Source organism: Eulemur rufifrons, chromosome 3, assembly GCF_041146395.1.
Source record: "Eulemur rufifrons isolate Redbay chromosome 3, OSU_ERuf_1, whole genome shotgun sequence".
NCBI lineage: Eukaryota > Metazoa > Chordata > Mammalia > Primates > Lemuridae > Eulemur > Eulemur rufifrons.
Genome location: NC_090985.1, coordinates 3589996 through 3711891, shown reverse-complemented (window position 1 = coordinate 3711891; position 121896 = coordinate 3589996). Strand labels below are relative to the sequence as shown.

Genomic DNA, 121896 nt, shown 5'->3' with positions numbered 1-121896 from the left:
TCCCCATGCCTCAGCCTCCCAAAGTGCTGGGATTACAGGCGTGAGCCACCACACCCAGCCAAATGTTTGAACATTTAAAAAAAGCCATACAAGCAACTTAATTTTTTTTTTTTACAATATTTATAAAATAAACCTCTTAGAAAACAATGAAACTGCTGAATACCTTGTAAGAAAAACAGTCAGAAGCAATGAATAGGGAAACTACAAAACATATAGTTTAATAAATATTTTTGCTAGTGAGGGTCACATTTTAATTAAAAAATTAAATTTTTTTTTTTTTCTTTTTTTTTTTTTAGCTCCCTGCCCCCGTGGTAACACCAGTGTTAAAGTGGAAGCAGGGCACTCTCAGACACTGCTAGTGAGAGTGTGATTCGGGACCATCTTTCTGGAAGGCAGTTTGAGGCAATAGATATTAAAAGTCCTAAAAATGTACATACCCTTTTTATTGATAGTTAGGGCAGGATATGTTATGCTGCGGTAACAAACTGACCCTGGAATCTCAGTGTAACACATAAGGTTTATTCTTTATTCATCCTACATGTCTATGCAGGGTGCAGGGTGAGGGAGGAGGGGGGTCAGCTGCTCCACACAGTCACTCGGGGACCCAGGCTGACAGAGACTCCACCCCTAGGACGGCGCCATTTGCTGAGAAAAGGGGACACGCACTGCACAACTGCACATGGGCACTTCACAGTCTCAGCCTAGAGTTCCACATGTCACCTCTGCTCACATGTCATTGGCCAGAATTAATGGCTGGACCCTGAATGCCCACAGGGGCTGGAGAGTGAAGTCTCCCGTGTGCCCAGGAAGGAAAGGAGCCGCAGATACGCAGGGGCATTCTTTGCAGCCAGCAAGTCCAATTATAGAAAATTATCCTAAGTAAATAGTCTGAAAAGTTCACAAAAAATGTTAGAAGAATTTCATCATGTCCTTGACTACAACAGTAAAAAACGGGAAACAATCTAAGTATCCACGGTACAACCTACATAGATGTTAAAAATGATGTAATTACATGTTTACTAATGTAGAAACATATTCACAATATAGTATTTAAAGGGGAAAAAGCAAGTTATAAAACAGTATGTATATTTCATGGAAAAAGTAATAAAACAAATATAGATGCATAGAAAAATGTCTGAAAGATTTATACTGACATGTTAACAGTGGTTATAATCAGATGGTGTAATAACAAGTGGTTTTTTCTTTCCATTCATCCGCAGTTTCTTTTTTTAAAAAAAGGTATGTATTATTTATGTACCAAAAAGCATTTTAAAAAGGGGGAAAAAATAACGCAGTACTCTTGGGAGACTCCACTTATCCACCCCATACTTATCATCTGATGCAAGAAATGTCTTCTTGGCTGTCACACCATAAGACATTGCTACAAATGATGTAAAGTCAAGACCTATTAAAAGTGTAACAACAGGGTAAGAACAGTGACACCTCCACACAGCTGCACATTGTCAGCGCTGCCAGTCACCTGCCAAAACGCCAGCTGGGACTGTGCCGGGCCGCGCCGTCAGAGAGAGCAGGGCGCTGCACAATTCTGCAAACGCAGACCCGCACGCTCTCCTGGTGAATGGATTCCAGAACACAGAGCATCACCACCTGAATTATGAAAATAAGTTCTCCTCTTAGGTCTACATGTCTGTCATTAAAATCTCTTCCTCACTGTTGCTCCCACTTCCCGTGCTACTTCCTGCCCAGCACACACACGCAGTCCTAAGTTCACCGGAACATTTCATCCCACTCAAAATTCTTACCTAAGTCACCTTCTCGCTTGCCCAGTCGACTAGAAAACCCACATTCTTGAGAGAGGTACATGCAAGAGACACGTAAATCACACATTTCTAGAAAGGATTCCTTCTCCATGCCGGTACCTCCGCCATCCCCAGAACATACACTATTTCTCTGGGGAAGCCACGTACTCAGAAATTAGGGTCCTTTTAAACCATGCACATCATTTAAAAATACATATGGACATTGATTTACAAGCTTCCAGTTTGCAAGTGCTTCAAATCCAGTGGCATTTCAAGGGAATCAAAGAATCAGAACTTCTAGAAGGATGAATGGCACAAGCAACCGACTGCGGGCCGTTAGCGGGGAGCAGCGGCTGGCTCGCCCGCACGCGGCGGCTCCACCAAGCGCGTACACTGAGTCACTGGCAGCTGCCCTCTTTCCAAGGGTGCACCTGGCCACGTGTGAGGTCCCACCATAAGGTCCCCTGCACACCCTGCGGTTGGTTCTTATGCAAAGCTGTGCTAGTTTCTACAGAGGAGACTTTTCTATGGAGAAACAGGCCTTTCACAACGGGCACGTCACAACGCTCCTGGGCAGCACATGAACTGTGCTATGTCCCACCCTTTGCTTGATGTTTCATGAAAACAGTCCACACCAGCCAGGGGCCTGCCAGCCACCGTGAGGCTGTGTTCACAGAGCCCGCAATCAGGGACAACTGCCCTCTGCGGACAGTCATCCTGGGTGCTGGTCGGGTTCCACCGACCCACTCCAACCACCAAGCGAGCCTTCTCCCTCCCCAGGAAGGGCTCGTCTCCAGGAAGGGGGCGGGCAGCGGCCAGGCCACCTCCCAGCCAGGGCTCTGTTTGTGTCCATGCAATCTCAGGGCCTCCCGCTTGTTTTGAACAAATTGCTCTGCCTCCGCCAAAGCCATCAATAAAGAACTCCAGGTGAGTTCGTGTTCCATACAACCGGCCTCTCAGAGCACGGTCATTTTAATCAACTCTCTTGGAGAGACCCTTGCAAAACCAGAATTATTCAAAAATGGAACTTACTGTTTATGACGAACATTCCTAAAGGTGATTCTGATTCATGCCTTTGTAAATTGCTCTTTGCTATGGACACACATTAAAATGATATAATTTCAATGTGCTTGTATCAGGATACATAAGAATTTTTTTTCTCTTGGCACCCAAGGGTCACCAAAAGGGGAACGGCCACCTGGCTCAGAAAGACACTGTACCAACGCCCAGGATATCTGGATGCAGAGCCCACACTACTGGTCACAGTTGGGTTACCCTGGGTACATCACTTTCTCTGTCTCCACTTCCTGTCTGCAAAATGCGGGTAACAATCTCTGCCCAGGCCACTCACCCGATTAAGGTCTAAAGCGACTGCCCGCAGCAGAGATGCAACCGAGGGGCTGCACGAGTTCAAGTCTCACGTGAACACTGGTTCTCTTTCCCTTCACAGCCTGACCACACTGGTGGTCTCCATTCCCCAGGCACTGGGACGACTTCCTCACTGCTCCCAGCTTTAAAATGCATCTAGTTGGGTCTTGACTAGAATGAAAAGTTATTTTTAAAGATACTCATGGGTAAAGAGGTTCCAAGTTTTCATTGGCCCGTTTTACACCCCAGGTTTCCCAGATGCAGAAAGCCAGTCTTGGAAATGTCAAAAACTGGGAGACTCCATCTGGAAACCGAAAACGCAGTCCTGGCTACACCTCCCAGGCAGCACGACGTGGCCGCCACGCTCAGGAGGGAAGGGCTTGCGTCCTGCCCGCGCCCGGAGTGGAACTAAGACTGGGCGGGACATCGGAATGCATAAGGGTGTGTCACACCAGCCCAAGTGAACACCAGGATAAATTCAGCGGGGCATTTTCACCGAATTGAGTCCACCATCCACAGCACCAGCAGTCAGAGAGGGCCAGTCTCCGACTGACAGCCTCAGTTGCTCCTGGGCCATTATTATTATTTTTAAAGAAAGTAAATGAAGAAACACTAAGATCTTCAGAGAGAAGCAGGAGGATGGGGAGTTCAGTACTTTCATCAAGTGGTGCTCTCACTGCCAGACCCAACTTACCTTTCCCTGGGACTCTCAGCTCCTGGGCTGCGAGTTTTAGAGCTGGGTGCAGGGGACGAGGAATCTACGTTCCTCACCTGCTACCCGCAAGATGCTCACCAAACTCTGTGATGGCTGGTGAGCCGGGACAGGGGTCTCGACCTCACAGTAGTCCTCGGTAGAGATGGCTCCTCCTACGTTTCCTACGCTTCCACTTTCAAGGTTTTCTAAAGTCGCTGATGCTGGAACGCGTAAGTGGCTTTAGCAATTATCCTACGATGAACGCGTTGCCTGAGCATGCTCCAGTCAGTCAAGATGGCTCCTTCTAGATTAATACGTCACCTAACAGAGGTGGAGGTCATCTAAAGACCTAAGCTGAGGGTATCTGGATCCCAGCATCCCCTGGTCCTGCCCAGTCTGTGGACAGGTGGGCCAGGCTGGATTGAGAAGAAGCCCCTCTATTCCCTTCCGGGCCACGGGGCCAACTCTCGGCCAGGCCAGCTCTCTTGTCTCCTGGCACAGTCAGTAGGGAGCTGCTACCAACTGTCCTGAGAGCCACATGGAGCTCTGGGGAAACGGCAGGTCCCGCAGCGCCCTAGCTCCAATCAGCTAGAGGGCAGACCACGCTTTCCATTTCCTGCCAGGAGCCCCATGTATTCAACCAAAGCCCCCCACCCCACCTGTGGGGTCTCCCCTAAAGTGTCCTGGTGCTGCAGGTCACCAGCCTTCCTTTCTATCCCCATCCCAAACAAGACGTCCCAGCTCAGAGAGCCGTCTCAGCGTGGGGAAGCGGAGCAGCAGGACTTGGACGCTCACCTTGGGGCCGGGTCACGTCTGTAGACCTCACCCCTCCGCAGGCTGCCAAACCCTAACCACGTCCATGTGAGAAAACATTTCCAGAGGGAGAAGTTCTCTTAGGTGGTTCTCAAAGGGGGAAGGGGGCACCAAAGCCTCCCCGCCCAAGGCATTTAGAAATGTGCAGGGCCAAGGGTCCAAACATCTTGCCGTGCGCGGGCAGTCCCTGCTAATGGGGGACGCCAGCAGCACCCAAATGCCCTCGGGGCCCGCTGAGCAGCTGTCAGAGAGGAGGGGTTTATGGCTCCAGGCTCTTCCTTAGCAGGAACTGAGACAGGCAAGAGGCGGAGCTGGGCAGGGTTTCTCCCGGAGAAGGCCAAGGCTCAAAGCCGTGCTCTCTCCCTCATGGGCCTGTGTGATTTCTCCTTAACTGTGCAAACCTTTAATAGGATCCCACCCTAGATCCCACCAAGCTCTAGGCAGCCCCTAAGCCATGGAATCCCCTGGTCACAGGCCTCCTTGCCTGGAGAAGGCGGTTCAGGGGCACAGACCCCCGGGGAAGAGCATCATGGACGGGGCGGAGCATCACTCAACAGGGGTTTGAATTCTGTTGTGGGGTTTGATTAACACACTAAATTCTGTTTCTATGTTCAACTGAACAAATATTTATTAAGCACCTACTTTGTGCCAGGCACCGTGCCAGGCCCCTCACGGACTGCTGTTCTCACAGCACAATCATCTACTCAGAAATTAAAACCAAGAAAAGGGACGTTGTCGCAACCGTAAGAACCGGCCAGTACGGCGGACGCAGGCGGCTACCACGCCAGCAACTCACCCGCCAGCAGCTTGTTCTCTTTGGCCGAGACGCCACCAAAGGGCTGTTTTAAAGCATCTCAGCGATACTGAGAGGGGCGTGGTCCCCCTGTGCCCCCGGGACTGGTCTCGGTGACGTTCCCACGCGCTGAACGCCGTGTGATAAAAGGAGCCGCGTGGCCTGGCGTGAAGAATATTGGTATTTGGATTAGAAAATACTGTTTTCAGTTCTTATGGTTGCAACAGCCCTTAGGAAAGATAGAAACATCCCTGCCCTGACTGCGTAAGTGGTTAAGGTAGACCTAGTTCTGGATTCCTGAGTCAGAACCTTCCGGGTGTCCAGAGCCGCACGAGGCCGAGAAGCGCGCGGCACGACCGGCTCGGAGACACGACACGGCAGACTGCGCCTGCGGGACAGAAGCGACACGACAGGAGGACGTCCGGCCGGCGCGCTAGTTGTCGGCGCCCAGCTTGGAGAGGCCGCGGCGGAAGTCGTGCAGGTCGTCGATCTTCCCGTCCAGCACCTCCAGGAAGCTCTTCAGCTCCACCTTCAGGTGGCGCTGCCGGTACTTACTCTCCTCAATGTCCGTCTTCAGGGAACGCACTTTGTCCTCCAGGTTCTGGTTGTCTCTCTCCGCCGCCTGCGAAGACAGAGGGAGAAGGGTCTGGAAAACAGGGCGGGGGAGTCGTCCACGACACCTGCTAGAGCCACACCGGCACTGGCCGTCGGGAGCCGCGGGCCGGGCCGAAGCTCCCCGGGGACCTGCAAAGCCCCAACACACGAGCCCGCGACTGGTCGGGGAAGCCGAGGGCACTTCGCTGTGCTCCTCCTTTCCTGTCCCCCCACGGGCGGAGCGTGCGACCCACGCCTGGCCCGAAAGCCCGAGACCAACGCGGAATGGAGAACGCGGGCCCCGCCCGAGGGAGCCCTGGCGAGGGGCCCAGCAGAGAAGGTCGGAACCGGACGCCACCTTTCAGTCCCACTCTCAGAGGGACAGCACAGGCGGAAGGGGCCTGCCTTCCAGCTTCCACGGAGAAGTGAGGCCTGCTCAGCCCCAGGGGCTGGCCACTAGCCCTCGGTGAGGGAGCCCTGGCCACGCAGTGACTTGGGGACAGCCAGTCAGTGCCCCGCTGATGCTGTTACCACGGAGACATTCTGTGGAGTTGGGCCCCACAAGCCAGCCGAGGCCCGTCTAGGTACATCAGACACAGCAGACAGGACAACGGTGAGGCCTTGAGTGGGCCTCCGCCCTGCAGTCTTCGTATCAAATGAGGTTTTGTTTTGTGGGAACAAACTGAGGCTTTTTTGGACACGTGCACAAGAACCAGTTCCAACCCTGGGTTCTGCAACTACGTGGAGTGCTCTCTGGGGGTGTTGAAGGGCTGAAGGGACGAGACCCTCAGAAGGGAGGAGGACCCGAAAACCTCATTTTATGGATCAGAGATCTGAGGCCAGGGAGGAAGGTCTGCCCAAGGTCAGCATCCAAGGTCAGCGCCTGGGAGCAGCCAAGGTGGACTCCCGCCCTCCCGCCCCCTGCTCCACACTCCTCTGTGACTCTGCAGGGACTTCTGTGGGTGGGAAACCGTCACCCACTGTGGTCATACACAGGACAACTTCGTACAAGCGGAAAAACCAAAAGACAAACACTGTTGTGTCTGCCCCTGGGACAGGGGTGGCCCTCAATGCCATCTGGCGTGCAGTCACCGCCGGCTTTTCATTAGTAGAAAATTGAGCTTCTTCCCCATCCCAGGCACAAAAGCGAGAGGGAGCGGAGAAAGGAGTAACACACGACAACCACCTCCCTGCCGGAGCCAGGACGGACGTGCCCTCACCCCCTGCTCACCTCCAGCTTCTCAGAGACATACTCGCACTCTGACATGAGCTGAGGTATGATTTCACTTTGTTTGCGGAGATCTTTCAGCTCCTACAGGAGACAGAAATTTGAGAGAACATGACAGCAAGTCAGATAAAACACACTCTTGAACCCGGCACACCCTGATGGAAGTGGCTTTTGGAACCTGTCCTGTTTGCACAACTGACAGTGGTGACAATGCTGATACTTAAACACTGGGTAATCCCAAGGGCCGTGTGACGTGCGTTACCACATAAAATCCATAAACTACCATAAAAAGGCAGATATTTTTACGATTCCCGTTTCGTAGATGGGGAAACTGAGGCCTAGAGAGGTTCAGTAACTTGCCCGTGGTCTGCAGCGTGTGTGTCCTAACTGTGCTGCCCCACAGAAAACACACAGCGGCACGGCTGGGGCCCTCGTGCCCTGACTGGGCAGCAGGACCCAACTGCTGACAGATCACCCACAGAAGTGACAGAGCGTCCTACCAAACGGAGCTCCCTCTGGGACCTGAGCGACGGGCTGTGTAACAGGCACAACGAGGAGGCTGCCGGGGTGACGGCGACGCCCCTGCCCTGCAGCAGCTGCACTTTGGGGCGGCTCCCGGTGCCCTGTGCTGGCATCCAGGCAGCTGCCAGGGCCGGTCACATGCCCCGAGCCACCTGCTGCGTCCTTGGGTGGAGGTCACCTCCCAAGGCCCGGAGGACGCCAGGGGCCGTGCCCAGAGCAGCGTCACTCACCGTCTCCTTTTCTCGGAGTTCTGCCTCCAGCTCCTCAATCCTCCTCTTCAGCTGGGAGTTCTTCTCCTTCTCTCTGCTGATCTCGCTGCACTGCTCCTCCAGCGCGTCGATCTAACGGACAGCACGCGTTAGCAGGGCGCTAGTTTACCTCGGTCGCCAGACAGGGCTCAGCACAGCTGCGTTCATGCTTGTTTTAAAACAAGCCATACACGGACCCACTCACAGGTTTTTCTTCGTGGCTAGGGATAAACTCCCCGCAGCTCCCACGGGGGGCTGTCTGCCCTCGGGTGCGCGGGACGCCGCGCTTGATACCGGCGCGGTGGAGTCGGTAGTGACACCTGGCTGCAGATGCTCAGGGCTCCTGCTTTTCTCTCACAGCACAGGAGTAACCTTAGGTTTGCTCTATGGATCTGTCACCGGCAAGAGCCAGATGGCCCCTGAATTCATCTGCTTCTCCCCAGAATGATTTTTATGTCATTTTAATCATATCCTGAATTATTCTGTTTCATCTTAAGGGTTTAAGCCGGCAGGTTAGACAGCCGAGCTACTCTGGGATGCGGCTGCTGAACGGGAAGCGATGACATTTCCAACACCGTAAATCAAGATGACCTTTCCCTACTGATGCGCGCAGAAGGGGCCTGGCCTGTGGGCCGCCTCTCAAGGCTGAAAGGCAAATCCCCAGACCATCTCTCCCTCCTCCCCACGTCTGAGCCCTCAAAAGTGTCACCCGTGTGGAGTGAGCGTGCCAAGGCCTGACACCCTGACATTCCCATCTGATGCTGGGCACTTCCTGGCGGCCCAAATGTGTGTGCAGAGTGGACAACAGGAGTGGACCCCGTGTGTAGTACCAGAGCACTGTAGCCTGCGCCAGCCCTCAGGGTCGGAACCCCCCCATCGCTGGAGATCCCACCAACGGCCACCTCCAGCCCTGGAAGCCGAGCTCCGTCACCCCCCGCCAGGGAAGTTGATTCTGCTCCACGGGAGCAGGTTCCCTGTGCTGCTCTCGCTCCACTGCCCGCACTGCCTTTGGTCCTGACGCTCAGACCCAAGCGAGAAACTCGGCTCTTTGCTTGAAAAGTGAAAGAAAGGGCCATCGATCCCTCTGGCAGGCAGCTCTGCCAGGCCTGGGACGGGAACGTGCAAAGTCAGCAACTGGCCTGGTGCCCCGACTGTCAGCACGTCCCACATGGAGATGTAAAAGTGACACGAGGCAGTTGTACCTGCCACCAGCACCAAAGCAAGATGGTGTGACAGAGGCCTGCAGTGGCTCCGTCCGAGCTGGGCAGGGCAGGTCATAAACCACATTGAGGGGGAGTGGACACCAATCTAAGTGGGTCGAGTCCCCCTGAAACCCTCACCTACAGCACAGACTCCTGTGCACTCACAGCTGGGGACCGACCACCATCAAAACGTGGTTAGCGCAGAAGCCTCAAGGCCTCCATGGGGGAGCCTCTGGCCGCCCCAGAACCACCTTGTCAACTCAGCAGAACTAAAAAGAGTGTGAGTGACTAATTACAGGGAAGGTTACAGGCGAATTTTGAAAAAAATCAAAACGCTAGGATGTCAAGGTCAGAGAGTAGGGCACACGAGTGGTCAGCACGCGCCCGTCCACCCCCGTCACGCTCCAAGCGCCATGTGCCTTTCCTCAGTTCCACACTGACGTTTAGAATTGCTGAGTGGATGGACGCAGATGCTCCTCATCTGTGCCCCCACAGTAAGAGGCCAACCTAGGACTAGGATCAAGGGCGCCCTGTGAGGGGGCAGGGCTGACATCTCCAGTCTGTCTGTCTCCTCCTTAGCAATATGAATTATAAAACTTGGTTCAGGAAAGGTCATACGTTACTTATACGCTCACATTCCCACTAAGAAAGGCAGGGAGATGGAGGACGTTCCACAGGAGGGGCAGCAGGTCTTCCTCTGGCCGTGGGGACGAGGGCAACTGAGAGGGGAGAGAGAAAGGACCACGGGGGGCCCCGTCTCCCGCTGCCCACGCCAGCCGCCCCCTCCTGCTGGCTGCGGCCCCTGTGGCCCCCGAGGCCCACCTTGTTGCGGAGCCGGTCGTTCTCGTCGCGGCAGATGGAGAACTGCCTCTTCCACTGCTCCACGCTGGCCGCCGACTCCTGCAGCGCCGTGGTCAGCCGGGCGTTGCTCTCCCGCAGGGTCTGCAGCTCGACCTCCCACTTCTTCACGTTGGCCGCGCTGCAGGGCAGGACGGGCGCTGGTGACCCGGGGGCCGCCGTCCATCCTGCGGTGCCTCCACCCACTCTGCCACCCCCTGAGCCCACCCCAGGGGGCCACCCCGCTCCCCCAGTGGGCTGGCTGGTGGGCCTGGCTGCACTGGCCAAGTGCCAAGAGGGACTGGCCCCTCTCTGCTGTGAGCACGTCGCCCTGCCGGCTGTCTTCTTAAAGAATCCCTTAGAGGGGAACAGAGCTCTTAAGGAACGAAGAGACAGAGCTAAGCACGAAGGCCACAGAGTGTGGCGGAGACGCAGCCCCCAGTCCCTGCTGCCCTGCTGCCAAGGAACCCTCTCACGCCGGCTCCTTCTCAAGGACAGAGGGTCTGAGTTACTGGGTTGGCCCAGGGGCCCTTTGAGAATCTCAGGAAGGCCTTGGACACCTCAAGGACCCGGGTTTAAACCAACCACCAAACACGCACCCTGGCTCCGGGGTGGTAACAGCCCCTCTGTGACCTGTGCCTCCTCAGAGCTTTCAAAGGAATCCATATTTGAGAGCCCAGGGCTTGAGGACAGAGGGGACAGTGACAGGGAATCCACCCGCTGTGGGCACAACGGGGCTTCTAACCTCATGGTGTGGGCGGGAGCCCTGGCCGGCCCCACGTCCCCTCAGGGGTGTGAGGAGACCAGGGGTCTGAGGGACAGCTCTGCTGTCACCACAAAGGCCTCGTGTTTTACCTTCTGTTCTACGTGCCAGGTGAGGAAGAAGTTTAAAACAAACAAACAAACTGGAGTCAGGTTCCCCTCAGTCACTGTTCCCTTCAGCCCTTTAATTTCCTTGCCTTGGAGCCCCCGTATCTGTGGCACCGACTGTGACCTGAGGTGACAGGGCAGAGTGGCCCGAGGCAGCCCATCAGGAGGTCCGAGCCCCGCAGAGGAGCGTCCTCTTCCTAAAGGCTTTTTTTTTTTTTTTTTTGGTAAACGCAATTGTGTCTGCATCACCTGCTGTCTATCATCCCACAGCCTCGAGGACCCAGGAATGCAAGGGGGAAATACTTAGCTTCAGTTTCAAACACCACCGACTGAAAAAATAGTAAAATGTTATTATCTGATGAATTTTAGAGTTGATGACTGAGAATTGAAGCTAATTTAGGGAAACGGCTTCATGCCCATTCCTGTAACTCACTGTTCATTGAACTCAGCTTTGAAAACATTTATTTTTAGGGGTGAAACGTTTTCATCCAGGCAGCCCATTGTGACTTAAACAACCAAAAATAGCTCTCACAATTGCCTGATGAGTAAGAAGACAGATTGGTCACAGCTGTGTCCTTTGAAGTACCTGAAAAAGACCCACCGTCCAAAGGCAGGTGGTCACATCTAAGGGTCACACATGCTTTCCAAAACCCCCGTGTCAGGTCACTGGAATTGAGCTCCGAGCACTGGCCAGGCCAGCCGAGCCGCAGAGGTGGGCGCCGGCTGAGCACGGGACTGGCTGCCTCTGGAAGGTTCCTGAAAACACTGCAACTGCAGCCTTGAGAGGAAAGCAGGCAGAGAAGGTGATGGAAACATTCACCAGCGAGGTGACCCTGGGCAAGGAGTCACTTTGTCACTTGGAACTCAGTTTCCAGAACTGTGAGAAATAAAGGTTTGCTGTCTAAGCCCCCCGGTTCGTGGGATTTTGTCGTAGCAGCCTGAGCTGACTAAGCTTCTAATATGGTCCAGTTCTTAAACAGGCAGCTTTCATGGGGGCAGCTTCTCAGCGTAGGGGGACCGGGGAGGGTGGGCAGATCCCGGCCAGTGAGCACAAAGCTCTGAGCACACAAGCCCAGCCACACCGTGACGCGCAGCCCAGCCTTCGGGAAGTGAACCACGTTCTCAAGATACAAAAACAAGCATGGCTCATACAGTCATTAAAAATTAATATCTTATTGACATCATTATAGCGATTGTGTTAAATTTATAGGTCAATTTAGGTGAAACATACTTTTTAAGATACCAGGGCTTTCAACCACTTCTCAATAGAATATACAGAATGTATCTTTTTAATTTTTTAAGAGACAGGATCTTGCACTGTCACCCAGGCTGGAGTGCAGTGGTGTGCTGACAGCTTACTGTAACCTTGAACTCCTGGCCTTAAGTGATCCTCCCACCTCAGCCTCCTAAGTAGCTGGGACTACAGGTGTGTACCACCGCACCTGGCGCTTTTTTTTTTTGTAGAAATGGGGTCTTGCCTGTGTCGCTCAGCTGGTCTCAAGCTCCTGGCCTCAAGTGATGCTCCCACCTTGGCCTCCCAAAGTGTTGGGATTACAGGCATAAGCCACCGTGCCCAGCCAAATAATATATCATTTGTTAAATGATTTATTTATGATCCTGAAAATCATTTTAAAGATTGCTTCACATAGATCTTGTAATATTTAAGTTTATCCCTATGTATTGTATGGTTCTAGTTCATACTGTAGAAAAAAATCTCTTTTTCAAATATATATTCTATGTGACTTTTTATATATAGGAAAGCCATTGATTTTTGTGTGATTTCATATTTTAATAGTTTCTTAGGTTTTTATATGCTTTGCTTAGATGCCCAAGACTCAGACTTGTATGTGAATAAATGAGAAATTTGGCCCCTGGAAAATAAAACAAAGCTTAAGCACAGGGACACACCACACTGTCTCACACTCATCCTCTCCACGCACACACTCACACACAACGGCACCTCTCACACTGACACACTTGCACACACGAGCTGACGCTGACGTGGGTCAGCCAGACAGAAGGGCCAGGAGACAAGACTGGGTGCCCCGAGCAGGACCTGGTCTTCTCTTCCAATTTCCCGAAACCCTGCCCAACAAGAGGAGCTTCCAGGGAAGTGCCGAGCACGGAGACAACGGGATCTGGATTTTACACAGCCCTTACCTCTGCGTCAACGCAATCTTCAGCTTGTCGTTCTCAGACTTGAGGTGCGTGTCGGCTGGACCTGCATGAGAGGCCTTTTCATCGTCCGTCCCGTTGACGCTGGATGCCTGAGCGGAAGAGGGGGTTTCACACGCAGATTCTGGCCAAGGCCAATCATCCGCACACAGTACTGCTCGGCCTCACGGCGGCAGCAGATCAGGCATAACGGGAAACTGTCGTGAGTGGGGCTGAGCCACCTCCCCCAACCAGAACACAGCGGAGACTAACGCTAAGAAGGGCTGACTACGAGGACCAAGCGCAAAGGAAAAGGCCTGAGGACCACATGAGCCATCAGATCTGTGCGCTCTGCTGCAAAAGAACTCCAGGCTATGCTCAGAGCCTCTTCGCTCAAACTTACAGATAAACCTGCCAAGCTTGGATACCTGGTCTCCTTAAATACCACAGGAGGGAAGTCACAGAGGAGGAGGGACTGTCATAAGCAAGGAACCAGAAATAGTGAATCGAGATAGAGAAAAGTACACATTAGAAGCTGCCACAACAGAGATTTTGGGGCTCCGGAGAGTTAGATCAACACATTCATTAACAAAACAAGAACCAGATCCAGATGTTGCCACTGCCTCACTAGCACCGTTATGAATGTTCTGATGTGTTTTCTGTATGAATCAGACCACGTGGAGGGGAAATCTCATCTAGCGCTAGATAAGATCCTAGATCTTATTTAACCTCCAATAAGCACAAGACAAAGGAGAAAACCAGAAGAGAATGATGTATAAGTCTAACTAAATTTATGCATTGCAAAAAAAATGCCATAAACAAAATTAAAATGCAAACAAAAACTTGGAGGAAAATATACGCAAGCACATATGAGAAGCAAAACCTTTCCTATATTGAGAAACTATTAGTCCTCATCCTTTAGAGCTATGCACACTGAATATTTATGGATGAAACAAGAAGATATCTGGATTTTGCTTTAAAATATGGGGGGGGGAGAGGAGGAGTAGGGAGGAAAAATTGGTCATAAACTCCTAATTGCTAAAGCTCACCTACAGGTACATTGTACACAAGTCCGCCCAGCTTTGGAAATGTTCAAAATTTTTCATTTTAAAAAACAAAGCTCTTGGAAATCAATATAAAAAAGATGAACACCTTAACTTAAAAAAAAAAAAAAAGGAAAGGCTAGGAATTGATATTTACAAAAGAAGAAAAGCATACAGTCAATAAACATGAAAAATATTTAATCTCACTAGTAAAGAATACAAAATGAAAAAAGCCAATAAGATATATTTTTCATCTGTCAAATCAACAAAGCTTTGCTGATGAGGGTGTGGGAGGAAAAAGCCTTATTCACTGCTGGTGGGAGTTAGAATTGTGCATTTCTGTGGGCTAGGTTTGCGGCAGGCATCGAAAGCTTTACAAACGCCCGTATCTTTAACCCAGAACTTCCATCCCAAGAATTTATCCTGCAGATACCATCAAACACACAAAGATGTGCGAGAACCTTCAACACTGTGTTATTTATATTAATGAACAATTAGAAACACAGATGTCCCAAATTATAGAAGGTTAATGGAATAAGTTCTGATACAAACACACAATGCAATACTGTTTAGCCATTTAAAACAGCTTTGAAAAGGAATGACTGACATAAAAGTTTTAAAAAGGGTAATATAAAAATATACTAGAGAACTGTATTAGAAAGATACACACAAAAATACCAACAAAATGTATCTTCCAGTGCAGGTGATTTTTATTCCTTTCTTTATAGCGTGGTATATTTTTTATTTCTACAATAAACATGTATTGCTTTTATAGTCACAAAACCCCCACATTAAATGTTTTTTAAATTAGGTTGTTTAAATCTTCAACTATTTGGAAACCTTGGTCAGAGTGTTCATACTCTAAGAGATTAAGGAAACCAAGCAATTGTGTGGTTTCTAATGAAAGAGAAATGTGTAATAATATCTGTCATCTGGGGAAATATGAGGGGAGGTAAATAAAAACTAAAGTTTAGAGGCAAAAAAAATTTCTACATAATTAATATATATACATAAAATAACATCTTATTAAGTATACTTGATTTTTTTAGGTCTTAAATACTTTTGGGGGACAATTATTAAAATGAAACCTTATCTAGAGAAATTCATATACTGACATTTAAAGGTATTTCTGTAATAAGTGGTATTGAGAAAAAGACAGGATATTAGAGACTTTCTAGATCATGGATCATTTCAGGTGCCCAAGGATACAGACTCCCAGAGATTACTCAAGTTAATTAGTACACAAAATTAATAGTATCAGTCTTAGATTACATTAAAGATGATTTAGAAAGACTCAGGGAAGTTCCCATCTACCTGAAGCCCAATATACATTCGCTCCCATAAATCCATATGGAGAGTTTGTCATATGATGAGCCCACGACAAGGTGTTGGGATACAACTCCAGACAGGCAGAGGCTCTGCCTCTGTGAAGCATCTCGAGCCACCAAATCTCCCGTCCACGGTGGCTGACAAGCCAGGGCCCCTCGAGGCATCCGCTCTCTGAGCACTGATGTACCGAGCGAGCTCCTCCCTGGGGTTCAGCGATGCTCACGTTTTCCCTGCCCACCCTTCTTTGTGGCTTCCCTCCCACACCTGCGCTCGCCTCCCAGGGCTCGAGCTTTTGCCCTCCTCCACTGCTTCTTCGTGCACCCAAGTCTCCAGCTACGGCTTCCATGAGGCTGATGGCCAAGTCCAGAGCGTGGATCTTGACTGCTCCAGATGCCCAGGCCTCCTGATTCTCTTCCTGTGTGCTGTCCCCGTTTGCCCCCTGGCCCGGCCACTCTACCCCACAGCCTCCTCGATGACCTTCCTGCCCTGTCACTCCCTGACTGCCTTGCCACCTGCACGCACCCTCAGGTCCATTCCAGATCAACAGTCAAAAAACACTCCCAACCTACCCAATTATACCAACCACCCAATTATAAACCATTCAACCAACAGCTAATAAATAACAAACATCTCCATGCTTCCCCTGCCGCAGCCCCGCCAGGCGAGGCCCTGGCTGTCTTATTCCTGACCCAGAATCACTCCCGAAGTCTCCCCTTCCTTGTCTCTCTACATATGACCTTGTCACTAGGTCAAGCCTTCCCCTACCATCGCATACACTAATCTAGACATCAGGAACACAGGTGTTTTTATTTCAGGTTAAAATAGGTCCTTTTCAGTCAATCATCACACTTTTAAGTAAACAGACTGCTCGATTCCTGGCAATGCCAGATCTTCTCTGGCTAAAACAGAGCTGTTGGAATATCATCTCCTACCTGACTTTTGTTAAAACTGGAAGGACACAAGAGCTCTCTGGCATTGAGTTTTCCCTCTCACGGGCACAAGTACCTGCATCTGCTGAACAGCATCCTACGTGTAGGCCTACACCTCCCGCCAGAGCAGGGAAACAGGATGCCTTGCTCCTGGCGTTTAACCAGAGCGACCAGAGACGTCTCTCAGGGGGCCACAGACATTTATTAACTCGAATCTCATCAACTGTTTTCTGCCAAAGATACAGTACCACATCCTGAAAAATTCAACAGTCTCATAAAATGTCTCATCCATTTCACTGTGATCAGGCTCATAGTTAAAAATTTGAAATTGCCCTGCTGCCAAAATTCCCTATTTGTTGCCCAAAGTGACAAGGAACAAAGAGCCCCAATTGCTGATCCCACTTGGACCTATTTTGTGGGCGCATTTCTTACTTGGGAATGATTACTCGAGGTCTCGATTTTCTCCTGGGACTTGTCTCTGGCTAGTTTGGCAGCTTCTTTCACCTCCTGGAACTTCTCTGCAAACTGAACAGGAAGAATTAAGGTTTTTATTAACTTTATTCATGGCTGACATTCAGAACCCACCTCCATTATTCTGTATCCACTTAAACCAATAAAATCTGTATAAATCCAGAAGAATTTTATTTGAGATTAAAAAGAAATGAACATAAAGAATGCTTTTTCCAGTAAACACTATTAGCCAAAGGTCAGACCTGAACCAATTTATAAGCTACTAAAGCTAGTTCGATGACAAAGTATTAAACCCCAAAGCCTCTGATGAACGGTAACTAATGCAAAAGCAACAAATGAAATTTAGCTATACCACAGGAGGAATCCATGAAAAACTTCAAAATCTATGCTGAAAAGATCCAAAAACTCCTATAAGTCAATGTCATGAAAAATACTAAAAAAGTTGGGGGGGAGGAATTGCTCTAGATTTTAAAAGCTTAAGACATAAAAAAGTAAAATGCAGCATATGATTTATGATTGGATCCTACTCTGAACAGACCAACTATAAGAGACTTCTGGGGACGAACGGGAGAATTGGAACACGGACTGGACATTAGATGCTATCCAGGAGTTATTATTTTGTACAAAGTGCTAATGATGTCATAGTTATGTTGGAAAATGTTTTTTTTTTTAGAGATGAATACTAATGTTTAGGGGTGAAATGTGTCTTCATGTCTGATTTAAAGTAGCTCAACAAAAAAAATGAAGAAATGTGGCAAAATGTTGATAACTGTTAAATCTCGGTGACGTGTATATGAGTGTTCATTATCCTATGCCATCTACTATTTTTTTAATGTTTTAATATTTCTGTAATAAAAATTCTTAAAATCCCAGGGTAACCATATCAATCACTAGCTTATAGTCACTGACAAGGTAACCAATTTTCATTAGCAAATTTGTTGTTTGAACAGAGACCAGCCTGTGATAGATAATGCTGGTATGTATTAAAAGCAAGAGAGAGCTAAATGTGGTTGCTATACAACAAAACAAAACCAAAAAGCTAGCGAGTTGCAAGGCTACTGACGAGTCCGCGGGTTTTGCTGGGAACTCATTTATTTCTGAGCGAGGCTATCCTCTGACGACTGGTTGGCTTCGGGAAGCCTTGCCACATAACAGACACTGCTGAACCTACCATGCTGGTCTAAGCAGAAAAGGTCACCCTTTCTGTTCTGGCCTGTGTAGCTCCGGCAGGCCCTGTTAATAAAGACACAGCCATAGGGCTTCACATTTAACCTTTTCAAGACTGTCAGAGGACAATCACATTACCTGTTGCCTAAAATATGTGAGGTCCAGCAGGGATGGACAAAGTCACCCCCCTCCTCTTTGGGGACCCCACCCCTTAAGTAAAAAACATCGTGTTGTGAACTCCCTGATGGCAGAGTCCACACCTTTCCTCTTCGCACCCTTCTCCCACACCTGGCAGAAAGCAGGTACAGTACAAGTTTGTTCAGTGAATGAACGAACTCTGGGTTCCAGGCTTGCACACCCCTGTGCTAGAAAGGAAGAAAAAAATTATGTCAAAGATTTGGTTCCTGTCCTCAGAGGAATTTTAGAGTCTGTAGAAGATTTTGTTTACATTCAAACAAGTGAGAATAAAAAAAAAAAAAAAATTTCAGACAATAAGCTTGAAACGTAATGAGGTAGGGTAAGCCCTACCGGATATATTTAAAATAATCATTTAACAAAACATGGTATCAGTAGATGTATGATGGAACAGAATGGGTGAGAAATGGCTCTTAGCATTATATAAAAATTACCTATGATAAAGGAGGAATGAAAAATTAATAGGGAAGATTATTCAACATATGATCAACTTTAGTAAACTGGGGGGAGGAATGAATTTAAATCCTTAACCACAAACCCGTAGCATGATAAATTATTGATGAGTTAAAGGGTTACGATTTAAAAAAAAAAAAAAATCAAACCTTAAAAAGTCTGGATGTTCCTAGACTAATATTTAAAGAAAAAAAATTTGGATGCAAACAGAATTGAACATGTATCAAATCTCTGCTTGAGAGGTAGGAGGGTAATTTTCTAAACTTGGAAGAAATAAAAGAAAATCACAAAAGTGACAGACTTGACTACATAACAATTTAAAGCTTCTCAATAGAAAAGGAAAAAAAACTCAACCAGCAAGGAAACAACAGCCTGGGGACAATATCCAGAGCTAGGCTAGCACAACTGGAAAAGGGTTATTTTCTTTAGTACAGAAAGAGTTTATATAAACCGAAAATAAAAATATGAAAATCTCAATAGATAAATGGCAAAATTCATGAATAAAAAATACAATAGCTAAACAACTTACAGAACAGATCGTTCTGCCTTGTTGGAAATGCAAATCAAACTAATGAGGTGCTATTGTTTGTCCGCTAAATTAGCAAACACTAAAGGCAGTTACAACAGCAGGTGCTGGTGAGATATCCCTGGTTACAGATCGGCACAGCCCCGCTGAGAAGCAATGTGGAAATCTGCATTGTGAGTGGAAAGAAATGTTCGTATCTACTGACCCAGTGATAGCACTTCTGGGAAACTATTCTGTGAAAATAATTGAGAATACGGAGACAAAGAAAAAAAAAGGCCTTCAATATGAAGATGTTCATTCCAGCATTACCTACAATGAGGAAACTCTGGAAGCATCCAGAGCGCCCCGGGAGAAGGACACGCAGACCACTGCCTCTCTAGCCTCCAACTGTGAGAAGAAAGCACCGGTCTCATGAGCTGCCAAATGACTGGCCGTTGGTGAGGAATCCCCTCCTTCCAAGTCTGAGGTTTTCTAGAATTTCCCTTTTCACAAAAACATAGCATTTATGCTTATAAATTTGGAAAATACAGTTTAAAAAAAAAGACTTTTTTAAACCTACAGTCTCATCACCCAGAGATTAGCACCAAGCACACAAACTTCCGACATTTTTCTACCTGTATGTATGCATCCATTTACACAGGCCTTTAAAAAAAGGAATAGTGTATACCTCACTTTATAGCCTCTTTTGAAATTAACAATATGACATTAATACTTTCACTACATTATGCGATCTTCTAACTACATTTTCTTTCTTAATTGCTATACCACATTACCCTGAAGACATATTGGAGTTTAATTAACCAATTTCCTACTGATGGACATTTAGATTGTTTCTTTCTCTTTTTTTCTTTTCTTTTTTTTTTGTGCTGTTATAAATGATGCCATAGGAAAATCCTTGTAGCAAAATCTTTGTCCTCAGTTACAATTATTTCCTTAGACAAGATTCCTGTAAATGAAACCCACGAATCCAAGGATATTCAAACCACAAAGGCTGCTGAAATACATTGCCAAATTCTCACATCTTTATTTATTAAGGCCATTTTCTGTAGTTTTTAAAGTTGTGATGATAATTTTAATAAAAATCACTATTATTACCCTGATAGAAAATGAAAGATCATTGTTGCTTCATTTTATTTGTGACTTTTGTTTGGTCTTGGCCACTGAGGATCTGCAGAAGACTCTACTGTTTGCTTATTCACAATCTGTTTTTCTTTTTCCTTAATTTAACAGAAACTCAAATTTACCTGGGGCAGGAAATTTCTTAGTTTCAGGAGAATGAGAGCTGGTTTAAGCTAATTCTGACAACCCATTTCCCTGGTGTTTTTTTTTTTTTTTTTTTTTTTTTTTGGCAGCGGGTGACAGTGGTGGGGACAGCCAAGGGACTAGGGCTGATAATGGGACCAACTGCCAGGGCAGTTTCCAAAGAAGGTGCTGTGGTTCCATCCTCCTCCCTCCTCCCTTCTGCCCAGAATGCAGATGTGATGGACAGAGCTTGAGAAACCATCTCATCATCATGAGAGAAAGGCCAATAAAAGAAAAGAAAAAAAAAAATCACACAGAACCCTCAGAATCAAAGTCACAGAGCCACTGTACCAATGCCAGCGGCCACCTGCCCCAGGACTTCTCTTCTGTAAGAGAAGAGCCTCACTTGTCTAAGCCCTGTTATTAGGTTCTCTGCCACCTGCAGCCCAAAGCATCCTAACTAAAACCTATCAAAACAACGATTAATAGCCTCCATTTAAAAAAACTGGCTATTAAATCAGGAGACAGAAAAGTAGGTGACAGAACAAAGTTCTTACAACTACAGAGTTAATGAAGTGAACATAAGGGGACAACTTTGAATTACAGATGAAATCGCTGAAATGGGTCAAAAGCAAATACCGAGGAAATCTGGATTTTGAGACAAGAAGGTCTGTCATTTTTCCTCTTTTGCCGGCAAAGTAATAAAAATTCTCTTTCCTTTACCCCCCTGCAAAAAGCAAAGGCCAGGTGCGTATCAGGGTGTAGACAGACCCACCACAGAGCACTAGCAACACCATCCTGGATCATTCCCTCCTAATGGCAGAAAGCATTTCCTCCGTCTGCAACGAGTAAGACGGAACCAAACTTAGAACAGTGACGACTCAGGTCAGATGCCAGAAAGAATCTAAACTTTACCATTTCGTTCTTATATTTGGTTCTCCCTCCTGTCCCTTTTCATAAGCTCTCCCTTTTATCAGAACACGCAAGTCCCTTTTCAACACTCTGCAGCAGGCTGAGGTAGGATGTCCTCTCCAGTGGGTAGACAGACGAGTCCCAGTTTAATTCTGGGAATACACACAGCTTCTATTATTTTTGGAAAGCTTATCTAAAGAGCAGAAAGCTGCCCTGCAATACTTTCTGGACTGTGGTTGTGCAACAGTCCTTCTAATGGCTGTAGTTAAGACCAAGGTATCTATTTTCCTTCTGGGAGGTAGAGAGAAGGATGGATAAAGGGCTCCTAAATGAAAATGTCCACACTGGTGTTCCTTTCTCTAGGCTAGTTACAGGGTTGGGTTACCAATTCCCCTACAGGCCTGGGGGCGGCAGCTCGGGGAAGGCAGGAACACTCAGCCTCAGCTGTCCCCTCAGCACATTCCTTGGGAACCCTTTGGGCGAGTTCCTCCACGCTGGCTAAACTGCTACTTGTCAAGACTGCCAACCTCACTTCAAGATAATTTATCCAAGTGTGGTTAAGAGTTCCCTTCAAAGAGAAGAGGAAAAGTTGACTTGAAACATTCTGGACAAAGGAGACATCTGAAGGCTTATTTGAGAAGTCTTGGTGACAGTGGCAGGTCACAGTCACGCAGCTGGGACTCTGGTGCCGGGCGACTCAGGAACGTGGGACACTCTTCCTTAATGACAGGACGTTTTCTTCCGTCTGGGAAAAATCAGAAGTGGCCATCCTTGGAAGCAGGCAGAGCTCAAGGTCTCTTCAGTCCTCAGAGGCACAACGAATTGAACCTGAACGTGTTCTGGTTTTTGTTTGGAGTTCTCCCTTTCGATTTTTTTTCGTAGAAACTTTCCCCCTTTATCGTTCCTAGCTACTGGGGTTCCTCCGAAGATTGAAGAAATTGTTCCAGGCAGCTGTGAGTGATTCTCTCAAACCATCCTGGGCTTCAGGGAAGAACTCCCAGCCCTGGCAGGGTCAGGAGCGGGTGACCAAGAAGGGCCTGGCCTGACCGTCTCTGTTCGTCTGGACATGCGGCAGGTGCGGGAAGGGGCCCCTCAGCAGGGGAGGCGGCTCTGCAGGAGGGAAAGCCACACACCCCCAGTGCCCACCTCTGACGGAAGCTCCAGCTAGTCATTAGTTCAACAAGCTGCCATCACACCTGCTCTCCACCTCCCGCATCTGTCGCCACCCGAGTCTTTCCTCCCTCATGGCTCACCCAGTTCTGCCGATTTAGCTCCTCAATATTTTTTAAATCTCTCCCACTCTTACTCGACCCTTCATCAGCTGTACCCTGGACTAAAACAATCTAATCTGACTTGCTGCCAGGAAAAAAAAATCTACCTAAAATGCAAATCTGGTCATCTTCCTTCTAGGCTGAAAACCCCCGCTCAGGCCCAAGGATCAAGTCCAGAAGCACCAGCGTGGCCTCCCAGGGTTGCCTGCAGCAGCCCCGCCCGCGCCGCAAGGCCTGGATGCTCCGTCAAGAGCGAACCGTCCGCGGCTTCCTCACGCCCCATACGGAGCCACGACGCTGCTCGGCTGCTCCTGCTGTCGGGAGGACGATGGGAGAGGGGGAGCCTCGCCGTGGGCAAGCCCTTTAACATGGCCCCGTGCCCCGTGCACGGGAGAGGCAGCCCGGACGTGGGACCCACACAGAACCCCAGGGAAATGGCTGAGGGCCTGGCTGCATGGGGAGGGACCAAGAAGAAACAAAATGACAAAGACTTGGGAAACGGCAACGTTAATGGGTCCTCATGGAACCAGGGCCTGAAAATATTCATGTTCCACATGAGTGCCCTCCAGAAGTCCCTACCCTTCAAGCCCAAGAGAATCTTTCAAACCAGGCGGCAGGAAAGGCTGTTCTATGGTAACCCCGTCATTCGCCTCCTCCGGGCAGCCTGGTACTTGCTCCAAAGATCTAAGGGCACGCTGGCCACTGTGCCAGGGGAAAAGGTGCCGCACGGCCTTGGAAACACACTCATGCTCTTCAAGGCCACCCTGACTCAGCCCTGCTGAGGTCCAGCAGCCGACACAGAGGCCCCCTGGAGCATGGGACCTCTAAGGCCCAGCCAGCTCCCTGGCAAAAGCTCACTGCACCGGGCCCCTGCTGCCAGGGGAAGCAGAGATCTGTCCTCCCCAGAATGGACACTGTGGCCTGCTGTGCCTCTCCGGCCCCGCCGCCCACAGAGTCACCTAATGCTTTCTACACCACACAACACTGCTTCAAACCGAGTGAGGCTGCAGAGAACTCACTTCCCTGCAAATGAAGTGAAGCAAGAGTCTAATTGGCACAGGACTCTCAGGTCCTCTTTCGTACTGTATCTCTGAACTCTGCTGTGCCCACGCCTGCTGGAATGTCACATCTTCCAGAGTCACGGTACACAAATCTGAACGGAGGGATCAGGGCTGGAAAGGACAGCTCCCAGGATTGCATCCAATGACCGACACTCCTAATGTTTGCTCTCTGCCCTGTGTTCCTGCACCCTGGTCGTCTGGAGGTTTTAGCGCCCAGGAGAGAACGCTTCTGAGAGAGGGCGACATGCGAATGGCTGCTCAGAGTGCCACCGGGCCATGTCAGGTTTCTCAAGCTTCTAAAGGAACAGAGTCCTCATAGAAGTATCTCAGGATGCAGAGGAGGACAGTCTGTGGGGTGTCCCCATTGGGAAGCTCATTTGTGACTGGGTGTAGGATGGCTGGATCTGTGTGCTGCGGCCTCCTTAGACGTGTGTGCACGTGTTTACGACTGCATACGCACACACACGCTGAACAAATGAAGGGTGCAAATCAGCAGGCCCCTTCTTTGAAAACTGTCCTCAATATACACAAGAAATCCAAGCAGCTGAGTCTGTACTGGGCAACTCTGCCAACTCTCCAAGAACCTGGGATTTTGCGAAGCCCCTGGGAACAAGGACCTCATCTCTGCATCTTCAGTGCCTAGCCCAGTGTCAGCAGAGCAGGAGCTCAACAAACACATGCCCGGCCAGCCAGCCGGGTGTTCACAGCAACTGTCTAGAGAAAAACAACTCCGAGAGCCAAGCTTCTGGAAGCCTGCCTGGCTCCAGCCCTTCCAGAGGCCTGGATTTCCAAGTCTGCCTTGGACTCCTTGACATACTCCAATACGTTTCTTTGTCATGTAAACTAGCTGGTCTTACTGGAAGCCAAAATATTCTTAATACCTTCACAGGGCTCCTCCATCCCCAAAAGGAAATGCACTGTCCTAAAGCAGGACTTGGTCCCCTCAACTGCTGAGTAAGGCCTTTCAGAGGCCATCAGTTTGTTCCCTCAGTTCCTGGGGTTCTCCGAGGCTGTGGTCAACCATAATCATCTCGACACCTTTTCAACCACCCACAGGTTATGTCCTGGACCATGCGGAAAATCGAATCAAAGCTGTGAATCCTCTCCCTAGGAAAAAGAAACACACAACACCGTGTGGCATTTGAAGGGGTGTGAGAACTCTGGGCTAAGACTCCTATAAGCATCACCTTACTCTGTAAGGGCTCCAGCCAGAGTCACCAACGTTGGTGGCTGTCAGAGACAAATTGTGCCATCCTTTAAAAGACAAAACACACTCATTTCATCAAGGCGCACCACTGGCAATGGGAACACTGTCTTTTCCTTGGAAGTCTTAAAGTAACAACCCTCCAACAAATGTGCCCTCACAGGAGAAGGCCACCTAATCCTCAGAGTCCTGGAAATCCAGTTGATCTGGTTTCAGCAAACAAGCCAGCCCCTCCGTGTGCGTGTGCGTGTGCGTGCGTGTGCGTGTGCGTGTGCGTGCTGACTCGGCTGCCACCTGGGGGGGAGGAAGGACCCTATGCAGCTCCTTCGTGCTGCAACTTCAGGCCCCAAAGCAGCATCTGCTGGATGTGAATTTCCCCGTCCCCCAAAGTCTTCGAGGAACCTTAGCAGGCCCCTGTTGAGATGGCTTCCTGCCTGACTCACCCTAATTTCTCTTCTTTGAAAGTCGTCCTCAATATATACGGGGAACCCAAGCAGCCGAGTCTGCACTGGGCAGCTGTCAACTCCCCAAGAGTCTGGGATTCTGAAAAGGGCACCTGCTCTGGCAGCCCTGCGGCGGCAGAAGCGGTGAAATCGAAGACCAGAAAGGAATCCTGCTCACCCAGAGCACCCTCCCTCGGTGGCACTTACTGAATGGGAACGGCGTCCGACGTGGCACTTACTGTGCCGTGGAAAGGACGTTACCTTTGTCAGCTGCTGCTCAGAGGAAAACCCCAAACCAAACACCGTGTTGGCTCTGCTGTCGGCCCACTGCCCAAACTTCTGCGACGTTTTGGTGAAAGTCATATTCGGTGTGATTGTGCTGTTTATGATCACCTGTAGGAAAACAGCCCAAAATGTGGAAATTTAAACATTGAATTAGACACCAAAGTCACTCCTTACAAGTTTTCTGTTGTCAAAGCTCCACGCTGAAAGCGTGCATCCTCTGCCCGGTCGCATCCAGTCCCGGGCGTTCTTCTCCCGGCACATCCCGTGCCGAGTCAGATACGCAACCACGTAGGGGCAATTTCAGAGACTTAGACAGTCGGCTAAAATAAGATCTTACACACTCTCTGTGGGAGAAAGTCTCTCCTAAGCAGAGAGTAGTTTCTAAAACTACTACTTATCTCCCGGAAGCTGCCACGTCCCACATTCTCTGAAGAACTGCACTATGTCATTTTTTTAATCACCCAGAGCCCCAGTATCCAGCTCAAACAATTTAAAATCTCCATAAGCAATGGGGGCCTGCTGCTTCCCAACAGGATGGACCAGGGACACTCCAGGGAGGGTAATTTGTAGAGGGTTAATTGACATAGAGACTAATTATACATGTGTGAGCAGGGTACAAGGAAACTATAAGGGGTGGTGCGGGAACCCGGTGCTAGCTGTCACCACACCTTGGCCCAAAAAGAAGAGGGATGGAGAGGCTACAGAGCCTGGGGGGGGGGGGGGGGGAGGGGCACGTAGAGCAGCTGCCTTGCAAAGAGATGCACGTGGCCAGCACAGGGCGACCTCGCAGGAGGGGGAGCCAGAGGATCAAATACCCTCTCCTGTCCCGCTCTGATCTCCATTTGCCATTGGCCAAACCCAACCAGAAGCCAGAGCACATGGGAGCCCACCGATGTCACCTGCAGGTCAGCCTCTCAGGGACCAGAGCAGGGTGAAGGAGGGTAAAACATGGATCTGGAGGGGTAAACGGATGATATCCAACACATGGTACATTTATTCATTCAACAAACATTTATTGAGCATTTACTATATGCCAGACATTCTGTTAACCAAAGATACGAAGATGGAATGAGTCAAGATTCCTGGTCTTCAAGCTGCAGTAGTCAGGAAGAGGGCAGGGACAAGTAAGTTATCATCAAACAATTGACATGAGTCATAGAATATCAACCCAAGGCTTACATGGGCAGAAAGCATCGGAAGCCCTATGACTCCAAGAAACACTCAGGAAAAATACCCTTGGAAATAAAAGATTCTTGGATGTTTACTTAAGGGCAGGGGTGGCAAAAGCCACAGGCTGCTTCTTCATCAGGTAATCTGAGCAGGGAACAGCAATAATCTAAGCAAATATTCTAAAGGATGAATCTATCAGCAATTTTACTTATTAAATCTATGTTTACTCTCAACAGCTCAGAACACTTTCCTTTTAACTGATAGAACAGGGAAGAGGAACCATCTTTGAATGGCATAGGCCTCGCTTACCTTGGCCGGAACTTCAGGCAACTTTTTGCTGAAGGACAGACCTTCCAGATACAGACCTTTACCTTAATAAAGAGATCTGGACAGTAAGTTATAGCTGTCACTAATAACAGAGGTGTCATTAATGTATCAGTCTACTGAATTTGCTAATGAGGCATTAGTTCAAGAATAAACTTTAGTTGGTAAAATAATTTTTAGAGTATTAATAGCACAGCAACTACTATTTACTGAATATTTGAGTGCCTTGCCTATATTAGCTCACTTAAACCTCACAACAAGCCTAGGAGATATGACTATTCCCTTCATTTCAGGGAAGAAACTGAGGTTCAGGAAAGTTAAGAGTAACTTGCTCAAGGTGTTACAGCAAAGGTGGAAAGTAGCGGAGCCCACAGATAAAACCCACTTGTCTGACTCCAAAACATGCACTGTGAACTTCTGTATCATGCGGGTTCTCATTCCAAACACGATGAAGACCACAGTCTTATCACCTCTCCTCTCTCCCACCCGCAAAGCACTGACGTACACCCACCGCAGTCCAGGGGGCTTTTCCTTTCCCTATGACAGCTCTTCCATAACATCAATGCCCACATCAGTTAGGACAATTTATCAAAAAATTTCCATCTGGAGAACCGAATCAACACAGTAAAGACCTCTGCCTGCTATCACTGGACACTATCAAGAAATGAGGGCAGGAGAGTGCAGTGTGGAACACAGATCCGCCCCACAGGCGAGAAGAGGGGAATGCTTCCAGGACCTCAGAGGTCGGTGGGATTCTGACTCAGCCCCAGGCAGGACTGCGAAGGGGGAACCAAGGCAGACCTAGGAAAGGCCTGTGGCTAGGAGCTGGATCAGAATGGATCACATGATCCCTGAAAGCCATCCCAGGTCATCTCTCAATTACCAGGATCCTGGGAGGGCAAGGCAATGACCACACCCATCCAGAAACTTGATTCATTTTAAATCTTGCTGCTGCCTCCCTGCAGACCTGTGCCCTAGGTCAGCTGGCCCCATTTCCCAAATCCCCTTGAAAGGCAGTGGATAGAGGCTGACCCCAAACAGGTCGTCCCAGAATCCATGAAACTAGAACAATCATGGTGACGTGCCCTGGCATTTCTTTAAAACTTAACAGTTCCCAAGGCACTTTTTCATATAGTCTTTTATCTAATCTCCATTTTTATACATGGAGAAACTGAGGCTCAAGAAGGTCAAGTGACTTGTTCAGATCATAAAAGTAATAGATAATCATAATGTCTGTACTACTCAGGAAGCAATGATTAACTGATTTATCATGGTTGAGGGTTCATTCAGCTTCTCAGATCTGTGGACTCATCCCCAGTTTTCAGAAAATTCTTAACCATTCTCTCCATGAATGTTCTTTCTACTTCATTCTCTCTCCTTGCCTCTCCTTCCGGGACTCCAATTACACACATGCGAGACCGTTTCAATGTTCCATGTTTTTACACTCAATTATTTTTACCCCCAGTTTTTGCTTCTCTCTGCTTCAATTTGGGTATTTTCTATTGACCCACCTTCCAGTTCACTAATCCTGCCTATTGCTGTATCCAATCTGCTGTTAAACCTATCCACCCAGATCTTAATTCCAGACATCATATTTTTCGATTCTAGAATATTCATTTCATTCTTTTTCAAAAAAATAAATTCTAAATCTCTGGGGATATTCTCTTTCATCTGTTTTGTCCATGTTCCCCTCTATTTCCTTAAATATATTAATCATGGTTATTTTAAAATCCTTTGTGCTAACTAACATCTGGATCATCTTTGGATATGTTTCTATTATCTAGGTTTTTTCCCCTCTTGACTCTAGGCATATATGGTCTTGCTTTCTGTATGTGTAGAAATTGTTAATTTATTTCAGAGTATCATGGGGGTATAAATGTTTTGGTTACATAAATTGCTTTTTTACAGTTTGAGTCAAAGTTGTTAGTGTGCCCATCACCCAGGTAGCGTGCACCGTACCTGTTAGGTGTGAATTGACTCATCCCCTCCGCTCCTCCATGATTTCTAAAGAGTTTTATTTCCCAAGTAATTTTTTTATGGTACGTAGAAAATGGGTGTAGAAGAATTGTTAAGGCTCCACATGTTCTCATCTACCAGAGGACGTTTTCCCTTTCCCTTGCTGGGCAAGTCGGGCAGACGGGGAATCCCGACTTCGTTCGGGGACAGAGCTGGCTGAGGGCTCGGTTTCAGTTCTGGTAAGACCAGTCTACCTCTGGTTCACCCGTGCTTAGGGTAGGATCTTTAGAAATTTCAGTTGAGAGCCTGGCAGGTCTTTATTTCCTCTGCCTTGAAAGACCGTCTTTGAGGGATTTTCAGCTTAGTTCTGTAGCCTTCCAAAGGCGCATCTTCAAAATCTGGCACGTCTCGAAGAGGAAACTGGCCATGTGTTTGGATCCACTTAAGTCTCCCATTTTGTCACTCAAGCTACACATAGATACGGAAGTCTCTGCTGGTTTCTCTCTCTGCCAGCATTAGCCTTTCCCAGGGAGCAGCCTCTCGCTGCTCCTAGAAACAGGAAGTGCTGGAGTCTTCAGGGTCAGTTCCCCACTCTCTGGGGCTTTCATGCCTCAATTTTTTTTTTTTTTTTTTAAATCCCTTGGCAGGTCTTTCCTTTCTATGCTCTATAAGTTTGAGGAAAACTGTACTCTGCCTCTCAGAAACGTGCAGCCCCACTCTTCACACGCTGGCACAGACCTGGAATTCAGCAAATGTCTCGTGGGGAAAGCCAGCCATGGCTTTGCAGCTCCTCAAGTGTCCAATTTTGTCCCCCTCGCCCTGCACAGCTGCTAAGTTCTCTGCTGGTTTCTTGCCCCCAGCAGCATCCCTCCACTGGGCCAAGCCCCAGCCTGCAGCCTGCACCCGGAATCGGCAAACGCTCCCTAGAGAGAAAAGAGCTGCCAACTGTCATCTTCGAGTGGTCCTCACCTCTCTGGAATTTTAGTCCCTCTAGTCTTTGTCATTTCCGCGGCACTCTGATGCCTTTAAATTGTATGTATCTGTTTTTTTCGAGTTGTTGTCAGAGGAAACACTAGCCTGCTGGAATCTACGTACCCTACTAAGAAGCAGAAGTGTTGAATCTGTAGAAGTTCATAGAGATGTAATTTACTATGAGCCTCATGTGACATTTTTCTAAAACGTGTAGGGCAAGCATGCAGCTGCTCATTAGGTTGCTGTTTACAGCAATTAAGCAAAACTGTGCTCAGACGTGCCCGTCCAGCCTACTGGTGTGACTTCAAGCTGCAGCTACTCCCCAAATCTTCCAACATCCCCAGTACAGGTAGACCCGGGATATTTCAGGTTGGTTCCAGAGTACCACAATAAAATGAATATTGCACTGAAGCGAGTCACACAAATATTTGGTTTCCCAGTGCATATACATGTTATGTTTATACTGTATTTTAATCTATTAAGTAGGCAATAATATTATGTCTAAAAAGATATATATAACTTAACTAAAAATACTTTATTGCTAAAAAATAAGGACCATCTGATCCTGTAGCGAGTCGTCATCACTTTGCTGGTGGAGGCCTTGCCTGGAGCTGACGGTTGTTGCCTGATCAGAGTGGTGGTTGCCGAGGGCTGGGGTGGCTGTGGCAATTTCTTAAAATAAGACAACAATGAAGTTGGCCACACTGACTCTTCCTTTAATGAGAGATTTCTCTGTAGCATGTGATGCTGTTTGACAGCATTTTATCCACAGTAGAAATTCTTTCAAAACTGGAGTCAACTCTCTCAAACTCTGTTGCTGTTTTATCAATTACGTTCATGTAGTTTTCTAAATACTCTGTTGTTATTTCAACAGTGTTCATGGCATCTTCACCAGGAGTAGATTCCATCTCAAGAAACCACTCTCTTTGCTCATCCTTAAGAAGCAACTGTTCATCTGCTCAAGTTTTATCAAGGGATTGCAGCAATTCAGTCACATCTTCAGGCTCCATTGATTCCAGTTCTCTTGCTGTTTCCACCACAGCTGCAGTTACTTCCTCTGCTGCAGTCTTGAACCCTTCAAAGTCATCCGTGAGGGCTGGAATCAGCTTCTTCCAAACTCCTGTTAATGTTGATATCTTGACTTCCTCCCATGAATCACGAATGTTCATAATGGCATCTAGAACACTAAATCCTTTCCGGAAGGGTTTCATTGACCTTTGCCCAGATCCATCAGAGGAAATGCTGTCTATGGAAATGATAGTCTTGTGAAATGTTATTTTTTAAATCGTGGAACTTGAAAGTTGAAATTACTCCTTGATCCATGGGCTGCAGAATGGATGCTGCATTAGCAGGCAAGAAAACAACACCCAACTCCTGGTACCTCTCCATCAGAGGTCTTGGGTGACCAGGTGCATCGTCAGTGAGCAGTAATAAAAGGAATCTTTTTCTGAACAATAGGTCTCAACAGTGGGCTTAAAATATTCAGTAAACCATGCTATAAATGGCTGTGTTGTCTTCCAGGCTTTGTTGTTCCATTTATAGAGCAGAGACAGAGTAGACTTAGTGTAATTCTTAAGGGGCCTAGGATTTTCCAAATGGTAAATGAGCACTGGCCTCAACTTAAAATCACCAGGTGCATTAGCCCCTACTAAGAGAGGCAGTCTCTCCTTTGACACTTTGAAGCCAGGCTTTGACTTCTCCTCTCTGGCTACAAAAGTCCTAGATGGCATCTTCTTCCAACAGAAAGCTGTTTCATCTACACTGAACATCTGCTGTTGAGTGTAGCCACCTTCATCAATGATCTTAGCTACATCTTCCGGATAACGTGCTGCAGCTTCTCCATCAGCACGTGCTGCTTCACCCTGCGCTTTTATGTTACAGAGACGGCTTCTTTCCTCAAACCTCACGAGCCAACCTCTGTTAGCTTCAACTTTTATTTTGTAGCTTCCTCACCTCTCTCAGCCTTCTCAGTCACAGAACTGAGGAGAGTTAGGGCTCTGCTCTGGATTAGGCTTTGGCTTAAGGGAATGTCATGGCTGGTTTGAGCAGAAGATCCAGACCACTCAAACTTTTTCCATGACAGCAATAAGGCTGTCTCACTTTCTTATTTCTGTGTTCACTGGAGTAGCACTTTTTTTTTTTTTTCTTTTTTTGAGACAGAAGCACATTTTGTCTTCCTGGGTAGAGTGCAGTGGCATCATCGTAGCTCACAGCAACATTAAACTCCTGGGATCAACAGCCTTCCGAATAGCTGGGACTATAGGTGTGCACCACCATGCCTGGCTCATTTTTTCTATTTTTGGTAGAGACAGGGTCTCACTCTTGCTCAGGCTGGTCTCAAACTCCTGACCTCAAGCAATCCTCCTGCCTCAGCCTCCCAGAGTGCTAGGATTACAGGTATGAGCCATTGGGCCTGGCCCAGGAGTAGCACTTATAATTTCCTTTAAGAACTTTTCCTTTGCGTTAACAAGTTGGCTAACTGTTTGGTGCAAGAGGCCTAGAGCTTTTGGCCTATCTCGGACACGCCTTCCACACTAAGCTAAATCAAAAGCTAAAAATGATTAAATGGAAGAGGTGTGCTACTCTTCCCTTCACTTGAACACTTAGAAGCCATTGCAGGGTTATTCACTGGCCTAATTTCAATATTGCTGTGTCTAAGGGAGGCCCGTGCAGAGGGAGAGAGATGAGGAATGGTCAATGGAACAGTGAGAACACATACAACATTTCTCAGTGAAGTTCGCCATCTTATATGGGCCCAGTCTGTGACACCCCAAAACAATTACAGTAGAAACATCAAAGATCACTAATCACAGACCATCAGAAGAGATGATAATGAAAAAGTTTGGAATATTTTAAGAATTACCAAAATGCGACAGAGACACCACGTGAGCACATGCCACTTGCTTGATGCAGGGTTGCCACAAACCTTCAATTTGTAAAAAACGTTAATATCTGCAAAGTGTAGTAAAACGAAGTATGCCTGTACTCACTCAAATCAGTAATTCCAGACCCTAACCGATTGCCCATCTCTTTCCTCCCCACTTCTGTATCGTGTGGCAGGGGCAAATTCTGAGGGTCAGACCACAGTCCATAATTTATGCCCATTAAACTCACCCTACCTCATTCTCTCTAGTCTCCCAAGAGAAGAGCCGGCCTGTCCAGAACAAAGCCTCTCTCAGTCCCCTGGTCCTGTGTCCCCGGCCCTGCTCCCAGGGCGTCCTCCTGCCCACGCAGCCGCACTGCGCACCCCCCACAGCAGACCCAGGGCGGACCAGAGGTCCGTTCACTCCTGGAACACACGATGCTGGTCTTGCAGGAGCTCATCAGAATTTTGCAGTGGGAGTTGCGTTGTCCTCATTCCCTACGACACGCCTGCTCTGCTGCGGGACCACTTTGATTCTGGTTCAGCACGGCTACCTCTCACTCTGTTACCAGCATCAAGGTGCCTGGGCATGTACCAAACACAACCCACAGGACCCCACAAGATCGGCCACGAGGAAGGAAAATGAGAGCCAGCCCCTCGCCATGCTGCTCCTGCAGCGCCTCAGGCTGGCTCCCCGCAGGCTCTGCAGCGCCCTGGCTGGCTCCTTACCAAAGGCACTGGGACTTCCTGGATCCAGAAGGGAAGAAGAAACAGGAGAAGAGAGAAGAAAGGGGACGGAAAGCCACCACGTCCCTCTACAACATCCCGCTACCTTGCCCTGACGTGCGGAGGTAGCTGGTCTGAACAATCTGGAGGCCGCACGGCAGGCCCATCTCTACAACTCAGCGGGACAACTGGCCAGCTGCCTCCCAGGAACCCTGGCACACTGATCTTCACAAAAGCAGCACGTGGGACAGCTGGGGCAATCACGTGGTCAAAATGGTCCACCCCGGAGTCTTCCTCCTTCACTCCCTACTAACATGGGAACTCCATCCACGCTACACTTGACTCAGTCCCTCAAGACCACGTCCTCCTGAAAAGTTGGACAGATAGAAGCTTCTAAGGATACAGTCCTTCACGAACGTCCCTCTCAGGCCCCCGTACTGCTTCCGGCTAACTGCTCTTGCGCCTGAAACCCACCTTAAGGCCTTTGTTTCTCTTTGAGGCTCTGACTCATTTCTGACTTTCACCGTCCTCCAGCACGAACGAAGCAGTGAAAGCAAGCAAAGCGTGCACACGTGAAGAGACCTTTGTCTGCTCTGAGCGTGCAGTGAGTGCACAGGGCAGTCACGTGGGCAGCAGAGACGTCCTGGGGTCGGGGCCGACCTGGACACCCAGGGGACCAAGGGAAGCTTAGTTCTGGGCGGGTGAATGGACCCTTCTCTTGGGAGACTGCAGAGAACGAGGTAGGCTGGTCTGATGGACTAAGACGTGAGCTCAACGTCACTAGCAATGGGGAAACTGCGTTACCATCACATGCTCACCAAATTCAAAATACAAGCGCTGTCTGGAAACTATCTAGCCGAGTGACCGTTCGTTATATTAACAATGGCTGGGTACTTCCCAGACAGCCCTCGTATGTCTGACGACACCGAGGGTGTGGGGGACGATGCGAGGCAACGGGAGCCCTCACGGATTAGTAAAACCACTTTGGAAAGCAATGTGGCTTATCCTAGGAAAGTTGAAAATACACATTCTTACCAGCCAACAGTTCCAATCCTCAGCATATACCTGAAAGAAACCTTTGCACAGATACAGGGAGAAATGTACACGCATGTTCACAGAAGCAGGGTTTGCAAAAAGTGTGTCTACCACCGGCAGGATGGATAGACTGCAGTATTTCCATACAATGAAATATTAATCTAGCAGGAATATCAACCAAGGCTAAGCAAATTAAGCAACATGGATGAAAATTTATGAGAAAAACAAAAAGGACCTCACAAAAATATATAATGAGTCTCCAGTATGATTCAATTTAAATAAAGGTCAAAATTAGGCAAAACTGAATAATACATTATTTAGGGCAGGGGTCAGCAAACTATAGCTCTTAGGCCAAATCTCCCCCATAGCCTGTTTTTGTAAATAAAGTTTTATTGGAACACAGTCATTACCATTCATTTACCTACTAGTCTATAACTGTTTTCTTACTACAAAAAAACAAAACAAAACAAAACAAAAACAGTCAAATAGCTGCAACAGAGACTGTATTGATACAATTTTTAAAAAATTATTCTCTGGCCCTTAGAGAAAAAGTTTGCCAATCTCTGGTTTAGGGATATATACACATGTGGCAAAACTCTAAAGAAAAGCAAGGGCATGCTTCACACAAATCTCCAGAGAGTGGTGACCTGCGGCGTGGATGGGAGGAGCAGACAGAGGCCCATAAGCGCACATCTGCAGTGAAATAAAAGACGTACTTCAACTGGGTGGTGGGCAGGTGAGGGTTCACTTCACTATTAGACATTAAATAGCAGATATAAGCAGTTACAACTAAGGAACACAAAGCTGTAACAAAGCAGTCGAACGACTCATCTCCAGGGCACACAGACGCTTGTGAGAAGGGCAGGTATCGTGTCAGGGACAGAGGAAGTGGCTAGAGCTGTGGGTTCTGGCTTCCGAGGAGGGGTAGGGCTTGAGCAGACTGAGGGGTGAGCAGAGAAGGGGTCACAGGAGTGGAGGGTGCCACCCAGTAGGAGGGAACAGAGGGAGAAGATGCCTGGGGCAGAGGGCAAACTTTAGGCAGCAGCCAAGGACGAGCAGGTGAAGGAGGGCAGAGGCGGCCAGGCGGCCGGGACAGAGACGGAGGGAATCGGGGAAGAATGAAGCCTGGGAGTCCGGAGCGAGTGTGGAGGACGGCGGCACAGTGGCGCGCTCGACTCAACCAGCAGTGGTTCAGCAGGATGGGAACTGTGCCTCCCCCGGGAGGGAGGAGGGTGAGTCCGGGAGGGGAAATTGAAGCCCAGGAGGGAGAAGGGGCTGCTCTGGGAAGCACCCTGGGCATAAGCTTTAATGTGGGCTCCCGGCTCCTGCACACACCGTCTCCTTTCACGGGCCAGCTCTGGAACTTTCACAGAGAAAGAGGGTGCCCTAGTAGAAGACCCAGTTCCTGCAGATCACTGGAACCAGGTTTTCATAAAATGGACAGAACACATAATCGCGAGCTCCTTGGAGAAAGCAAAAAGCTAAGTTGCTCCTGGCTGTAGCCTCAGTGCTCTGGACTCCAGAGGCAGCTGCTCGCAAGCGGGGAGGGAGACAGGCCCACCGGATTCCTCTCACGGGAAGGCTTCCCAAATCCAGGAGATGGAAGTCAGGAGAACTTGGGAGTTTTCCACGAGAGGCTGGGACCGAGTTACAGCAATTAAAGGACATGTTGTGTGCTTCCAAGGTAGTTATTAATAGACATTTTTTTCAAACACCACAGACAGGGAAGAAAAGAAACCAACGTTCACCGAAAACCGACTGTGTGCTAGGAACCTCTGTGCACTCACTCCCTTACTAGGAGGTGCTCCGTATTTATTCAAAAGCGGACACGCTAATGATGGGTAGAGGAGGGGACCCCGAATGTGTTCTTGGAAGCAATTTCACGTTCCCAGAATACCAAACAAGTCAGGGGCCTGGATGCGCATGTCCTCCGAGCCATGATTCGGCGGTACCTGCAACCTCGGGCGCTGCTGAATACCTGTAGAGTGGATGCCCTCTAAGGTCTCTTCCGACACAATTTCTGGGATCTTATTTATAGGAGAACCAAGGGCAGCAGAGTCGTCCAGAGCTCCTGGGAGCAGCACCTGCTCCAGGCAAGCCTTGTCCACAGGCGCAGGCAGTTTCTCCCAGGATGGCAGTGATGAACTCCACCTGGACAGCGTGCCAACAGCGCTGTGATGGCTCAACTAACAAATGCTCTGGAAATGGAGTTTCTGTATAATGGAGTTGGCCGTTCTGCCCCAAAAGTCACCATAAATCACGGAGCTGTTGGTGTGTGCCGCGTGGCTCACAGCAGTGCTGAGAAGCCAGGAAGGGAGATGCCCTCATGTGGCTCCCGTCTGTCCACTGTCCGTGAGCAGGGCCAACCCTGGGCCCATTCTAAGGTCTTGGTCCTTGGTTTCCCCCTGGCGGTGGCCCTGGCCCTCCCTTCTGTCTTTCTGTGGACATGACACACCTGCACAGGTCTGGAGAGGATGCAGCCAGGCCTGACCTCCACATGCCCTCACCCCCCACCCATTCCTATGGCGTTGCCCACTCTGGCTTGGGGCTGGGACCCCAAAGATGAACCCAGCGTGATTCCATCTTCAAAGAGCTCAGTCTCTTGGCATCCCCCCACCTCCAGACATGGATCTGCATAATCTCCTAGACTTCGGGCAACACTGAGGCAACACACCATAGCATTCCCAACCATTCGTGTCTTTAGGTGGCAGCTGGAACTGACACCGAGGAGGAAGTGCCTCGTGTTTCAAGAACAATGAAAGGCCGGGCGTGGTGGCTCACGCCTGTAATCCTAGCACTCTGGGAGGCCGAGGTGGGCGGATCGTTTGAGCTCAGGAGTTCGAGACCAGCCTGAGCAAGAGCGAGACCCCATCTCTACTAAGAATAGAAAGAAATTATATGGACAGCTAAAAATATATATAGAAAAAATTAGCCGGGCATGGTGGTACATGCCTGTAGTCCCAGCTACTCGGGAGGCTGAGACAGGAGGATCGCTTAAGCTCAGGAGTTTGAGGTTGCTGTGAGCTAGGCTGACGCCACGGCACTCACTCTAGCCTGGGCAACAGAGTGAGACTCTGTCTCAAAAAAAAAAAAAAAAAAAAAAGAACAATGAAGAACAGGTCTGAGTACAGATCTTTCCTACGACGAGCAGCACCAATTGCTCCCAGGGAAGGAGAGGCCTTCCACGCATCCTTCCCCAAGTGGAGCGTGACAAATGCCTGGACAGGGCAGAGGAGCTGGCTGTGCCTGGTGTGGAGTGACAGCTGCTAACACTGCGGCTCTTCCCTTCCCGGGCAGTCTGTGCTCTCCCGGCCGCCCGCGGTTGACACAGCAGCTGAGTCTGGTGTGGCCTTTGCTTAAAACACCTCCCAAGCCCTTCCACTCTGGCCACTTGCTACTGTAGCGTGTGTACTCCTTCACTGGGGAGGGACAGAGCAGGCTTCCCCTGCAACAACCTCCTGCCTTGGGAGGGACCGATGGCCCCAAAGTGCCAAGCAGAAGCTCAAGGTCATATACTTGATGTGGCCAGGCCAACAGAGAGGCAGCATTTGGCCATAGACCTCCCCAAGGTCACAGAGGAACAGCCCATAGGCTGAGACACAACCCCAAAGGCTAAAAGCACCTGACCACCTATCATCTCAGTTCGGATCAACATTTGGGATCAAAGGCCTAAAGCAAGGTGTGGACCACAACAGGGAAGCCCGGAAGTGCCTATACTCCCCAGCCCAGGCGCATCCAGGCCGGAGCAGGCAGCCCATGACAGTGTTCTGCAGTCACCCGAGATCCCATATGTGTGAGACCTCGATGTGCAGCTGGGGAGGGAGCAGGGCCCCAGGCTTAGGTGACGAGTGCACATGGAGCCAGAATAGATGTTCAGGAATAAGGACAAAAGCAGAGCCAAGCTGACTGGACAGGGATAGCAGGGGGAGGGGGCGTGGCCAGCGCAGTGGACAAGGGCCCGTAATAGGAAGGTGCCGGCATCAGCGCGGTGGCCAGCAGTCGGCTCAGCACGCTGCACCCTATGCCAGTCCACAGGAAGGAAGGCCCAGTATTCGGGCAGGGTGGAGGCTGGGGATGGGGAGATCAGGACCTCAGCAATGGGCAGGGAGGCGGCAAGCTTCAGGGGACAAGGCAGTGGCAACAGCCGCTACCATTCTGGGGTCCCTTCCCCATGTCCCACCTGATTCGTGGAGCAGCAGAGGCACAGGATCTTCCCCGGTGCTGGTTTTACATGCAGCTGCTCACCAGGTCGAGAGAGGGCCCAGCAGGGCTGAGGTGGCATTGGGATCACCACCCAGTGTGCCGCATTCCAGCTCTCAGGCAGGAAACTTGTCCCCTGTCCCCAGGACCTGAGTGCCAGTGATAGTAATTAAACCACCAAGGCCTGTCCCTCCTCCCCCTCTCCAGGGCCTTCTGTTTCCTTTGACAGAACGAGGCTCTGTCACGGTTCTCTGGTGCCACAGTGGCACAGCCAGAACTCTGGCTGGGCTTTAGGAATACCAGGCAGCTAGGCGCCATGGAAGGAGTGGCCCGAGATCCTCTGGCCGGATCCCCAAATTCCAGTGGTGCCCCTCGGCCCAGGTTTTTTATTCCCACTTCATAAATGACTCTATAAGTTGATGGGTCTCCCACACTGAGCCTGAATTAGCTGTGTTCTGCAGTCAGGGGTCTAAGCCCACCCTCCTACACCCACCTGGTTTCTCACAGCTGTCTCATTTGGCTCAGACTCCACCACACTGTCACAGCCTCCAGGAACTGCAGAGCCATAACCACACAGTGGCTGACACTTTGACAAATTACTAAAAGCCCAGCTAATAGGACTAAAGCACTTGCTCTAAGAAAAGTCGTTTTATCTATATTTAAGCTCAATATATCCTTGGATAACTCAACTGACAAAAGTGCAAACCCATCGAAGGATGGCAGATGAACTGACAGAATCCATAGATGAAAGAAAGCAGGTCAGCCTGACTCACCACCCCGTCAGCACATCCTGGAAAGAGTCCAGGCGGTGCCAGCTCAGAAGCACAGAGGAGAGAAGCAGTAATTACAACTGCAGCATCACCATGTCTCCCAGAAGGAAGAAAACGAAGGCACCTTTCAGGCATTCACACGTCAAACATGAGGTGCTCACCTACTATGTGCCAGGCACTTTCATGAGTACCTGCTCACCAAGCCGCAGGCTGTGCTACCATCCCACTTGCTTAGATGAAAAGACCAGTTCTGTGCCCTGCAGACCTGTTCACCAGACTGGCTTGCGATCTGATGGAGGGAGCTAACAGGCTACCCATGACAGACATCAGGAAATGCCCCTCCACCAGCCAGGGAGAAGCCTGCCCCCACCTGACAAGCTGGGACTGGTGTCTGTCTAACTGGGCACCAGTCCCAGCCTGCCACGCTCCCTAGCAGTGTGAACTCCGCCAGGTCACTGCCTCCCCTTCAAACCCAGCTCTAAAGTGAGGACTTGTGGGCTTTCTTCCTGAGGAGGAAGAAGGGTTGTGGCAGCTGGGAGGAAGAGAAAGAGGATAGTAGGGCCAAGCCATCTTTATCTGCAGTCTCCACGGTGCAGACGGCACAAAGGAGGTGCTTAGAGAACATGGGCTGAACAGGCCTCATCAAGGTGTCAGGTGGCACCAGCAGGCTCCCGTGCCTTCCCTGGGGCATCTTCCAAGGAGGCTTCCCTGTGGCCTCTGCTCTGGGGTGTGAGGGGAGAGTCCTTTGCCCAGGCCCCCCCGTACTGGCCAGCCCCCATCCCCCCTGCTTCCCGTTGCCTAGGGAGACGGACCTGCAGGCAGAAGTCAGGCCAGACTGCAGGTGGGAGATGAGGAGGCTACTACAAGAGTCTCAGCAAGATCGTGTCAGGACAAGAGTTACGGTCTTAAAACAGGAAGTACAAATGGTAAACGAAGACACTTCAAAGGCAGATTCATTTGACAAACTTAGAAAGGAACGATTGTGTGTTCTGTTTTGCTTTGTAGCCCAAATGATTGGGAAGTAAAAACGGAGAGGCAGTTTAGAGGGTACGTAAGGGAGTTCCGCTGCAGATACGTTACATTTCAGGTGGCAGCAGATGATCCACGTAAAAACGTCCAGCAGGATGAACACAGATTAAAGATGGAAAGAGGCTAGAGATCAGGTCTTTGTTTGGTTTGTTTTTAAAGACTTGGTGATTCCTCTACTGGCGTCACTTCTTCACTCTGCTACCCTGATATATCATGTGGCAAAAATATCGAGGGAGACAGCAGAATAATGAAAGTAGGAGGAAAAAAATATTTCAAGAAATACTCAAACTATTTAATAAAATTCAACTCCTGTGCCCAATAACATCAAAAGTAGATTAGATATAATACCTACTGCTGGCAAGGGTGCAATAATTGGCATTCTCATACATGCTGGAAGAAAGAACCCTTTTGGAAAGCAATTTGGCATCACCAGCCATAAAGTGTTAATATCATGACCTGTAATATCACTTCTAGGAAACATTCAAAAGCAAGCAATAGGTATGTGATGAACAATTGAGGCTATGTAGTACATGAAGACGCACATTACCTATCATGGTGAAAAACTGGAAGCCACTTAAATATCCAACCACAGGGGGAAAATTAGGAGCATTACGGGCACTTGGTGGAATTATTACACAGGCATTAAAATGTTAGTTAGGAAGACTGTGTAGTAACACGGAAATCTTTTTTTCCATTTGCCATCATTTTAAATGAAAAAAGAACAGGATATACAATTATCACAGTAACTTCTGTGTTAAGAAAGCAGGATTTGGGGTACATCGCTTTGGATGAAAACAAAGCAACTGGAAATGTTAAAACCAGTCAGGGGGGGAGGTACCTTGGCTCCGTCCACACTGATGATCCGATAGCTGTTCCTCGTGACATCGTAGAAGTAGGAAACGGTGACCGCCTGCTTGCTCGCAGGCACCCAGTTCTTCTTGGTGCTGGGGTCAATCTGGAAGACGTGCGCTCGGGTGGTGAAAATGGGCTGTTCTCTGCAACAGGAGAGCGGGGGCGTGAGAGTTGGCAGAACATGACTTAATGTATAATTTATGATTTCTAGGCCACCTACTGCCCCAAAAGATTTTAAATAGCTCATAGAGAAAGATACATATGCATGAGGACAATTAAAATAAGGAAAGGGAAGAGAGGAGAAAAAAAGAGACACCAGTGAGTAGTTTCTGCAGCCCACACTCCATTGAGCTGTTGTTACCCGAGGCTGCAGGGCCACTGGCCCAATCACCAATTGGCTTAAAAGACATCTCCTTGTTGAGCGTTTTTGCATCCTGTCAAGCAAGTGTCCTATTCTTTTTTTGACATCCTGTGGAATTTTTAGGATTTGGGGGATTCGGCAACAATTTTAGGATTTTGCAATGCCTTTTCAGCTTAATATTATAATTAAGTACTTCTCAAATTTGCAGCATTTTATGAATGATTGATTTTATATCCTTGTAGATATCCCTTTGGTCTACTTCTGGAACCATTTAACAACTTCACCAAGCCTTCAAGTTTTATGTTTCCAACTCTAAACCTTTTGAGTTTTACATGGAATTCACCAAACCCATCTCTTGCTATTCTGCCTCCGTATTGTTGCTTTTTCACTCCACGTGCCCGTAAGATCTTTATGTAATTATGGACTGAATTAGCACATTACCTATGTTTCTTTCTGTTGAGTGTTGGAATTAGATTTTGATAATACGCATTAAGAAATAAAGCGGATGAATAAAAATTGTAATGATTTCACCGCATGTCGTATTTTAGCATATTTACTTAACACAGTAACACAAAATGAAACAGACTCATTACAAGAAATATTTTTAAAGAAAGGGTCCTTAGACAAACCAGCTCAAAAATCCTTTAGGTGTTAGAAATCAGATGAAAAATAGAAAAAAAAAAAAGCCACCAGCATGTAAAAATAGTCCCATTATTCATAAAATACACTTATTAGAAATACAAAATTAAAAAGGTAACAGACTAATTTTTTTAATCCTTACAACGTTGAAAGAAATGACATAAAAGAATAGGACATCCAAGTGGATACAAAAATCAAAAGGGAAATGTGAATTTTAAAGGTTCTAGTCTCTAGATGGAGTGGTTTTAGGTGACGCAGTCTTTGCATCCATCCTGACTACTCATTACGGGAAAGAAAGCCCTTAGGAAAGAACTCTTTCCTAGAAGAGCAATTTACCATTTGTGCCCCATGCAAGGGATGCTCGGTAACACCACAGATAATCAGCATCAACCATCAGTTGTGGTTTCAGAGAGACGCAGAAGCCTCCCTGACTGTCCCTCCTAGGGCCTGCTACTTCAATCCAATGCAGCCGCCTCCAGACATCACCGTCCCAAAAGAACGGACAGAGACTGGCATCCCTGCTCTCTGCAACTTCCCTTCTAGCTCCCCCGGAGCAGGACAAGGACCTCTGGGGATGCGGATTACAAGGACATTTCTCTTCCCTCAACAGGAGCCAAGTTCACTCAGTCCTAAACCAACACCCTTCCAGCGGCTGGGTGACAGCTGCCGAAACAAAAGGAACGTCCTCACCGCGATTTCCCGCATCTGCTGTCACGAGCGTGTGCACACGAACGCAAGCCCCACGACCAGGTCACACAAGGCAGCCCGGCGCCCGGACCGCCCAGCTGTGCCCCCGCCAGCCCAGCACCACATTTTGCTAATCATCCAGGTATAACGCGGCCAAGGAAAACACGGCCTCACACAGTGTTGTCTCACAAATGTAAGAGGAAGGGCAGTAACCACAGAGAATTTTTTGAAGAATCCAATTATGCTAAAATGTCTGTCTGCCTGGCTTGCAGAGCAGTGAGCAGGCTGGGGGGCGGGGGGCAGCTGTTCACGCTTTCAGACCTTCCCTCTCGCTCCCCACACTACACAGGGACTGGGTCTGGGTTTTCACACACTTAGACCAGTGTCTCCTCACCCCTGGAGACAGGAATTAGCAGGGGCGCCTACTAAAAACAGAAGTTCCTGGGCCCCATCTCAGCCCCCTCAACCTAGCTCTCCAGGGAAGGGGCCCGGTGGGCTCCAGGTGATTTTTATCCTTGAGGAAGCTGGGTAGACACTCGAGTTAGACCGTATCAGATGATCTAGAAAAAACAGAAGCAGCCCCTACGGCCAGCATTTCTCTTCCAGAATGAGACAGCTGACTGTGAATGACACAGAGCGACTCCAGAAAGTCCTCCCACAGCTCTGGGGGCCAACAGCGTGACAAAGGACAGGATTTCTGGATGCAAAGGGTGGGGAGAGGGTGTGAAGGGAGGCAGAGGTGCTCTGGTCAGGAAGGAGGGTACAGACTAGGGCAGCTGGTGGTGGCCCAGCAGTGGCCTTCTGCAAGTGCTCTCTATCCCCAAGGCCCACAGGGGTGAGGAAAGCAAAGCGGGGAGGCCGAGGGGAGGACAGGGAGGCAAGAGGAGACGGCAGGGCTTCCTGACCAGGCGCGAGCAAAGCAGCAGCCGTCTGCTGGGAAGGACGCAGGCCAAGGTGCGCACGCAGCAAGGGCCCCATCTCCAAACCTGCCTGCTCAGCTCTGCAGATGGAGAAGGCACCACGGGGTGCCCTCGGGGCCCCAACCAGAGCCGCAAGGATGCTGGGAGAGCACAGCGGCTCAGCTGGCATGTTCTCAGTCACCGTGGTCAAGCCGTCCACAGGGGAAGTGGCTGCTCCAGTGTGGAGGTGTGTGCAGAGACCGGGGAGGGCATGCAGAGTCCTGCCAGCCCCATCCCGAGGGTGGTCACCTCCTGAGGCCAAAGACCTGTGTTCCCTAGTCCTGAGGCCCTGGGAAACCGGGGAGGTTGGCAGCAGGTTGGCAGCAGTTCTGTGCCCAGGGAACTAACTACCCACAGGACTGGGATTTCCACGTGAATTTCCACATGAACTAAGCCTGAGGGCACTGGGGAGTTCCATTTGCTGTTCTTCTAAAATTCAAAAACTCTATGGTATTTCAAGAAAAGGCAAATTAAAAAAAGTAGGGGCAAGAATGAAAAGCCCGTAACTGACATTTACTGAGTGCCTACCATTCTGCTAGGCTTGATCTCTCATTTAGGATCACAACAATGCTGGGGGAAGGTGCCATACAGGTGGGAAACAGGCTCAGGGAGGTCAAGCAACCTGCCTCGGGTCACGCAGTAAGTGACAGATCTCAGATTTGAAGTCATTTCTAAGTGACATGGGAGCCCTTCCTCTTAACCATTATGTTATACTCTTCCTAAAATGATAGCTTTGAATGTGGCTCCCGCCAACCTCCACATTCCAGTGTTCACGCCCTTAGGTAATCCCCTCCCCTTGAGTGTGGGAGGGATCTGTGACTTGCTCTTAACCAACAGAATATGGCAAAGGTGACAGGATGCCATTTGTGTGATTCAGTTACATAGGACTATGAATTCTGACTCCCAGGAGGCTCTCTTGCTGCTTTGGTGAAGCAGGCTGCCACGTTGGGGAGATCCACATTGCAAGGAACTGAGGAAGGACTCTAGCCCACAGCCAGACAAGAACCGAGGCCTTGGGCTCAGTGGCTCACGCCTCTAATCCTAGCACTCTGGGAGGCCGAGGTGGGAGGATCGCCTGAGCTCGGGAGTTTAAGACCAGCCTGAGCAAGAGCAAGACCCCGTCTCTACTAAAAATAGAAAAATTAGCCGGGCATGGCGGCATATGCCTGTAGCCCCAGCTACTCAGGAGGCCGAGGAGGGAGGATTGCTTAAGCCCAGGAGTTTTAAGGTTGCAGTGAGCTGTGATCATGCCACTGCCTTCATGCCCAGGCAACAAAGTGAGACCCTGTCTCAAAAAATAAATAAATAAATAAATAAAATTATCAAAAAAGAGAACTGAGGCTCTTAGTCCAACGCCCCTGGAGGAACTGAAATTCTGCCAACAACCACATGGGCTTGGAAGCAGATCGTTCCACCATCAAGCCCTCAGATGAGATTCCAGTCCTAGCCAATACCTTGGTAAGAGCCTCGCAAGAGATCTGGAAGCAGAGGGCCCAGCAGAGCCTGACAATCAGAAATGTGTTTTAAGCTGCTGAGTTTGTAGCAGTTTACTACACAGAGATAACACGTTGTCCTTCACAGACGCTCACATCACGCCACGTGGACTGCATATATTCTCACTTGATCCTCCTGACAGAGCTGTGTGTGGGCAGCACTATCCACATGGAAAACTGAGGGGCACAGGATGATTTCAGGCAACCTGGACAAGAAACCTTGATATCTTTATGGGCAAAATCAGAGTACTTTATGAACCTCACCACAAAATTCAGAAAAGCAGACCCCGACTTTGCAAGAGTATCTCTCCCCACCTGAGAAAGTAAAAGAGCTGGAACTAGGACACAGAAGTCGGTTCCTCTGAGTGTGCAAATCAGTATAAATAGAAAGAGTCCAGAGAATCAGAACTTTCCAACCCGCATTCCCTTCCCAGCAGGGAAAAGCTGAAGAAAGTGTGTATCAGAACAGACACCATCCTCATATCCAATTTTACTCTCCTTTCTTTAGTGTTCAATGCTCAGGGAGTAAATTTCAAATATACTCCCATTCCTTCTCCAGTGCTTTAAATAGAAAGCAGATGTTTCCAGACGGCAAAACGCTTCTTTAGGCAGACAATATAACCTACTGTTCCTTGCATAGTCTCTTTAGAGCTGAATAAACACCAATTGCTGTTCATTGAACACATTTTGGAAACTGACAGTAATTGTCTCCAAAAATAATTAGACACTCTGTGCAACATATGTATGTTTGGAATATGAAAAACACTCAGCAGAGAGGCCACTCCTGCTTTGAACGATTTCTGGCTCCATGTGAAATGATTCTGCAAAGAACTGGCATGAAGACTATTTGCAGGAAAAAAGGGAGAGAGAGAGAGAGAAATTATGTTTTAATTTCTCATAATTTTTTCACTTGCAATGCTCGGCTCCAGGCTTTTTCTGACATAAACCTGTAAAACCTCATGATTCTTATTTTTCCTATTTCTATTTGAATTAAAACAAACCATTCAGACATTACTTTACATGATTTCAAAGTCTCATAAGGTGTCCTAATTAGTTTATCCATCTTGAGTCTTGAACTCCTCCAAAGACCATCTGCTCGGCACCAAGAGAAAGGTCTTCCTCCAGCTCGGAAGGGTCAGGCACCACCCACCAGCTTCAAAGGCTTCCCTAGCTCTGTCCCCCACAGGGCCAGCTCCAGGCACTCTGGAACGATCCACAGGCCTCTGACCACGCAGATCTGCCCCCTCACCAGACTGCCGCTGCTTTCCTTCTAGCACTTCTGAGTCATCTGTACTTTGAAATGTCCGTGCCAACGCACATGCCCATTGCTGGGCCCGAAATGTCCTCCCCTTGGCAGGCCAGAAGAACTCCTACTGGTCCTTCACGTCCTGCCACCTCATCTTGTGAGGTCTAATTTGTGCTCTCAGGACACAGGCTGTGACTGGGCCCCCACCACGAGGGACCAGAAGCGTGGGCTCACCTGGCCCTTGGCCTACATGGTCAACAGGCTTCACCAGCCAGTAGGGCCAAATCCCCAGAGCCCAAGACAGGAAACTCGGAAAAAAGAAGATGTGGACAGAAGTTTCTTCTGGCACATCCTCCCATGCAAAGAATCTAACTCAAAAGCATACTGGAGTTCTACTTGCATACAAATTCCACACAATAAGGTTATCGTTATTCGCAGATAATATGGTCGCACATCTAGAACACCCAAGAAAATCAGCTGAAAAAGTGAAAATGAGTAATTAAAATTCAGTAAGGCGGAGAGGTATAAAATTATTAATGAGAAACAAAAATCAATAGCCTTCCTATATGCACAAACAACCAAGGGGAAAATATAATGGATTTTTAAAAATCCTTACAGTAGCAACCAACAGGATACAATTTCTTAGGGTCTATTTAAGTGGCATGAAAGATCTATATTTAAAAAATAAAAATAAGCTCAGCATGGTGCTGTGCATCTGTAGTCCCAGCTACTAGGGAAGCTGAGGCAAGAGGATTACTCTAGCCCAGGAGTTCAAGGCTACAGTGTGCCATGATGTGAATAGCCATTGCACCCCAGCCTGGGCAACACAGTGAGATCCTGTCTCTAAAAAAAATAAAATAAAAATAAAAACTTCCAAGGCGCACAAAAGAATACTTTAATAAATAAGACATGGCCTATTCTTAGATGGGAAAGTCAATATAAAGACGTCAATTATCCCTAAATATATAAATTTAATACACTAAAAACATCAGTAGGATTATTTTTAGAACTAGATGGGGTTATTCATGCAGAAAACTCGATATGTGAGAGCCTAGAAAATTCTGAAAATGAAGAACAATGAGGTTTAGCCATCTCAGACACTGAAATGTGTTCTTGGGAAGTTACAGAAAACAAGACAGGAAGGTCCCAGCAAATAAGCAGACAGAATAATGGAACAGAGGACAGCCCAGAAATAGAAGCCCAGGAAACTACAAATGTGACGCAGGCAGTATTGCCCATTAGTGGGGACACAAGAAATTATTCCACAAATTGTTACACTGGGCAACTAGCTGGGGGGGGCCTGCCCCTGCCGGACCCCAGCCAGAGTCGGTCTTCCCGCCTGGTGCGGCCCCACCCTATTATTTCCACCTGCTGCCCAATGAGCAGCCCTGGTCAGTCAGAGACCTCACAGAAGACACACTTGTCATAAATCCTTGTGGTTTGCCAGTTAGGGATTCCCTTTTCAGGTCACCTTTACAGCAGGGAACGGAATGAGGCGAGTGTCCCTGATGAATGCGGAGGGGCTTTATTAATGACTCTACCTTAATCCCTAGAGCGCCTGACAGTTTTTACGGAGCTTTCAACACTCCCTCTCCTGTTGGTCCTCCTCAGACGTGGGCCTGACTACATTCTGGGGCTGGTTCACGGGTGGATCCATTCCCACGTGCTTTGGAAAAGGGACCCATCTCTGAAAGGGGTGGGTGGGTGCAGTGCAGCGGGTGGGGATGTGGACGGGCAGAGTTGCAGAGAAGCCGAGCCGGGATGGGAGGCAAACGTGTACATGGGCTGGGGCTGGGAGTGGGGTAGGTGTCTCTGAGGATGCAGGATAGGTAAACAGATCATGGGGGGATGATGGAAGGGGTTGTCTTGGCAACAAGGGGGACAAGGGGGAAAACCAAACAATACTCCCTAGCAATACTGCAACGCCATCCCACGTTCAAATGGCACCTCTCAAACCCTGCACAGCAACCTCCTCTCCACCCCGACACACACGCGTCTCCCTCTACCCCACCCAGCCCAGAGCCAAGCAAATCTGCTAGGTTTAGCCAAGAGGGAGACATGGCTGTCCAGGCACCAGAGGTGTGCTCAGACCAGCTAGGGCCACCGTGTGGCTACAGGAGGGGGTGGCAGGAGATGAGGCCTGAGGGAGGGCCAAAGCCGGGCAGCCACGGACCCTGAGCTCCATGCTGAGCAAACCAGTCTTTGTCTGGGGGCTGGCACCTCCCGACCATGCCCTATGGAAGGTTTGTATCAGTGCTATTTTCTCTTCCAAATACATTCCAAAAAATACACATGTAGGAAAAATGTTAAATGCATCTGGACAGTTGTTCCCATAATTACGTGCCATCACCTCTCAGCAGGGCTGTTCCCAGCCCAAGCCTGCGGGGAAATAGTGAGCAGCGCACACACGTGCCTCACTTAAACCTAGCCCTCACTCGGATGGACACCTGTTCCCAGGTGTTGTCTATGGAAGTCGTCTTAGGATTTCAACACACATTCATGATTTTATTCTCTAGGTAGCATAGTGAACACTTAACACCATAAAAACTCATTCCACCTCAATCTACGGTGAGCAAAGGACATTTTAAACAAAAAAGCAGAGTTTTATGATTCACATGCTAGGAACCCCACAAGCCAAGAACTGGGAAACATCCAAGTGGTGATTTCTAAAAAGCCAGGTGGTGAGCTGCCCGAGACACCACGATTAATGATTTCTGGGACAGCCTAATTCAAGAGAGCGCAAAATCTTGCCGGAGGAACAGTGTGTGTTCTTCCTTTTGCTCTAACACATCTGTGCACAAAGATTTTCATATTACACTGCAATGAAACAAAATATGGAAGGTTTTATGCCATACCTGATACCAGGATGTGACTTGGCAACATCATTCCTAATATTAGCCAGACAGAGATTTTTAAAGGACTAGAAGAATAATATTTTCGATTTTAAATGTTGATGGCTTTTATATTTATCTACAACAAAAATGAAATCAGATGTTTGACACGTGTTCTTTGTTCTTAATAAACTAATTTTATTTGATGTTTTATTCTGTAGCAATTAAGCAAATATAACTGAACAATCTTGCAGGAACTAATCCACCTGTGAGACTACATCTTGCTGTCTTCACCTGAGAGTGTATCGTATGATCAGCTGATCTTCCACTACTATATCAAAATGGGTAAAATGTTCCATGGTAAAATAAGTTTAGGAAATGCTGAGTTTTGAGCACGATCAGAACTACAACTCAGAGGGACCACTGTGGCACCTGCATTGAGGAGGGACTGAAGGGGGAAGCTATTAATGAGGCACCACACAACCATCCAGGCACCTGGAGATGGGGGCCTGGAGGACCGCAGTGGGGACAGCAAGAAGAGAATGGGTTCATGAGCATTCACACATGGCGTCAGAACGTCTAGTTTCCAGCCCAGCACGAGAAGAGTTTAGAAGTTGCCACTCCATCCTAACAAGCGAAAAGCTGAACAAACTGAAAAATCAACCACTCTTCTCAGCTCTGTCACAGCAGTGAGGTCCCGGGCAGACCACTGCCCCAACATTGGAGAGAAAGATAGGCAGGTACAGAGACTCACAACTTACTCAAGCAGAAATCCACGAGCAGAAACCGCTACAGGAACCGGACCAGGAAACCTGAACTGTGGTTGGCAAATCGCTGAAGGCTCAGAGTGGACAAGTCTGAGAGTTGAAAGCTCCACGGGGACTCGGTCACAGGGGGCCGCCACGCTTCCATGAGTCTTAGTTCCAGAAGCTCCACTAGCTTCTCCCAGCGAAGAGCAGAGAAAAATCCCCGCACACTTCCAGCAGCGGGAGGGGAAAGTGCCTGTTTTAATGCGCACCTGAGCACCTGTTCGCCTTATCAAGGCCTGCCCCCAGGAGAAACTAACTTACCAGGATCTAATCTGCTGGGTGTTATCAGAACCCACCTCACCTGGAGGAAGGGAAGCCTCCAACTCCAGCCCCTCTAGCCTTCCTTGTGGGAAAAGGGAAATACCCAATTCCAGCCCCCTTTGGCCACCGTCTCACCTAAGAGGGGTGGAAAGAACTGAGAAGCCCTCGGGGAGTTCACAGCCCAGGGGGCACAGACTCACCCTACTGAGACCTAATCACGGGACTGCAGAACCCTCCCCCCACCCCACATCTGCGCCTTACTCTGCATCCCAGAGGCCGATCTTCCGCAGTCCCTCTGCCCACTACATCATGTCTACCTCTCAACAAAAAACTACCAGGCATACTCAAAGTTAAAAAAAAAAAAGTTTGAAGAGACTGAACAAGCATCACGACCAGAGTCAGATATGGCAGGAATGCTGGAATTATATCACACCAGGAATTTTTTAAAACTATAATTAATATGCTAAGGGCGTCAATGGAAAAAGTAGGCAACATACAAGAACAGATGGTTAATGTAAGCAGAGAGATGGAAATTCTAAGAATCAAACAGAAATGCTACAGATTAAAAACACGGTAACAGAAATGAAGAATGCTTTTCATGGGCTCATTAGTAGATTGGATAGGGCTGAGGAAAGAATCTCTGAGCCTTCCAAAGGCAGGCTGAAACTGCCTTTGGAAGGCTCGGAGATTGGAAATTTTGAAACTTCTAAAACTGAAGAGCAAAGAGAAAAGATTTTTTAAAAACACCTCAGGCTGGGTGTGGTGGCTCTCCTCTTTAATCCTAGCACTCTGGGAGGCCAAGACGGGAGAATTGCTTAAGCTCAGGAGTTTGAGACCAGCCTGAGCAACAGCTAGACCCCATCTCTACTAAAAATAGAAAAATTAACCAGGTGTGATGGTTTGTGCCTGCAGTCCCAGCTACTTGGGAGGCAAAGGCAGGAGGACTGCTTGAGCCTAGGAGTCTGAGGTTGCTGTGAGCTAGGCTGACGCCACGGCACTCTAGCCCGGGCAACAGAGCGAGACTCTGTCTCAGAAAAAAAAAAAAAAAGAAAAGAAAAATTAGGCAGGTATGGTGGCATGCACCTGTAGTCCCAGCTATTTGGGAGGCTGAAGTGGGGGGATCACTTGAGCCCAGGATTTTGAGGTTGCAGTGAGCTATGATGCCACTGTACTCTAGCCTCGGCAACAGAGTGAGAACCTATCTCAAAAAACAAAACAAACAAACAAACAAACAAAAAAACACCCAAAGGAGGAGAAAAGAACAGAAGCAACATTTAAAGCAATGGTGACTGAGAATTTCCCCAAAATTAATGTCAGACATTAAACCACAAATCCAGGAAGCTCAGAGAACAGCAAGTAGGATAAAAGCCAAGAAAAACAACACCTAGGCATATCCCATTCAAACTTCTGAAAGTCAAAATAAATTAAAAATCTTGAAAACAGCTGGGGGGGAGGAGAATCTTATCTATAAAGGAGCAAAGATAAGAATTAACATCTAACTTCTCAGAAACCATACAAGCAAGAAAAGCAGAGTGAAAGATTTAAAATGTTGAGAGAGAAAAAAAACACCAACCTAGAATTCTGAACCCTGAGAAATTACTATTGAAAAGTTAAAGAGAAATAAAGACTCTCAGACAAAAACTGATGGAGTTTGTTGCCAGTAGAAGTAGTTCTTCAGAGAGAAGGAAAATGACATAGATCAGAAACTTGGATCTACATAAAGAAAGCAGAGCACCAGAGACTGAGTAAGTGAAGGTAAAATAAAATTTTTTTTTGTTATTCTTACTTAATCTAACAAATAACAGTATGTTCAAAATAACATCAACAATGTATATGCATGTGTAGCACGTACATATGCTTATATGTGAGTGAAATGAATACAGCAATGATACAAGAGATGAGAAAGGAGAATCAGAATTATTTTGTTATCATAAATCACTTACATACCTGGGAAGCGGTATAGTGTTATTGGAAAGTGGGCTGGATTTATTGTTAATGTATGTTGGAAACCATAGAGCAACAACTTAAAAAAGTTAAAAAAGAAGCATATTTGATATGTTAAGAAAGGAGAAAAAATGGAACCATAGGAAATGCTCAATTAAAAGCACAAAGGGCAGAGAAAGTATGGAAGAAAAACACTGGAACAAAGGAACGAGGGCAACAAATGACAAAACAGTAACAAATTATGGTAGATATTAATCCAGCTGTGTCAATAATCACCTTAATGTTAATGGTCTAAGTATACCAATTAAAAGACAAGAGACTGTTAAAGTGGATCAAAAAATAAGACCCAACTATATGTTGTCTACATTAAGAAACCCACTTTAAATATAAAGACACATGATTAAAGGTAAAGGGATAGAGAAAGATATATCATGATAACACTAATCAAAGGCTATCAGGAGTAGCTATATTAATTTCAGCCAGAGCAGACTTAAGAGTAAATAAAATTATCAGGGATAAATACAGACATTCCATAATGATAAAGGGTCAAAATTGAGAGAAAACATAACCTTAATGAGCATGTGTCTAACAACAGAGCATCAAAATACAGGGTGTCCCAACAGTCACCATACATAGGGAAAATGGGAAATTGTATCTAAATGTATCTTTACTTACAAAACATTCATGACAAAATTTTTCCTTTGTATGGAGACTTTTGGGACACCCTGTACTTAAGGCAAAAACTGATAGAACTGCAAGGAAAAACAAATGAATCCACTATTATAATTGGAGACTCCAACATCCCTCTGTTAGAAATGGGCAGATCCAGGAGGCAGAAGGTCAGTAAGGAGACAGTTGAATTCAACAACACCATCAATCAACTGGATATAACCGACATCTATAGACTATTTCATCCAACTTCTCAAGCTCACATGGAAGATTCACCAAGACACATTTTGGGCCGTAAAACACACCTTAACAAAGTTAAAAGAACAGAAACCATACAGTGTCTGTTCTCAGACCACAATGGAATTAAACTAGAAATCAGTAACAGGAATGGCCCAAAAACGGAAACAGCCCAAAGGTCCATCAATGGATGAATGGACAACAAAATGTGATATATCCATATCGTGGACTATTATTTGGCAATAAAAAAGGAATAAAGTACTGACATAGGCTATCACATGATGAACCTTGAAAAATTATGCTCAGTGAAAGAAGGCAGTCACAAAAAGCCACATATTGTATGATTCCATTTATATGAAATGTCCAGAACAGGCAAAAATCTATGGAGACAGAGAGTAGAAGAGTGGTTGCCTAGGGATGGGAAGCGAGGGGGGGACTGGGAGTGACTGCTAATGGGTTCTGGCTGTCTTTCAGGAGGAATGAAAATGTTCTAAAATTAGGTTGTGGTGATGGTTACACCAGCTCTGATTATAGTAAAAAAAGAAATCAATGTATACTTTGTATAAGTGAATTATATATTATTATGTGAAGTGATCTCAATAAAGCTGTGTGAAACTAAATTCATATGATTTGGACTGAGCTCTTGCACTGGCCCCGACAGACCAAACCAAAATGGAGTCACTTAAGCTAAGTTCCAGGCCACAGGCCAAACCACGCTGTTTATCTGACCTTTCAAGAAATCAGGACAGAGATGACAGCCAAATCCCCAAACAGGCCAGTTTTAGCCAGCACGATAGAGAAGTTCCCTTTGCTTTAACCTTTACAAGGAAGTAACCTTGAAATGACCAATCTGCTTTTTGTTCCTTGTTTCTGCTTTTTTCCTCCTTTCTCTGTCTAAAAATACTCAGTGCTCATGTTGCAGGTGGAATTCTCTGAACCTCTTTTGGTTCTGAGGCTGCCCAATTCACGAATTATGCTTTGCTCAAACAAATTCTGTTAAATTTATTTTGCCTAAAGTTTCTCTTTTATCAGCTGTTTTGTCTTTTTTTTTTTTTTTGGATCAAATGTGGAGGATGAAGGAGGAAAAAAAGACTCACTGACGAGAAGTTTTCTAGCTTGGGCAATTGAGGGGAGGCTTCAGTCATGCCTCATCCGTGGACCATCTAGAAGAGATGTTGGAAGGCAAGTGAGATCTCTCTCTGGGGTGACTGCAGGGTTGGAAGACGACTGGGGAACCCACTGATTTCAGGTGAGAAGACATCACAGGTGGATGAAACCACTCAGGAAGTCTGTGGGGAGGAAAGAGGAAAGGACCCACCAAACCGGGGAGGGGGGCACCCAGGTCAGGGGCAGGGAAGGGAGCCATCCTCACATGAAGAACAGAGGCCAGGAAAGAATATGGGACTCGGAAAGTATCAGGATCATTCAGGCTGATTGATCTTTCCAAAAAGCCACCTGGCAAAACATCATGTTAAAAGCCAACATGTTGCCCTACCTTTACTGGGAAAGGAAGAGAAAGTGAAGGATATCGGAAATACACATTGGAAAGATTTAACAGTCCTCATTTTGTCTCAGGAGTGTAAAAGTTTCTGTGAGGGCTTCTTTCTACCTGCCAGGGACAATACTGAACAAGAGGAAGGTGTCCACAAAACTTTCCTGTTTCCCTTCTTAAAGAATAAGGGACAAACTGGTTCAGGGACCAGATGGCTTTAGGATGCTGTGACCATCCTTGGCCAAGTCATTTTACTCTCTGTGAGGTGAGACATTAATGTCACCACCTGAAGGGTTTGTTAAGACTAAATGTGATAATGTGCGCAAAATGCCTTTTTCTTATTAATAGCAACCTGTTAGAGGAATAATATAATATGTTAATTATAGGTGTAAGCTGCCACTGCAGGGAAGAGAATCCCTTTCCACCTTAGACAGCTCCACCCGCCCAAACAGAATTTAGTTCCTTCTTCCTATTACCGCCAGCAAATTAAACAGAGAAACCTTCAAAAAGAGTAACTGGGTGCTTTCATAATCTTTAAAAATTGTTCAAAGTTTAAAAATTAACAAGTCTGGAACTTGCTTTTTTCTTTTACTGGAAAATTATTGCTAGTTTTAGAAAATTGGTTTTATGATTTATTTTCCCCTTTTAGGTTCCCAGGTAGCAGCAAGGAGGATTCTAGTATCATTTCTAGAAGCCAACCCTTGTAAGTGCATGGCTACTACTCTGCATTTGTGTTTGGGGAGGGAAAAGCTATTTTTGTTTTCCTAGGAATCACTCTTGTTTAAAATTAGAGTTGCATTGTGTGAAGAGGCTGGTAACTTGCCAAGTCAATTGCAAAAGGTGTAAAAATACACAAAACCAAAGGTGCAGCCATACCTCAAGAGAGTGTTTATGATATTTTCATTTACACTATCAGTCTCTCAGGCTAATGACTATATGTGTGTTCCAATAAAACTTTATTTACAAAAACAGGCAGCAAGTACAGAGTTGCCAGATTTGACAGATAAAAATACAAGACTTACAGCTAAATTTAAATTTCATATAAACAATAAATACTTTTTAAAGTTATTTTTTACTGAGATATAATTCAGATGCCATAAAATCCACCTTTTAAAGTATATAATTCAGTGGTTTTTAGTATATTCACAGAATTGTGCAACCATCCCCACTACTTAATTTCAGGGCATTTTCAGAGCACCCCTAAAATCCCATACTTGTTAGCAGTTGTTCCCATTCTCCTCTTCCCTCTGCCCCTGGCAACCAGTAATCTACTTTTTGTCTCTACAGATTTGCCTGTTTTGGACATTTCATATAAATGGAATCATACAATATATGGCCTTTTGTGCCTGGCCTTTTTTTTTTATAAACTGGGCATAATGCTTTCAAGATGTATCCAAATTGTAGTATGTGTCAGTACTTCACTCATTTTTATGGCGGAATGGTAGTCCATTGTATGGATATACCACATTTTGTTCATCCGTTCTTTAGTTGATGGACACTTGGGTTGTTTCTACCTTTCGGCTATTACAAACAATGCCGCTATGAATATCCATGTACTAGATTTATATGGACATGTTTTCTTGGCTATTGGGTTCATACGTTGGAGCAGCATCGCGGGGTCATTCGACAGCTCTGTGTTTAGCTTTTTGAGGAACTGCCAGGCTGATTTCCAAAGCAGCTGCACCATTTACATTCCCACCAGCAACACATCAGGGTTCCAACTTGTCCACACTCTCACCAACACTTGTTACTGTCTTTTTGATATAGCCATCCTAGTGGGTGTGCAGTGGAGGGGAAGTGATATTGAGCCCATCTCTAAAAGAACAATCGTGACCCTAACTGATGGCGACTTATACCCCAAGTAGGCAGAGTGTGTGGGGGCCCTCCACTGAGCCCCCAATGCCTTTCTTGGGTCACTGCTGCCCAAGGAGAGAACCTCACCTCACACTAGGTTACCTATTTCAGGGTCTCTTATTAACAAGGGAATTTTTTAAAATGCTTTCAGAAATGTTAAAAACAGGCCGGTATAGTGGCTCATGCCTGCAATCACAGCACTTTGGGAGGCAGAGGTGGGAGGATTGCTCAAGGCTAGGAGTTCAAGACCAGCCTGGGCAACGTAGCATGACCCTATTTCTACAAAAAATGAAAAAATTAGCCAGGCGTGGTGGTTCATGCCATAGTCCTAGCTACTCAGGAGGCTGAGGCAGGAGGATCGCTTGAGTTTGATGTTATAGTGAGCCATGATCGTGCCACTGCACTCCAGCCTAAGTGAGAGTGAGACCCTGTCTCCAAAGAAGTATTTTTTTTTTTTTTTTTTTTTAAACATTGAAAACAGAAAACTGGGGTTTGGAGAGACAAGAAAGGAGTCAGGTAAACAGCCAAGCAAATGGTTTTTAGGCAATGCAACCCTGGGAGATACAAGCAGACCCGCAGATTGCGGGCTGGCCACGCTTCAAAGACTAGGAAGACGTCCTACTGGCCCTGCCATTCTCTGCCTGTCTGCGGTGGCCTGGATGGAGTTAAAGCCCAGCATCCCTGCCCCCTGGAGAGGGTGATGGTTATAGAAGCCCAGTGCCCAAGAAGGATGTCCACTTTTCTTACTTTGCTTTCAAGTTATTCTGATCATCTGAAGAGCCTGAGCTACATAGAGAGGAGAGCTCCAGATCCTTCTAGAACTTCTCTTGTGCTGGAAACCCCAGTGGCTCCTGAGCAATGGTGCCTGCCAGCAGGGCCTGAGAGTCTGACCCATGCCTGTGGCCAGAGCACACAGCCTGTCTCCCCTTATCTCCACCACCGTCCTTGCTTCTGCTATTTCAGCCTAACAGCAGCCCTCTCTCAGGTCATCTTCCTTAAAGCAACGCAAACCACTGCTCAGGAGAGCAAACTACTGGCAGGGAGACGGTCGCTCACACCGTCAGCTTTCCATGCCTGGACCCCCTTCCCGGATTCCCACGTTCAGGTTCCCCACAAGCCAGTCCCTCAGCTGGCTCCCGGGGAATGCTCACGTGCCATCTCTTTTCTGGTCATTTGTTTAAAAAGCATGCTGGGACTATGGAAAACCATTTGGTGATTCCTCAAAAAGTGAAACATAGTATTACCACGTGGTCCTGTAATTTCACTTCTAGGTATACACCCCAAAGAGTTGAAAGCAGAGACTCAAACAGCTACTCGTGTGCTCAAGTTCAAAGCAGCGCTGTTCACAACAGCCAAAAGGGAGAAACAACCCAAATGTCTACCGACACATAAATGGATAAAGCAAACATGGTATGCACATACGGTGGAGTACTATGCAGCCTTAGAAAGGGACGAAAGTCTGACACATGCTACGACATGGATGAACCATGACAATACGCTCAGTGGAATAAACTGGGCAAAAAGGATAAATATTGATGACTACTGATATGAATCAAATCGTCAAATTCATAGAGACGGGGAACAGAACAGTGATGACTGGGGCTGGGGAGGAGGGAGTGGGGAGCTATTGCTTAATGGGTACAGAGTTTCAGTTTGGGGGGATGAAAAAGTTCTGGAAGGGGAGAGACTGTGAATGTACTTAATGCCACCAAGTCATACACTTAAAATGATGCAAATGGTAAATTTTATGTATGTTTTACAACAACAGAGTATGCTGGGAGCAACTCCTGGTGAGGCTGCGGATGGCTTCAGAATTACGATGGGGCCGATAGGGCCGAGTGCTCAGGAGGACGGAGGAGAAGAGGAACCGTGAGGAACAGCTGGAAGGAACCAGCGGGCAGGCCGCCGAGGGTGTGCACGGAACAGACCAGACGGGTGGCGCAGAGGCAGGAGGAGGACGTGGCCCGCAGGAGGAAGCCGGGGAGAACACCGACTCAGACGTTCCTGGCAGGGAGTGGCCCACAGTGGAAACGGCTCACGGGAGCCAAGCAGGGTGACACCTGCAAACTGCCCAAAGGAACAAAAGTGGCCACAGGCACTGGAGAAAAAGTTACACCTTCCCAGCAAAACAGAAATGTGAACTCAAACAGTGAGAGCCTTTTCAGCATCAAATGGCAAAGAATGGGGAGTGTGCAAGTCTGGAGATGGAAGTGGCAACGGCTGTACACGATGGGAATGGACCTAATGCCCCAACGCACACACTTAAAAATGGCTCACATGACAAACTTTATGTTCTGTACCTTTTACCATACTTTTTTTCAAAGGCTGGGAAAAGCCCACTGCCTGCTAGACTGGGGCACAGCTGTCTCTTCCGCACTACCGCTGGGGCGTACCTTGACAGAATTCTCTGGGGGGCAAGTTATCCTCACACGTCACAGCCTCAGAACTGCAAACTCCTGCGCCCAGCGACTCCACTTCTAGGAATCTGTTCAAAGGCCATAAATCAGGACACGCACAGATGCTTAGGCAAAAGACAGTCACTGATGACCTGCTTATCAAAAACAAACAAAAATAAAACTGGAAATCACCTAAATCCCCAAAGTAGAGGACTGGTTAAAGTATGATATATCCATGCAAGAAATACATTCAGCCTTTCAAAATTATAAATGGGCCAGGCGTGGTGGCTCACACCTGTAATCCCAACACTGTGGGAGGCTGAGGCAGGAGGATCACTTGAGCCCAGGAGTTGGAGGCTGCAGTGAGCTGTGATTGCACCACTGCACTCCAGCCTGGTAACAGAATGAGACCCTGTCTCTAAAACAGAAAACAAATAAACAAAAAAATTATAAGTGAGTATTTACTCACAGGGAAAGATGGTCTATTTTTCTTTACCCATTCTGATGGATTCGCTACTCTGTGTTACAATAAGGAGGCCACCAAGTGTTGCTGAGTCCCTATCTAGCTACAATCTTCTCTGTCCCCTTTCCTACCAAACAGAACTAGCTAGGCCTTGGAAGACTTGAGTGTCCCTTGAAATCTCTTGCCTCCGAGGAAACAAAACAGTGGGGGAAAAAGAATTCACAGGTTCCAGAATTCCAATAACTAGCCAACACTAGGACTGGACAGTGAAAAGAGTGGGTTATAAAATAGCATCATCCTCTGCTCCCATTCTTATAAAAGTGTGTACAAATACACATTAACTTAGCAAATATTGAGTACATGACTGCAAAGGAGAGCCGTGCTGGGTGCTAAGAATATCCCAGGAAACAAGACAGCCGCAGGTTCTGCCTCAGAATCCAGGGAACTGGGTCCCTGTCTGCGTCTGAGCACCTGTGTGTGCACGGGAAGGGGAACAGAAGGGGGACCTTACAACTGGGGTTTTCTCCAGCAGGGTTGAGAACAGGTCTACTGAATGCATGCGCAGTACCGACAGTGAGCCTTGCTGCAATGCGCTATCACGTCTGGGCAAGACAGGGGCCAAAGGTCAAGTGCGGAACCACCTGGACCAAACAGAACAGGTGGGAGGGAGCCCCAAACACCAGGTTGGCAGAGGGGGAGAGGTAGGTACCCTCAAGAACTTTAGAAGGCAAAGGGACCAAGATGACAGAAGCTGGGTGGGGACTTGGCAACACCAGAACTGAGCCCCGAGTTGCCCAGGGCTTGGCCCAATACCTCCAAAGTATGAGCTGCTCTGGAAAGAGCCAGAGTCCTCATTTTAAACTTTTGTTTGGTTTTGTTCTAACTCACAGTTAACCCCCTCATTTCCAACCTAGTGACCACGAAGTATCCATTTATCATTTGCATTTTCCCTATAAGACCCACTATTAAAAGATTTTGGCCTTCTCCTGGCAGAATTTACTAAGGGTAATTTATTTCCTCATTTCTTTGTGGGTCTAAGTCACATTTTATTTGCCAAACTGCTTTCTAATCTGCAGGATTTCACTAAGGTGGCCTCAAGAATTGATACGATTCCTGCCAAAAATGAAGGTATGTTAGTTACCAGATTGATCAGCCTGAAAGCAGAACAGCTGCCCTTTGTCTTGGGGAAATAATGACATTGGGTGGGCACCTGTCCCTGCTCGCCCAGGCACCTGGGTGGGAAGTGCTGGAACAGCCGTTTCCTTTGCACACAAGGACACAGCAATGACACCAAAGACACATGCAGGAAGGCGAAAACAGGGAGGCTCTGCCCCCATGGGGTCAGCAACAAGTCCCAGTGTCCATGAAAGGGAGAAGTGACATGTTTAGAATTTAACATTATGAAATTGAAGCAGCTAAGGAGAGTTTTCAGGAAAGGAAACCTAGTCAACAATAAACCCACTGTTCCAGAGGCATGGTGAGCTTCCTCTGGCATGTACAGATAGTGTACCTCCCACCAGCCCCTTTATCTGCTACAGCCCTGTGCACACAGTAGGTCCAAAATACTTGCTAAACTAGATTGTGTGGCTCTGATGTGATGTGGGAATTATATCACATGTGCCCAGCAAGGCAAAACTGCTTTCTATTATTTCCCATCACGTCAAGGGCAAAAGTGTAACGAGCCTTATTTGATCTAAAAGGACAGGCATGGGGGCCCCATGGCAGACCTCCAGCAGGCTGGGACAGCTGCTGAGCCCAGAGCCCTGCAGGATTCTGGTCCCAGCTGGCCCATGTGCTCCGTGGAGCAGGTCAACGAATGAACAAAAGGAAACTGGGGGCTGAGAACAGGCAGGGCCACCAGAGCCTCCATCACCCACTGATCAAAGTCCCAGCTTCTACCCTCATAAGAGCCCTTAAAAAATTGAACACTTGAGCCTAAGGACATAAAGATGAACAGATGCCATCCCTCCCTAACAGCACTCGCTGGCAGTGACACAGAGTGAGTAGCACCTGGGGGTGCAGATACTCAGGCCATGGGGCTGTCGGGCTCAGGTATCATAGCCAGAGGTCTCGGCCAGGGATCCTCTAGGGCAGGCAGGTGCTGTTCGCAGGACGGCATGATCTTGTTGGGATGGTGCCCATAAGCCATGGGACAGGACACCACAGTGCTCAGATTCCCCTCCCACTGGGACCTCATTTCCGCATTATACTCAAGTATCGGGTCCCATCTCAGCAAGAGAGGCTGGGTGGTCCACTGGGGGCTCCTTCCCCGAGTTTTTCTCCGTGAGGCTTTTCCAACACACCCTGCTCCACAGCTTCAAGGACCACCTCTACACGATGATGCCTGAATGCACACTTCTAGCCCAAGTGTCTCTCCCGAACCCACGCTCACACCTTCCCTCCCTGCACACCTATTTCAGTGACTCACACCAACGGACCTGTCCCCGTGGCAGTGACCTGGGAGTCTTCTGCCCAGCAAATGGCAGGAACATCTCCCATCTCTGTCCCCTCCCCAGCAGCCCAGGCCCTCTGCTTGCTGCCTAGCTGTCCTCCATGGGCCACAGGTGTGCGGAGCCCAGCCCCACAAACGGCGGCACTGTGCACAACTCTGAGGGTGTCGACCGCAGTGTGTTCATGAAAGATGTGCATACTTATGTCAACTGCCTGGCAGACAGTGCATATCCACCCTGTGCCTTGAGAAAGAAGTGGCTTTTTATAATTTCTACAAAGATGTCATTTGGGCAGGGAAGAATCAGCCTGCTGAGAAGGGGATCTCCTCCACCCTCAGGTGCGGAGCGGGGCCTGGATCACTGGAGTCCCTGGGCTGGGCACTGACTATGATCCGTCTTGTCCATTTGCCTGGGTGCTGTAAAAATATTTTCCATGTGTCCATGACACTAAAACGATTGGGAAACACTGACCTAGTTTATAACAATAGCCTCTCTCTATTGCTGGATCTTCTCTGTTTGCATATAAACAAGCTCAGGTCTCCCGTTTGTACCAGACCTGTAAGTCAGCGTGCCTGCTCCACCCAACGTGCCCTGCTGCCACAGGCCCTGCTTGGGACGTCGCACCAGGCTGCTCCTCCAGACGGGATCAGGGACAGGTTGGCCTGTTGGCCAGACGCCCAGCACAGGTGGCTCAGCCCAGCACGGGAGAGAGTCACTACGCCCATCGACCACCTCCCTTCAGAATTCAGCCACCATTCTCGCACTTGGAGCCCTTCCTCATTATACATAATTATACATTTCTAGCAGAATAATTCAATTCTGCAACTTCCAGCAAAGAGGCTCCATGATCAAACCGACCTCAGGTTCCAGCTTTATTTATAAAAAGGTCAACTGGAAATTAACTGGAATGTCCAGCACCAGGAACAGTCAAATCAATAAATGAACACAATAGAGTACTATGTAACCCTTTAAAAAAAAAAAAAGAACATTATTATGCCTATACAAATATTATTCCCTGCAGAGGCAAGAAATGTGCACAGTTCCAACGTACAGAAGACAGGAGCAGTACTTACTCAAAGGAAAACATCCTCAACATCAAGATCAAAGAGAAGCGCCTCCTTTCGAGCACTCTCCCAGTTGTTCAAGAGCAGGCGTAGGTGCCTTTGTGTGCGCTTCATATTTGGAACATAATGTGCTTGTAGACAGTTTTTGTTTTTTGTGATGTTCTGCTATTACCTTCCTTTTCTACTGAGAAAAGGAACACAGCCCGTCTGACCCGAGGGTCTTCCAGCCTGTTCACTCTGTCCACTACCTGGAATCTGTCCCGTCTCTGTCCTGCAGACACTGTTCTGGGGGCCAGTGGCTTCCAGTCTCACCTGGACTGAGTGCTTCTGAGGCCCGTGCACAGCGGGCTGCCTGGGAGCTCTTCTCAGTTTCCTAGAAGCCGTCAATGCCTCGTGCCCCCTCACCACCTCCTTCACAGTCGGTGCCTTATTTTGCTAGAGTAGCTCCTGAAAAGGAGCGGGAAGTCGACTTTAAGTCGTTGCTTGACTGGAATGGCCTTGACTTCCCCCTTCCATCTGAGTGGTTTGGCTGGAGGCATCCTGTGGCTGCTGCACCAAATGACCACAAACTTGGTGGCTTAAAACAACAGAAATGTGTTCTCTCGAAGTTCTGGAGGCCAGAAGTCCAAAATCAGTTTCACTAGGCTGAAACCAAGGGGCCAGCAAGGCCGCACTCCCTCGGGAAGCCGCAGGATTGGAAGCTCTACGGCAGAACCCACGTCCCTTTCCAGCCTCTAGAGCTGTGTTCCTTGGCTCATGGCCTCTTCCTCCCTCCTCAGAGCTCCCTGCTGAGTCCTCACATCCTCCTCTCTCTGTGTGTAGTAAAATTTCCCTCTGCCTCTCTTTTCAGGACACTTGTGATCACACTGGGCCCTGGATAGTTCACGATAATCTCCCCATCTCAAAACCCTTAATTTAATCACACCTGTAAAGACTCTTTTAGCATATAAGGTAACATTCACAGGTTTCAGAGACTAGAACCTGGTATCTACGGGGGACATTTTTCAGCCTACCACACTGGGTACAAAACAAAAAATTTTTTTTTTAAAGAGATGAGGTCTTCCTATGTTGCTCAGGCTGGATTTGAATTCCTGGGCTCAAGCGATCCTCCTGCCTCAGCCTCCCAAGTAGCTGGGACTATGGGTGAGAGTCACTGTGCCCAACTTAAAATGATTTTTTTAAATGGTTAAAAAATTATTTTCCTTCATGAGTCACTCGAAAGGCCTTGCTTCACTGTCTTCCTGAATCATCTTGTCTGATGGGAAGTTTATCTTGCTGGCTCTTCCTCCTCTTCCCGACTCCTCAGCACTGGGGTGCTCCACGCTTTCTCCCTAGTTGATCCTACCTGCTACCATACTTTCAAATACCATCCACCTAACCTGGGTCCATGCCAGACCAAGAAAGACTATTCTAGAACACCAGCACCCACTCCCAGGCTTGGCTCTGCCAGTGAGTTCCACTCGTCCCCTTCCCCCCAAGAGGCACAGTATCCCTGAGACCTCCAATTCTAGCCCCAGCTTTGGTACCACCTCCCATCCCTGCCCTTGCTGGGTGCTCGGGCTCAGCCGGGGGCTCTCTGGAGTTCTGCTGCAGGACGGACTGGGCTCTACCCACCCCGCTCCAGCCCCTCCACGCGTACTCTGGCTATGGTCTCTGCGCATATTTCTGATGTTGGCATTCCTTCACTTGCTTTCCATAGTCCAGAAATTTGTTGCAATCTCTCAACTACTGATAATTCACTCCCATTCATTTTGCCATCCTGGGATAATACTTTTAATAATCTCCTTATTACCATTTTAATGGGTTCTGAGGAGAGAAGGTATAAATAAGTGTAAGTGCTGAATCCTCCATCTCAAACTTTAAGCTAATCTGATTCATTTTCAGTTATAACTTGCATATGCTTAAAAGATAACAGACATTCTATTCTAAGCCCCTTGTCCAGGGGCTCCCATTGGTGGGAGGCAGGGGGCGGGTTTGGCAGGTCAAGTCTTACAACCCAGCTCGTCACACCCGACCCACCTCCAACACCCAGAGACCTCCCTGTGTGAGCACCACCGCCCGACACAGATCTGCCAGGACACATTAAGGAACTGGCAAACTATACGTGGGTTTCCTCTTTCCAGGATTTGTTTTAAAGAAAATTAGTTTGGTGGCCTTCCCTATAACGCCAGAATACATACACTGAGGCATTAAATGAAAACAACGCACAACTTTGTTTATTTATTTATTTTTAACACCCTTCAGAATGACATTTCAACAACTTTAAATCAAGAACACCTCTTGCAGGTTCCATCAGCCCAAGAGAACCTTTTTACTCAAAAGCAAAGCCTGCACGACACATTCCTGTTTTACAAAGGCTCAAGTTTAAAAATAAATGCGGACATTTGAAGGAGCACAAAAATAGTTTGTGCCCGCAGCTCTGCAGAGCCCCCGGCACTAGGTGTGTGCTGACTCTCTCGGAGGAAGCCAAGAGGCCACATTCAATGGCAAGGCAGCCCTTGTGGACCTCAAACGGGCGAGACACGAGTGCAGGGAGGCTTTTTTTGTGCTGGATTCCCTTGTACTACACCAGGCCAACCGCACCCCATTCAAGCCAACCACAGGCGTCCACCCTGCGCAGCTATTCATAAGCAGGCAGTGAAGGCAGCTGTGAAGGGAGCCTCCGGAGCTGAAATCCAAGTCCTCACCCAACCTCTGCCTCCACCTGGCTTTGTGATCTCCTCCCCATCAATCCCTGCACCCAACCTACAGACCCTGCTCACCCCACACCTGTGCCTTCCCGCAAGCTGTGCCCTCCTCCGGAATACTCTTGTTCATGTCACCCCCCCGTTCAACCCACCCCCACTGGTCAGAATCCTACCATCCTTCCAGGTAAAGTGCAAATTGGTCACCTCTTCCATCAGAGGCACCTGGCTCCAACACCAGATCAGATTCTCTCCCTGGAGCCCGGCTCTCTCTGTACCCACCTTGTGGCCCTCATGTTATCTGGCCTCATCTTTGGGTAGCTATAGGTGTGCTGCACACCCCCTCCAAAACTGACCTGCAAGTCCCCTTGGGCAGGAATCAGGTCTTCATTTCTGGGGCCCCTGCAATGTCTTGAGAGAGGAGGTGCCTGAAGTTGTGGCCAGAAGCTCTGAGTGAACCCCTGTGCCTCAGAGGGCTAGAGTGACCAGCTCCCAGCTAGTGGGACCCTGCGTTATTCCAAAAGGCAAACAAGCAGATCCTTGTTGAACAGTAGTAGGAAATAAGAACCTCTCTCTCCAGCAGAATTGCTAGGTAATGTTTCCCCCAGGTGTGCACATAAGTGCATGCACACACGTGCACACATGCGCGTGCACACACACTCAGACATGCTGAAGTGTACTGACCCTCCCAGCTCCAGGCTGGGCCAAGACAGCTGAAGCCCCGCTTGTGGCTTCCCCACCATCAGCCTCCTCCATTGCCCCAGTGGGCTGCACCAGTGACCTTTCCCAACGCACCCTGCTGGCCTGAAAGAGGCTGGAAAGACACAGCTCTGCGGGTGAGTTCATCTTACGTGCCACGTCACAGCCAGAACTGAGACAGAGCCAGGCACCCAGAAAGCATGTGTTAACAAAGGGGTGAGAGAGAACGGTGCACAGAGAGAGAGACAGAAAGAATGTGAGGGGATGGGAGCAAACACCCAGGAAAGTTCCTTTTATACTTCTCTGAGTTTGAAAGAAAAATGTACCGAGTATGGGTAGGTCTTCTGTAGACAAAAATAAATGACTAACAGAAGAATGACGTGTTCCCCTGTCACTCTGTGGTGGCTCTGGCTGCCATGTGGGTAACAGGTTATGATCCACCATTTGTGGGGCGATAGGACTGGATCTTCTAGAGTTTCTTCTCTCTTTTGGAAAAGGTGAGATGCTCAACTTTTAGCAAAACGAGGCACCAGCAGATGTCCAGACAGCTGGGGCCCGTGTGTGCTGGCCCCGAGTCTGGCCCCAGAACAGCCTGTGCTTGTTCCTGCGCACCAAGGACACGTTGCCTGTCTCCTCCAAAGGGCCAGATGGCCTGTGTGTGTAGACTTCTCCCCGCTTCATTTCTGTCTCCCCCACGCTCTCTTCTTCAAGCTTCCGTTTTCCTATTCACGTTTCCCTGCACATTTACATCCTAGGGCTTCAGGGCAATTCACATTCCTCTCCTGAGAGAGCTGTCTTCTAATTAGGAATTGCCTTTCCATGGTCATATGGCAAATCTCAGATCCACTCCACTGAGAAGCCAGCAGTATCTTGGAAAAGGTACTGGTGGTTCTGGTGCTTACTGATCACCTGTTGTGTGCTGGGCATCGTGCTGGGCCCTGACATACGTTATCTCACTAATTTTCCCAACAACCTTGAGCAATCACCATCTATACCTTCACCTTACAAGGAAAACAGAAAAGAGCAAAAGATTATGTAACTTGCCCAAGGCCACACACAGCTATTGAGTGACAGTCACCTAAGTCACCTAAGCCCAACACGATGCTTCAGGCTCCCTTTACATTTGTTCCATTGTGCATATCAACTGTTATTTCCCACACTTTTGTTCTACCCACCGTCCTCCCAGACCACCTCAGCCCTTCTCCTCTCCCCCCGCCACCATGTTCAGGCAGAAGCCCTCCTGAGACGCTCAGCGGGTCTTGGGGTAAACAGGTTCATCCTCACCCATCCCTTACCAAGGCTGTCATCCCAGGCCTTAAGGGAGGACTTGGAAATCCAAGTCCTGCTCACCAAAGCATCCCCACAGCCTTTGCCAAAGTCCCCACGGTCAACAGCAAGTCCCCAAGATGCTCCCTGACTTCCTCAAACCTTCAGGTTCCTGCCCAAGGTTTCACAGCCTATGCAGACCATGCTGACCAACCAACCACAAGGTCAGTAAGATGGGGCAGCAGGCACTAGCAGGGGTTTCCCTGTAGCCACCAGCTACCACGACAGGTCTCTTCCTCCCAGGAACACTAGGCAGATACCTCGGGAAACCCCGTTTCCTCACACGCTCCTTGTCTGCACTCAGCCCCCAGAACTGAGTCCTGCTGACTGTATAGCCCCCGGGAGTTCCTTCTACCTTTGACCTTCTCTAGACCACGTCTGCCCACCTGCCACCTCTCGCGTGTCATCTCTCCAGGGAAGCCTTCCCAGCCCTCCAAACCAGGTCAGACACTGTTACTATTTGCCTTCACGGGACCCATAGTTCTGCCTGAGAATATTCTCACGTCCAGACCGGGGCTCCTCACTGCCCCTTTCAAACAATTCTCTGCCCCCTCCCAAAATGCCCCAGCCCTGCGTGTCAGTCATCAGACTCTGTCAACCACCACCCCTTGTGTCACTCCCCCTCATGTCTCGAGGGTTTTGGCTCCGATCACAGTCCCTGTCTCCCACACTATTCCCATCTTGATTGTTGGTGATTTCAGTGCACACATGGGTGGTCACCCTTCCATCCGGGCTCCCAGTTCCTGACCTTCTCTTCTCTCGCCCCTCCCTCAGCCTCTCCAACTCCCTGCCATAACCTGTCCCTACCAATAACTCTGAGCCCTCTCTGATCTGCATTTCAGGCATCCCACTCTCTGCAACAGGCTCACCTTGCCCTAGTCCACATGGGCTGCTATCACAAATACTAGAGACCAGGCGGCTTGCAGACAACAGGAATGTACTTCTCAGAGCTCTGGAGACCGGGGAAGTCTGGGATTAAGGTGCCAGCAGACTACAGCACACACAACACCCCACCCCACCTGGGGAGGGCTCGCTTTCTGGTTCACAGATGGCACCTTCTCGCTGTGTCCTCCCATGGTGGAAGGGGCGAAGCAGCTCTCCGAGGCCCCTTTTATAAGGGCACTGGTATGTTCTGAATGTCTGCCCTCTCCAAAACTCATGCTGAAATTTAATTGCCATCGTAACCATATTAAGAAGTGGGACCTTGAAGAGGGGATCAGGCCATGAGGGCACCACCTCATGGGTGGGACTAATGACATTATACAAGGGTGGGTTCAGCCCTTTTCTCTCTCCCTTTGCCCTTCCACCTTCCACCGTGTGATAACCACCCAGAAGTCCCTCCCCCAAATACCAGCACCTTAATACTGGACTTCCCAGCCTCCAGAATTATGAGGCAATACGTTTCTGTGCATTATAAATTACCCAGATTGTGGTATTTGGTTATAGCAGCACCAAACGGGCTAAGATAAGCACTAGTCCCATTCATGAGGGCTCCACCCCCACGACCTAATCACCTCCCAAAGGCCCCCACCTCCTCATTCTGTCACACGAGGGATTAGGTTCCAACACATGAATTTTGGTGGGGACACAAACATTCAGACCACAGCACACACAACACCCCACCCGGCCCAGGCCATACTCGCGGTCACCTTTGCCTGCCTCTGTTGTTTCCCACGACACCGATCACCTTCTAACATGCCATCAAATTTACCTGTTATGGTTTCATTTATTGTATGTCTCATTAGAGCATAAGCTTCATGAGGGCAAGAACTTTTGTCTGTCTCACTGATACCCTCACTACCATGAACAGGGCCTAGCAGACTAGATACTCAACCAATTCTCATTGAATGAATGATTATAATTGAGTAATTATTTTTGTAATTATTCAATACCCATTTTTCCCTGCTATGCTGTAAGCTCTACAAGGACAGGGCCAAGTCAATCTTAGCCACCCCTGAAGTACTCAGTAAATCTTAGTTAAGCGAGTGAATGGAGGAGGAAAGTCAGGACGTAAGAAATGCACGGCTGGCTAAATATACCGTTCACAAGGATAACCCTCACCCGGACTGCTTGCATGCGGCACTCTTCCACTCTTCCCACTGGCTGCCACTTAACACAGGTGACCTAAATAAAGCTGTTGATTCTGATAAGTCCAAGCACAAAGCATCAGAACCCCTTAGAAGAGGCCTGAGAACATTTAGTGTTTCTGCTTCCGCCATGCAAGTATTTGATTGCATGGCTGTGGGGGAAACTGATTTTCCCTGTTACCAAGAACAGGCTACCTGAAAACTTTCATTCTAAAACCAGATTGCCTAGAAAATCCCAACCACGAACTTCTTCCAGCAATAAACTCTTAACAAGATCCTATCCAGGTTTAGATCATAATTTCAGTCTGTGACCTCCTCACCAAGCTGCATTCATGATTCCCTAGGTTAGCTTAAACTTTAATGGGTAAAAGACTTGCTCCAGGAAAAAAGGTATACATCAATCAATTTTTGTAAGATGCACAAGAAAAACAAATTTCACCTCTTCAGACTCAGTCTGACCTCTCACCTAGGATGGAGGGGCTTGAAACCCCCAACTTCTACGGAGATAAGTGCTGTTTGATTGGGAAGCCAGTCCTAAAAACTGCATCACTAAACAACTTCCCTCTCACGTTCCCAACAGATGAGTCCTTCTATTACAGCCAGGGGTGTCCCAGCCACAACAGAGCAGCTGCAACAACTGGCCAAAAAAAGATAAAGAACAAAAAAAAAGGTCTCATGCATCTCTGAGACAAACAACCCAGGCACAGGTAACCACCTATACTGTGCACCACGGATGAGTGTGAGAAAGATTCTGATTCCAGGCCAAAAAGAGGGTGAGCACTGTGGGCTTTGGAGAGCTCACAACCCTTGTCCTGTCAAGATTAACATCAATACAACTGGTCAGACACAAACCCTGCCTAACGGGTTTCCTTGTTTGAGATTTCGATTCCTACCATGTAGGCTGAATAATATCTTCCTAGATGTGATCACACAATCCAACCAGATTGAACAGTTGAGTCACTCTGAGGACCTCTACTGAAATCTGAGAAAAAAGACCAGGGGGAAACCAGGAGATAAGGGATGAGAAAGGGAAGACAGGAGGTTCCAGGCAAAAGAAATCTAGAAGATTCCAGCAGCTGTGTGAGCGCAGTATGGTCACAACATCAGAGGAAATCTCTGCCTTTCGCCCTGCCCTGTTGAAGGTTCGCTACCGCAGCTTCCCTGAGGCACGTCTCTGCTTTTTCTTTTGGACTTCAAGTCGTACTTTTGAAATAAAGGCTGTTTTTCTCACGGAACTGTAAAAGTCTTAAAAATGTGAACGTCAGAGTGACTTGGCTCGAGCCGAAGCTCTGTGCAGTCACAGAGCGGGCAGACGACAGGGAGATCCTTGGCTTGTGCTGAGACGCCACCGTCGCCCCTGAAGGGAGGGGCTTCTGCCAGAAGATAAAGTAGCCTTCTCTTCCCTGCACAGATTCTCCAGAAATTTCCACCAAGTACACACAGAAACCAGTGCCAACGCCGTAGTGGTTGGGAGGAGACGGACTTGGCCCGAGGCCACAGTCATCGCGGGAGGACAGTCACGTGGCTGGGGACGGGCAAATAAGACCGACCAAGAATTCCCAGGTCTGACACACACAGCTGCGCGGTGCAGCCTCTCAGAAGGAACTTGCCTTCTGTCACATGCCACCTTCGTCCTCTTTCGTGACATTTCCACAGTTGTGCCAGTTTCACCAAATGCTTGCTTACAAGGCAGCATTTGACGCTGCATCAGTTTTTGCACCCACACAGCTCCGCCCTGGAGAGGCCCCCAGGGCTACAGTGTGACCAGGCCCGGACGGATACTGCCATTCTCAGTGTACTTCACTTAATTATTTAAGGCGTGAGGCATTGTTTCCTTCACAGGGCAAAGCCTTCAGAACATTTAAAATTCATGGGAGAAGCCAAGTAATGGCTTTTTTAAGCTCCCTCCCTTATAGCAAATGATACGGCTTTCACTTGGGCTGTGGGATCCCAATTCCAGTTTTTCAGAATATTGCATCCTTGGTGAGGCACGCCTGCTTAAAAAAAAAAAAAAAAAAGACGCTCTCACAAAGTCACACTTGATTAATCAGCAGTTCTGTCCCATGGGAGTCACCTTTAAATACCGTGGCTCAGATTCGGTGGGTGCCAAAGTAGGGCAGCAGCCCTAGCCATCCCTCGGAGCATGCCGGGTGAGGGGGAGCGCAGGGCCCCCCAAGAGACAAAGCTGTGTTCAACCCCAGGCCTGGTGAGCCCAGTTCAGCACTCGTCTCACCCAACTCCGCCTCCTAGAAGAGAACCCAATGCCAGAGACCACCTAGGTGGGCGACTGGGGGCCCACGAAGGTGCACTCACTACCCTAAATAAGTACCACATGCCAAGGCAATGCCGTAAGGACCGTCATTCCCATGTCACCGAGGAGTAAACTGACAAGCTAAGGGCCCACTCCCGGGGGTGACAGGTAACGTGCTGTCTCCAGAAAGGCGCACAGGCTTCCAGGAGCCTCGGCAGCCTGAAGCTGCACCCTGAGCACCTGCAGGGGCCCCAGCCCTCAAGCTCCGCCCTCAAGACAGTGCCTTGGAGGACAAGGGAAACCTGGCAATGCCCAGAAGTGTTTGCCCCTCAGAACAAGAAGGTTTGGACAAAGTGTTGGCTGGCAACACAGGCCACCTCCTGCCACCTGCCCTGTGCAGACCCCACCTATGTCCGGTGCTCTCAGGCTCCTTGAGACGCCCACACAGAGCCAGACCCAGGCTCCCTCCCACTGACCTCAGTCCCCCCAGTGAGGTCCACACAGAGCAAGTCTCCATCCCAAATGGCAGCTGGTCATCTACCTGGAGATGGCTCTCTCCTCCCCCACCCTCACCTCTTGGCCCAAGTTCTCCCCTTGCTAGGCTAAATATGCCCAAGTCCTTTAAACAGGTGGTGCTGGTCTCTTTTGGGTCAAGGACCCTGTTGAAAATCTGATAAAAACTACAGACACCCTCCCCACAAAAGCACATACTTATCTACAACTCTCCATACGGTGTGGGGTGTTCACAGACCCCACGTCGAGAACCCCTCCTCCAGGCCGTCCTCAGGGCCACGAGCCCAGCCCCCTCCCGCCCTGCACCCTGCCCTTCCACACACGACACCTGCAGGAACTCTGTCGCCCAGAGCCAGCACAGGATTCTAGACGGGAGCGGAGGGGGCCCACGGCCTCCTTTCCTATATCTCTTTCCTGCTTCCACTAAGGTCTTCAAAGTCTGAGTCAGCATCTGGGCCAGGCGCACCACCAGGCTGACTCATGGGGGGCTCACCGTCCACCCGAAATGCCCAGGTCTTTCTCAACTCACCCAGGACCTGCCCCACCCCACACCCACCTCGGTCCAGGTCACCCAGTCTCCAGACGCCCCCAGACCTGAGCTGGTCCTCCCTGCCACCCTCCCAAGCTCACTGAGAAGGCTGGAGATGGGCAGCACCAGCAGCCCTGGCCAGAGCACGCCCTCCCTTCACGACCTCACTGGAACCAGCCAGTCTCTGAGGACGACCTCCCCATCCCCCGCAGGCTGTTTTGTCCCTCTCACACCCACCCATACAGAACACAAAGGGGGGGACTGGTGTCCTGGTGGCCCCGTCATGTGGCTCCCCCTCCACCCCCCACATGCCCTCAGAGGCGAGGCCACTCCAGATACCACCCTGCCACACAGCCTCGCCTGCCTCGGAGCCACCTCCGGTCTGACAGAGGGCTTCCTCTGCCCATCCAATGGGTGGCCCCAAGGACTCAGCTCCTCAACCTCAACTGCCCCGTGCCTCTGTCCCCGCGCCCCAGCAGTGGCCCTCGCCCACAGCCACCTCCTGCTCCCAGCTCACCTGCAGGCCCTGCCCACCTGAGGCACCGCCAAGCCGCCAACTTACTACCACTCTCCACCAGCCACCTCCCGGCTTCATCGTCTTCCCTGGACGGCCCGAAGTCATCCCACAGTCTCCCGTGGTCACCGATCCCACGAGGACGCCTCCCCCACCTCCCAACCCCAGCCTGGCCCAGCCCCAGCCTGATGCACCCTGACACCCGCCTTCTCCACGCCCACACCCACGCCACTGGGCAAGGGCACAAACCTGGGTGGACAGGTTCCATGCTAAATTCGTGTTTTCTGACCTCAAACTGTCACTCTGCGGTGGCCCCAGGCCTGGGTTTCTCTGGTGGGCTCGCCACCCACTCCCAGACAGCAATTCCTCAGCCTTTCTCCTGCAGCTTCCCACACCTGCCCTGCCCCCCACCCCCAGCCGACCCCATCCCCCGCTTCCTACGAAAGAGGAGCCCGGTTCCCACCACCCCAAACCCGCCCGCACCTCCCCCGCAGCAGGGGGCCTTGCCCCGCACCCTCAGGCAGCACGGGCAGCACGCATGCTGTGGTTTCCGTCTTCACACGCTCTTCCAGCACCTGCAGCCTCTCATGCCACTGTCCTACTTCTCTGCTCCCTTAGCAGTCTGCTGCCCCCCTTCCTGGCCTCACACTCACCTTCCCACCCACCTGGCCGTGGGCCCCACCTCACCCCTGCCCGGGCTCAGGTCAGGGGCACCCACGGCGGTGGCCATGCTGCCACCTCAGCAGTGCTCAACATCGATGCACAACCCTCCCCCTTGGGACACTTCTCCACCTGCCACCCTGGTGCCACCACCCCAGCGTTCCTCCTCCCTCACTGGCCACTCCTCCTCTACGGCCACCTGAAGGACAGCGCTGCAGGCTTGAGCCTGAGACCTCTCCTCCTCCGCCCGCCCTCCCTGCCTCAGCAGCCTCACCCAGCCTCCTCCCGTCTGACCTCTGCTGAGCCCGGACTCACAGGCTTGCCGCCTCCACCCAGCGCCACGCACACCCTCAAGCTGACCTGCTGCTGCTGAGCTTGTCTCCTCACCCTGTCCTAACCCGCTCCCCCGCTAAGGCTTCCACACAGCCACTGGCAGCACAAACCCAAACCCAAAGGGCTCCTCTATTCCCCCTCTCCTCACCCCTTACGCCACGTCCCACCCTTCTGAAAGCTCTGACAAATCCAACTCCACACCATCTGCAGAACTCATCCACTTCTCTCCCTCTCCTCCGTGGCCTTCTCAGCCTTGGCCCCCACCCGCTTTGACCTGGAGACCTTTCATCGGTCTCCTTGCTTCCTCCAACTCTCATCCCCTTCCAGGTCATCCTCCAGAGCGCCAGCATGTTCTTCTCAAACTGAAGAGGGGGCCAGGCGCAGTGACTCTTGCCTGTAATCCCAATACTTGGGAGGCTGAGGCAAGAGGCTTGCTTGAGGCCAGGAGTTCAAGACCAGCTTGGGCAACACAGCCAGACTCCATCTCTAAAATAAAAATTTAAAAATAAAGAAAATTTTAAAAAATTAGGACCAGGCACGGTGGCTCACACCCATCCCAGCACTTTGTGAGGCTGAGGCAGGAGGATCACTTGAGGCCAGGAGTTCCAGACCAGCCTGGGCAACACAGCAAGACCCAGTCTCTACAAAGAATTAAAAAACTACCCGGGCATCGTGGCGCATGCCTGTAGTCCCAGCTGCTTGGGAGGCAGAGGCAGGAGGATCACTTGAGCCCAGGAGTTTGAGGCTGCTGTGAGCAACTGCACTCCAGCCTTGGTGACAGAGCAAGACCCTGTCTCTACTCGACAAAAAAAAACTAAATTAAAAAAAATACTGAAGGATCTTGCCAAAGCCCTATTAAAACCCTTCAATCTTATGCAATTTCACTGCACATCAAATAAAATCCACAGTCCGTGCCACAGCTCACGAGGACCTGCCCACTTTCATCCTTGCCTAGTTCTCTCTCCAACCCCAGACGGGCGCCCTCCCCCCCTCACTGCAATCTTGCCCTGCTGGTCTGATCGCAGTTCCTCAAACATTCCAGACGGCTCCTTCCCACTCAAGGTCTTTGCACCTGCTCCTCCCTCCACCTAGAACACTCTGCCCACCTTTTTCACACGAGGTAGCAGCTTAAATGTCACCTCTGCAGAGGGACATCTCACAACCACACATGCTGAAGTCAGTCCCAGCCCTTGCTTCTGTCCCTCTGGCACTGAGCTCAACCTGCAGTTATTTTATTTGTGGATCCATTTGTACGTTGTATTTGGGAGGGGCAGGTAGGAACAGATGGAGTCTGTCTCCTCACTAGAATGTAAATTCCATGGCGAGAGGGACTCACCACTGAGTTGAAATGACAATAGTTTGGATATATCGGTATTAATAATTTCACCTGTTTCTTTTAAACGCGGATGCTGGAAAACGTAAAATTGCACACATGGCTCTCCTGTTCCTGTTGGACAGTGCTGGTCTGGATGGCAAGGGTAGGGAGTCAGAGGTTACGACAACATGTGGACACAACTTCATAGTGTAATGAGATGCTTTATGTGACAAACAACATGGAGGGCCTGGACCAAACATTCAGGGCACACAGAGGGCTGGCGGGTTGGGCTGGGTTATAGCAGCTTGAAACGTCACACTAGTGAGGATGAAGTCATGAACGATCCCTGCGTGGCTAGATGCCTCGCAGGCAGCTTACGCCAAACATCCGCTGCATGTGCAGATTTGAAGGCCAACACCGGGGTGACAGAGAACGTGTTTCAACACGGTCGCCCAGCAGGTATCCTACCATCCCTCCCAACTCCAGCGGGTCCCAGGCCACTGTGAATGACACACAGTCTAGAGATCCTTGTCTGCGTGAGGCTCGATACTCCCCTTCTCGTGCTTGGTGAAGGAGACGCACCGACAGAAAGTTGGATTTGTTATGGTTCGGTGTCTCTGGCCATCCAACTCTGGGCACCGAGACTCTGAGTGGGCTCAGGGACAGTGATGTGCAGAAGCAATCAGCCCGTCTTCCATGAGACACACGCCAAGTCGGATGAGGAGGAGGGACGCGGACAGGCCACCCCCACGCTGCCTCTGCCCTCCAGGTCGGCGCATTAATGTTCATTCCTTCCAAGAGATTATCTGCTCCCATGGAGCAAGAAAATCCACTTCTCACAGAGGTTAATAAACTTACCGATCTCATTACTCAAAGAGGTCATGCTGGCAAGAATTTTAATGCATTTTTTAGAAAAGGTCTGGAAGAATTATTAATAACAGAACAATGACTGGCTACTCAGAGAAGCGAGGGCAGCAAGGTGACCGAGGGAGATAGTGCAGGCTCTCCCTCCTCCCACACAGTGCTCCCCAAGGCTACAGATGGCAAAGCACTCAGAGTTTGATCAGGGTGGCCATCCCTGTGCACCCACCGTCTGGGTCCAGGACTGCGTGCCTCTGTTCCTGCTCCCTGGTAGCGTGGCACGTTGGCACGTAATCTACCTGTGGTCACTGGCACCTTTACAAACTCACATTTTTGAATCTCCAACTGGCCCCTGAAGGCTGTTCACGAGTCTGTATTTGCCTCAACTAACTCCCTGCCCCAATACCTGCAACCAGCTATATCAACCCACCTCTTTCTTCTCAATCTACTCCCTAGTTCTCAGATCAATTCCTTAGCTCACACTGAGAAGGAAAAGCCAGCTGACCCTGCTCACTCACTCCCCTTCCCGCCACAGCCTCAAAATGCCTCCATACCTGCACCTTGCCTGGTCTCTGAGGACGATCCTCCAGGGCCCCTCTGGGAGGTCTGATCCAGACCCCTCCTGCCTCCAACCACACTGCCTCTCACCTTTCCCTACGATTTTCAATCTCGCCTTTTCTTTGCCCTTAGCCTCCCAACATGCTCACCTTATGAAACAGAAATCAACCTTCCTTCTCCCCGACTCACCCTCAAGCTCACCTTCACCACCAGCTAGACTTCTTCACTCCCTCCCCACACTCCTTAAACAGATTTCACCGGCAAATGGGTCTGCAGTTGGCTGAAGCTGCTCTCCAACTCCACCAGTGCCCTCAGCCCCCTGCCACAGTGGCACTTACAGCACACACCTCCTCAGTCCCACCCCCCTCTCAGCTTTCACAGGCCTCTGACCCTGCCAGGACGCTCCCTTTTCCAGCCTCCCTCCCCGGCTTCTGCAACACCCCTGGCCCCAGCCTTCCTGTGAGTCTCACCACCTCTCAGTCCCCCCTGGCCCCAGCCTTCCTGTGAGTGTCACCACCTCTCAGTCCCACTCGCTGGCTTCTCTCCCTCCCTGCTCCCTCCTTGTGGGGGCCAAGTGCATCTCAGAGGCGGTGGGCTCCCCAATCCGTATCTCTGACTCCACCCTAAGTACTGAGTGTTAAAGCTGAATTTCTGCTTGTAGAGGACATCCTGTGGATAGCTCAGCACAAGTGGAAATTCACCATGCCCACCTAAACCAAACTCTCATCATTTCCCCCAAAAGAAATACAACTGCACTTGTGTTCCCAATCTCAGTCAACATCACTGCTATGTGTCACACAGCCTAGAAACACCTGCATTGATGTTTTAGCCTCTCCCTGGCTCTCACCCCAACAACCAAGACCTGAGTCCATCTCCCACATGGCTCTCATGGGGGCTTTGGACTCCAAAAAGTGCATCTTAAGAACATGGATTTTGCTCTCAAAGATGTTTGAGCTTGATGTTGGGAAACTCTGCCACATCCTGGCTGAGAGCTGAGGCTGGTTATTGAGTCTCGGTTTCTCCGACTAGGAAAGTGGGGTTCCTGTGAGAATTAAATGAGATATTGTATAGACAGCACTCTGCATAGTGACTCCAACCAAGTTCTCAATAAATGATAGCTTAGTTTATGTCCTAATTTAGCAACTACACAGGAAAGACCTTCGAGCTTTCTAACTCTTATCCCTAGTGAGGCGCGTTACATGTGTTTTCTCTTTCAAGGTGTTAGGTACCTTCCTGGAGGCTGCCTCAGATCCATCACAGAACACGGCAAGGTTTACATTACAGAAACCTGCCACGTCTGCTTTCTCCTCTCCATCCCTTTGGCTCGCGCATTTCTTCCCCAGAGTGTGGCTAGTTCCTACGGTGTCTCTTTCTCTCCAACTCTTAACTCTCCATGCTACCTGCCATTACTATATCTGGGATAATTTTCCTAAAACAAGTATTATTCTTCCCTTCAAAACTGAAAATGTTCCCCTGTTGCCCGCAGACTGAAGTCCACACCATATAATATAATGCTATATTTTCTAGTACAGTGTGGACTTCTATATGTGACATAACATGCCCCTGCTTCCCACCCCATCATCTGTTCCTCTCCAAGCCTACTGCTTGCCGCTGCCTGGGTCAGGCCTCACCCCTTGATACTAGCTGCTCCCCTGACCTCCAGCTGCCCCCACCACCTGTAGGATTGAGTCCCAACACCTTAGCCCAAAGGTCCTTCCTTCATGCCTCTACTGGACCAAACACTTCTCCGCACTCACCTTGCACTCCACATTCTTTTCCACCTCCATGCCTACTATTAATAACTAACACGCATCAAAACCTGTTTCATTTAATCTTTATGATAACCCTAGGACATCGGGACTATTATTCACAGATGAAGAAACAGAAGCTCAAAGGAGATCAGCATCTTGCTGATCACTCAGTGAATGGCCACAAGTGGGTCCAGGGTCCCTGTTCTTGGCCTCCATACTCCACTGCTTCCCTCGGGCAGCACTTTCCACCTAAATGCCCCCTTCCTCACGTCCGCCTGAGAAACTCCTATTCATCCTTCAAGACTCAGCTTGAAGGTCACCCCCTTCAGGAGGCCTTCTCTAATTTCTTGCAGAGTTAAGCATTTTGTCCTTGTTCATATTTCAATAATAGGGCTTATTTCACTACCCTAATTACCTGCTTACCATCCTCCTTCCTCAGGAAGGCAGGGACCCTGTTCTATCCACCTCTGTCTTCTTGGTGCCAGGGCCCAGAGAAGGTGCTCAACGTTCAGGTTACAGTCATTGGCCAGAGGGTCAAGAAAGGTCCCCGAGCTGATGAACAGGTGAAGGGTGATCAGGAGGAGTCCAGTATATGAGCAAGGGTGGGAGTCCAGAGATGTCCAGGGACCCCAAAACCTATTGAGCATCCACATGGCCCCTGGAACCACATCCCCCCATGTCAACAGATACTTAGTGTTTTTAAACACTAAGTATCTGTTTGATGTCTGCCTCCTCCGCGAGACTGCAAGCACCACAGGGCCATCGATGGCCACCACTGTGTTGCCAGCACCTGCAATAGCACCTGGCACAGGTAGGTCGCTATTTGCTGAATGAATGAGTGAATGAATACACAAATACGCAAATGAAGGGTTCCCTGACCAGCAACACAAATCCCTAGTCTGATGCCACCGTGGGTAGAAACCCCTCCTCTTTTGTCCACACTTGTGCCCCCCACCCCCACCCCATGAAAGCAACTGGCTGACAGACTGGTTTTTCTCATTGACATCCGTGAGCGGCTCTCCTGATCTCCCCGGTCCTCTGGTTGGTACCTTCTTCCACCCACACCACCTGAGAGGCTTAGCAACATGAGCTGACATTTCGGAGGGCAAGCCTCACATTGTCTGAGTCACCTGATGACAGGGTGCTGACTGGCTCTGCTAAGGCCTGCGAGCAAAGTGACTAGGTGTCCCAACGGTGGCTACAGAGCGGCTGAAGACTCAGGGAGTGCCCGAGGGGATTAAGGACGAGGGGACGGATGCATTTATCCCTGACCACCTACCTAACTCCAGAGGGTGCCTAAAGAGTCACCAGCCAATCTCACACCCAAAGAAGAAATGATGATGATGATGATGATGATGATAAACTTGGCCAACATTTACTGAGTACTTCCGTGTCAGGCATTGTGCTAAATGTTTTACACTCATTTTTCTATATATCGCCTCAATTGTTTAAGAGATGAAGACAAGGAAGCTTGTCTAAGCTCACATGGCCAGCCAGGGCAAAGGAGGGCAGGGGTTTGACCTGGAAGTACTTACCATCCTTCCTAGTCCCCGACACAGGTAGCCCTGCGTGACTGGCGAGCCCTGTCTACCCTACGTCCACCTGGAGGAGTCAGAGAGCTCTTCCTCACACCAACTGCGCTGAAACATGTCTCAGTGCCACCTCCACCGGGACCTCCTTTTCCTGCCCTTCCGAGCATCCTCGAACCGGGTCCGTTCCTTTTCCCATGAGGACCGTCTCCGTCACCCCCTCTCCCAGGACAGAAGCCAGAGCAACTCTCCTTTTCCCCATTTACCTAAACAACTCCGATTAAAAGCTTTCCCAATTAAAGATCCCAAAAGGGACCCAACGCCTAGGCAGCGGGGCCTGCAATATTCCTCACTAATTAGGTCCCTGTGGGCGCCCCCCACCCTGTAACCCACAGACAAGACTCCCCCAGAGGACTAAGGGCGGACTGGGCTCGGCCTGCCCCTCACTGGTGATCTGGACTGAGACTCCCCCAGGCAGGGCAAAGAAGGGGCCCCCGAGAGCCCCTTGCACAGCTGGGGCCCAGGCTCGCTGTAGCCTCCCTTCGGCTGGGAGCCACTTGTGTAGGAAAGGGTTTTGAAGGCACGGCTCTCAGGCCAACTCCTCCTGGCTGTGCCACTGCCTTACCCTAAGCTTGTCTGCACAGGGGTGGGGGCTCCACCGTCCCCAATTCCTTAGAGGAATAATAATGACTATCATCCAGGCTTATGAATAAAAATGTTTTTAAAAAAATCTCTCTAGTCTTTGACAAATGTCTAAATGTGTTCCCCACAAGCGTATTTTTATTCTAACAAGCTAATTTGAAATATAATTTAAATAAATTCTACCAGAATGATACCATATGACTAACAGCACCCCGGTGGCGGAACTACTGGAGCCTTCATCATGCATTCAGAGGCTGCCGTCCCGCCGCTCTTCCCACACAGGACGTACCCCGCGAGGAAACCGGATCACGATGCCAGCTCTCACCTCCAAACCTATAAATACGACTCGGGGGCAGCCTGTGTGCGCGATACCTAGAAAATGCAGACACACAACAAGCAGTGCTTAAGGGACCAGTGTATCAAAACCAATGCAAATTAGGAGCTTTTTGCCCCAATACCTCTCAGTGGTTCTTTTTGCTCAATTTATTTTCATGGGGGGAAAAAAAAAAACCAAAGTCTAACTCTTAAGATCTATAAAGTCAGGACTTAGTACACCAGAGATTTCTAAAATTCTGAAAAATTCCTTTTCTCTGTTATGAAGACGCTATTTAACTGCCGTTCATGTCATACTTGACAGAGGCGAAGGCATAGGAGACCCGGCCCTCACCCCTACCCCATGTGCCAAAAGGAAGCCCTTCTTCTCCAAAGGTTTTAGGCGCCTGGGCAGGCTGAAGTGACACGTCACTGGATTAGCCCAGGGTTTATTATTTTTTTTTTTTTAATTTTAAATTTGCCTTACAACTAAAGCAGGGAGTATAATGTCCTTCCTTTGTATACGTCCCTGCCAACCCTCTAGCCAGGGAATTCTCGAAGGAGAGAGAGATCTGCACCAGACAAAAAGCCTCTGAAGCTTGATGAGAAGGGAGCCCGCCAGGTGTGGCCATGGGCGCTCCCTGCTTGCAAAGAAGCTTCTCATCCAAGTCTTAAAGCAGAATTACTCTGCCCTGATATTTCCAAACAAGGAGAAACAATTTGAGCAGCTGGGTCTCGGTCCACCAACCATCCTTAGCAACAAGGATGAGTCCTTGATGTTCTCACTAAGATGCACTAAGGAGCGGTGACTCACCCCAAATTACACAGGCACTGCAAATTACCCAACGCTAATTGTGACCTTGGCCTCCTCCACCATTTCTTTCCTTCAGTAATTCATTTAAAACAAGCAACTGCTTTAAGAATTGTCAAAATGTCTTTTAAAAAAAAAAAAAAGAAAAGAAAAGCCCCTGTCTTGCTCTAGAAAGGATTTAAGCAGGTTTACAAAGATGTATAAATTTAGCAAAATGACAAATTAGAAGTAGGTGTGGATTTAAATGATGATATATTTTTATAGTTATTGGCATGGAAAGATGTCCACTCAAGATATTTTAAGATGAAAAAAATTATGTTACAAAACAAATGTATAAAATGATTCCATTTTGTTGAAAATATACTCTGTAGACATCCACGTAGACACACAGACAGGTACACATGGAAAAAAGTGCAAAGACAGACATCAAACGCTGACGGAGGTTGTGCCTAAGAGGTGGGATGACAAGCAATTTTCACTTCCCTCTTTATGCTGTTATTGTTTAGTATGAACATGTAATGTTTTTATTATTAGAAAAAAGCAAAGCTATTTTCATTTTGGTTTTTTTGGTTTTTGTTTCTGAAAAGTGGTAGAGGAGAAAGGGGAAAGGCAAATGAGAGTAGGGCCGTGACGCTAAGCTAGGAGTAAAGGTAATGAATGAGTCTGACAAATCCGTTCAGGGTGACCACGTATTTGGATCCAAGTTCCTCAGAAGCCATTACAGGAAAGAAACCTAATAATTTACACAAATCACTGAGTCCATTAGACAAAAACAAACCGTCTGCATCCTGCAGATGACTGTGCACAAGCAGCAAACGTGCCCTTTATTCTGTCCCAACAACCCTCAAGGCCAGGAATTTCAAGACTGTTTTCCAACAAGAATGATAGCATCTCCCCAAAGTAAAAGTCAACCCAAAGACATAATCTAGCCCTTGCTACCTCCCTTACCCCCTCTCCTCCATGCTGTCTCTCACTCACTCTGCCTCAGCCACATCAGCCTCCTTACTGTTCCCTGCACAAGCCAGGCATGCTCCTGCCTCAGGGCCTTTGCACATGCTGTTCACACTGCCAGGAACACTCTTCCCTCAGATACCTACATGGTTCACTCCCCTTCTTCCTTCAGGTCTTTAATGCCTCCTTCTCAGTCAGGTCTTCTAATTCGATCCCCTAACTACAGATACCTATTCTACTGTGACATTCTCTAGTCCACTTCCTCATCCATTACTGTCATCTAATAGACGATGTATTTTACTTTTAAAAAGTAAGCCCAAAGAGAGTATTCATTCATGTTTATTCACTCATTCATTCAGTACATACTTCTTTAGTGCCTACTCCATTCCACATTCTGTGTAATTTTTCAACTCAGACACTACGGGAGATGTTTTTCTAAATGAATCAGGTGATCCTAAATGCTCACATCCCTTCAGCATCTTCCCATAGTATGCTGGGGCATCTTTCCTAAATTCCTCCAATAAATGGGCACCTGCCACCACCTCTCACACCTGTGGGTTACAACATTTTGTGTAAGCTCACAGCATTTCACACACACAGCTAGTACTGTGCACGTGGTTTATCTCCCTTTCTGCAATACAAACTCCACGAGGGTAGGAACTAACTGGTAGCTCTGCTCATCCCTGGATCCCAGGAGCACTCGCCAATTGCATTACAGAAAAAGGGACTGAATGAACTTAGCTTAGAGTGTTTAAGAAACCCACAGGATGAGAGAAGACAAATCCACCTCCATACAGCTGACAGACTATATCTATTTTAGCCAACTCGAATCCAAAGAAAAGCCCTGTAATTTGTTGGAACTACACAGTCTGGTGCGATTCAGGAGGAATGGAAAATTAAAGAAGGAATAAACATCAAAAGCAAGTTAATCAGTATAGAGCACCGAAAGGTGGCCCAGGGTGTCAGATAACCAAGATTGTGGCATCTGTACATTGCAAGGTAATCTTGGCTGAACAAAATAAACGAGTGTAAAATGAAGCCAAACAGTAAAACAGTAGTCTTGTTTATAAACACTGACAAAATCAGCTAAAAGTCACAGCAGCAGCCGGCTTTTCTGCTGGCCGTTTGCAGGAGGGTAAAAAGATGATTTACAGCCCTAGTACTCGAATGACAGCAGACAGCCTGAAAATTAACCCGTGTCACAATAAAAGCTAAATGGCTTGCTTCAGCATTAAAAGAAAACTGCATCCAAATGTGATCTCTTTTTCTCTTGGCCCTTGCAACTCACAATTAAGTAAGCTATATAAAAGGTAACCCGAAAATTATCACAACTTCTAGGCTAGCCTCCAAGCAAGGCTGCCCACCACATTCAAGCATTAACTCAATCAAAAATTATTTACTGGGGGCCTATTTGGTGCCAGATGCTGCATTAGGGGTTGGGATACACTGGTGAAAAAGATAAGGCCATATCCTTGCAGGATGCTAGCGGGGGGACATAGATTATAAATAAGTAAACAAAGCCCACATGGTCGCAGGTGTGCGGTGGGCAGCAACTGCAGGAAACAAAGGCGGGGCCATGCAGCTGTGAGGGGGGGGCGTTCCAGACACGATGGTCAGACAGACCCTGAGCAGGTGACCCTAATGCTAAAAGGTAAAGGAAGGCATTGGCAGAGACAGGGCAAGTGTATTCCAGGCAGAGGGAACAGCAAATTCAAGGACCCCAGGCAGGACAAGAGAAGGAAAAAGGCTGTGTTAGTAGAAAGCAGTGAGGGCCACGGCAGTGTGGCCAGAGGAGCTGGAGATGGGGCAGAGGCCAGCACCTTGTCAGCCGGAGGTATTTAAGGAGGGTGACGTGATCTGATTTGTGATTTTAGAAGCGGGTCACTCAGACTCCTGTGTGGAGGACAGACTGGAGACAACTGGAGCGGACGCTGGGGGCCTGCTAGGAAGTCTCTCCAGGAAGGAGGCGACGGTGGCCAGGACTGGAGTGGGAACTGCGGTCGGGCGAGGTGAACGTATTCCAGACGTACTCCAGAAGTAGAACCCACAGGACCACTGACAGCCTGGGTGTGCAAGGTGGGGAAGGGGAATGAGTGGGTGGGGGGCTACTGACTGGCATGGGGAAGGTGGGGGGGGGACAGAAGAACACCAAGAGCTCCACGTATGGAAGAGATGGAAGCCCTGAGGAAGGTCTGTGTTGGAAATAAGAACGTGGAGTCATTCGCCTGTAGATGGTATTTAAAACTATAGGGGACAGGGAGAGCATCACCTAGGAAGAGTGCCAGCAGGGAAAAGGGACCAGGACCGGCCCCTACACAACTCCATCACTGGGATTCAGAAAAAGGGGGAGCAACCAGCAGGGAGACCACAAAGGGACGACCAGGAGGGTGAGAGGAAAGCCAGGGGAGAGTGGGGCTGGAGGAGCAGAGAGGGTCTGGTTCCTGGGGCAGGAGTGGCCGCTGAGGGGTGGCGCAGGATGAGGGCAGAGGTCCGGCAACACACGGCCATCCCTGTCCCTGGCAGTGCAGGAGCAGAGATGGGGGCCAAACCCAGACTGGAGTGTGGAGGGTGAACAAATGGCAGAAGAAAGTGAACGGGGCTGGTGGATTTGCACTTAGCTTTTGAGATGTTTTCAGGTGATGAGGAGCAAAGAGGTAGAATAGAAGCTGGAGAGGGATGTAGGATAGACGGGAGAGGCTAACGCTGTGCTGCCCAATACAGCAGCCACTAGCTACATGTGCCTATTTGAATTTAAATTCAGGTCCTCAGTCCCACTGGCCACACAGTTCAAGTGCCCAACAGCCACATGGGGCTGGTGGCTGCTGTACTGGACCACGCAGATATAGAACATTTCTGGCAGTGTAGAAAGTTCTATTGGACAGTGCTGAACTAATGCGTGCTCCTATACTGATGGAAAAGATCCTGGGGTGAGAGGTTAGGAAGGAGAGATGTTCTCTGCAAAGGTGAGAAGGGATGGGACAGAGGCTTCCCCAGGAGGAGTGGACCTCTGGTAGGACAAGAGGAGGGACTGGCCAGCCATCAAAGCAGGTGCTATGGTATGAGTAGGTGACCCCCCCACAAACCTCATGTTGAAATTTGATCCCAGTGTTGGAGGTGGGGCCTAACGGGAGGTGTCTGTCATGAGGGTCAGGTCCCTCATGAATAATAGATCAACACCCTCCCTGGGGAGGCAGAGTAAGTTGAGTTCTCACTCCATGGTGAAACCATGAAGGCTGGTTGCTGAAAAAGTCTCGCAACTCTCCTCTCTCTCTTGCCTCCTCTCCCGCCTGATCTCGCACACGCCAGCTCCCTTCGCCTGCTGCCTTAAGTGGAAGCAGCCTGAGGCCCTCATCAGAAGATGTGGCACCACGCTTCTTGGACAGCCTACAGAACCATGAGCCAAATAAACCTCTTTTCTTTATAAATCACCCAGCCTCAAGTATTCCTTTATAACCACACAAATGGACTAAGGCAACAGGCAAGCAGGAGAAGGTAACAGCAGCTGTACACTAGACTGGGCAGTGGGAAGATGAAGATGTTCCCTTGGTCTGTGGCTCCTATTTTGTCAATGAAAAGGGAGGCAGGGGTGTGCACAGACCAGGCAGAGAGCTCCGGAAAGGGGAGCAGGTATGAAATGGTTGCCTTGGGGACTGAGAACACAAACTCACCGGAGAAACCACACATTTAACACAGAACACTTCACGGAAGAGAAGCGGGAAACAGCAATGAATATTTAAAGGAGGAAAAGCATCGTAAGTGGGGAGAGGTAAACTCAGATGGTTTGGGTTTTTTTTTCTTTTTTTTTCCTTAAATCCTGGTCATATCTGCACGGTAGAGCCATGACAGAGCTATAGGATCACAGCAAAGTGTCCTACTGGCTGCCCTTTCTTGGTTCTTCCCCCCCGCCCTACTCAACTCTCAGAAAGGATGACATTGGTTCTATTTTCAGTTAAAACGGCTCCCTCCACTCTCCTCTGTCCAAACTGCTTATCCAACCCTTAGCTCCATCTCAATTTACAACCACGGTTTGTACATTCACATAAATTAGAGAAGAAGCAAATATATTAAAAATGGCAGAGTAGGCAGCAGTTACAAACCAGCTTACCTACAAAAAGTGAGTAACATATACCATTTATTGGATGATGTTAAAATTACATGAAAGACATATTCCTTGTTTAAACAAAATCCCCAAACTACTCCTCCCTGCTTCTTCACAAACAAAAATTATTTTCTGACATTTTCTTTAAGCTTTTATGGGTAAACATTTTCATTTCCACAGAACTATTTGTTCTCAACCACAGAGTTTCAATATTTGTTTTTGATCATGCAACTGTGTTAGGTTGGTTTTGTGTTGGCTGGGGGGAGGGAGGGCTAGGGAGAGAGTTAAAATTACCAGATCTCTTTTATCTTCCATCTTGAGGCCTACATTTTCCAACTCCTTCTTCCCATACTTTTTTTTTTTTTTTTTAACTATGAAATCTGAGAACCTCAAAGGTTCCCACTGCTCAAAGATCAGCCCTTTCATAGTCCACCAACGACTCATTGGAAATGTTGCAGAAAAAGTGCCTCCCACGGTAGGGTGCCTCTGGTGAACTCACCCACAGCTGCTGTGTCTGTGACATCTCCCAGTGGGCACCAATGTCATAAGCAAACTTCCTCAGCCCTCCCGGCCCGCCCTGCCCACTCCTCTCTGTCACCCTGTCCAGCTCATGTTGGCCCACAGTCCTCACACTTGCTCCCTGAAAATCCCTCCTGGCCTGCCTCCAAACACCCTGCACCCCCGACGGCTAAGACTCAGCGGGTAAAATGACTCCAGAAACTTACCTGGGATAAAGTGCAATAAAGCCACTGACCCACGGGGGCTGGGTCAGGCCACAGGGGCAGTCTTGCCCCTTTCTACTGCACCCCTGCCTTCTCATGCCCCGCCCATCCTAAACAGGAAGGCTGGGTCTCTAGAGCGACCCCGCAGAAGTGTCTGGGTCCTGTGTGGGTCTGTTTGAAGAACGGCAAGCTCAACAGCAGAGGACAGAGAGATCAGAAACTCTGGTTCACTGACCCACCCCCATGCCCATGGTCAGGGGTGGCCCTGCCTCTGCTGGCTCACTCAGCGTCCCCCTTCTACACATGCTCATTAGCTATGCAACCGGGAGGAAGTCACCGAACTACTCTGAGCCTCAGTTTCTTCATCTGTACAATGGGCTGAAGACCCGTTCCCTGGCTATGCGTCCACCACCGACGCGCGCTCACGCAGGGCGGCAGATGGAAGGAGTCAATCGTGTTATTAGCACAGTGGCTCCCTGACTCACTGCGCCTCTGCTCAGAGACTCCGAGGAGTCTGAGAAAGCAATCCTGCTTTTAAATGACTTTATATACTCAGAAGCATTAGTCACTTCGACAGAGTATTTCAACTTCCCTCCTGGGCATGCACTCAGCTGTGTCGAAGGCAGACGCCTCGCCCGGGCTCCTCGCGGACGCCCATCGCCGTCAGCCACCTCGAAGCAGACTCAAAGTCCGCCGTGGCTACGCTGGAGGTTCATTATTATCTGGTGTGTTCCCTTTCCAGGAAACTTCGATTTCCATTTTGCTTGTGATAAATCCAGTCACGGAGAGCCACAAACTGTCTCTTACTCTCACACAGGCCCCGGAGTTGATCTTGCGGGGGCGAGGGGACCTCGGAACAGCCAGGCACGGAGGCCGGCGACTCCGGTCCCCGCCAGGTGCCCGCGCCGGGCCGGCCGGAGGGAGGGAAGGGCCCGGCTGTCGGCGCTTCCCGGCGGGGGGCGCGGGTCGGTGGCCCCGGCCCCAGGAGCCGGCCGCGCTCGCTCGGGCCGGGGGAGGCGGGGGCCGGCCCGCGGGGCTCCGAGCCGGCGGCGCCAGCCCGGCCCCGCAGACCCCCCGGGGGGCGCGCGCTCACTCACCCCATCTCCGGCGCTGCTCCGGCGGCCGCTCCGACGGGGCCTGGCGCTCGCTCTCCGCCTGCTCGGCAGCCGCTGCCCGCGCGGCACATGCGGCGGCCCGTGCGCGCCCGGCTCAGCCCCGGCGCCGCTCCATTCCGCGGGGCTGCGCGGCTGCCGCTGCCGCCGCCGCCGCCGCCGCCACCGCCACCAGGCGCGGGCGGGCGGGGGCTGGGCCGCCGCGGGCTGAGGGCCGCGCTCGGGCGGTGTCCGCCCCGCCCTCCGCCCGCTCCCCCGCCCGCTCCTTACGTAACCTCGTGGCCCCCGGGCCGCGGCGAGCGAGAGGGGGGCGCGGCGCTGTGTGCGCCCCCGCCCCCCTGGTGTCGCCGCGCGCGGCCGCCGCTCGCCCGGGCAGCCCCTTTCGCCTCTTCGCGGGCCCCGCGGCGCCCCCGCCCCTGGCCGGCCCGGGATCTGGCGCAGTGCCCCAGCATCCCGCCCGCTGCCCTGCAAGTCCCTCTCGCAGCTGGTGGGGACTCTGAGGCTACCTCTAGTTTGCAGGTGAGGGAACTGAGGCCCGCGGAGGGTAAGCGATTTGCCCAAGGTCATTCGTTCAGATTAGAGTGCAGGTCTCCAGACCCGAGATGGGCAGGGCGCACTTTCATCTTCCTGCCCACTGCCAGGTGAGTGGCCTTAGGGTGCCGGCCACCATGAAATGCCGGAAGCCTACGTGGCAGGAAGGATCCTACAACCTGCAGCAGGTGCTCTGGGCTCTTCCCTGGGTAAAGATGGAGTGGGGGCTCCCAGCCGCAGGGTCACCAGAAAGAAAGCTTTCTCAAGCTTGGCTTTATTCTTAGGGCAAAGAAAATTGGGGTGGTAAAACTGGAACTTGAAGAAAAGCAGGCTCTCTTAATCCCGTTTATAAGTATCACCTCCTGTGTCCCTACCAAGGGCTGGCACTGGGACTAACCTTGGTGCTAACCTAACCTTCATCCCCCTCTGGGCCTTCCACAGGATCATCTTCTGCTGAGAACACACTGCCCACATGAGCCTCTCAGGACAGTAAAAAGGCAAGGGACAAGCAGATAGAGCAGGGCCACCACTCCAGCCCTGCCCTTACCTCTAACCCCCCTGCTATCCTCACAGGGCACCAGCCCTCTCCCAATCTGTGCTTCACACTGTGGTCAGTGATTTCTTGAACACATATCTGATCGAGTAAAATTCTTCATTGGCTTTCTTCCCACTGTCCTTGGGATGAAGAGCAAAACCCTGAACACGCAACAAGGCCCTGCCCGTCAGGCCACACTGCCCTCCTGCAGCCTTTTCTCCTGCCGCTCTCCACCTTGCTGTCTGCGCGCCAGCCAGCTGGCCATCCTCTCAGCCCCAGGACCTTTGCTCTTCTCCCAGTCTGGGAAGATTTTTCTCCTGTCCTGTCTTGCCTCCTTAATCCCTACTCATTCTTCAGATCTCAAACTGCTACTTCCTTTGGAAGCTTTACCTAATGCCCTGGATGAGACTGTGAGCTCTCATATTTTTTCTTCAGTGTGCTTATTGTTTGTATTATATAGTTGTGAAATTATTGGTTTAGTATCTGTCTCTCAGACACATTTGCAAACTCCTGTGAAGCCATGTCTTTTTGCTCATCATTGTAGCCCCAGTGCCTAGAACTGTGCCTGGGAGTCCTTCATAAATACCTGTTGAATGCGTGAATAAGCCAATAGGCCAGGCCACAGAAGCACAAAATTGGCCAGGGTCTGTGAGCACAGGCGAGTGTGTTCAGAGCCAAGGCTGACAAGCACTTGACCCTAGAGGAAGTTTATCTATCATAAGCTGAATTCCAAAAACCAGGGCTGATCCAGGGTACTTGAGGGAAGGTGTTCCTGGCGGGGTCAAGGGGAGAAGTCACAGGAGGAGAATAAATAGCAGGAATCCGCTCAGCTGGAGTAGGGGTACTAGAAGACAGCGTCTTAATCTGGAGGGGCCAAGTAGTGGCCCAAGCCCTGAATGTGACTTTCCTTTTGCTCTGCTGCTGGAAAGGGCACACCCGCACTACCTTGGCAAGATGCAACGAGGCTAAACAGGTGGGGTGGTGAATCACTTTGGCTGCTTCGTGCAGTCAGTGACGATGCTGCAGTGGTGAGCCCACGGGGGCTAAACACTCCATGATTAAAGTGGCCGTCACTCTGGGACAAAGGCTCTCCCCTGGGGTGAGGAGAGAAAACAGTGGTTTACACAAAATTTGGAAATGGATGCCCCTCCCTTCCGCCAACTTCTGGCTGCCAGCCCTGTAGGGAATGGCCTCAACTCCTCTCCTTTCACCCCTACTCCAGGCCCAGGTGTGGTCTGCTTCTCGGGAGCTTTCCCAGCCGGCTCTGGCGCTCAGTCTGATCTTCTGGGGTCGCCCTTCCTGGCAGTATTGCATCATCTTGACTCTTCCCTAGAGAGGCCACTTAATTTCCCCATGAGGGTCCGTCCATGGAAGCCAGTACAGTCACCCTTCTGTGGAAAATCTCCCGTCTCCATGGTTTCCATGGCCCCAGTAGTCAAGGGAGATGATCAGCGAGGTCTGTTCTTTCTGGAAGCCTGAAGTGAAGGGGAGAGAGATTCTGTGGCGGCTGGAGATTGAGGTAAGGCCAGCGAGAGTCTACGCGGGCCGAGAGTTGGGTGTCCCTTTAGACGGAGCAAGAGGGGCCCGTGGGGGAGGGACAGGGCTGAAGAGGTGAGAAGGAGGGGGTGGCCCTGGAGAGGGTGGCGTCCAGGCTCAGGTGGAGGAGCTGCCCCAGCGTAGGGAGAGAGAGGTCGAGGGAACCCGTGCCGGGCGGGCTACTTTTTCTAAAGGAAGTGACACACGTCTGCTGCGCATGCGTGAGGGACAGGCGGTGGGGTGGAAGCCAGATTTGAAACAACAGCATTGGGAAAATAAAGACTGGGAGGCCAGGCTCGATCAGCACAAGCTCAGGACTCGCCCATTCTGCGCGGGGACAGAGGCTTCCAGAATCTGATCGCCAGGCGAGGACGGTTGGTCTGAGGAGCATTCTGCAGTCTGACTGGGGCGCCTCAGAGAGCAGTAGCCCGGTCTGGGACACTAAGGAACCGGGAGCAGCCACATGTGCCCTTCCTCTTTATGGCCCGCAATTCTCCCGGGCGTCCTGAGCAGAGCCCTGTGCACCCTCTGTCTAACCGGGTGACATTCCATGGCTCTGGCGCAGGGAAAATGCAGGATGAAACTGGAGCATCTTACAGTACCAGAAAGCAAGGAGGTGCTCAAAAGACTAAAGGTTGGGGCCTGTCGAGGGGACACAGGAGCCAACCGAAAGAGCTTCCAGTGGCCAAAGCTGGAACAATTTGAGCAGGCAAACCCAAATTGAGAGACAGTCTAAAAAATACCTGACTAGTACGCCTCAAAACTGTCAAGGTCTTCAAAAACAAGAAAAGACGGAGAAATTGCTACAGCCCAGAGGAGACTAAGGAGACATGACAACTAAATGCAACGTGCGATCCTAGATTTGATTCTGGGACAGAAAGAAGAAAAACTGGTGAAATCCACATAAAGTCTGGAGTTTGGTTACTAGTAAGGTCCCTGTGCTGGTTTCTTAGTTACGACAGAGGGTCCATAGGAATGTAAGATGTTGGTGGGAAACTCGGTGAGGGTATATGAGAACTCTCTGTATTATCTTTGCAGCTTGTCTCAAAATCTAAAAGTAGTCCAAAATAAAAAGTTTATTAAAAAAGAAAGTAGCCTTGGAAGTCTCCTGTATTCCAAATCCTCCATGTAATACAGCCATCAGCAATATTAGGAAGGTGAGCAGGTAGAATGCTGAAAAAGTAATTTATCAGGTGATACCTGAGGATTTGAAAGTGTTTAAATAATAACTATAAAGGCAAGCCATTGAAATCAGTGTTTTTCAATTTCTTTAACTGCAAACCACAATAAGAAATGTATTTCACACTGCAACCAGTACATATTTGAACACATACTCTATCATTACATCTATATAAAATGGAAACAAAAGTTATATAAAACACTTCTTATCTTCTCATCTGCAATACATTCAGATGACATTTTCCCCCCCATTTTTTTTTTTTTTTTTTTTTTTGAGACAGGGTCTTTCTTTTACTATCTCCCAGGCTAGAGTGCAGTATCATCATCATAGCTCACTGCAACCTCAAACTCCTGGGCTCAAGTGATCCTCCTGCCTCAGCCTCCCAAGTAGCTGGAACTACAGGTACATGCCACCACGCCCAGCTAATTTTTCTATTTTTAGTAGAGATGGGGTCTTGGTCTTTCTCAGGCTGGTCTTGAACTCCTGGCCTCAAGTGATCTTCCCACCTCAGCCTCCCAAAGTGCTGGGATTATAGGTATGAGCCACCGCACCTGGCCCATTTGTTTAATCTTAACTGAGCACCTATTCTGAGTTAGTCTGTGTCCTCAATAAGCAAAATATAATGTAACCAAGGTATGAATAAAGTACCAGGAAATACTGACTCTGCCTGAGAAAGGTTTCAAAAAGGGAACATATGAGCGGGGTCCTACAGGATATGTGGGATGGAAGACCATTTTCAGCAAAGAGACCAGCACATGCTGAGCCACAGGGGCATTAAAAGGCATGACTCGTACAGGGAATAACAGGGATGTTCATGTGATTGGCTCAATAGTGTGTGGCGGGAAGTGGCTAGAGATGAAAGGTAAGTTGGGTCCACACTGTGAAAGACTTTGGGGCCATGCTAAGGAGTTTGGACCTGATCCTGAGGGCCACAGGGAGCTGTGCAGGTTTTGAAGTAGGGTTTGTGTCTTGGCTCCTCTGGCAGCAGTGGGGAGAATGTTCTGAAAGGACAGAGACTGGAGGCAGAAGAAGCTTATTAGGAGGATCCAAGTGAGACACCAAGACCAGGGAGAGACAGGATGTGGCTGCTCTTAATCGGCCCCCAGTAAGGGCAGGAGCCTGAGTAAGAAGGAAGAACCAGGAGCCTCCACATGCAGGGGCCTGGGAAGCCGCAGCTGCTGAACAGGGTCAGTCATCAAACAATCCAACAACCTTGAGGAGAGGACTTTGGACCTCACTGGCTGCCTCCCAGTGGAATTCAACTCTAAGAGGCAAAAATAGAAATGAGCACATGAGTAGCCCAGCCAACTGTAAGTGCCTCCAGGGGTATCCAGGTTATGCTGCCTGATGCCCTGAGACAACACACTGATTGTCACCTTTACTGCTCCTTTTGGAGGTATCAATAGGTGAGTCTCCTCCACTAGACTATAGTCTTCAAGGGAAGGGTCCTCCCTGGTTTTTCTTGTTCTGTTTGGGCTCCATGCTCAGATAAGCTCTCTTCTGGGCTCTAGCCTCACTTTAAGTCTAGCAAATTCCTAAATAGGTCAAACCAAAGTCTCACGATTGAGTCTCCCTGTGTCTGACTGGCCTACCTTGGGGTAGAGGCCCATTCCTGAGCCCAACACTGTGGCTGGGGGAATGGGACATCCAGATTGGCTCCGTCTGGTCACGTGCAGCCCTGGGATGAGGTGTGGAGGCAGCTTCTCACAGAGGGTGCGGACTGGGTGTGGGACTGGGAGAGACACCCAGGGGAAAATCAAATACATAAAATACAGGGTGGTGGCCAGGACAACAGATGTCCCCTGTGAGCACATAGTTACATTTGTTTCCCATTTGCCAGGTCCAGAGTAGATGGATGAATTGTTGCATGAAAGACAGTCGAGGACATCATAGAGTCATTCCAGATTAAGCTGTTCTTGGAGAAGAACGTGAAAGGGCCAGTTGGGCTGGAGAGTGGGTCCAGTTCTGAGGCTCCAAGGCATGGAGAGGGGAAATATATGCTTTAAACCAGCAGTTCTCAACCTTGGCTGAATATTAAAATCACCTGGGAGCCTTGACAACATACCAATGCCAGGGGCCGCCTCCAAAGAGAATGATATAATTGGTCTGGGTGGTGCCCAGGCACCAGTATTATAATTCTTTAAACTCCCCAGATTCCAATGTGCAGCCAAAGTTGGGAACCACTGCCCTAAGCCTCACAGCGCCCAAAGAGAAGCAGACATGAAATCCAGGGCCCCAGGAGTTTGGGAACTGGTGGAAACAACAAGGAACACACCCTAGCTCATTGGCTGGGCTTTCCTAAGAGTTAGGGCTGTGGAGAAGAACTAAGAAATCCAAGGAACTTGTGAGGCCAAGGAGGTGCAGTACCTCCTGTGAGCACGGGGCAGAAGGAATTAACTCTAAAGCCTGCCAGCTCTCTCTGAGAGAGACTGGAGTTCCGTGGATTATTAGCCTCTGCTTGGCAGCAGAAGAACAGAGAGGTGCCTGTTTGTGCGTCTGGAACAGCTGGGATGGGTCAGGTTCAGGCAGGTGCGGGTAGGCTCCGGAGCCACGCCTGCGGCAGACTCAACAGCACTGGGGATGGCTAAGAAGATGGTGGAGTCACGTGCAGCGCTGAGGTTTCCAACTGGAGACGTTGGCAGAGAGCAATACCGCTCGAGGATGTGTGGAATCCAGGAGGGAGAGGAGAGCAGCAAGTCAGAGAGGTGAGACAAGTGCAATTTCGGACATGCTGAGATGCAGGAATCTGAGGAGCAAATGAGTAGGCAGTTAGGCATTATAGGTACACAGCCTGGAAGAGACACTTGGGAGCCATCAGCAAGTCCGTATCTGAACCCAGGAAGAGCCTGTTGAACGAACAGAGGTGGGGCTGAGGCAGACACTGAGGAAATCACCAGGGGAGGCCAGCGAGCCCGTGAGGACGAAAGAGTGGCCATTAGTATCCAGGGACCATTCTGTTCTAGGTGTGGATCCAACCCCTTCGGCTGGATATAGCTGAATCAAATATCAATTTCAAAATTGATGTATAACTCTTTACCAGTAAACTAAGAGCAAACAAAAACAAACAGGGCTAGGCCTGGTGGCTCATAGCTGTAATCCAGCACTTTGGGAGGCCAAGGCAGAAGGATGGATTGAGACCAGGAGTTCAAAACGAGCCTGGGCAACATAGCAAGACCCCACCTCTAAAAGTATTTTTTTAATTAGCCGGCCATGGTGGCAGGCACCTGTAGTCCCAGCTACTCGGAAGGCTGAGGCAGGAGGATCGCTTGAGCCCTGGAGTTGGAGGTCACAGAGAGCTATGATGACACCACTGCACTCTAGCCTGGGCGACAGAGTGAGACCCTGTGTCAAACAAACAAACAGCAATTAATACAAAATAGAAACAAGTGGGTTTTCAATTCATTTCAATGCAGCAAATATTTACTGAACGCCTACTACGTGCCAGACTAGCCGCAGATGGCGCGGCTGGCATGGTTGGCTGATCAGGCACACGGCCCCACTCCCACTCTCTTCCCCAGCCCCATCTGGGAGGCCTCAGTAGTCCCAGTTCCGAGCATCTTTGCTTCCAATAAAGCTCAGCTGATCCACTAGTCGTTCTAAGGGAGGTCTCCCTGCAAATCTGGGGTTCTCATGGTAAGTAATACCTTTCCCGGGAGCTACCAGTTCCACCTTCACTGCCCAGTGGGCTTCTGGCCTTGTCTGTTCCGGCTTGCCTCCGTGGCACCCCTGATACCTGGCTCCTGCCCCAAGGCCCACCGCCAGCTCCTTCCCAGCTCCTGTGTGGGGCAGAGATGCATGGCCCAACAGGGGGCCCAGGAGTGCGCCAGCGAGGTGACATTTCTAACCACCTCTCCAACGGCTTGCTCCTTAGAGGCGAGTTTCCTTCCTGTCACTGCCGAGTCACAACACTAACATAGTCTTCAGAAAATCACTTCGAATCAAGACAATACCTCTCCACTCACGCAAAGTGAGAGTCCCCAGCAGCCCTCGGAGACGTCCCGTTTCGCCATTTTCTTGGTGGGTCCTCATCCCCTCAGGGACCCAGCGAACACTTCTTGCGCCAGGTTGGTCAGTGCCGTGAGGGTCGTCTCTTGAACAGACTCTTCTTTTTAGAAATTTGCTTTCTGTTACATACGATGTATTGTCCTCTCGGCACCTGCCGTCAGTTCCATTTGCATAATTCTGCAATCTAAGGATTTTCAAAACCATCACAAAAGCTGAGTGATCCACTTTACCTAAGTTTCCTTTTGAATTCGTGTGCTTCATCGCATTTGCTGGTTGATCCCTTTGTGAATGTCCTTCTCAGTTGGTTCTTGGTTGTAATGTCTCCTGAGCAAGTTGTTTTTTTAAAAAAAATTGTGGTAAAATACACATAACACGAAATTTACCATTTTAATTATTTTTGTGTCTTTAAGTATATGCACATTATTGTGCAACCCTCACCACTGTCCAACTCCAGAAGTTTTCCATTATCCCAAACCCAAAAAAGTTTTAAAAAGTGCCCAGAAAGTAGAGACATGCTTAGTTTACCTTTTTTGTTGGTTTGTTTTAGAGACGGTACAGATTTAGGAATAAAAAGTAAAGTAAGGCTCACGCCTGTATTACCAACACTTTGGGAGGCCAAGGCGGAAGGATTGCTTGAGCCCAGAAGTTTGAGGTTGCTGTGAGCTATGACGATGCCACTGCACTCTGGCCTGAGCAACAGATCAAGACCTTGTCAAGAAAGAAAGAAAGAAAGAAAGAAAGAAAGAAAGAAAGAAAGGAAGGAAGAAAGGAAGAAAGGAAGAAAGGAAGAAAGGAAGGAAGGAAGGAAGGAAAGAAAGAAAGAAAGAAAGAAAGAAAGAAAGAAAGAAAAAAAAGACAAGGATGAGGCCCTTGTCATGTCTTCTGAAATGACAATAAGACCCTTGTGGAGTCCCTAGTCAGGCTACGAAATTAGTTGACAGGAAACAAAAGCACTAGGAGGAATCGACCGAGCTCATTACAACTGAGTAAGAGCCCTTGAACAACTAGGGAGAGCAATGTTTCCCCACACCTGACTCATCGAATGAATCAGGGCATTTATTAAACACAGTGATGCAGTACTTCTGGGATGAGATATGGGAATCTGCATGTTTAATAAGTGCCTGGAGTGATTCTTATGAAAGGCAAGTTTGGGGAAAAATGAACTGGAGTGTTCCATTAGCAAGGAGGGGCTCACCTGGCTACCTGGGGCTGTGAAGGTGAAGGCTCCCAGCCACTTGCCACATGCTCCCGGGAGGGTCTGAGCAAGACCCTCAGCCGCTTTTACCAACCCTCGAAGGCCCACTGGGCCCCATGGCTCCCATGAGCTGCTGCTTCTGCTCAGTTGGCCCTTCCCCCTCCAACACGCCCCATGCAGGGCCCGCTACTACCTCTTACTTCCCCACTACTGCCAAGGCCTTGCATGATCCCGGGTTCTGGCAGCCCCAGCCGCTGGCTGCCTCCCACAGCTGAGGGATGACAATGAGATGTAGTCCTAATTTAGAACAAATGAACCAGGTATTCTTTGGCCAGGTATTAGAGAGTGACTACAGATAGCTGGTGACATCATATCCTACCTTTAGATCCAGCTGAGTCATTTTATGGAAATAATTGGGAAACTACCTATTATTATCTCTCTCTCTCTCTCTCTCTCTCTCTCTGTCTCTATATATATATACACAATCTACCAAACCTGAGGTCAGTTTTTACAGAGGAAGACAGTGGACAGCAACTATAATTGTCAGAGCTGACGTTTCACCTTGGGGCCCTTCTGACGGAAGCCAGTGGAACAGAGCTGGGCGGTGCACGCACATGCAGGTTGCCCCAGTGGGCCCCCATGCCTACGTGTAGCACGACTGCGACACCATCCCCGACCCCCACAACCACCCCAGAGGACAATGGGTCAGAACGGGCTATGGAAAAACAGGCTGATGAGTGCCATTTTAATTAAAACACAATTTCTGAAACAACCCTTGTTTATCTTTAGAAAGTTTACATGCAATAGTGTTTCCATGGGATGTCAACAAGTGTCATGCAGCAGGGGAAGGTTCCATGCTCCATCAGTCTGGGAAATTCTGTGCTAAACAAAGCTAAACATACTTCTTTACTGTATGCTTTGTTTTTAGAACCTTTAATATGTCAATGTAGACTTAGAAAATTCCAATAAGTGAATACAATGTACTATATTTTCTAAATTAGATGAATTTATTAGTAACGAAAACTTAGGTAGTTTTCTGAAGAACAGGTTTTCAGAAATGCTGAAATAAAGGATACTGTTACCCAGAACCAATTTGACCTACAAGAAATAAGCAGTAGTTACTTTCCTCCCTCTGAGGTACTGTTCTCTATAACCATAAAAAACTACTTTTTGGGGTTAAGCAGTAGAGCGCTGTGGCTAAGTGGGCAGGCTGTCTGGCTGTTTATCCGGGATCACCTACCTGAGTTCCCTGTGCCTCAAGTTGCCATCTGTAAAGTGGGCTGAGGGGAGGATTAGATAAAGGACGTATTGGGCGATTATTATTAATCAATAGAGGCACTGTCTCCTGAAGAGGAGTGGGCCCTCCTGCCCATTTCTGGGCTTGATTTTCCAGCAGATACACTAGTGGCCACTTTAGAGGGTACAGCAAACTTAACATTGGGAGTATGGCAGAATTGAGGGACAAATGCAAGGAGTTAGAATAAACTGAAGAGGGCCACCGTGCTGGAGCTTGGAGCATGGGGGAGGTAACATGGAGGGACAGGCTGGGATGACAGGCCAGGATGAAGGTGAAAGTTCACTAAAATGTGGAGAAAGAGGAAAAGAAAAGAATCAAGTTGGCCAGGCATGGTGCCTCACGCCTGTAATCCTAGCACTCTGGGGAGGCTGAGGTGGGAAGATTGCTTGAGGTCAGGAGTTTGAGACCAGCCTGAGCAAGAGCGAGACCTTGTCTTTACTAGGGAGGCTCAGGCAGGAGGATTGCTTGAGCCCAGAAGTTTGAGGTTTCAGTGAGCTATGATAACGCCATGGCACTCTACCCACAGTGAGAGTGAGACTCTGTCTCAAAAAAAAAAAAAAAAAAAAAAAAAGATCAAGTCAACCTTGTAACAGGTTGTATATTAATAGAAACATGTGTTATGTTGGCCATTCAGTGCATTATAAACACAAAAAAGAGGGAAAAAAAGATGGAGGGGGAAAAGAGTCAAACATCACAATTTCTCTAAGACAGTGTTAGCTGTAACCTGTGATGTCTGTGTGTACCCCATTGCTCCCTGACTCAGGAGGCTGATAACCTATGATACTAGTGTGGACAACGTGCAAAAGTGAATTTTACTAAGGAGTCTCCACCAGGAAGAGGAGGGTCATCCAGAACTGCATTAAAGGTGGGGAAATGTTAAGATACTAATAGCCAACAGGGAGAATGAAGAGGTTCCTCCTGTTGAGTCATGGGGCTAAACTGGGACCTCTGAGCTGAGGATTCCAATGGGGTCACTGGCATTTCATGACTGTCCCCTACTGCCATACAACAGTGTGGGCCATAGCAGGCAAGATGTTCCTCAGAAACTCTTTAGAAAATGTTTGAGCAGCAATGGAACTTTAATAACATCTTGTCCAACTTCAGTTGTCTTCAGACAAGAAACTAACTTCCTCAAGATCTCATGATGGCTGAGAATGACTTTGCTAGGTTAGTTCTGGGAAAACTAGTTCAGTCTCTTTAAAACCACAAGGCAACAAGTAACTCTAAAAAGGATGTTTGTGAGGTGATCCATGAAATTTGAACACTGTTCTTTGATGATATTAAGGAATAACAATTTTTTATGTATAATAATTTACTGTCAGGTTAAAAAAGAGTCCTTAGCTTTTAGAGATACATGCTGAAATATCTACAACTTGCTACAAAATAATCCAGTGGGTGTGGAGAAGTGGGTCAGGGTATAAACAGAGTTGGTTTTTAGATTGGCCATGAGTTGCTAATTGTTGAAGCTAGGTGGTAGGTAAGTGGTGGTTTATTGTGCTGTTCTACTTTTGTATATGTTTGGAATTTTCCATTAAAAAATTAGGGCCGGGTGTGGTGACTCACGCCTGTAATCCTAGCACTCTGGGAGGCCGAGGCGGGTGGATCGCTCAAGGTCTGGAGTTCAAGACCAGCCTGAGCAAGAGCGAGACCCCCGTCTCTACTAAAAAATAGAAACAAATTATCTGGCCAACTAGAAATATATATAGAAAAAATCAGCTGGGCATGGTGGTGCATGCCTGTAGTCCCAGCTACTCGGGAGGCTGAGGCAGGAGGATCACTTAAGCCCAGGAGTTTGAGGTTGCTGTGAGCTAGGCTGACGCCACGGCACTCACTCTAGCCCGGGCAACAGAGCAAGCTGTCTTAAAAAAAAAAAAAAAACAAATTCCACAAAGGCCAGTGCAGTGGCTCACGCCTGTAATCCCAACACTTTGGGAGGCCGAGGTAGGAGATCACTTGAACCCTTGAGTTTGAGGCCACAGTGAGCTGTGATCCCACCACTGCACTCCAGCCTGGGTGACAGAGTAAGACCCTGTCTCCTAAACAAATAATTCACAAAGCAGAGACATCTCATTGCAATTTGTAAACGTAATAGGCATTTTATTTATTTATTTGCTCATTCAAAAAGGCATACAACATATATATATATATATAAAATTTGTGATAAAATTCATGTAACATAAAATTCACCATTTTAACCATTTTAAAGTGGCGTTTAGCACATTCAGTGGCATTTACTACATTCACAATGTTGTGCAACCACCACCACTATCCACTTCCAGAATATTTTTATCACCGCAAAAGGAAACTTCATACCCCATGAAGTAGTCACTCCCCTTTCCCTCTTTGACCACCACTAAATCTGCTGTCTCTATTGCTTTGACTATTCTGGATATTTTTAATAAATTCAACACATTTTTTCTAGCATGAAAACATTCACAGGGTTTAAAGTTCAAAAGATACAAAAGGATTGGCAGTGAAAAGTCTCCCTCCCAGCCCACCTCCCCAGTCACACAGTTCCCTTTCCTGGGGGCCGGCTTCTTATACATCTTTTCAGAGAGTAAAAATTCCTTTCCCTTTCTTTACCCAATTGGTACCCAACTGTTCTGCAGTTGGCCTTTTTTCACTCCACATATCTTGGGGATCGCTCTGTAGCAGAACAAAAAGAACTTCCTTTTTGCAGCTGCGTAGTATTCCCTTATTGCAGAGTGTGCTCCACACTGTGTTAAGTGCTTTGGGGCTACAGAAATGAATAAACTTAGCGATTGGGGTAAATTTACATACACCTGCTCACTGCAGAACACTTCCCATTCACTTCTGCATTTGAGAAATCCAGGAACTGCAGCTATACTAGTTTATTTTAAGGAGACAAAGAGACATCTAAGTTCATACAATGAATGAGATAGTTAAGGTAAGACATGGAGCCAGACATGTATATCTGAAATTATCTCTATGAAACTGAAACCATAGTGATGAATAAGCAGGGATAGAAAAAGAACAGTAGCTGACAGTTAAGACTTTAGGGATTCCAACAATTACTGGATAGTAAAAATAAAAATAAAAATGCTGCAAATTAAATAGAGCACATTCACTTAAATAGAATAGAACCTTTGTATCCTACAGAAGATGCCTCCCAAGCACACGCAATAAATGTTGAACTGAATATGGCAGCAGGGTGAGAAGAGACCTAGGTGTGTGACAGGGGCAGGAGAGGATTATCACACAGAACACACTGATGCCGAAACACTGTGAGGGTCACATACTGTAACCGAAGGGCAAAGGCTCCAGCATATAGGCTGTAGTTGAAGCCACAGGAATAGATACAATTGCACACGCAGAGCACGCAGAATGAGAAGAGACTGCGGGTAGAGTCCTGGGCACATTGACCTGAGAGAGTAGTGTCATGGCAACCAAGAATTTTGAGCAAGGCCTCCTCAATCTCCGACCAGAAACACTTCCTGCCTGAGGCAGGAGGACAGAGCTGTCAGAAGGGTGTGAGGACTGTTAGAGGAGTATCTAGATCAGGAGACAAGTTGAGAGGGCCCAAGAGAAGGGGGAGGCCTATGTTTTGGAGCCTGAGAAGCAGTCCCTTATCACAAGTGATCTTACGCCCAGGGCTCTGACAAATGGATGGGACACTTCCTTCTCAAACAATATAATTTTCCCTGAAAGTGTACCTAATAATGTGTCTCACATTACCATCAAGGCTAAATTGGATTCCACTGACTCATAATTCTTTTTTTATCTTCAGTTCCGATCCTTGCTTCCCATTCAACTCAGTAAATGACAGCACTGTTGTTCTTTTACTGAAAAATCTATTTCAGTGCTAGGCAGTGGACAGTCTATAGTTGTGTGTGCTATTATTACTTATGGCATAGTGGAATCCTTTATAGCATTCATTTCAAATGTAAAGGGAAAGAGAACACAAACAATGAAATAGAGTGATATCTTGCTAGGTAAATCCTCTGAGATGAAATTCCTTTATAATGAAGTTAGCTGTGTAAGAAAAAAAAAAGCCCTCTTCACCAATCTTGTCATGCAGTGTTTGTGTGGGTCTTGTGGCTCAGAAACAGCCTTTTATTTTATTTATTTATTTATTTATTTATTTTGAGACAGAGTCTCACTCAGTTACCCGGGCTAGAGTGCTGTGGCGTCAGCCTAGCTCACAGCAAGCTCAAACTTCTGGGCTCAAGCAATCCTCCTGCCTCAGCCTCCCAAGTAGCTGGGACTACAGGCATGTGCCACCATACTTGGCTAATTTTTTCTATATATTTTGAGACGTCCAGCTAATTTCTTTCTATTTTTTTAGTAGAGACGGGGTCTCGCTCTTGCTCAGGCTGGTCTCGAACTCCTGAGCTCAAAAGATCCGGCCTCCTCGGCCTCCCAGAGTGCTAGGATTACAGGCACAAGCCACCGCTCCCGACTTCAGAAACAGCCTTTGAGTAAGCTAAACTGTGGGTAAAAATCTCTCCAGCTCCTGTTTGACTAAAAATGGCCCAAAATAAATAACACTTAGCTCTGTCAAAATTAGACTCCATTTGGCAAATATTTATTGATCACCAACTGTGTTCTAGAGCCTGTGCTGGGGATGCAGAGGTGGAAAGCCACAGTCCACGGCCCCCAATACCACTCGGTACCCAGACGTGGGAAAAGGGGCTCCCTGGATCATCGATGGGAAGGAGATAATCCATTCTAAGGGAAAGTGCATTCCTCTTTTGTAAATTAATAAACGGGCATCAGGTTTGCTGAGAACATCATGAGCTTGGCTAATGTAAGCCAATTCTTGACAATGAGCACTCTGGATTTCTGGACATTTTCAGCTGAGGTCTGGGCTCTGGAATATTGGGAAATAGGCTAGGAGACGTGAAAAGTTTCAGGGGTTTTGCAGGGCTTTGCCTTGAAGGAATCTGTGGACATGTTCACAGAATAGAAGCTGCTTCCAACAAGGGGGACATTGTCAGAGGACGTTTGCAAAGCAACGTTTCTTCTTTGCCCCCCTTGTTGGAAGCAGCTTCTATTCTGTGAACATGTCCACAGATTCCTTCAAGGCAAAGCCCTGCAAAACCCCTGAAACTTTTCACGTCTCCTAGCCTATTTCCCAACACGGATCATGCCACAGGTCCAGGTGATTAAAATGATGGCAGTGGGGTACAGGAAGCTCATGTGCTCCTTCTTATTGTTCTAACCTTCCATGGGGCAACGGGCCATGGTTCTTGTTTGTAACACTGGTAATTCCTGTCCTTTCTTAAGAATTCTGAATCAGGTGTGTGTGAGAGAGAGACAGAGACAGACAGACAGACAGACACACACACACACACACACACACACACAGAGGTGCAGAGGGACAGAAGCTACTGGAGAGGCAGAGCCACTAAGGGTATAATTTTTTTTTTACCTTGACACTATTTTCAAATAAACTGTAGTAATTGTGACACTGAGGGCCCCCAGCCTGGGTAGATAGTTAGCCTCACTCTGATATTTCTCTTCAGATGTAACAACCTGTACTGTGGATAATTTATTTAAAAATTCAAATAGATTTTAGAGGATTCCTGGAAGCAAGAAACTACAGCTCTTGCTATTAATCTCTTGACTCTGCTAAAATCAGTCCAGTTCTGGACAAGAGCCTTAACAAATTTTCTCTGCAGAAGGAGAGACCTGATGAGGGGCTGGGGGAAGGAACTAGCTGTTTCTGCCACAGCCATTATCATTATGATTGTCATCTTTGCAAGGGGCACATCAGGAGGCAGACTACTCAAAGTTAGATGTCTAGACACTAAGATTTAATCATTAACTCCTTAAGGTTTTCCAGGCCAAAATCTTCTGTTCTCTGCGGCCTATTTTCCCTGGGTTGGTTTCACCCAAGTGCTCCAGGGTCGTATATTCAAGCTTGATCAAGACCTTCTCAATCAAGAAGGTCTACCTTCTCTCTAAGGTATAATTTACATACCATAAACTTCACCCACTGTAAGTGAACAATTCATGAGTTTTAGTATATTTATAGAGTGTGCAGCCACCACCACCGTCCAGTTTTAGAACATTTCCATCACCCCAAAAGGATCCTTCATACTCATTTGTAGTCAATCCCCCTCCCACCTCCAACCCCAGGCAATCATGGATATGCTTTCTATCTCTACCAGAGCTTCCTTTTTGAACAAAATTTTGGCCTCAACCATCCAGGAACTCCTGCATCTCTCTACCTGCAGGTGGGTGGCCCTCTGGCTAAGAATACAAATTGCATTCTTACAGTGTTACAACAGAATGCAACTTTATGCCTAAGTGTCTATAGCAGGCCATGGCCAGGTCTGCCACGGAAAGCAGCCAAGTGGACATAAATAGAAAAATTTTAGGTCCTGCAGGAGAGGTGCAGGGAATCAGAGATTTCCCCAAGTGCTGGCACAGCAGGGATTTCAAAGCCTAGGAGGTGGCTGTTAGCCCCAGCTGATGTGGCCTCGTGAGTAGAAGAATGATTGCTTTACATGGAGGTATAAGCTGTTTCTGGGCACTAAGATGTGACCCCACAATTGCTTACGCTTTAGACCTGGTGGACATCTCGCTCTGTGTGCATTCTCAAGACACACCAAACTTTGGGTACACCTCAACCAAAGTAAAAGCAACTATGAACTGAGTCCAGGTTGGCACTTGAACCCTGAAGAACTCCAAGTTCTGGCTCGAGCAGCATCTAATATGAAAGCAAATAGATCTTGCTTCAGTCAATGCCACAGAACATCTGCTTTCTAACCTCTCACCACAGAGCAATCTTGACTAGCTGGCCATACAGCTTCTATTTCTCAGAACTACCGCTCAAATATGTTTTTCTTAGGTTATTTAGTATCTCTTCTACAGATAGGGGACAGGCTTTGGAGAGAGAGTTAAATTCAATTCCCATTTCTCCTGCTTGCTTATGTGACCTTCGGCAACTTACCTATCATCTCTAAGCCTCATTTATAAAAGAGGGATAATATCTACCTAGGTGGGTTGTTGTGAGGATAAAATGAGAAAATATAAATATAAGGCTTTGCTCAGTGCCTGGTATGTAGTAAATGCTCAATAAATAGCAGTGGTAGCAGTGTTTGCATTTCAACATGGCTTTTTCACAGGACAATAACAAACTGTACCAGAATCTCTTCCTATTCAAATAAGCCAAATCAGAGTGTTTTAATCTGGTTTGGAAAACAAGGAGGAGCTAACATTTGTTTATGCTTATAATCTAGGCTGCAGAAAATCATCATCATAATCTCATTTTAGAAATCAAGAAACTGAGCCTCAGAGAAGTATCTTGGCCAAAATCCCTCAGGTCATCTGCATCCATCTAAAGCCAATGCTCTTTCCACCCAAAATAGCTGTTAGAGATCTCTGTACAGCAAAAGCTCTCCACCTACCTGTAAGAGGGGCAGACTCCTATCTGCCAGGAGGAAAACAGAATCAACACTCAACGTCTAACTGAAAAATGCTCTAGTCTGAGGACAGACACATTTCCCTAGGTGAGTCGGGATCACAGCTCCTATTCCAAATATGACTGGGATGCTATTACACAGGGGCTCCCTGAGGGGACTTGGGAGAGAGGACTAGCAGAGAGCTCTGCGAGTTGGCCTGTAGGGAAATGGAGCAGGCTTGCAGTCTTTCTCTGAAGAGTATTCAGCAGAAGAACGTCCAGTTACCATCCTCCACACCCAAGAATCCATATTTCTCACAGGGTCTCACTTTTGGCAACCCATGTATTGTGTGTGTGTGTGCTCTGTGTATATGCTTGTTGCAGAATCACCTTATTAAGTAAATTTCTTCTGGTTAATTTCACTTTCTTCTCATTTTTCCTTCATTCTTGAAGTCCCTCTACACTTATGTACCTAGTTGGAATTACCTTTTCTTGCACCCCATTAGGTTATAATGCACTGCTTTATATAATGCATATGTTATAGCATAACTATCTTCTGGGTGACTCTTCAGTTAGATCTTAAGATTTGTGTCCTGTATTTTTTTGAACTCTCTCCACTCCCCCAACACTAATCCTAGAAATATACTGGGGCCAGGCACGGTGGCTCACACCTGTAATCCTAGCACTTTCAGAGGTCGATGTGGGAGGCTCGTTTGACGCCAGGAGTTCAAGACCAGCCTGGGCAATAGTGAGACCCCCATCTCTACAAAAAATACAAAAATTAGCCAGGTGTGGTGGCACGGGCCTGTAGTCCCAGCTGCTTGGGAGGCTGAGGCAGGAGGATTGCTTGAGCCCAGGAGTTTGAGGTTGCAGTGAGCTATGATGATGCCACTGCACTCTAGCCCAGGCAGCAGAGCAAGACCTTATCTCAAAAAAAAAAAAAGAAAAAAAGAAAAAAAAAGAAAGAAAGAAAGAAAGGAAGGAAGGAAGGAAAGAAAAGAAATATACTGCAAAGCAATAGCAATAAATGATTGTGGAGTGAAAAAACCTAAGAATCTAGGAGTTCCCTGGAGTCCTACCTGAAGAGTAATGAAATATTAAATAAGTGACCTTACTTTGTGTTTAGTTAACAAAAATGAGCAAATTAAAGCAAAATGCTAAAGGGGGAAAAAAAAAAGTAATTTTTGCTGCAGAGAAATAATGTACTTGCAGTTCATTTCTAGCCAGTGAGGGTTTAGTCATAGGGAAGTTGCTAAACACCTTTCTGAGAAGCTCTCGAGGCACATGTGTTATTGGAGGGAACATATGGAACTCACCACGGGTGCAAAGGGGGTGCCGGGGACGTCTTACATACACAGCTTTGCTAATGTTCCCCATCCTTTTGGAGGATTCACCTTCATTCTGATTCGCTTTCTTAAATGTTTACCTTTATATTTGCCAACTGTTTAAATTGGTGCTTCAACTGTTCTGACCATCTGCTCAGAGAAACTTCTAGATGATGTCACAATTTTTGGAACTTCAAACCATACAGTTTTGGAGTTGGAAGAGACCTTAGAAATCAGCAAGTCTGAGTCCTGCATTCATATGTTCACAAACATCTCTTCCCTGCCCGATGTGTGTCAGCCCCAGCGCCAGGTGCTGGAGATGCAGACACATCACATGTGGTCCCCGGAGTCCTGGCGCTTGCACCCTACCAGGGAAGATGGACATGAAAACAGATTCAACTAAGTAATGTGAACGCTTATCTGATAAATGGGTATCCAGGGAACAAATGTATCATGCACAGGAGGTGGGCTGAGTCTTTATATATGGCTGAATGTTTACTGAGGAGGGAGGTAGTGGGAAAAGATTAGTTAAACATTAAACTAGATAGAGAGGCAGAGGCCAGATCAATAAACATAAACTGAGCATCAAGTATGTATCAGGTTGCCAGACCCTGAGCTAATTGCTAAATATATGAAAGATACAGCCTTACCCTCAAGGAGATTATAATTTTGGTGGATGTAAGCAAACTACAATTCATTATGATAAATGTGCGAGTATCTAGTCACACGTATGTGAAAGATATAAAGGAAGAAATAATCAGTTCTACTTGGATGTGGAGACAAGTGGTAGGTGCACTATGGAAGACCACCTGAAGATGACATAATAGGCTAAGGGTTCGACCACAGGGGGGAGGGCATTGCAAACAGAAGGGACAACGTATGTGCAATACAGCATGAGGTCTCCCAAGAACTTTAAACAGTTTGATATAGGTATGCATTGAGCTCATTTAGGGAGAGTGGCAGGAGACGAGACTGAACAGACGGGACAGAGCTAAATAGTAATGGGCTGTGCGTTCCATACTAAGGAGGCTGACTGTATCCCTGAAGGAATTCCAGTTAGGAATCACTGAAAGGTGGATGGATCCAGGACTGGATATAATCAAGTTTGTATTTTAGAAAGAATCTACTCGAGCTGACTGATACACAAGAATTGGTTATATTATTATCAATTCTTTTCTGTGTGTTTCACAATAATAAAAGAAGAATGCTCCGTGAGCAGGGTGGAGAAGGGTCTGGAGGGAAGCCAGGCCGGATACAGGCACTGACCAGTTAGAGGCCATCACCATGGTCTGTGAGAGAAGTGATGAGGGCCAGAACTAAGAGAGTGACACAAAGGGAAGGAGAGTGGACAGACAGAAGAGATGGTCCTAGGCTCTAGGACCTAGGTCCTAGGTCCTCCACAGGACTTGGGGAGGGACTGGGTGTGTGGGGTGAGAGGGATGGAGGAGTCCAGGATGGCTGCCAGGCTTCTGGCGTTGGTAACTGGGAGGAAGCATCCTCTGAAAATGGAAATAGAGGCAGATAAACAGGTTTGGGAAGACAGATGAACTCACATTTAGACACATGCTGCAGATGCCTGTTGGACATCCAGATGGAAATTTCTAGTATGCAGGAATATTTTTGAGTCTAGAGCTCAGATGTGATAATGGTTAGAGATATCCATTATTGAGTCATCAGCACAGAAATGGAAGCTGAAGCCACAAAAGAGACAGTCTGCACAGGCAACACAAGGAGAGCAGACAGAGTCATGGGGACATCAACATTTAAGGGGCAAGAAGAAAAAGGAGGAGTTAGCTAAGGAGATAGAAATAGAGAAGTATATTGTATGTATGTATGTTTATATATACACACATACATAAATATATATTTAATTTTCTGTATATTATGATGTTTTGATGTCTTAAAAAGCCTTTCTGATGAGGTGGAGACTGCCCTTCCCTGGGCTAGCCAACTCTTAGAGATAACACAGGGCCAGCCAGGAGCATGCCTTTAATATACAAACTAACCAGTCAAGAGCCATATCCCCTCTATCTGGCTCCTACACACTAGGAGATAATATTTCTATCTCAGTCACCCCAGGGCCAGGCACTAGGCAACTGGAGACCACCCCTATAGTTTGGAGCCCTCTGAAGTTATTCAAACTAGCCAACCCTACATTGTTCATGCTGCCCCACCTGCCTTTCCCCCAAGGAAATCCCAGTGAAGGCTCTGGCCTCATGCTTTCCCCTGGTTCCCGTCTTCTGCCTTCTGGCCACGCCGGTCTTTCCCATGTGGTTCTGCGTGGTGGGCTGTGCCTTCTGTCTCCAGGACCTCTGAGTATAATAAACATAGTTTTTCTGAGCCTCTCCTATGTTTCCTATTGTGGCTGTACCTGACTTTCCATCACATAAAATACAGAACAGTATGGAAACAGTGACCCAGGGCAGATGAGAATTACGAGAAACTCAGAAACAAAGTGAGAAGAAGGTTTAAAGGCAGGAGATAAAAGCATCAAATGCTGCACAGATATGAAATAAACTGAAGACTTTAGACAGGGTCTTGCATTTGGTGCTAGGTCAACCTCTCCCTAGTGAACTTTGCCAGAAAGGTTTCAGTGGAGTGCTTGAGGGCAGAAACCCGACTGCAGCGAATAGAAAAGGTAGAGAGAAGTATCAACTGCAGGTGTGGAGTGTTCTTTGTAAAAGACCCACCTTGAGGGGGAAAGGAGATCCGAGACAGTCAGGAGAGGGCACAGGACTGAGGGCAGGGTATCAGTTTTGTTTTGAGACTGAAGAAATTTGAGCAAGCGTGGGGGTGGTAGCAGCCAGCAAAGAGGGAGAGTTGAAAACAGAGAAGAGAGAGGAATAACTGCAGGAGCAGCCTGCATGAGCAGAGGGTGCACTGACCCAAAGACACAGACGGCAGCAAGAGACTGGAGACCAAAGGTAAAAGAGGCAGAAAGGGATAAACTGTGGGTATGGGATCGGGAAATCAAGAGAATTAATGTCAAAGACTCAATTTTATCTGCAAAATAAGAAGCAAGTGAGAAAACTAGGGCTCAGTGAGGCAGCGACTTGCCTGATAACCCACAGGGAGAAAGATTTTAACTTAAATTTCTTGACTCCTTGCCTGGTGCTCTTTCTATTCTTTATTCAACACTCACTTCTGCTGAAGATAATTTCATCTCTTGGACATGTTTTATGATCAAGATTTTTGTACCTTCCTTTTGAAAGATTAGTAGGCAAGGCTGGCTTCAAACAAGGGCAGAATAAGCCACCTGTTACCAAGGACAGAAAGCTTACCAAGACCCTTGGATTGAGACCCAAGGACTTGCCCTCTTAAAAAGAGGAAGATAGCAGCAGTTAACCCTCAGATAAGGATCCTGACTTATTCATGCCACTTTTGAGTACTTAGAAAATGTTCCTGACACTCGAACTGTGGTTATCACTTTACTGAAAAAGATTCTAGAAAATTACCTAGAGGAGAGAACATACGGTATAGGGGAAGGAGTAGTTAAGAGTAAGCTCTGGACAACTCTCTTGGGCTCTCTGTACATTTCCAAGGTCCCTTCTAAATGTAACACTGTTACTTTATGAAGAGGTAGATGGGACCAAAACACTGAAGTATGACAAGCCGATGGGGCACACAGAGAAATCAGCCACAAAAAAATGAAGGAAGGGCACTAAAGATTAGAGCCATCATTCGGCCTTGGATGGGCCCTGCCAAATGGAATGAGAATAGGCAGATATCATGCAACTTGAGACTAAATCACTCCCACTTAGAAAACATAGTTTATACCACTATTTATATAACAAACATTAGCAAAAACAAGAAAAAAAATCTTCGTATCACAATCACAGATTTAAAAATTGCAAAATAACTTTTTATTTCAGCATATTATGGGGGAACAAATGTTTAGGTTACGTATGTTGCCATTGCCCCGCCCAAGTCAGAGTTTCAAGCGTGTCCATCCCGCAGGTCGTGCGCACTGCACCCATTAGGTGTGAATATACCCACCGCCTCCTCCCCTTCCCACCTGCCTGACACTCGATGTATGTTACTACTATATGTGCACATAAGTGTTGATCAGTTAATACCAATTGAATCGCAAAATAACTTAGTCCAACCCATTAAGCCCAATTCACAGCTTTTCACCCCTGAGATTTTTTTCTCTTTCTTCTGAGATTTTTTCAACATTATCAAATGGCTTCTATGGTAAATAGTAATACTCAAGCGGCAAACAAACTTACAACTAGTTCACTTCTTGTACTCTTCTGAAAAAATTCCCCTACACCAAAGATTCCTCTTGTAGGAGGATGACACTGATGTTAACTTGATTAGGATTTTGTGATCTCTAATCAAAACAAGTCCAAGCAATTAGAGGCACAGGAGTACAGATGTGACCAAACCAATGCCTCATATAATTTGAATGTCTTCTTGAACAGTAAACATTTATGTAACTTATGAAAATAACTCTAATTATTATTAGCATTTACATAGCATCTTTTCCACTTGAGCCTAAAGTACCATATATATGCAATAATTCTGACAATAACATTATGAAGCAGAGACGTAGCATGGGTAATTATTCCCATTTTGCTGAAGACAAAAACAGGGCAGAGAAACATGATATTTCCCCAGAACAAGTGAGTGAAAGGCTGTCATTTTAAAATTTTTATTTAGTAATTTATTGAGTTTCATCCATGTGCTTGGCTCTGTGGAGGACAGTCAGTGTGTCCATGGAGGGGGAGAAGGTGATGGAAGGTGGTTTGAACAACACAATACAAAGAGACAGAAGAACAATCTGAGTCTGTAATTTCAACTGAAGCTATCAACACAAAAGTTCAATTTTTCCATTGGACACAGTCTAAAAACTACAAACTCATCCATAGCTGCCTTGTCCCAGGAGTGAGAGAGATTCCTTTACTCACTTACGATAGGCATGGATGTTAAAAATATTCAATTTTTACATTCCTGATAGGAGGGGACAGTATGAGGGACTTCCTCTTAAGAGGAAATCGGGTGAGATGAAAACTATATACTCACACATTCCCCAATGATGCCATCCAAAGTAGCAGCCCATTGTCCTCTGCCCCTTTCTGTTTAATTATTCTTCATAGCACATACACATTCACGTTTTAAATTGTCTATCTTCCCAACAGAATGTATGCTCCAGGAGCACACATCGTCTTTATTTACGGATGTTTTGGGGACCTAGAATAGAGCCTAGCATATATCACAGGAACTCAAAAATATTTTTTAAATCAATTTAGAATGCCCAAAGGTTATATAGTTCTAATTCTGCCACTGATGGGTTTCATGACCTTGGAGAAGTCATTTCATTTCCTGGGGTGTCAGTTTACAAAAAAAGAATTCAACCAGAGAATCCCTTTCCATGATTCAATGTTGTAATTTTTATGTATAAAATGAGCCATAACACAAGGCAAAAGTGTGATGTGATAAAGTAGAGTGTAGCGGATAAATGTCCTGTTTCCTGGCTGCCCAGCACCTTTTGAATATCCTTTTTCCATTTAGAGAATTTGCTACCTTATGAGTCCTGCCTCTCCAAGGAGTCTAGAAGCTCACCCACCTAGCCTTCCCCTTAGCTAGTGACTGGCCGTATGACTTGGATTCTGCCTATGAGCTGCACCTTTAAGAGATTTATCTAAAAAGTGAGCAATGTAAGGAAACAGGTACTTTGTGGAATTCATTTTTGGCAGGTAGGCTGCAGGGGAAGAGCTCCTGCCCTCCAAGGCTCCACATCAACCGTGGAGTGAGAAAGTCTGGGCTATGCAGCAGCAGGAGCTCTGCTGGTGTAGTCTTGAGGTGTGATCGGGGGTTTGGGTGATATTCCTGGCTATGTGGCCTCTAAGTCACTCATCTCAAGATTCCAAGAGTGACTTCATATCCTTTAATAAATTACTTTCTACTTATACTAGCTAGATTGGGTTCCAATGTTTGCAACTAAGAATACTGACTGATACAAGGAAACACAAACAATGTTGGAGACACAAAAGAGAATGGTTGACTTTATTTGGGAGAAATCAAGAGAGGCTTCACGGTTGAGGGGAGCTTTGAATGTGAGTAGGATTTCAACACATGAAGATGGGAGAAGGGGCATTCTAGGTTGAAATAACAAGAGCAAGGGGACATTAAGATACATAGTCAACAGGCATAGGGATTAACAAATTGTCTAATGTGGGTTAAGATTTGTGGAACAAGGAATGAGAAGGAGAAAAGTATTTCACGGAGGCAAACACAAAGCTTTTTGAAGTACCATGAACCTGATCCAAATCCTACTCTGCCGTTTACCAGGTGTGCCCTTGGATAAATAATATAACCTCTCAACCTTTAGTTTTATCATCTTTAAAGTGGCTATTGTGCAATCACAAATGGCCTCTAAAAGCAGAACTCTTTTGATGCCACGATTCCCTGGGACCTTCTGCTGGTATGTTTTGCCTCCAGATCACTGGGTCAAACTAAGGTTTAAAGTTAGGGATAATTGTGCCCTGCTGGTGAAAATGTAAAATGGCATAGCTGCTACGGAAAACACTATGGTGGTTCCTCAAAAAATTAAGAGATTACCATATGATCCAACAATTCCATTTCTGGGTATATAGCCAAAAGAACTGAAAGCAGGGACTTGAGGACTGGAACAGATTATTTGTACATCTGTGTTCACAGAAGCATTATTTACAACGGCCAAAAGGAGGAAGCAACTCAAGTGTCCATCGATGGATGAATGGAAACAAAATATGGTATAAACTTATACCATATGGTACAAGGGAGCATTACTCAGCCATAAAAAGGAAATTCTGACATATGCTATAACGTAGATGAACCTTGAAGACATTATGCCAAGTGAAATAAGCCAGTCACAAAAAGACATATAATGCATGATTCCACTTACATGAGATTCCTAGAGTAGTCAAACTCATACTGATAGAAAGTAGAATGGTGGCTGCTATGGGTTGCGGGGAGAGGAAAATGGGGAATTATTGCTTAATGGGTACAGCGTTTCAGTTTGGGAAGATGAAAAAAGTTCTGGAGATGGATGGTGGTGATGGTCGCACAACAATGTGAATATACTTAATGTCACTGAACTGTGCAGTTCAAAATGGTTAAAATGGTAAATTTTATGTTACGTATATTTTACCACAATTTAAAAAGTAGGTCTTCCTAAGTTAAACAAAATGTCTACAACTACTAGAAAAAAACACTATAAATTTAATGGTGTAACATTTTCATACCTGAGTTTTCTACAAAAAAATTTCATTTTTTCAGAAAAACTAAAAAAAAATTATGAGTGAAATTAGGTCAATTTATAAAGGTGCTAGAAGATGAAACACTGAGGTGAGACACTAATACCCAATGTGGAGAGAGGTAACAGAGATAGCACAATCAACTATTAAAAGGCAACCTTGGCCAGGTGTGGCAGCTCATGCTTGTAATCCCAGCACTTTGGGAGGCCAACGCAGGAGGACTATTTGAGGCCAGGAGTTTGAGACTGGTCTGGGCAACATAGAGAGACCCTCTCTCTACAAAAAATAAAAAAATTAGCCAGGTACAGTGGCACGCGCCTATAGTCCCAGGTACTTGGGAGGCTGAGGCAAGAGGACCACTTGAACCCAGGAGTTTGATGCTGCAGTGAGCTATGATCGTGCCACTGAACTCCAGCCTGGGCAATAGAGCAAGACTCCATCTCAAAAAGAAAAAAAAAAAAAAAAAAAAAGGCAATCTTTCTCATACATATTAACAGGCCCAGGGATATTACCATTCAGCAGAATATAACTGATGCTCTAACAGTGACCTTTAGTAGCCAAGCAAAGATTAAATTATGACCCATATACCCTGGTTATGCCAGAAGTACTACATTTTACATACATTTCCATCAAAAATCTTTTCAATGAAAAAGTTTTTATGCTTAAAGTCTAAGTGTCAGTTATCTAGAAAATTTCCTTTCATGAAACAGATTATCTCCTGATGTCTGAAAATGAGATATAATAATTTATAATATATCAGAGTATGAGAAAACATTATGGGCAGAAATACTTTCACTTGAAAATTTGAAAACTGGCTGGAATACCTAGAGTTTTTCACAGAAACTCTCGGAAGCTTAGGCACTCCTAAGTGCCATACCTGAATTTAAAGGAAAGAAATACCAGTTCAGCATCCCTAATCTGAAAATCTGAAATCTGAAATGCTCCAATGAGCATTTCCTTTGAGCACTACTTCAACAAGCAAGCCGCCCTACAACAATCCCTCTCTTTCCAAATATTCTCCCTAACTCCTGATACTAGATGGGGAAGCATTTTTCTTAGTTTTTCAACTGTTGTATTCCTCCTCTTCAAGTTTTATATTTCCTGTTATTGCCTCCTAAATATGGATATTTCCTGAGTCATAGGCCTTGGCCTTCTATTCTTGTCTATGAATATTTGTTCCATTGGAAAGATCATATGCAGATACTCTTTCACTTACAATGGGGTTACGTCCATTTAAGCCCATTGTAAATTCAGAATATCATTAAGTTGAAAATGCATTTAGTACACCTACCCTACCAGACATCATAGCTCAGCCTAGCCTATCTTAAACGTGCTCAGAACAATTACATTAGCCTAGAGCTGGGCAAAATCATCTAACACAAAGCCCATTTTATAATAAAATGTTAAATATCTCATGTAATTTATTGACTAGTGTACTGAAAGTGAAAAATAGAATGGTTTTAAGGGTATTTGAAGTATAGTTGTTACTAAATATGTATCATTTTTGCACTGTTGTAAATTAAAAAAAATCTACAGCCTGAGCAAGAGCGAGACCCTGTCCCTACAAAAAAAAGAAAAATTAGCCAGGCATGGCGGTGCAAAAGTAGCTGTAGCCCCAGCTACTTGGGAGGCTGAGGCAGAAGAATCCCTTGAGCCCAGGAATTTGAAGTTGCAGTGAGCTATGATGACACCACTGTACTCTAGCCAGGGTGACAGTGTGAGACCCTGTCTCAAACAAACTTCCCAAATTGAACTGTCTTAATTCAGGGACCTTCTGTACATCAATGATTCCAACTATTGTTTCTTCGTGGATGACTCACATATATGCATATTTAGGCATGGCCTCTCTTTTCTAACTTTTAGTCCTAGATTTCTAACAATGCCTAGAAATTTTCTTTTGAATATTTCACTACCACATCAAAATTTACAAATGTATTTGAGCTCTGAGATCATTTTTGCCTTAAAACCAACTTACCTTATGCATATCCCTTTTCAAAATCACAGAATTGGAACCCTCTTTGATTCCTACCAATCTTTTTCTCCCATTATCCACTTGGTTATTACATATAGTACTATTCAATAAAGACCAAGGTATAACTTTGGTCTTTATACCTCTCACCTTTACTACACAACACCAAGACTGTCGTATCTCACCATCCATACTATCATATACACTTTTGCTAGGTTAATGTTTCTAAAACATGGCTTGGAACATTCATGGTTCCATCATTCATTCCACAAATATTTACTGAATGTTTACTTTATGCAAAGCACAATGTTATACACTCCAAAATGCAGAAATGAATTAGATTAAGGTCTGCTTACAATTTAGTAAGAAAGAAAAACTTGCACTTAAATAATTTTAGTTCAAAGTTAGAAAGTGGTAATAACTGAATACACGAACTTCAGAAAGTATGATGGACATTCAGTAGAAGGAAAATGTATTTCTAGATGAAGATACCACTTTCTAAAGCTTTAAAGAATGGATAGAATTTCAACATCTAGAGATGATGGGAGGGATAGGTATTCCAAGGAAGGCATATAAGCAGTCTATAGAAACGTAAGGGGTAGTTCACACAGAAGTACTTTACAAGGTCTGGTATACCATAGAAAGAGGGAGAATGGAAGGGGAACAGCAGAAAATAAAGTTAGAGTTTGAATCCAAATTAATAAATATGGCCTTTAATCTACAGGCAACAGGGAGCCATTGAATATTTTGGACCACGGCTGTGCTTCACGATGACTAAACCTACAGCAGCTATGTGTACCATGAGGTGGTATCGGAGTGATGCCAGCTAGAGGTAGGGTATCAATGAAAAAGTACTGGATTTCCACTGTTCAGGGGACGATAATGAGAGCTCTGATTAGGTGGAGGCAGTGGGCAAGGAGAGTGGATGGATGCCAGAATTACTGCAGAGGTACACCCGACAGAACTTGGCAACCGGCTGCAACAAGGGAAGTAAAGGCATCAAATTAAGACATCGACATTTCCACGTTGGTTGTATTAACAAAGAGGGGCGCACAGTCAGGGAAACAATTTGGGAGGAAAGAGGCCAAGTTATATTAGGGATATTAAACGCTTATAGACTGGTGGAACGTACGAGAATAAACGGCCAAGACTCTTGGAAGTATCTGGATACTGACGACTGAAGATGGTGCAGAGAGGGGGTGTTTCTGCAAAAACACGTACAGAACGGACTACAGAAATCTCACTACCGGGCTGGAGTGAAAGGTACCATCGCTGAAGTGACCCAGTCCCGCCTGCTCTTCACCGTCCGTTCTCACCTTACATTCTCCACAGACTCCGGAGCCGGCGGCCGGAAGCAGCTTTGACCTCCCTTCTCGATATATTTTCAGAACTTCCGCCCCTATCCGTCACCGGTTCCCAAAGGGGCTTAACAGACGGCGACATCTTTGACTGCCCAGTCACCCCGCGGGCCGCAAGCGCACGGAAGGGATCATCCACTCTGCCCGCTACCTGGCCGCATCTGCTTCACCTCTGCGCGTTGCGCCAGCGTTTGAAAAAAACGCTGCGAGTCAAACGAAAATCTACTGGGTGAGCCCTAGATATCGCGAGACCTGACAGGCAGCCGCTGCTTTTCTCCACCGGAAGCGGAAGTCAGATGATGGTCGGATTCTAGAGGAAGAGGCTCCGTTACCTTGGAGAGCTGCGGTGGTCAGGCGTCCCACTGTGGGGTGAGCACGAGGGTGTTTGTCCTGTGTGTCTTGCAGGCGGGGGTCGGCCCAGGCGGCACAGACACAGCCCTTGGCGGGTGGGTCGCCCGGGACGACGGGGAGAAGGGAGCGGGGCGGGCCGGGCTAAGTGGCCGAAGAAGTGTCTTGGGTTTGCGCGGTGGTCTGTACTCTGCGAGACCGGAGGCCGCTGACCTCTCACGGCCCATACTTTCCTCCACTGTGGAGATTTACGGTGCTTCGGAAGGCAGCCGAGCTGTCAGAGCCTCGGTAAACAAGCCGCGGTGTGCTCGGAGGGCGGACTGAAAAACGCAGTTTTCTGTCAGCGTCTTCGTCTGTTCTCTGGGCTCACGTCCTGGGACAGCAAAACCCTATTCGGGTAGTCATTTCCAGGGTTCGTCTCCTGCAAACACAATGTGATTTTATTTGTGGATAAGTTAGTGGCGTTCGAGTGCAAATCTGAAAGGCTTACCTGTTATTTTTTCTCCTACCTTAACAGAAAAGAACATACGTTGTGAAGTTATTATTCATGCTTGAACTAGCTTGTTGGCTTTGAAGTCCAGGGGACGAGTCTTGTAACATCTAGCTCTTCGCTGTGCGTGCTAGTTCTCTTTCGAATATTAGCTTTGGAAGTCTTTAGAGCACTTTCAATCAAACTCTTTCATTAAGGCCCTCGGGTCGCCCACCCCCAACACACACACACCTTTTGAGGGTTTCCTTAAAGGAAGTCTCGGGTAGTTTTTTTTTTTCTTTCTTTTTTCTCCCACAGATTTAAACCAAACATTAAACAGTTTGTCTGCCTCAAATCCTTGGGGTAAGTAAAGCTTGCATCAGTGAAAATTCTATTTAAATTCCGTTCTCATGAGTAATAATAAAGGTGGTATTTGTTTACTTGTGTGTGGGCGGAGAGTCATGGGAGAAAAAAATGGAGTAGCACATTTTCCTTGCCTTGATTCTAACTACCCATGTGGATCAGATATGGGTCATCTTTCTAGTCATTTCGTGATCCCTATAGAAATCTAGGCATGATTTTAATTAGCTGAATTTATTTTATACTCATTCCTTGGATTTGAGAATTTGACATTAGTTTGCTAATGACACATTGAAAGACCAGTGTTTGATGAAGTAACTCTCTAAGACAGCAGTAGCCTGAAAGGTGGAGCAACTAGATATTGTTTCTTGCATCCAAACTATAACTTTGGTTTAATTTCTTTGGCATTAGGGTGGTATTATAAATGTTACAAATATTTGCATATGTTTTGAGGGGGTTGGAGGAAAGACTAATGAAGAAGCTATCTTCCAAATTCTTTATCAAAAACTTTTTATTAGAAGTTGAATACAGGAAGAAAAATAATTTGAAGATGTCAGGTAAGTGGGAGAGATTTGGTTTTAAAGTTTCAGCATGATGTTAAATAATGCCCCAAATCATAAAACAGGCTTTTGGAGTCCCAAGGCAAAGAGTAGAAAGATGGGGTTTGGGTTAGGAAGGGTAGGAATATGGGAGCTACCTACAGAATACTGCTAGGGCTGACTTCCAGGTCTTGAGTGAAGTTAAAAGAAGCGAACTCTTTCTCCCCTGACTTCTCAAGGATTAGGCTTTCTGCAGTTTAAGCCAAATCTTTTCCTAGAGGTTGAGAGCTCTCTGAGAATGTGGGTGAAGAAATACTCCTTGTTGAGTGAATCCATAATTGGTCTAGAAAACCCAGCTGATACAGATTCTGGTTTTTATAACGATTAGATGATATCTTATCTGTAGTAGTTATTTTTCATTTGTCCCAGGATCTGGAGTAAGAATACTGTGGATACATAATAAAGTAGTTATCCTAAACTTTAATAGCTATGCATTTAAATGCCTTTTTAATTTAGGCTATTAAGTATGAAATGTCCGATTTCCTTAAGTACAAAGTTTGACAGTTGGTATCTCTGACATTTCACTTTGACAGTTCGTGTTTTATTTTTCTTGTGAAGGTATATCCTCATTCTTTCAAATGCATGATTTGGCTTGTGATTATCTTTTTTTTTTTTTTGAGACAGAATCTCACTCTGTTGCCCTGACCCTGGGTAGAGTGCAGTGGCGTCATCATAGCTCACTGCAACCTCCAACTCCAATTCCTGGAGTCAAGTGATCCTCTTGCCTCAGCCTCCCGAGTAGCTAGGACTACAGGCATGTGCTACCACACCTGGTTAATTTTTCTATTTTTTTAGTAGAGATGGGGTCTTGCTCTCGCTCAGGCTGGTCTTGAACTCCTGAGCTTAAGCAATCCTCCCACCCTGCCCTCCCAGAGTACTAGGATTACAGGCATGAGCCACTGAGCCCACCTTGCTCCTGTTTTAAACCAAGTTGCTTTAAAGCTTTATCTATAC

General features: G+C 47.8%; 1 protein-coding gene and 1 long non-coding RNA gene across 3 annotated transcripts in view; one reads left to right on the top strand and one right to left on the bottom strand.

Annotated features, from left to right (window-relative positions):
- Positions 1-295: 295 nt before the first annotated feature.
- HOMER2 (homer scaffold protein 2) lies at positions 296-89764 on the bottom strand. 2 transcript variants are annotated; one of them, XM_069466560.1, is made up of 9 exons: positions 89611-89764; positions 41498-41654; positions 25591-25722; positions 16817-16909; positions 13090-13196; positions 10045-10201; positions 8003-8113; positions 7254-7334; positions 296-6050 (listed from the first exon to the last, which is right to left on the bottom strand). In XM_069466560.1, the coding sequence occupies exons 1-9, from the start codon at positions 89697-89699 to the stop codon at positions 5862-5864; spliced, it is 1116 nt and encodes a 371-aa protein (XP_069322661.1). In that variant the 5' UTR covers positions 89700-89764; the 3' UTR covers positions 296-5861. The 2 variants fall into 2 exon arrangements, with proteins under 2 accessions (XP_069322661.1, XP_069322660.1); XM_069466559.1 differs by lacking the exon at positions 89611-89764 and adding an exon at positions 88517-88669.
- Positions 89765-118818: 29054 nt separating this feature from the next.
- The window catches only part of LOC138381917 (uncharacterized), a 4325-nt gene continuing 1247 nt past the window's right edge, over positions 118819-121896 (top strand). Inside the window, exons 1-2 of the long non-coding RNA XR_011233194.1 lie at positions 118819-119535; positions 120302-120346. This is a non-coding gene — a long non-coding RNA (uncharacterized lncRNA). The remainder of the gene's footprint in view (positions 119536-120301; positions 120347-121896) is intronic.

Excerpts from the sequence above, each read along its gene's own strand:
- HOMER2 (XM_069466559.1), bottom strand. The coding sequence starts at position 88,611 with ATGAGAAGGCAGGGGTGCAGTAGAAAGGGGCAAGACTGCCCCTGTGGC. Across the intron at positions 41,655-88,516 it reads TTTATTGCACTTTATCCCAG|AGAACAGCCCATTTTCACCA; the intron begins GTAAGTTTCTGG and ends CTCCTGTTGCAG. Across the intron at positions 8,114-10,044 it reads ACGACCGGCTCCGCAACAAG|ATCGACGCGCTGGAGGAGCA; the intron begins GTGGGCCTCGGG and ends GCTGTCCGTTAG.